This window comes from Spinacia oleracea, chromosome 6 (genome assembly GCF_020520425.1).
Source record: "Spinacia oleracea cultivar Varoflay chromosome 6, BTI_SOV_V1, whole genome shotgun sequence".
NCBI classification, from domain to species: Eukaryota; Viridiplantae; Streptophyta; class Magnoliopsida; order Caryophyllales; family Amaranthaceae; genus Spinacia; species Spinacia oleracea.
This window is the reverse complement of record NC_079492.1, coordinates 135,501,714-135,605,030: the sequence shown is the minus strand read 5'-3', so window position 1 is coordinate 135,605,030 and position 103,317 is coordinate 135,501,714. Positions and strand designations below refer to the sequence as shown.

General features: G+C 35.3%; 8 protein-coding genes and 2 long non-coding RNA genes across 10 annotated transcripts; 5 read left to right on the top strand and 5 right to left on the bottom strand.

Annotated features, from left to right (window-relative positions):
* Positions 1–272: 272 nt before the first annotated feature.
* On the bottom strand, positions 273–3,217 carry LOC130462689 (uncharacterized). Its single transcript, XR_008923345.1, has 3 exons — positions 2,925–3,217; positions 2,756–2,830; positions 273–411 (listed from the first exon to the last, which is right to left on the bottom strand). It is a non-coding gene; the product is annotated as an uncharacterized lncRNA (long non-coding RNA).
* A 2,691-nt stretch (positions 3,218–5,908) lies between these two features.
* On the bottom strand, positions 5,909–7,023 carry LOC130464399 (uncharacterized). Its single transcript, XR_008924799.1, has 2 exons — positions 6,530–7,023; positions 5,909–6,256 (listed from the first exon to the last, which is right to left on the bottom strand). It is a non-coding gene; the product is annotated as an uncharacterized lncRNA (long non-coding RNA).
* Positions 7,024–13,940: 6,917 nt separating this feature from the next.
* LOC130463639 (BURP domain-containing protein 5-like) lies at positions 13,941–14,440 on the top strand. The gene is made up of 2 exons (XM_056832828.1): positions 13,941–14,017; positions 14,110–14,440. The coding sequence occupies exons 1-2, from the start codon at positions 13,941–13,943 to the stop codon at positions 14,438–14,440; spliced, it is 408 nt and encodes a 135-aa protein (XP_056688806.1).
* A 2,151-nt stretch (positions 14,441–16,591) lies between these two features.
* LOC110799393 (RING-H2 finger protein ATL70) lies at positions 16,592–22,561 on the bottom strand. Its single transcript, XM_056833454.1, has 2 exons — positions 19,138–22,561; positions 16,592–19,055 (listed from the first exon to the last, which is right to left on the bottom strand). Exon 1 carries the CDS (start codon positions 22,322–22,324, stop codon positions 21,743–21,745), a length of 582 nt encoding a protein of 193 aa, XP_056689432.1. The 5' UTR covers positions 22,325–22,561; the 3' UTR covers positions 16,592–19,055; positions 19,138–21,742.
* A 5,913-nt stretch (positions 22,562–28,474) lies between these two features.
* LOC110799397 (uncharacterized) lies at positions 28,475–35,160 on the top strand. The gene is made up of 4 exons (XM_022004658.2): positions 28,475–28,728; positions 30,546–30,647; positions 32,441–32,601; positions 34,805–35,160. The coding sequence occupies exons 1-4, from the start codon at positions 28,638–28,640 to the stop codon at positions 34,910–34,912; spliced, it is 462 nt and encodes a 153-aa protein (XP_021860350.1). The 5' UTR covers positions 28,475–28,637; the 3' UTR covers positions 34,913–35,160.
* Positions 35,161–35,958: 798 nt separating this feature from the next.
* On the top strand, positions 35,959–37,265 carry LOC110799390 (uncharacterized protein At3g28850). The gene has a single exon (XM_022004646.2). The coding sequence runs from the start codon at positions 36,233–36,235 to the stop codon at positions 37,136–37,138; it is 906 nt and encodes a 301-aa protein (XP_021860338.1). The 5' UTR covers positions 35,959–36,232; the 3' UTR covers positions 37,139–37,265.
* A 3,717-nt stretch (positions 37,266–40,982) lies between these two features.
* LOC110799386 (uncharacterized) lies at positions 40,983–45,707 on the bottom strand. The gene is made up of 4 exons (XM_022004642.2): positions 44,936–45,707; positions 43,262–43,417; positions 42,477–43,172; positions 40,983–42,355 (listed from the first exon to the last, which is right to left on the bottom strand). Exons 1-4 carry the CDS (start codon positions 45,350–45,352, stop codon positions 41,288–41,290), a joined length of 2,337 nt encoding a protein of 778 aa, XP_021860334.1. The 5' UTR covers positions 45,353–45,707; the 3' UTR covers positions 40,983–41,287.
* Positions 45,708–54,774: 9,067 nt separating this feature from the next.
* Positions 54,775–75,236, top strand: LOC110799385 (ubiquitin carboxyl-terminal hydrolase 8). Its single transcript, XM_022004640.2, has 13 exons — positions 54,775–55,182; positions 55,285–55,533; positions 62,234–62,375; positions 64,904–64,963; positions 65,043–65,138; positions 65,502–65,852; positions 65,949–66,089; positions 66,832–67,002; positions 68,248–68,505; positions 69,225–69,373; positions 71,023–71,553; positions 73,274–73,547; positions 74,816–75,236. Exons 1-13 carry the CDS (start codon positions 54,833–54,835, stop codon positions 74,927–74,929), a joined length of 2,886 nt encoding a protein of 961 aa, XP_021860332.1. The 5' UTR covers positions 54,775–54,832; the 3' UTR covers positions 74,930–75,236.
* A 9,796-nt stretch (positions 75,237–85,032) lies between these two features.
* Positions 85,033–93,379, top strand: LOC110799392 (uncharacterized). Its single transcript, XM_022004652.2, has 4 exons — positions 85,033–85,550; positions 89,041–89,316; positions 89,808–89,945; positions 91,639–93,379. Exons 1-4 carry the CDS (start codon positions 85,230–85,232, stop codon positions 93,187–93,189), a joined length of 2,286 nt encoding a protein of 761 aa, XP_021860344.1. The 5' UTR covers positions 85,033–85,229; the 3' UTR covers positions 93,190–93,379.
* Positions 93,380–93,633: 254 nt separating this feature from the next.
* LOC110799395 (uncharacterized) lies at positions 93,634–98,917 on the bottom strand. Its single transcript, XM_022004655.2, has 8 exons — positions 98,597–98,917; positions 96,765–96,908; positions 96,567–96,682; positions 96,107–96,198; positions 95,959–95,980; positions 95,801–95,869; positions 94,006–94,068; positions 93,634–93,899 (listed from the first exon to the last, which is right to left on the bottom strand). Exons 1-8 carry the CDS (start codon positions 98,781–98,783, stop codon positions 93,819–93,821), a joined length of 774 nt encoding a protein of 257 aa, XP_021860347.1. The 5' UTR covers positions 98,784–98,917; the 3' UTR covers positions 93,634–93,818.
* Positions 98,918–103,317: the final 4,400 nt, after the last annotated feature.

Genomic DNA, 103,317 nt, shown 5'->3' with positions numbered 1-103,317 from the left:
ATATATAAATCTAAAATCATGAATTATCTATAAAAATATATATCGACCATAGATAATTAATCATAATCAAATACATTAACTTACTACGTACGTACACTATATATCTTAAAGCAACATATTAACTTGCTATGATTCATATATACTTAAGTAGTTAATTTAGGAAAAGTGATAAAAATCATCTATACATTAAATTAATTCGCAGAGTCTAGTCAAACTGAAATAAAAGCGATATTTTAAAACAAATAACTTTCTAACTAGCATTATCATTTTTTCTACAAGATAGTCCAAAACTAAATAAAAACAACTTCCTGACTACGAACAAGTAAACATATCGTTATGCTAGCTTAGCTTCAAGATAACTTGTTCATCTCTTGATCTACATTTACTATTACCACTTGAATCATCAATAATCTGCAAAGAAAATTTAATGTCAAATATAGTATGATGAACATTCCATAAAATCAAGGGAAAATTAACAGTAATCCTAACCAGCTTGATCCTAACTACTAGTCGTCTTCTCAAAATAATATCAACTATTAATCAAGGGAAAAATGCATGACTATTAGAAATATAGACATGAACAATGAATATATATATATATATATATATATATATATATATATATATATATATATATATATATATATATATATTATTGGTAAATTAGTTAACTTAATTACCAAAGGTAGAAACCCAAACAACAACCCATAGAAAACAACAAGGGAAACAAAAGCTAAGGGAGCACAGCCCGCACCCAAGCAAAAACAAAAAACACTAAAACATTCTACAACGACACCAGCCAAACTCGCAAAATTTGAGTTATAAAAGGTCATTTTTTACAAATTTGCAATGCTTGTATAATAACACTTTAAACATTAACATTTGATTTTTGCCTTGTTTTTTCCCTGTATGAATTAAAGGTTAGTTCCTACTTCCTAATCAATGGCGAAGAGACAAAAGTTAAAAGTGCTAAGTGTACTTGACGTAGCAAAGACACAATGGTACCACTTGAAAGTTTTCATGATTCTTGGTATGGGCTTCTTTACTAATGTCTATGAGCTTTTCTCCATATCTGTGGTGACCAAAATCTTAGGCCGTCTCTATTACACTGAGCCAAATCCAACTAGCCCAGGGTTTATACCCATGAATGTGGCCTTGTGTGGTACCTTTGCTGGGCAACTCATCTTTGGGTGGTTAGGTGACAAGTTAGGAAGGAAAAAGGTATATAGTCTTACCTTAGTCATAATGGCTTTCTTATCCTTAGCCTCTGATGTTCATTAACTTGCTGCTTAAACTGTGACTTTCTTTAATTATCACGCTTGCCCATTTGAAAACCAAAAAAAAAAAAACAAGACACCAGCCCAACAAGCTACACAGCAGAACCAGACTGAACAACACAAGGTTTGCACAAAAGAACTGCACAACAGCAAGCCAGCCTGAGCAGAACAGTATGCCTGACTGACTGCAAACCTGCAAAACTACGCAACACCAAGACTGAGCAGTAGCAGCAGCTACAACAGCAGGACCTCAAGAACTTTCAGTTTTCAGATTCAGTAGCAGTAGCAGGACCTCAACATCAGGACCTCAACAACAGTAGCAGTAGCAGCAGATTCAGTTTTCTCATGTTATCAAAGCTGTAGATTCTTAATCTTTCGAGTTTAGTTCCTCTTGTCAGTTATAGATTTAGATTAAGACCCCAAGAACTTTCTTTTTTCCTTTGATATAATATTCAGGCGTGATGAGAAGCAAAGCAAGTGATGCTTACAAGTACAATAGCTAAAGAATTTGTACTTGGTATTCATTTATTGGTAATTGGTATTCATTTCTTATGATTTTCTTTTTACTGGTGATTTTAGATGGATGAGGAAATGCTAGAGGAGGAAGTTGGGGAAACAGAAGAAGAGACAAGTACCAAGAATATGTGGGAAAGTGTGGAAACTCTCACTAAATATTATAAGGAAGCTGTTTAACTGGGGATTATCAGACCATTACAGAATAGAGATCGCTGTTTACCGACTAGAAACAGAAAAGAACGAGTTGGTTGAGAAATTATCAACTTTGACAGAAGAGATAACTTCTGGAAAGGATAGATTTATCCGCCTGCAAGCTGACTTTGATAACTTTAGAAGGAGATCAGGTAAAGAGAGACTATCAGTTCGAAGCGATGCACAGGGAGAAGTAATTGAGAGTCTTCTTCCAATGGTGGACAACTTTGAGAGGGCGAAGCAACAGTTACAACCAGAAACGGATAAGGAAAAACAGATTGATACGATTTTTCTAAGATAGTACTATGAGTGAACAGACCAAAAACGAAACAGACTATAGAAGTCAATCAAACAGAAAACAAGCTTATACTATGAGCAATTTCTATGGCAACTAAAACTTTTTATAGTAGTTGATTTCAGACTTATCTCTCACTCATGGTCAGAGTTTGAATGAGGTTTTATTAGGAGAGTAAGTCGGAGTCGCTGCTGTCTTGGATTGACATTTAACACTGTGTTTTCTTTACGCGTTACAGAAGGAGCATCATAAATTAACTAACAGAAACCATAGTTTGTTAACAACCCAGACCTAACACCAAACTCGTGTTTCAGCTAATATCAACATAATACCTTATTATGATAATACTAAATCTAAACATCTACCTTCTAATCTCACCATTATCCATAAATAATCGACAACTATAAAGCTTGTTTCAGCTATAAGTTTATCTATAAAGCATGAAATGCAGTTAATTAATTCCATATGAAATTACCTTGCATTTGGCAATAGTGTCAAAGTCTCATTTCTCGGCCTGGTTGTCACCATTGCCACCAGAATCATCAGTAATCTACAAAAAGCATTTTAATATGTAAATTAGATATGCCACATTTCAGGTAATGATACATGATGCTCAATCAGAATAATTTCCAGAAATAACTAACCATATTTATTGCTGATTCCGCACCATCTAAAAGGTTCGATGAAACATTCCCTTTGCGTACTTCCTTCAAAACTTGTCCCAAAAAAGAAGCAATCATTTTAAATGATTGTGTTGTTTCTTCAAACTTGGTGTTTAGAACTTGATTTTGTTGCGCAAGGTCCTCATTTTGCTTCTTGACAACTGATATTTCACCTTTCATGTTCTCCACTTCCATAGCATTGTTGTTAACATAGCTTGACCCTTCTTTCCTCAGCAAACCTTCCACTCCAAAGATGTCGCTTTGCTTCACTCCAAATCCATAATTATCAACTTAAACAGAAAACAGAAAACACTACAAACATATCAATTCATGACCATGAATGCTCCATGAAAATGAACAAATGTAGGGAAGCAATGTGCTAAGCGCAGGTCAAAGAAGGGTGTTTTTTCTACATGGAAAGTAAAAGCAAATATTATCTGCAATCTACTCCGCGATAAGGGGATCAAGCAATTGAGTTTACGAAAGTCGTTATTGTGGGGCGACAAAAATACCAGAGGAGAGAGAAAGGAGATAGTGGTGAACGTAGAGGGACAGGAGAAGAAGTGAACTGATCAGAAGTGAACTGATCAGAAGTGAACTGATCAGAAGTGAACTGATCAGAAGTGAACTGATCAGAAGTGAACTGATCAGAAGTGAACTGATCAGAAATGAACTGATCAGAAGTGAACTGATCAGAAGTGAACTGATCAGAAGTGAACTGATCAGGACTGATCAGGATTGATCAGTAAGGACTGTTCAGAACTGATCTGATCAGGACTGATCTGGACTGATCTGATCAGGACTGATCTGATCAGGACTGATCTATTTTCTATGTCGTCTGAGAGTGCAAGTGTCACCGTCCATAGAAAGCTAGCTATTCCATTTATTACTCAAAAGTGATCACCATACTCCGTATTAAGCAGCCATATTATCTCATATTCAAGGAAGTTGACAGAACACAACACATAATTAAAAAGACTCCCAAAAGTTTTATAATAATATTAATCCTACCTTGTTATGTCTAATCTAAATATTAGTCATTATAGATTACTCTTCTATTATGACTCATCAATTCCACGATCAATTATTTATAACTTGTACACCGTAGCAATCAGTATGTATTACTCCACTTCTTAAGCTCTTAGCTAGTGTTTGTTTGAATAATGAAATAAGAATAGTAATCACAATTTAGGATTAGATTCTATTAATTTGTTAAGAATAGAGTTATTCAAATAGAACGATAATCTCATGATTGAGCTTGAACTGATTTAGTGAAACACTCCTATCCGGTGCAATTGCATAGCCTCTAAAATGTTTTCTGTTAATGTTTCCCATTTTTTCCCGGTTATGCGCAACACATGATGTATATAGTTAAGGTTCGATAGTTATATTAGCAAACCAACATAAATTGGGATGTTTTCCAATTCCAATTACATTATTTATGTGTGGGATAAAGTAATTAAACCTAAACAACACCAACACAAATCAGGAGAAGAAGTGAACTGATCAGAAGTGAACTTATCAGAACTGATCAGGATGGATCAGTAAGGATTGATCAGGACTGATTTGATCAGGAATGATCCGATCAGGACTGATCTGATCAGGATTGATCAGAGCAGGACTGATCTATTTTCTATGTCGTAAATAGCCTAGGACTGATCTATTGTCATGTAATGCATGATCTATTGTCATGTAATGCATGATCTATTTTCTAAAATCAATAGAGATAAAAAGTTCAGGTATGTAATAAAAAATACTCTAAACAACTCTATAGAGAAGCACTAAAAAAAGCTAGGTAACGACTCTTTACTATAATTCCATAAACCCTTACTCGCAAGTTCAAAATAATTCAACAGAAGAATACAATGTCGTTCTTTCTAACAATAGAACCTAAAGTGTAGCCAAACCATCCATCTCAAAAATTTGCTACTGTTACTTTTAACTCGATACATGTTGAAACTAACTGATATGTTATTATCAAAGCTCGTAGTCATAAAAACCATTTATGCATGCTGTAGTTTATCGGGGCAAAGATGGGGGCCTCAGGACTACAAATACAAACAGAAAGTGGCCTAATTAGCATCCCTAGTAATATCTGATGTGTTGTTGTGAAATATCTTCCTAGAGGTGCCCTAAAGAAATACCTCATTGATAATCGAAGGAAGAAGCTAGCTTTTAAGGTTGTCCACCAGTTGGCGCTTGATCTTTCTAGAGTGACAAATAATTTTGCAAACTCAGATAAATAATACCGGATGATAAGCTATAGTTCAAAGCTACTCTCAACTTGGCATGATAAACCCAGATAAACAATAAGCTAGTGCTGATAAGATAATATTTGGTTAGCTATGACAGTTCAAAACCGGATGATAGAAACTCAGAAATGGTTATCTGAGTTTATCATCCCAGCTATGACAGTTCAAAAATCAAAACCGGATGTTCTATCCCTTAACTCAGTTAAGCTATAGTTCAAAGCTACTCTCACTTCTCTGTGTTTTGAACTGCATATATTCAGATTAAGGTGCTTACTGCATAGGTTTATTCCTTACTCCATACAACTGGTAGTCAAACCTATATTTGGTGCCAACTAAAGCAGGGAAAGGCAAAGAAATTTATAATAAAGACAAGCAAAGTGCTGATAAGATAAGATATTTAACACTGCGATACACTGCCACTACCTAATACTACAGTTATGACATATAGAAAGCATGCAGTAGCTTAACATAACGATGACAGACAGACAATGAGCTTATCAGTCGCCTAATACTAAGTTCTGCTTTGTAAAGCTCAGTTCTGTTTTGTGCAAAGTTTGTTCAGTTCTTTTCTACTTACAGTCAGTCCATCGGTCACACATTTCACATAATCAGTCACAGAAAACAGTGTAGCCTCAAAAGAAGTTATAGATAACAGTAGAAAATGCTAAGTGAAAGGGTTCAAATAATTAGTATAAGTTCTATAGCGACAAATAATTTTGCAAACTCATCCAACATGCTCATTTGATGCACCAAGTTTCTCACTAAAGACAACCTAAACTAACCAAGTACAGCTAGGTGTCTTAAAGATTGACAACAGATTTTTCATACTAAGTACCAGATATCTTGGTCAGAGATTATCACCTAAATCTCACTAAATGTCTGTGTGTCTTTATACAAAGCATTGCCATGTATCCAAATTTCAAAGATTCTAGGCCAACTAAAAGTTGCAAATTTAAAACTATGAAAATTAGAAATAGATAGACAATACCTACAGTAGTAACAACACGGAAGAAGAAGTCAGACGTTCACCACTTTCCAACTATCGTCCAAATTACCAACTATCTGCAATTGAAAACTAAAATAAATGAAATAGCAAACACTCTGTAAGCGGTATATAGAAAATCACAGAAACTAAGAAGACCCATTCTAGTTTTTTTCTTGAATTAAGGATGCAATATAACATGGAAAACTTAAAGGCATATGATTGACATTAGAAATTGACATGAAAAAACGTGAATTAACAATATATGACGGAAATTAAAATAGTGAATCAAACCTAAACATTGTTATATGATAAAAATCAAATAGTGAAGGCGTGAAGCAGACCAAAAATACCTGGCGAATATATCCGGCAACACCGAGGATGAAGCAGCAATTAAGAAACCAGAGTATGCTTGAATTTCTCCAATTAAAAACCAGAGAGAGCAACGAATTTATCTTGAATTTGTTGAGCGAATTGTGAATTCAATAATTGGGCTTTTTCATGAATTTATAGGATGAGGAGTGAGATAGCTTATACTGGGAGATTTGACTTTGCTAACGTAAAGGTTGAAGACGGAATTCATGGAATTCGTTAATGGCCGGTGCTGAAGGTGAGGAGGAGAGATACGAATTCATCGGAAATCTGACGAGGGTGGTTAGTTTCAGCAAGGTATGTCGGTGGGAGGAGGTTGAGAGAAACGTGGGAGGTGGGTTGAGAGTTAGGCGGGATTCTGCGAAAAAAACAGAGAGTTAGGCGGGATTTTTTGCCCAAAAATTCAGTTGCATTGCTGCCTCACAAACACGTGCAAAACACGTGTCTTTTTTTTTGTAAATAGCGACGCTTTAGAACGTCGAAATATTTTGCGGCTCTCTAAAGCGTCGCAATTTACAAATTAATATTCGCGCCCCAATTTCCTTGCGACTCTTTGTTAGACCGTCACAATAATTCCGTCTCAATATGTACCTCTTTTTTGTAGTGTTATAACATGTACTCACAATTATTTGTGTACCTTGCCCCTTTAGGACCAATAAGTAACACCTCGCTGAGCGAAAACTATTACTAGATTGATGTAAAGGATATCCAAGCAAGTGTATATTTTGGCATGGCACCTTTTAACTCAATTTTTAAGTTTGGAACTTAAGGCTCTTACTATGTTGGTTAGATTTTAAGTGAACTAAAATCCTTAATCATGCAACATAATCAAGCTTTTGATCTCATGCATTTTAAGACATATTTAAAGCAATAAATAACTTAAAACATGCATAAGATAAATGTGATCTAGTATGGCCCGACTTCATCTTGAAGCTTTAACTTCAAAGTCCGTCTTGAAAATCTCCGTGGGAGGCACCATTTTCTTCAAATAGGATAAGCTATAATTAAAACTAATTACAACTATTTGATGGTACGCAGACCATATTTGAATTGAAAAACAACTTTGGTACTTTAGACCAATTACATTCAAATTAATGGTACGCAGACCATATTTTCTATCCTATTTGGGCCATACTAGTCACTTCATAACCTGCAAAATAGTACATATACAATATATACCATTCACCCATTCATTATCATGAATGTCCCACATAGCTGGTTAGTAAAACACATTATGCATCACGTAAACATTTGCAGCAATTAATCAAGGGCACCAATAATCTACCAATTATTCAGTCCTTATTAATTCTAATCAAGTTGTTTTAACCTTAAGGATTTGTAGACCTAATCAAGAGTTTATGACTAAAAAGCGCTCCCACTTAAACCAATAAATTCATATGCTTTACTAATTTTAAACATAAAAATGTATTTCTAGTCTAACCGGAAACATACAAATTTAATTAAAATTTAAAGCTCATATAAATTTATAATTGAATCCAAAAAGTTTAATTTAATTTCAGTCGTTATTTAAATTAATTCATGATTTTAATTTTAGTAAAATAATTAGAATAAATAACATTTATTATAATTACAATATTCAAAATTAAAATCCAAGAAAATAATTTAAATTATTAATTTTAAAATTAATTAAAATTACGTGAACTGAAATTTTCAAATTAAACATTCAAAACGATCTAATCGTAACGCAAACACCCTACGCATTACACGCCCATGGGCCGCACGCACACAGCCATCGCTGGCCATGTGCGCGCAGCCCATGCGCTCGTCGCATAGCTGCTGCATCTCCATCGCAAGCCATCGCACGCTGTGGTGCTTGCTGCGCGCGCACCAGCGCTCGTCGCACGCGAGCCATCGCTCGTTGTGCGCGCTCGCCAGCGCTCGCTGCGCGCGAGCCATCGCTCGCTGGGCGCGCGACATCGCTCGCTGGGCGCGCGACATCGCTCGCTGTGCGTGCGAGCCATCGCTCGCTGTGCGCGCGAGCAACGCTGGGCGCAGCGCTCGTGGCACGCGAGCTTGCGCTCGCTGCGCGCGAGGCTGCGCGCGCTTGCGCGAGGCAGTGCGCGTTGTGGCGCAGCTTGCTTGCTGCCCACACGCGACTGCCTTGGCTCGCCCTTCGCCCATGCCCATTCGTCCATTGCTCGTGGCCCACGACACAAGGCAGGGCTGCTGCCTTGTGCTCGTGCACTACGCCCTTGCTCATTGCATTCGTGCCGCACGGGCGACGAGCTCCCTTGCTCGTCGTCGCATGCCCGCATTATACAACACCCCTTAAGGGTAACACGAAGCGTCCATTGCTTCGTGCGTGCAAGTTTTATGAACGAATCGCATAAAAATTTAAAATTTATATTTAAAATTAATGACAAATTAATAAATAATATTAATTTCATAATTTTAGGGCGAAAAAATCGAAAATTTATTATCCAATTGATTTCCGATTGTTATGGATTCAAGTCTAGGTCATAAAAATTTAAAATTTATCATAAATTTACAATTTTTATGGTGGTTTTTAATCATAGGTTTCTAATTAAATTACAATTAATTATGAAAATCAAATTAATTCTAAATTATTCTAATTTTCAACAAATTAATCATAATTACAAATTAGATTGCATAATTAACAAGACTAGGCATTCAAACTTGTTAAACATATGCAGTAGGTCAATCAAAAATTCAAGATTTATCAACAAGAATCGCAAATATTTAATTTAACATCTTAAATTTACGAAATTTTGCATTCGAAAAACTAAAACCTTCGAAAAGTCATAGTTAGGCTTCGAATTTGAGAATTCTGGGTTTGGCAGAAAAATACTGTTTTTGTCAAAATTTTAGAATGCCTTTTACATGCGGAATTGACACAAAAATCACTCGATTTGGATGAGTAACGAAGAAACTGCCGAAAAACTGCGTACGTATAATTAAATAAACGCAATTTGCAATTAATTAACAATTACGAAAATTAATCACCCCTTTTAATTCTTGCAAATTTGTAATATTTAACCATGTTTATGCAATTTAGATTATGAAAATAATAAGGGGCTCGTGATACCACTGTTAGGTTATGATACATATGATATTACATAAATCATGCGGAAACAACCATTAACCCAGGATTACATATTATTTACACATAATCATATAGCATAATTTAGATGCATACTCTTTGTTGCGTGCCCTCCCTAGCTGCGCCCGAACCGAGCAAGAACAAGTCTTTAGGACTCCAAGTGTCGTCCCTCCGTAGATAGTCCACAGCACGTCCGGATCCGCCTTAAGATTGACCAACTAGAATCGCCCTTAAGGTACTAGAATTTTCGGCACTTTTGAGCAAGATGTGTGGCTGAATTTTTCTCTCAAAAACTCACTTTGAATACTTTGAAACTCGTCATAAATTGTGAACCCAGGCCACATATTTATAGGGTTATGGAAAGGGAATTGGAATCCTATTCAGATACAAATTAATTAAACCTAGAATCCTACAAGAACTCTAATTTAATTAATTTATCAAATAGAATTAGGAATTTAATCATTAACCGAACTCTGCACGTTTTAGGAAACGTGCACGAACACAAACACTTACGCACACACATACGGCAGCCTCGATGGGCCGCCCATGCGTGCGTGCGAGCAGCAGCCCACGCAGCGAGGCCTGCGCGAGCCACAAGCCCACGCAAGCACCCGCGCGCGCTGCGCGCGCTGTGCGCGCTGCCACGGCCTGCTGGGCCTGGCCTTGCGCTGGGCCTGGCGTGGCTGTTTGTGTGGCGCGCTTGGCTTGCTGGGCGATGGCCTGGCTTCGTGCTGGGCCCTCGTCCGGCAGGCCTCGTCCGATGCTTATTCGTTTGATACGCTTCCGATTAAATTTCCGATTCCGGAATTCATTTCCGATACGAACAATATTTAACATTTCCGATTCCGGAATTAATTTCCGTTTCGAACAAATATTTAATATTTCCGTTTCCGGAATTATTTTCCGATTCCGGTAATATTTCCGATTCTGACAATATTTCCGTTTCCGGCAATATTTCCGATTCTGGTAATATTTCCATTTCCGATAATATTTTCCGATACGTACCATGTTTCCGTTTCCGGCAACATCTACGACTTGGATAATATTTATATTTCCGATACGATCCATATTTCCGTTTCCGGCAATATCATCGTTTCCGGAGTATTCATTTCTTGCCTGTGACGATCTCAGCTCCCACTGAAACCAAGATCCGTCGATTCCGAATATCCATAGATAGAGTATTTAATGCCATTAAATACTTGATCCGTTTACGTACTATTTGTGTGACCCTACGGGTTCAGTCAAGAGTAAGCTGTGGATTAATATCATTAATTGCACTTGAACTGAAGCGGCCTCTAGCTAGGCATTCAGCTCACTTGATCTCACTGAATTATTAACTTGTTAATTAATACTGAACCGCATTTATTAGACTTAACATAGAATGCATACTTGGACCAAGGGCATTATTTCCTTCAGTTTTCACCTATGTTGTTCCATATTCAACCCCTTTCTCTCTCATCTCCTCTATTGCTATTGTCAACTCCCTCTGTATTTGTCATAACAAGAAGCAAACCCCCACTTTTCACCATCAAATTCATTCCCAGAACACCGTATTTTCCCTTTGGGTTTCATCACTTTCAAAACAAAATTGTTTGTCACCACATTCACTTGCTTGGCTTAAATGAAAACAAAACCCATATCTTTCCACAATTATCCCTCTCCCTCCATTAAAGGGTTGAGCTTTAACTTCATATAATTATTTTCCAACCAAAAAATACGAGTGAGATTGACCCAATTAAAAAGTAGAGCATTTAGAAGGGGATTAATGGAGGAGGAGAGAGAAAGTTGATGTTATGGGGCTAATTTTGCTGTGAATTGGTTGTTTTATTAAGATGAATTGACAATTTTCCGTCTCCAATACTGTTTTCAAGGATATGGATTAGTGTTTGTCTGTTTGATGTAAGAATTGGGAAAGTTATTGATGGTTTTGCATGTTGATCGGTTGTTTAGGGAATTGGGGGAGGTTATACTTGGTAATCTGTGGAATGTTGTGGAAGAAAGTGATTAAAGAACAAGTGTCATTATTCTAATAATTTTTTTGTTATCGATTATTTATTTATTTTCTAACTTTTTGTTAACTTAATTTTTTTTGTTTTGTTAATTATAATCTTACTTAGGGTCGTGTTTTGTTCCTTACAAATATTTTAACATGGTTTACTTTATTGTTAATAATGGATAAAATAAATTTTATAAATATAAAATAGGCCAAACAACATAAAACTATTTCTACTTCTTGAAAGTGTTTCTAAATTTTTCGGCCAAACAGATGTGTTTCTAAGAAGTGTTGCTCTAGAAACAGTTTCTATAAAACTACTTCTAAGAAACAGAAGTTGATTTTCAGAAGCTTGGCCAAACAGGCCCTATATCTTTAAGATTAGGGACACATAGCAGTGACCAACTTTTGTCATCACATCGAACTAAGTTGAAATTCATTGATTGAGCTTCCACAAAACTTTTGTTTATTGAGAATACTGCAAGTATTTGTGAAACGTTAAGCCCATATTCTGTATAAGCTCAACTAATGAATTTCATATTAGCTCGATGAAAAGACACATTCAAGTTTTTTCAGCATTTATGTGTCCCAACTCTTGAAGAAATGACCGACTACGTGAACCCACAATTTCAACCTTTGGTTTTAGACCTTAAAGTTCTATCAATGGACGTTAGTCGGAGGTATATATATATATCCCCGAATATTTGTTAATTATATCACATTTTAGTTAAAATGTACTTTAAACACCATCCTATTAGGTTGTATATATATTTTCCATATTTTGTTTGAACAATCCAATTTAAGTCACAATTAACATTTAGTGGTTATCGCGTAAAACTGTAAAAGGCGTGAAAAGTATTGGGAATGTAAGCAAAATTGTAAGTTGCCTCAAGGTTGCATTCGCTTTGGGTGTGTTCATGTGCCACTGTTTGTAAGGGCGATCTTATCATGTCAAACATCAAAGCCTGGACAAGTACGAGATGAGGATAAAGGCTTTATTGAGATATCACCATGACACAAGCAATTGGAATCCTAAATGTAGTGTCTTTAAGATTCTTAATCTTGCACCAAGACAGATTGTGTATCATTTCCTTTTTGGCGACAGTGTGATCTTCACAAAATCCAATTGACATCTCTATTAACTATTAAGGTCCAAGTTCCCTAGATCGAGGATTATGCAAAAATAAAACCCGAGTATTTGTTTTTCAATTTTAGTGGCATATTGTTACATGTGTTAGTATATGTACCTATATATTATGTTCAATATTTGTATAATATAATATATAATATATGTACTTTGTATAATATACTAGTTCAGGGCCCGTGCAACGCACGGCTATTACGAAAAGAATTTATTATTTTAATAATAATTAAAAGACTTGTGTATTAGGAAAACATGAAAGTAAAAAGGTAAATGAAAAAGTATAAATTCAAAGTTGTGTAAAAAAATATTCAAATGAACTAAATTTGCATATTACTATACAAAGTTAAAAATTATAGTCGTTTACTTGTATGTAGAACGATCTAACAACGTTAACCAAACCCGAATGACTCAAGACTAATTTTCGAAAAGACCCGAGCATAACCGAGTTAGTCAAATACAACATATTTTGAATTGAGTAAAATCTTGATAAATAAACTTATATGTTAGTCTACTTACCATGTATTATTATTTTAATTAACATTCTTACTTACCAGTTACCATGTATTATATTATTAATAGTAGACTAACATTAGAAGTTCATTTATCAATATTTTTTATATTTCTTATCAGATTAAAAAGTTATAATAATACATAAATAAAATTATATCATAAAGGAAAAAATAATATTGATTTATCTTTCCTCCAATAATATATTATGCAGTACACATCTATGATAATTAAAATATATTTTAATCTTAGTTTCCTAAAAGAACATAATGTAATTTATTTATTTTAAAATTAAAAAAATAAAAAAATATTTTGGCGGGAAAAAATCGCACCAGGAAATGACACGTGTCATTCTTGGTGTCTCTTTTAGTATAGAGTAATAGATAAAATAAATGTTCAATATTTTAGTTAGTGGACCTGAACCCACTTGAAAGATAAACTCCGGCTAACTTCCCTTAATGAAGTGATGTTAATATCAAAAATGTTAAAATCTGTAACTAATGGTTGAAACTTCCACAAAACTTGTGTTTATTGAGAATACTGCAAGTATTTGTGAAACGATAAGCACATATTATGTACAAGCTCAACTAATGAATTTCATATTAGCTCGATGGAAAGACGTGTTCAAGTTTTTTTCAGAATTTATGTGTCCCAACTCTTGAAGAAATGATAGACTACGTGAACCCACAATTTCAACCGTCGGTTTTAGACCTTAATGTTCTATCAATGGAAGTTAGTCGGAGGTATATATATCCTCGAATATTTGTTAATTATATCACATTTTAGTGCCCATCCTATTAGATTGTATAGATATTTTCCATATTTTTTTTTGAAGAATCCAATTTAAGTCACAAATAACATTTAGTGGTTACCGCGTAAGAGGCGTGAAAAGTGTTGGGAATGTAAGAAAAATTGTAAGTTGCCACAAGGCTGCATTCCCTTTGAGTGTGTTCATGTGCCACCGCTTGCAAGGGCGAGCTTATCATGTCAAACTTCAAAGCCCGGACAAGGACGGGGGGAAGGTAGAGGCTTTGTTGAGTTGTCACCATGACGCCAGCAATTGGAGTCCTAGATATGGTGGCTTTAAGATTCTTACTATTGCACCAGGGAAAATTGTGTGTCATCTCCTTCTTAAAGACAATGTGATCTTCATAAAACTCAACTGACATCTCTATTAACTATTAAGGTCCAAGCTTTCTATAGATCGAGGATTATGCAAAAATAAAACCCGAGTATTTGTTTTTCAATTTTAGTGGAATATTGTTACATGTGTTACTATATGTACCTATATACTATGTTCAATATTTGTATAATATAATATATAATATATGTACTTTGTATAATATATAAAATAAATGTTCAATATTTTAGTTAGTTGACCTGAACTCACTTGAAATATAAACTCCGGCTAACTTCCCTTAATGAAGTGATGTTAATATCAAACATGTTAAAATCTTTAACTAATGATTGAAACTTCCACAAAACTTGTGTTTATTGAGAATACTGCAAGTATTTGTGAAACGATAAGCACATATTATGTACAAGCTCAACTAATGAATTTCATATTAGCTCGATGGGAAGACGTGTTCAAGTTTTTTCAGAATTTATGTGTCCCAACTCTTGAAGAAATGATAGACTACGTGAACCCACAATTTCAACCGTCGGTTTTAGACCTTAAAGTTCTATCAATGGAAGTTAGTCGGAGGTATATATATCCTCGAATATTTGTTAATTATATCACATTTTAGTGGGAATGTACTTTAAACCCCATCCTATTAGATTGTATAGATATTTTCCATATTTTTTTTTGAAGAATCCAATTTAAGTAACAATTAACATTTAGTGGTTACCGTGTAAGAGGTGTGAAAAGTGTGAAAAGTGTTGGGAATGTAAGCAAAATTGTAAGTTCCGTCAAGGATGCATTCCCTTTGGGTGTGTTCATGTGCCACCGCTTGTAAGGGCGAGCTTATCATCTCAAACTCCAAAGCTTGGACAAGGACGGGGGAAGGTAGAGGCTTTGTTGAGCTGTCACCATGACGCCAACAATTGGAGTCCTAGATATGGTGGCTTTAAGATTCTTACTATTGCACCAGGGAAAATTTTGTGTCATTTCCTTCTTGACGACAATGCGATCTTCATAAAACCCAACTAACATCTCTATTAACTATTAAGGTCCAAGCTTTCTGTAGATCGAGGATTATGCAAAAATAAAAATCGAGTATTTGTTTTTCAATTTTAGTGGAATATTGTTACATGTGTTAGTATATGTACTTATATACTATGTTCAATATTTGTATAATATAATATATAATATATGTACTTTGTATAATATATAAAATAAATGTTCAATATTTTAGTTAGTTGACCTGAACCCACTTGAAAGATAAACTTCGGCTAACTTCCCTTAATAAAGTGATGTTAATATCCAACATGTTAAAATCTGTAACTAATGGTTGAAACTTCCACAAAACTTGTGTTTATTGAGAATACTGCAAGTATTTGTGAAACGATAAGCACATATTATGTATAAGCTCAACTAATGAATTTCATATTAGCCCGATGGGAAGACGTGTTCATGTTTTTTCGAATTTTTGTGTCCCAACTCTTGAAGAAATGGTAGACTACGTGAACTGACAGGCTAAAGTCGTATCACCTAATAAACAATAAACCTAAAATCACTAGCTAAATAGCAAGGGAAGTCAGGATCGAATCCACAGGGAAATGACGTTCTTTCTATTACTAAAATAGAGATCTAGACTATTGGGAAATTGATAAAAGTGTTGGTTTTTATAACTATAACTAAGACAATGATTAAATCGCAAAATAACAATATTAAGGGAATTTAGGGCAACGGTTCACCACAAGTGCAGACCAGGATTGGACAACGGGCAACAACAATCAATCAATAATCATAACTAGGAAAACATGCATATCTCGAATCTTATGAATTCATTAGGAAATTATAACTAGCAGACTCTCGCTATGTACTAGAAACAATTCCTATCTAATAGCCACAGACCAAGAACATCAGATTTATACCTCTCTGCGCATAATATAAGATTCATCAAACTCAATCAAAATAGTCCGGCCGAACAGAATTGACAAACAATTAAAACAAGCTATAGAAATTACAATCAACAATCAATAATTAAATCCAATCCAATCCCAATCATACATCCATGGATCCCCTAAAACCTAGAAAATTTACTACTCACACATAATTGAAACAACTAAAGCAAACATATTCATTGAAAACATAATTCAAATAGAATAATAAAGCAAAGAAAGAATTAATACCTTAAGGAATGAAGAATGAATAATTAAAGCTTGTAACTTTGATTAAAATAAACTAAGTGTTTGATAAGGATGTTAAGAGAATAAGAAAACAAGTGCTAAAATAAAACTAAGTGTTTAGAACTAGGAAAATAAGATACGGAATTAAAGCTCGTCTCTAAGAAAAACTAAGTTTAATATATATAGGCTCCCCCAAAAATATAAGGACGAAACCGACTAAAAGAGGGAAAAGCACCGAACACTAGTCGGGTTCTGAAAACCGGTCGGTTTTCGGTGCAACCTGCTGGGCGGAATTTTGTCCAAATACCCTGATGCACTCGTACCCGACCGGTTTTCGGTGCAAAACTGCACAAAGACTCTATCTTCAAAACATTATAACTCCTTCGCTATTTATCGAAATTAGGAAAATGACCATTTGTTGGAAAGATCTTGAAATTTAGAATCTAACCCAATTAAAATCACTGCATTTGGAGTTTTAGAACTTTAGTTATGATCAAAAGAATAGACGAGTGTCGGCTTTCTACTTCTTTCACTATTCGCTTTGCTTGAAAGCTCTTCCAACTCAATGTTTGCGCTCTCGAAAGTACGTATTGATTCAAATGAGTAGGAAACGCACACAAATATGCTAATTCCTACAATGATGAACCTGAAACTACAAACACACTACAAGGAGCACATTAGTACTAAAAATCGCTCTTAAGAGCTCATTTGAGATCAAAAAGTACTAAGGGACGGGGGTAAAAACACTATAAAATATGAACATATCAACCTCCCCAAGCTAGATCTTTGCTTGTCCCTAAGCAAAAAAATCATCGATGAATACATAAATCAACTTAACCCCAAACACAACTTAAAGCAATGGATACGATTCAAGGTAAAATCCAACAAGTATGCATCAATGCCAACCAATCAAGTCCATTCGACCACAAATCATCCATAACAATCGTCACGCATAGCGAACCACAAGTGCACAATGGAATTCAAGACTAGTGCTCACACACTCTTCACTCATTTATGTGGCGGGTAAAAGATGTACCCATTCGATCTCCTCCCAATAATGTATGTGAACAATGCGCTCCCAAACTCACAACGGTCCTGTGTTTAAAAGAACATGCACTCAACCTAGCAGTCAACTCGTAATATGTCATGTCATAACTTGCATTGATAAACAACTGCTTTCACATTAATATGACTCTATGCACAAAGGTCGGAAGGTCTTCAAAGCTTGTAATGTTAGGCTTAGGTAAGGGTGCGGTAAATTTGGATAGAATGTGAGCTTAAAGCATTAGCTTTGGGGAGCCAAAATCCTAGTAAATCCCATGATAAAAAATAAACAATGACCACAACTCTCCCACTCAACACATGAGAATGCAACAAATAAACCACATAATACTTTTTCGCCTTTTTCATCTCTACAACCGATCACTCATAAGAATATGAAATTGCAATACTTGAGTGAAATTAATGCTTTGAATTTTTCCGAAAGCAATGAATTTTTTTCTCTTTTAGCTCAATTTCTTTTCTTTTTTTTCATTTTTCTTTCTTTTTCTCCCTTTTGGGATCCTTCACATTCTCAATTCTTCTTATCTTTTTCTCATCATATATTTTTTTTCTGATCACCACATAAAAGTACGAAGAACCCTTTTTTTTTTTCCAATACCCAAATTGTGCTCAAATGAAGCACACTACAACTCCCTCACCTCACTCACTAATAGCTACCCCAAGCCAAGCTTGGGACTAGTAATCAATGGGGCTTAATGGCCTTATAATTTGGTTAGTTACCGAATAAAAGGGCACAGGAAACAACATGGGTAGAGCGAAGGGAACAAATGTATCTAAGATCGTCTAAAGGCTACCTAAAAGAAGAAATGCCTTCATCCTCCTCAATGTGCATGCATGTGAGCCATAAAACATTACTAACAGTTGCAAACCAATACTCAAAATCAATAACATACCAGGAAGCTAACACACATCCCTAACCAAATCAACAAACCCAACACCAAGTCCACAAACAGTTAGTCAAGGTTGACTCATGTTAAGGCATCAAAATAGTCGAATCTCAAATCATGGTTAACAAATCAATAATGCTCGTCATCAAAAACCAAGAATCAAAACAGTTTCCAATCAAGGGGCACAGAGAAGCATGGTTTTTGTATTCATAGAAACGTATTTTTGGTTTTTTTTTTTTTTGAAAAGCGATAAACTACTTTAGAAAGCAATATCACATACCTCCCCCAAGCCGAACTCAGCAATGTCCTCAGTGCTTAAAGGAGTGGAGAACGAGGGACTCAATCTTCGTTGAATCCCTCTGGCTCCAACTCTTATGTGCCTCCCGCAAAGAGATTGGTTAGTAAATAACTAACCAACGAGCGCAAAAGCTTGTCATGCGCACTCGCACATCTTTCGTGCAACAAGACATGCACGATAATCAACAACAACATTTGCATAAAATCCCAACGAACTCTACGCCAGTAAGGAGTGGGATGCCTAAAGGAAGAAGAAAAATAATAAAAACAATAATAAAAGAAGTATAGGAAAAAGAAGAAAAAGATCGAGAAAGTAGGCATACTCTCCTTATGGAAGTTGTTTTTGCGGACTATTGATTCTTCAACTTCAATGATCAATGAAATAGCCCTCTCTGTGTTTTGGCATTCATGGTGGAAATTCTCTTCACCATATAGAGCTCTCTGCAAAGCATCCACCTCTTTTTTGTAAGTACTGCAAGTACCTGCAAAAGATTCACAAAGAGGAACAGACTCTATTGGGTCATTAGGATTTTGATTTTCGGGGGGAGGAGGAAGGTTTTCAAGCAAAGGTTTTATGGGTAAAGAGAAGGGGAGTGAGACGGTGCAAACAGGGCTAAGATTAACCCTTCTTGGACTTGGAATATGAGGGGTAAGGGTTGACTCAACAACAAGGGTTTTATCAACTTCAACTTCCTCATGGAGTTGCTCTATAACATATGGCTTTTCAGCTTTAATAAATCCTTCATCCATTGATCCAACAGTGACAACATCATCTTCCAACTCATCCTCAACCTCCGCTATAGGTTCCTCACTCTCTTGGTTACCTATGGGTTCACGCAATTGACCCTCATCCCCAACACAACTCAAATCATTATTTTTGATAATTTCTTCAACTTTTCTAAATCTCCCAAGAGCATCCTTACTAGCTTTAACAATCTCATTAGTAGCCTCTTGAGATCTAGTACACTGAATCTAAATCTTAGAGTTTAATCTTCTTAATTCCTCTAAGAAGCTATCTCTGCTTTCTGATTCGGGTTGAACAGGATTGGGCAAGGGTTCACAATAATACACAGGAGAAGCAACGGTGGAATCATGAGGCAAAACATTTATATCCATGCAAGGGTTAGATAAGTCATTAGAATAGGTATGATTATCATAAACATTAAAATGCACCTCATTATAACAAGAATTCAAGGGAGAAGGGGTAGAAACATGTAGATTATGCTCATAATTTGGATTAGCACATGGAACATGAATGACCATTTCACGCTCATACGAATCCCTTGCAAACCACATATAGTAATCCCACATATCATCCAAAGACAAGGCTTGAAAATCACCATTAAATCTACTTTCTATCACGTTCCTTGTATACTCATTTAAACCACCGTAAGCAAAACCACAAGAATCCCAAAGATTAAGATTGTGGTAACCAATAAAATCATTTAATCTATCGAAATACACCCAAAATGGCTCATTTACAAATTGAGGGAAAGAATAATAATCCATTTTTTTCAACGAAAAGACTAAAGAAAAGAAAATATATACATGGTCTCAAAGAACTGGAAGTTCTCCGAGAGTTAACAAAATAATCTAGACCACAAAATTAATAGCAGAAAATTAAACCGTTTCTCCGGCAACGACGCCAAAATTTGACAGGCTAAAGTCGTATCTCTTGCATTAACCCTAATATAACATTTGTTTGCCAAGCAGTGAGTTCTTGTTCACCAATCCATCTAAAACAATAATTGATTTGCAGTATGATGAACAGGCTATGTCTTTGTTCACCAGTCAATCCACAATAATACCTCTCTGGGTGTGAATTATCACCACTGGTGAACAAAGACATAGCCCTGTTCATCATACTGCAAATCCATTACTGTTTTAATTAGTTATTCCTAGGTATGTTTAAGTATTGTTAAAATAAGCAAACTTAAATGGATTTACAAAAATGGCAGAAAATTACCTTTTTACTGGAGAAGAGTCAGCTATGGTGAAGCAACAGAGAAGGAACACGGAGATGGTGATGGAGAAGAAGGACTTTTTTTTTGGAAGTGTTTAATTATTTATGTGTACATGGACTGTTAAATACTCTGTTTTTTGAGAGCTCTAACGGCTTTTTTTTTTTTAGTAAATATCAATTTTTCCTTTATTTTAAAAATTTTTACCAGTAAAAGTAACTATTTTTTGACTTTTATTTTAATTTGCCTTTATTTTTAATGCTTTTAAACAGACATTAGTGGCAGAAGGCAAAATGCAGCATATTTCATCAATTTTGAGGGACTAAACTACTCCTTTTCAAAGTTGAGGGACTAAAACCATTTTTTTCACCTTATTTCCACTTATTTCAGGAAAAATAAGTTCAAATAAGTACAGATAAGATAAGTTCAGGAAAAATAAAGGTTGACCAAATATAATTTATAACTAAAATAAGTTTTATTAAGTTCAGAAAAAATAAGTGAAAATCATGTGAATAGAACGCACCCTTAAATTGCTCATTTTCAAAATTAAGGGACTAAACTCCTGTATTTGACAAAGTTTATGAGCCTTCAAAACAGTTTACTTAAAATTTCCACCCTGCAAAAACGGACTTACCCACGCCATAACATAGAACCGCCGCTACATACCCGTACAAAGTTCATATCCACAAGGTGAACATCATTCTAGTAACTTCAAAGGAAAATGTAATCATTTATAATTTTATACAACTTTTCAAGTATAATCTGGCCAGAAAATGTGTTTCTTAAAAAAAAAGGTCAACTATATTGCAAATTAAACAACCTTCATTTACCACCAAAACTAAAACTAATTTCCTTGCTCTGTAAATTGTCAGAGCCCGGAAAACAATGGCTTATAATTTTATAAAAATCACTTATAAACAGCAAAAAAAAAAAACTATTAATATTTAATTAATTAATAAAAATAAAATTAGGCAATTCTGGTGGAAGCAAGAGGAGCAACCTGAGCAAGAGGCGTTGACTGAGGGGTAGGCAAAGGAGAAGTCCTACAAACAGGACAAGTTGGATGAATTCTAAGCCATGGATCAACACATTTTAGATGAAATACATGCCCACATTCTGTCAATTGTCTTAACATATCTTTCCCTTTATAATCTGCTAAACATATTGAACAACAATTCACTGTTGTTGTAGTTGTTGATCCTTTCTTATTCTTGCTAATACTACTCTCTAGTTGTGAGTATGTACACTTTGGGTATGCCTTGAGCGTATCTTCGTCGATCCCTTCCACTTCTATCACGCAATGATCGCCTTGTCTTTCTCCACCTTGTTGCGCCGCCGCCGCCTCTTGACCGGTGGCGGTGGCTCCGCCTTCATCGCGGGTGCAAAAGTAGGAAGCGAGGGTGATGGTTGTGATTAGTACAAGGATGCCTATTGATACTCCTAAGCCGTAGGTAAACCCGCCTACGGAGTCGTTGTTGTGTCCGGTGAATTCTGTGTTGGTTGTCACGGCGTCGCGTACGGTGGTTGGACTAGAACCCGCCGTGTTCATTTAATTTGTTATTTTGTGTAATTTGTATGCTTTTTCTGTAGGGTGTTTTTGTAGTAGGGATTGATCAACTTTAACGTTGAGATTTCGAGTGAGGAGAAAAGGGAAGGATTACTACTATGTTCAACTTTAAAGATGAAGCCATGGAAGAAAGGTTGAGGAGAAAAATAATGTAGTAACGTATGGTTGGTTATTTAGGGGAGGTGATAGATTATTTAGAAAGTCAACTAATGAGTAATGCAAATGGATAGGTGGAGTCTTAATCAAGGGAAGATGTATTTGAATTTTGAAGTCATGATTTATTTATTTTAAATAAAAAATTTAGAGGTCTAGTCTTTAGATTCCATGTGAAATTCTTATCTCTAAATATATTTTTTATAATATGAAATTAAGAGAGGTAAAAAATTCTGCATTATTGTCTGTTCGAATGAGTCGTAAAGAAATTGTAAGTGAGATAAAGGGCGTTACAAATTACAACACATGCTGAGACCTCACTGATGTATAGGTTAAATAAATAATTACTACGAAGTTAGTATAATGGTATTTGATGCGAGGTGATTTATAATTTATTCGACTTTTAGTGTTTCTTAAGGACCTTACGAACAAGACACGTTCCGTTACAAATTACAACCTTGGCCTAAATTTCATTAATTGGTAGGTCAAATAATTAAATTAGTGTAATGTACTTTATTTTTTTGACATACATAGTGTAATGGTATTAGATGCGAGGTGATGTATAACTTGTATAACTTTTAGTGTTTCTTAAGGGCCCTGCTTAACTCAGCTCTTCAAAGCATTTAGTTGGATTGCCATAATTTAGTTAATTATATATTAATATTATGATTAAAGAATGATTAGTTGATGGATTTGTCTTTTCTTTCTTGACCTCCTTCGTGCAATTCACGTTCTTTAATGGAAGTAAATGGAGATATGGATTACTTAATTACAACTATGTACAATATGCTTTGTATTCAAGGAAATGGTCCAAAGGGAGCTCAATTATCCAAATTTTTAATTATCTTATTCTATAAATTATTTTAGGCAAAATGGTTGAATTGTTTGGTGCGTTGTAACTTGCAAGTCGCAAGCATGATTCAACAACTTGATGTTACGGCTATTGTTATGCATATACTACGTACTTCAGTTTTGACTTTTTGCACTATTTATATAATTTCTTTGATCTTATTTTATTTCTTGTATATGAAAACAAATGTTAGTATATAATATATTGTTGGCTTCATCTTAATATACGGAGTATATTTTTAAAATATTAATATTTTATAAGTTTTTATAATATGTAGTTAAAGATATTGTTGGTAAAAGTTGTGCATTGGCAAGCGTGTCCAGCTAAAACGATGCGAGTATTAAGGGACGGAGGGAGTATAAAGTAATTAAGTAATTTATATTCTCTCAGTATAGCTATTCGAAAAAAAAATATTAAGACGGTTGAGGATTGTTACTAAAACGATGCGAGTATTAAGGGACCCTAATACCCCACTCCTTGCTCCTCTACATCATTTGATCCTATTTCAGAGTCAATTAGGGAGGTGGATTATATTAATCTAGATCGGGATCATCGACGTATTAAATACTCCGAAATTATTTTTGTGAATATTCACTAATTTTACTTATAGACTTTGGAAAATTAATGCATATGGTGGAATTGGTGGTGTACTTTTAGTGGAATTTTGGAGCCTTGCCAAAAATTGCGTGAAATTGCTTGAAGATGTGGATGTATTTGTTGCATAACCATTGTGATGGTTTGTTACAGGTTATCATCGTCTCATTTTTTATGCCAACATAGCAGTTTAGCTAGGCACTATTTTTAGAAATATCTAATATAAAACCTCTTACACTAATAGTATTAGCGATTTTAAGAGTAGAACCTGCTAACATTATTGACGGACTTATATAAATTGTGTTTATACGGAGTACAAGATAGTACTCACCCTATGGACGATTCACGTGAAAGACTGAAAGGTATACTTCAATTCAAGAAATAGTTCATAAACTGACGCAAACATATTTAGTTCTGGTTTAAGAAATTTCCAAAAATCCAAAACTTGTTTATTTCAATGGGAGTCATGCAACTATGCAAGACATGGTGTATTATGGTAAGGCTGTGTTCAGGCCACCTAATTATTTCTCCTTATTTTGGAAAAAGTAAATTAAGATTAATTCAAATAACGAAAAGTAAAGGTTACTTGAGTACAATTAATAACTAAAATAAATTTTGATGAGTTCAAATAAGGCTCCGTTCTGTTCGACTTATTTTGACTGAAACTATATTATCTGAACTTAACTGAACTTATCTGAACTTATTTTATCTGGAAAAAAAAACTTATTTTGTCTGAAATAAACTTATCTGCGTGTGAAAATGTCTGTAAAAAAAAACTTATTTTTGTCGAACTTGTATTATCTGAACTTATATGAACTTAACTGAACTTATTTTGTCTGAAATAAGTCAAAATAAGTCGAACGGAATAGAGCCTAAGATAAATTCAGAAAAATGAAGTGAAAATCTTGTGAATAGAATGCGATGACGTGCAAATTATATGAAAAATGGGCATATGCTTGGAAATCAATAAAAAAAATTCTATGCTATTTTTAATACGAAAGATGAAGTGTTTTATTAGGCCGAAATCTCACACTGGTAAACTCGGTCCAAGTTAACGGGATAGACACTTTGAAAGTGTGGGAGTGGTAAACTGGTAAAGGAACCCTCTCTCAAAGTGTCAATGGACAGCGATTGAACCCCAAATCTTTTGGTAGGCATGTGAAGTCTTTTTCACTAGGCCAGTCAAGGCATTGCTTGATACGGTTGGAGATTAATAAAGATCAACTCCTATAAATAAAATTGGGTAGCACTCCATAGTGCTCTCTCTTTCAGAATGTTGACATTATTCATATGAAATCTTGCTTTATTCGTCTCAATATAATTTTACGAATGTATAATTAAAGATATAAAATGTACATTGGCATGAAAAGTAGAAACTGGAACATCATCATATATAGAACGGGGAAGTACAATCTTATATGTAAACAATGTTCCAACATTTTCTAATTTTTTTTTTTGAAGATTTTAACAATTTAATTCTTAGGAAGAGTATTTCGTATGTCGATAATTTATATGGACATCAAAATCTTCAAGAGTCAGTAACCCATAAAACTTAGCTTGTTGATAACACTAAGGGCGTGTTCGGCGGTAACGTTTGAGGTAGCGTATTAACCTAGTTAAAACGATACTTGTAAATTTTACTCCATATAAGTGTTTGGCAAGATAGTGATTAGCGGTAAATGTAGTGTTTGGGTAGCTTCTGTCAAGCGTTAAAATGTAGCGTTAAAAGGTAGTGGGCAGTGTTTGATAAATTTATAGTAAAGCTTTAAACAAAAAATATACTTCCTCCATTTTTTAATTATTGCACCATTTTGGTTTTAACACTATTCACATATTCTTATATAGTTAATTTTTGTGATTTATATGTAAGGAAAAATATATTCATGTGGGATCTTGTTAGATTCGTCTCGAAATACACTTTCAAATTATCAATTTTTTATAATTTTAAAAAATGTATAATGAGAGATATTAGTGGTTAAAATAGTGCATTGGCAAGCGTGAAATCCCAGATGGTGCAATTAAAAAAAATGGAGGAAGTAGCTTTTATTGTATTTTCAAGATGAGGTAGATAAGTTTAAGATAATTCTCCAAATGGAGAACTCGGTAACTATCTTGGGTACCAAATTATTGATAGTAGAGTGACATATGAAACGTTTGCTAGCATTCTCCCCTCCACTCAAAACCATCTAACCAAGTGGAAAGTTAATCTTAATCCAGTCAAATTTAGCGTCTAAAGAAAACTACCAAATGCAAAGTTTTACCCTCCACATTCCCTAAACATGAAGTTAGACAAATTTTATAGACAATTCTTTCGGAACAAGGACCCTACCTAAAAATCACCGAATTTGGTAATTTGGGATAGAATGTCCAAACCAAAGTGCTTAGGAGGCCTAGGCTTTAGGAAAGCAGAAGTCAACAATAAAGCCATGGAACTAAAGCTCCTATGGAGGATTATTTCTTCGTCATAAAACCTTTGGGTACAACTTGTTAAAAAGAAATATCTTAAAAATGCTTCATTGTTAGATTTCATACCAACCTCAAATGTGTCCTGCCAATGGCGTAATCTAATGAAGCTAAGACCTACCCTAAAAAAAATGAATTCGGTGGCAAGTAGGGAAAGGATCGAACATTGACTTTTGGGAAGCTAATTGGGTTTTCCCCTCCCTCATTAGAAAATTTTCTACTAGTCATCAACCACACAAAAACAAGTTTCATAATTCATAAACATAGATAAGCAATGGGATGAGCATAAATTAAGACAAGTTGCTTCCCTTGCTACACTACAACGTCTAAAATAATGGCAATCCCCATTCCTAGGAATGACATTGAAGAAAAAATGTTCTGGTGGCTTGACCCAAGTGGTAACTTTTCAACAAAAACTGTTGCTTGCTTAGTGCATGCAAGGTCTTTCTCTAGCAATAGAGAATAGAGTTCCTTTCAACTAGATTTGGAAACTAAAGGCAGCCTCGAAGATTAAAAATTTTCTTTGAAAAATTTGCAGTGATGCTCTTCCATTAAAGGAAAAGACTCTTTAGAAGTCATGTTTCGATTACTCTCCTGTGTCAATTTTGCACCCACCATACAGAATCTAGTGAGCATTTGTTCCTCTCTTGTCCATTTGGAGAGGACCTTTTTAGTCATCTCAACCATTCACATGGTTGATGTCTCACTTCCCTTGATCCCCATATATTCTTGATTGATAACTTAATTTACATTAAGAATTCCTTGGGGTAGGCTTCCATAGAAAAATTAGCTAAAGTTTGGTGGTATATTTTGTATATTAGAAATGTAATAGTGTTTAGAAATGAAACAAGATCAGTCATAGAAATTATTTGCTTCATCATTAACCACATAAAGATGTGATCTAGCGTCGAATAGCAACATTCTCCTTCCACTTGCCTTAAAAAAAGTGTTAGTCATGCAAAAAAGCAAGAAGCGTGGAACCGACCTCCTTCCGGTTTCTTCAAATTAAATTTCGATGGTGCCAAAAGAGGAAGTTCTATTAAAAGTTTGGGGCTTATTATTCGCGATGACAAAGGAGCGTTGTTAGTGGCGGGAGTCAAGGATCTTCACCCCGGAGGACTCCATCTTATTTGCTGAAGTTTCGGCGCTTCGAGAAGGAATCAAAAGTGCAGTGGCGATGGGTACAAAAATCTCATTATTGAAGGGAATAGCTTGCTGGTGATCAACTCAATGAACAAGATTTGGCAGGTCTCGTGGGAGATTTGTAGGCTCGTTGAGGATTTTAGTCGGGATTTATCAAATTTGGATTCACTTTCGATCCTTCATTGTTACCGGGAAGTCAATCAAGCGGCGGATTTCTTGACGGCAAAAGAAAGCGGCTCTTATCTTATTATGTCGTTATGGTTTTCGTCTTTTGATCATTCCCTCTCCCTCATCATCCGAAAGAATGAGTTAGATTTGCCCTCTCAAAGAGATTAACCTGGTTTTTCCCTTATAAAAAAACAATATTAACCGCTATTTTTTACCGATCACTCATATGAATTGTCCGCTACAGCTAACCGTCATCCGTTACTGCTACGGTGCTACCCGCTACTCAATTGCTAATCGCTACCCGCAAAAGCTAGTTTTGCAGAACATGGCGTAATCTTGTTTCACGGGAAGAGTATCCTCGTACACCGTCATACTCTCATTAGTCTCAATGTCTCATAGGCACATTCAGGGGCGGATGCAGTGTGTACCATGGGTAGACACTTGCACACCCTATTGGCTGAGGTTAAAATATTAACAAGCAGATAAAACTCATAAAAAGTAATATGATTTGCCGGTAAAAGAAGCCTAATGATATGCGCTAGACCTGGGTTTGAATCTGAGCTACCAACAACTAATAGTTTTTTTTTTAACTCAACCACTTCATACTTGTTTTCATTAGTTTTACTAGGTTGCTCTGTTTAGAGAAACTTGTCATTAATATGTAATTTTTTTGCATACCCTCTACTGCAATCCTGAATACGTGGGCACATTTACAAGTATTTACTCGTACGGACTACGGAGTAGTTGACAAGAGTCCTGCGAAGCGCCAAGAAGTCAACAACCGTTCTTCTGGAGTCCTGCTGCCACTAAACTTTACCAATTACTCATCAGTTGGTATAAATTTCCCTCAAATTTCAATTCAAAAGCCTTTCTCTCTCTCTCACCAACACAAGAATCTATCAGATTGAAGAACACAAACAAACGATGATGCCTCAGCTGTCGACGATCACACTCCTCCTTTTCTCGCTTTTTCTTCTTTCTCCTCCCGCTTACGCCACCGATATTCGCTATTGCGGTAATTCTTCCTTGCCTCTTTTATTTTTATGGGATTATTATTTTTTCTGTTTGATTGGGCCTTGGTAAATAGCGCCAATTTCACTTTAATTCCCTAATTTATTTTGTTATGAATTATCAATAGTACTGATTGCAGTATTTATTTCGGATTGTACGGTTTTCTGATGTAAAGAGGAAACATAATAAGGAGTACTGCCTAATTTATGAATTAATTTCCCTTATTGCAACAATTGAATCCAAAAATATTTCAAAGAATAAATTTTTTGGATTTCAATAAGGATTTTTTAGGCTATTTCTGATGGTGTAATGCAGAAGTGCTTAGTAAGAACTTGGAAGTTAGAGCACATAAGTAACAACTGATCATGATTTCCATGGTTGTCGTGATAAAATTGGAACTTGTAAAAGTTATTGGTTTATCCGAATCATCGCTATGCATTGTATAGGATCAATTTTAAACCAATACATGAATATAGGATCAATTTGTAAATTTCATTGAGTGGGGCATGAGAAGGCTTTTGGGGAATTTCTTGACTAGTGAGTAAAGGAGGTGTTTTGGCGTAAGAAGAATAATGGTTCAGATTCAACAAGGTTTAGACAATATCCACTGACATTACTCACAACAACAACAAGAGATCTAGAGCTTACAATGATAAGACCATTGAAAGAGTAAGAACTCGAAACCATGCTAATACTCAATTGGGTGGACGTTGTGAGTTGCGGTAGAAACACTCAAGGGATAAACTTGAGAATATCCAACTTTAAATAAATATTTGAAGTGTTAAACTCTTTGTAGCAAGTTTGCAAATTGCAACCTATGACTAAGTTATGAACGAGGCCCTTATTGACCAATAAAATTGTTTGAAAAAGATGTATCTCAACCAGCTTCATCGAAAATTTATATAACAGAATGCAAACAGAATAGGAAAGCAGATTTATGTGAGAAGTTCATGTCCATTCTACTGCAACTTTAAACTACACAATGATTTTGGAAGTTGTAACCAAGTTTCAACTCTAACTCCAAAGTCCCGCCAACTTAAGTTGTTGTGCTACAACTAAAACATGAACCCCTTGTATTCTTAAATCCCGATTACAGAAATTCTTGGGTTCTCTTTTAAATGGTTTTACCCCAGACTGTCAAGATACAAGTATTTTTTTGTACCCACACCTTTCTAAAGATAAGAAGAAGATTAAATAAGTCAATACTGTGAAAATGCTAGAAAATTTCTAAGAGCACTAAGTCACTAACCATCACCAATAAACTAGGGGCTATATTCCTACCTTATTGAGGAACAACCGAGAGAAACAATCTGATACAAAGAAGCAAAAAATAATAAATTGAAGCACGCGAAGAACCTGGATGAAAATGGATTTGAATGTGCACTGCACCAACAGAATGGGCATTTGGACTGTAGGGGAATATAGGGATTCAATGGTCAAGGTTGGTTGAAGCTTTTCCTGGAAGATAACGATGAAATGAGTTGAGATGCATCTCGTCCTACTTTGTGGGTTTTGGGTAGTTTTGAGTATGATGAGAATCTGCATAGATAACATCAGATATTGTGCATGTGACCTGGATGAGTCCTCCTCTGTCTCCAACACAGAATGCAAAACTCAGGCTTGGAAGAGAGTCCGGATTTTGTACAATGAAATATGACAGTGGAGCGTACAGATCTTTGAAGAAGCAAAATCTCAATTGTTGATATCTATTCTACATTTTGCTAGAAACATGGGGGAGACGGGTGGGGGGTAACTGTTTTGGTGCTTTTAAGATTTCCTTTTGATTCATGTCAGAGTTTAAGGACATTATATTCTTTGCAGATAAGAAAGCTGATTATGAAGTGAAGGTAAGCGGGGTTGAAATATCACCTAGTCCAGTCACTGGAGGTCAACCAGCTACCTTCAGCATCTCTGCGTCTACTGGTCGGTTAATCTATCTCCTTGCGTATTTAGATGTTTTTTCCTTTTCTTTTTTCGGATTTTTCGTTTGTGTTCTGATACTGACTTATGTACAATACTTGATTCGGATTTTGGTAAATTGGGTTATTTAATCGTCTCAAAAATGTTCATTTCAGATTAAATGCTTTCAGTTTCTTGCCTCTCAATTTTTCATATACATGATAGCTTTTGGTTTATGTAGTTGTATGCTTTATCTTTGTTTCTATACTTGTGGAAAAATTCTCTATACTTAAACAGCTGTGGTGCTCCGTGCTTGCCACATTATGACAACCCTTGTCCCTAGAGCTACATTGACAGGATCCTCGTGTATGATTGGTCGTTTATCGTTCGTTGTGGATATTATAATATAATGTGCTAAGAGCTGAAATGGTGAACTCTTGCAAGCTTTTTGTGCGAAAAATGGAATTATAAAACAGGGAACACTAGGCAAAATAAGGGTAACTTGGAAAACCTATCATCAGAACTTAAGGGGCGAGATTTCACTCACTTGGAGCTCTCAGTCTATTAAATATCCAGGTTGGTGTAGCTGATTGCGACACATTCTATTGCTGATAAGATAACTACACCCTATAAGTATAACAGTTTAAGTAATAAACTTGGAGTACTGCCGTACCCTAATCTGTTAATTTAGTTAAGTTGATCCACTCTCAAGAATATCTTTAACCTGTACCAGACTTGTATGTAGTAATTGTAGTTGTTAATGAATGTCTTATCTTTTACGTTTTAGGCTGGAAGACGGGTAAGTTCTTCACCTAAAAAATGTTCAAATACTTGAGATTCTATGCTAAACAAGGGACTGGTTATACTCCTTTCGCCTCAACGTAAACTACCACATTACTGTATGCTGATGTCCCAAAAAATATAACTCCTCTTTCCCTTTCAAGTAAAAGCCAGTGTTTTAAAACAGTGTCTAACTACTATTTGCGCTTTCCTTGGTGACGGTGTCAAGGAATGAGTATTAGTGTTTTATACTGATGCTTGTAGTGAAGCACTATTGTTGATAGTCGGTTGGATATAGTCTTCTGTCATCTCATGGCAGAACATGGACTCATGGCAAAGGTCTTCTTTGAAGTGAAAATAAGATCACTACTATTTCTAAGTGAGGATAGTTGAAACAAGTAGTCAATAATCAAGCATGCATTTTGATGTACTAACTGCTAAGTGTGCCGCTTATCGGAAATGCTGTGTTAGAAACTCTGTAGAAATAGCTACCTCCAGAGTTGCCATTGAAAGTAGTTAGATGTTATCTGACATGACTTATTATAAAGCCTTTTTAATGAGTAGAACACAGGTAAAAGGGTGTTATTTTTTTGGGTAAATAGGGAAATCTATCAACCACAAAGGCAATATGAACAAACTCCCTACAAGCACAAACCTCATACAGTCAAAAGACAAGAAAAAAAATTGACTAAAGAAAATCTTATTAGCAAAACGGTGATTGTTGCTAGATTTTTTGGTGATTAGTATAATTCCTTCTCTTATAAATGTACTTCCAGTGTGGATTGCATGCTGTTCCAGTGTACAGCCTCCTTAGCTACCAAACTTTGCTAGATTTCTACAGTTGGTTTATTGGTTGGTCGGTTTACCAAATCAATTGTTATAGAGTTATAGATTTTTGCTGATGATAAACTAGTAATCTAATCAAGTTACTTTTTCCGTGCCAGTGTCAGAGGGTGTTGTTAATTGTGCATGCTTGTTCCTCTAATGATCTTCTTTTCCCTCTCTGTAACATCATTTTGGTCATGTGTTCTCCTCAGGAAAGGCCATCTCTGGTGGGAGATTGGACCTTGATGTTGCGTATTTTGGATGGCATGTGCATAGTGAGACCCATGACTTATGCACTGAGACTTCTTGTCCAGTTTCAACGGGTGATTTTATGATTTCACATTCCCAGGTTCTGCCAGAATTTACTCCACCGGTGAGTTATCTTTTGTATACTTTCTTGAAAAATTATAAACTTCTGTATTCAATAGTCAGAGTCGGCTTGATTTGGTAATCCTAAATTCCTAATTTTATACCTAATAACTATGATTGCTAGGACTAAATTATTAACAGAGGTAGGATTTCCGGATAAGGTTATTTGCTTACTCACAACTATTGGGAACTGAAATGTATTGGCATCCTTGGGATTCACGTATAGTTCATACGGAGTTATAAAGTATAAACCACAAAGACATTCTCCAATTCACTATCACAACTTCAACACTTTGTGGATATGGATTCCTCTTCGTGTGCTTTTGGCGTGCTCGTCTCTTTCTGTGATGAATTTGGGCTCATTTTTCTAAAAAAATTATGTTGGGAAATTGATATATGCAGCCTAAGTGAAATTATTGCCGATGCACCACTGTCCTCAGCAACATTTGTAAAATATGCCTTAAAGAACTAACTCTAGGATATTATGTTGGGAAATTGATATATACAGCCTAAGAGAAGTTAAAAGTGGAAAAGTAAGCATTGTTACACATTTACACCTTAATAATACTGATTGACACGTGATTTTGTTAAAAAATCACAAACTAATACCATTTCAAGAAATATATTTAATGCTTATAGTTAGCCCTTAAGGCTGCATATATCATAACCGGACATATTAATTACTGGAGTATCTTGTGAGAACTGAACTAGTGGCTTCTAAACAGATTTTTAGCCTGAACATGTGTTTCCTGTAAGAAAAAAAAAAAGAAAAAAAGACTGAGCATGTGGGAAATGGACCAAATCTTTAGATATAAGGTGTACAGTTAGCCAGCCAGAGAAGAGGTTTAGCAACTACAGAGTATAAATTTTTTCAATCTCTATTTCAAAATCAATTAGTTGCTATATGTACTCATCTGAAAGGATATTTAGGTTGGACTTTCTTGTGTAAACCCCACCTAATTTTCTTCCAAATCAAAAAAATAATATATATATATATATACTCCCTCCGTATTTATTTAAGAGATACACTTGGCCGGGCACGGATATTAAGAAGAAAAATTGAATGTAATAAAATAATAAAGCAAGTGGGGTTGGATAGATATTTTAATAATTAATCAAGTGGGGACCATGTCATTTTGGGGGGTGGGAGGTGGGAGGTGGGGTGAGTTTATGAAATTATTTGTTTAATAGGATGGTGGGTCATTTGGTAAATTAGATGTATTATTTAATTAGATGGTGGGGTTGATAAATTACTAAATATGGCAAGTGTATCTCTTAAATAAATACGGTCGGAAAAGGCAAGTGTATCCCTTAAATAAATACGGAGGGAGTATATATATCATATATATATATATATATATATATATTATATATATATATATATATATATATATATATATATATATATATATATATATATATATGGTATTTATCTTTGGGTTTGTTTTATTGGTTGGATAATTGATCACTATTTCCCTTTAGTTTTAAAGTTAGGTTACACTTTTACTCTCTAAGTTATACCCTTCTTCCGAAGCTATTTCTTATACTTTATTAATTTAAAATTTATATTTGTTTAGAAAAGGATTCTTCAAATTCACAAAGTTTCCTTGGTGATTTGTTAATACTACTCCCTCCGTTCCTAAAATGTTATCCTTGTATGCCGTTATGTGATATCCCTAAATGTTTGCTCATTTTCTTAATATGGCAACTTATTTCTGTCTACTTTTTCTTTAGTATTGGAGCCCACAACTATCCACTAACTATTTCCTCTCTACTTTTTCACTCACATTAGTAAAAAGCATGTCAAACCCCAATAGGATAAACATTAAGGGACTGAGGGAGTTAGCCAAATAACTCTACGTCAATAGGAAAGAAAAACGAGGTGGACTTTGGGTTTAAATTGCTGTACTGCCTAAGCAAGCAGTTAGAAAGTGTTCTTTGCTTAAGAATTTTAATCAATAGGAATGAGGAGGAGCGAGTTCAAATGTACAATTTCCATTGTTCATTTTCTATTGCCGACTTGTATTACCTATCTCAATGGCTAGAACCTTTACAACATAATGTGTCTGTGTGTTGTGTATATATATGTTTGTTCTTTATATTATATACGTGTGTTCTTCATGGTGGTTTGATGTATTTTTATTTCTTAAGCAGAAATGGTCCTTTTTTAATTTCACTTTTTAATTATATATATGATTATGTGACAGGGTTCCTACACTATTAAGATGAAGATTCTGGACGCAGACAAGCGTCAGCTGTCTTGCATTGCTTTCGATTTTAGCGTTGGATTTGGATCGTCTGTAGCTGCAATATAAAGAGAGGTTGTAGATGTTTCCTACAACCTTTCTCATGTAAATTTCTGATATGTCTAGTATTTACACCACATAACCTTCTGAAACACTTCCTGACAAAATTATGTAGATATACTTCTTCCACTCTTCCAGAACTTAGTACAGATATGTACTGTAGACCTGTAGTAGTATATACGAAGTAAGTATTTGTTTATGGATAGAATTAAGTACAGATTTACTCTATCTGGAATTTAGTTGCCACATTTATAAAATGTTTTTGTGCTGCTCCAAAATTTTTATTAGCAATTCTGCGTTGTTTATTTCTTACATTGACTCAAAGCTACTCCGAAAACACCGTACCTGTAATACGAAGTGCTCCGTAGTTTATCAGAAATGGCATTATGGGTCGAATTTGGGTTCAGTTGGAAGTCACGATGTGTGCTGGGACTTTAGAGTAAAGGTCATCATAATGGGTGATCAAAAACTACTTTTGGTATGATTTGGTGGTTATGAAAGGATAAAAAAAGCCAGACAGGGTACCAAATAAAGGTTTGAAAAACCATTGTTACACTTTTATGTGGACGATTCCTAGTGTAAAGAATGAGAGAATGGAGGGAACCACAAGCTTTTTCTCACATGCAAATGTATGATGACCCCTTAACTACACCTTGTCTCCCAGTTTTTGCTATGAACTCACAACCAAAATCCTCAAGTTTATCTCATCAACCCACCAATCATAGCTTGCCACATCGGGATCATCGACACTGTTGCGCTACCTGATTGGCCACTGTCCCACAGCAAGCAAAATTTCTTTTAGTAGGTAACAGTGGCCTATATCAGGTTAGTCAGTCCAGTTATGCAGGTCTACGTTTAAGCCACTCTTAAGCATAATGCTGCTGATAAGGCTCAACCTTGTAATCTCCAAATCACATGGTGAGTTCCCCACCAACTTAATTATGTTGGTCCCACATCGAGCAATTTGGTTAGAAGGAGATGGTCTCTAGTCTCTCCAATAATACAGTAAGATTACTTGAAATTGGCCATAATCATCAGAAACTTTTAAAAGCAAAAGAACACTATCTTTTTTATCTTTTTATATATAGTAAGACTTTCTGATGATAGAAAGCCAAAAGGAAAGGGATAATAATCACATCCCTTTCACTTTCCTAACCAGAAAATAAGATCATTTCATTATGGATTATCAGAGTTAATGTATATCAGTACATGTTTCTCTCCTTTAACAGTCATTTTCTCAGTTCTAAAAACTTAAGTACCAAATTTTCGGTTTAGTTTTTGAACAATACCATCATTCTGAAAGACCAAAACAAAAGAAGTTCACGAGGGATGAACAGCATCAAGAGTAAGTTTCTAAAGAGGTTTACGTCCATCCCATCAATCTACACTTCAAAACAACATGTACTCCTTCGCCGCGAATCCCTGGATAGTAGGTTGTCCAGTAGTAGTCCAAACCTGTTGCAGAACCCACCAAACTACATACAGCAAGAGGATATTACAAACTCTAGTTTTGACTTAGGGAGCAAAAATGGACATATCTTATCAAGTGATGACTCAGATTCATTATTAGTACCCACCAAAGAAATCGATGTATTTGAAGATTGTTTATGTGGGTTTGATGATTCAATCCCCGATATGGTCTCATCTTCATCATCTTCTTCTTCTTCTTCTTCTTCTTCTTCGTCCTGTAACTCCTCTCCTACAAGAAGCAACTACAAAGAAGATGAAAATGAAGAAGATTTTGAGGAGAAATGTCCACCAGGAGGAAGCGACAAGGTCATCCTATACACAACAAGCTTAAGAGGAATCAGAAAAACTTTTGAGGATTGTAATGTAATCAAGTTCCTCCTAGAAAGCTTTCGGGTTTTGTACTCTGAAAGAGATGTCTCGATGCATCTCAAGTTCAGGGACGAGCTTTGGGAGGTCTTAGAAGAACGCGTTCTGCCACCAAGGCTGTTCATCAAAGGGAAGTACATTGGTGGAGCTGATGAGGTTGTTACTCTGCATGAGGTTGGAATGCTGAAGAAGATGCTGCACGGGATACCGGTAAGTCCGGTAAGTTCGAACAACGTTAAGTGCTGCGACTGTGGTGGAGTACGGTTTCTGCTGTGCTTGGATTGTAATGGAAGTTGCAAGGTTTACAAAGGTGATCAAGGTAATGGAGATAGTTTGTTTGTTAGGTGTATAAAGTGTAATGAAAATGGGTTGATCAACTGTCCATCTTGCTCTTATTAATTAAATTACATAGGTTGAGTACTATTAGAGATTATTAATTAACATTATTGTTGTCTAATATCAGAATGTTGTAAGCAGTTTCAGATTTTCATTATGGTAAGGATAACTTCTTCTATTTTCTTAGTAATTAAGCTCCAATGATCGACAGTTTAAGTACGTGAATGTCAACTAGCTTAGTTGGTTAAAGTTTTGAAAGGTAGTAGTACTTAAGCCATAGAGATAGGATCGCGGATTTTGTTTCTTTTCCACTTCACTCAACCAACAGCGGATTACTAGCTAACTAAGTGAAGATGGTGGCTGCTAAATACGGAGTACAAATCACTCAGACTTATGCGTGCGAGATTGAAGAAAACATCTGACATTTTTGGATTTCATTTCTATTTATTTATTTTTTCCAATAGTTTCTTGTTAAATTATCAACATTGACTTATTTATGTGTCTTTGTTTTTTACTAAGGCTCTGTTTGGTAAGGCGTAAAATGTTTTCATGGAAAACGATTTTCCCCTTTTCAATCATTTTACGTTGTTTGGTTGGGTAAGGGATGGAAAATAATTTTCCATGCCTGCCTCAAAGGTGGAAAACCATTTTCATTTGAAAGGGAGGGAAACCACTTTTCCTTCTTTCCTCCTTACCTCCCCCTCTCCTTTCTTCCCCTCAATTTTCACCATCTTCTCCCATTTTCTTTTAAGGTACCAAACAAAGAAAAACTAGTTTGGAATTGTGTTTTCCCTTAACAATGTTTTCCATGGAATTATAATGAAAACGTTTTACGCCGTACCAAACTGAGCCTAAGAGTAATACTTTATCAAAGCATTTAATATACGTTTCCTTTAAAAAAAAATCAGAACTTTTTTTTTGTGCGAATGAGTAAATATGGTTCTACCTCCGTTTTTTAATGTTAGTCTTTTTAGAATGTAGACAACTTAACATAATTACTTGTTACATGAATATCAATAAAATTTAACCCATGTCGATAAATGAGAAAAATAATTAAGGGCTTTAATGAGTAAAAGTAACTCAAATCAGTTATCTAATGAGGGATAATGTTATACAAAATTTATGAATCCGCCGCTACACTCAACAAACCGTTAATAAACGATTTTTGATGCATACAATAGGAATGAAGTGAAAACTGTATTAAAAATGTGAAGACTCCAATTTAGATGCGGGTCAAGTACACCCGAGATTACGAATTGATGAAACCAGTATTTTTTTGCTTCTACTACGAGAAGTTCCCATCGCCTTCGGTAAGTGGACTAATTTCCCGCGAGAGTTAGCATGGGTACCTCGATGGACAGCATCCTTTCCAATTGAGATTTTTCCATATCCAAAGCTCGAACCCGAGATTTTGGTTAAGGAGCAAGAGACCCTTAACCACTCATGTCAACCTCAATTGGTATTGATGAAACCAATTAAGTATGCACAGTACGTAGTACTACCTCATTCTCAAAATAATCTTTACATTTTTCGTTATAGTCCATTTTATAATGTTTTTTACACTGTACTTTATTTTATTTTTGGACATGATAATTTATTACATTATCTTTCTTACCCATAATATTTATCAGTTTCCACTCACTTTCTCTTACTTTATTCATTTTTTTTCTTACACACACCCATATTTTTACCTATTTATCTTACTTTATCCATATTTTATCATAGTTAACTAAATTTTTTACCTTTATCCTAATATTTAAATCTTTATTAAACGGAGGTAGTCGTAAGCATTCTAAAAGATACGGACAACAAAGAAAGATCTAGCCAAATCCGCATATTTATACTAGTAATTATAATTACAAGGATAACGTTGGTACTCGGTAGCGTTACTAGTGTGAACTACGCCAACGCAACGACTAATTATTGTGTATTTGTGTCCACTCTACTTTGTACGGCATTTATTCAACTCGAGTCCGTATCGTCTTTATTACAGAATTTTGATTGAATTCGAGTTTGCCATTTTACAAGGTCTTACAAATGTTGCAACTATCTTAAAACAGAGGTCGGTATTATCAGGGTAAAGCTACTAACCATACTAATCATAACTTGCAATAAACGAGAGAATACATGCCCCAAAGATTAATTATTCCTAATTTGATAATATGTAATGTTTGGGCTCCCAATTGGATACCAATTCGGGCACTAAGTTCAAAGCCCAATGGCTCTACACAACAACATCAAACTTATTTCTACTTAACATGGCTGATCAGCCACCAACAAAGACCCAAGGCCCAATAGCAATAAATGACCTATGGGCATTTATTACACAAACACTATAAATAAGCCGTCAACGCTCACACCTTAAGTTACGTCCAATTTACCGCCTTAAGACTACTCTCTTTTCTCTAGAATCCGAGCATCGTTCTTACTTAGGCATCGGAGGGCTTTCCTCGGAAACACCCCCGATGCTAGTAACCTTGTTATTGTGCAGGTGAATTCGGACACAACTCATTCAACCTTGCAAAATCTTCAACACAATCAAAAGAGCCTTCATTCGAAGTCCATTGTTTCAACACCGGAACCTGTAATGAACTAGTGAAACTGGCTAATCGTTAGCCATTGAGTAGTAGCCAGAATAGTAGAAAAAGCGGAATCGTAGAGTTGGAATAATCATACATATTTACACTAGAGGTGCAGGGAATATACTGAACGTGCAATGATACTTGGTTCACAAACTGAAATATTCTGTGGTTCCACATATCCCCATTGCTGTACGTTGAATGTTGATGGAGGAATCAAAGGTTAATCAAATCTGGTAAAAAGGGGAATAGTTTGAGGAAAAGATGTTTAGGCTTTACAGCTCACTCAGTTTTTTTAAATTCCATGGCAACCCCACACTTGCTGCTCAAATTATTACAGGAACCACCACATTCTATAATCAAATTACTAAGAGGAATAACTTGGTTAATGGAGTAGGATTACTGAATTGATTTTGGCACTTTCAAATTTTGATTTTGGCAGCCCGGCAATCCCACCGTAAAAGCATATAAAACTGTGTTCTGCTCATGAAAAGGAGTGTCAAAATCAATTCTCATGGCAGCTCATAGAAATAAAGTTCCATCAACAACTCTTTGTAGGTTTCACTTCCGTTCTATTCTACTCCGTAGTTGCAACGTTTTGACTTTGACACTATTCCATCTATAATTATTTTTTGTTATTTATTCGTAATTTAATATAGTCATGTTTGTATTATCTCAAGGTATAGTTTTACAATATCATAATACTATACTTCCATTGTCCCTATAAAATTGACACATAAAGCAAACTTCATTTTATTAAAATATGGGCAAAATGGGTTGGTAAATTGGATCATTAAGGAAAGAGATATAGCAAGTGAGAAAAGTAAGATAACAAATAGAGACGTTCGGCGTCCCAAAAAAAAAACTTTGTCAATCTTTTGAGACAAGAGGAGTACCTTTATCAGCAATTAGAGAAATTAATTGTCAAAGATGTTGACAAAAGTGAACTCAACGTTGCAACTGAAGTAGAACAAATAAAGTAAGTGGGTTTTACACTCGACTGGGTGACGGGTGTTAGTGTGTTACACTGTTACATAACCCTACTAGCCGTGTGGTGTTACGCATTTTCCACTGTTTATTATCAAAAAGTTTTGTAGCACTGTACTACTTTACACGAAATATCAACTTGATTTGTTAAATTAGAGTACGAATCAATTGGCACTTAGCCATCAAAGTGTAAAGTTCAATCTGTCACACACTCACACCCCTCCTACCACGTAAGAAAAAGTACTGCCCACATTAATTTTGAGGGGAGATGCACCAAAAAAGGAAGGGGGGAATACAAGAAAAAGGGTAACTAAATGTTAAAAATGAAGGGTAACAAAATGTTGAGAAAAGAATTACAGTACATTTGAGGTAAAGTTTAAAGTTTGAATCTCAGTTTCCAAAAGGCCTAGTTATCATTCCAAACTGACCCTTTACAAAATTAAATTTTATAAAAAAAAAGATTACAAGAGGAAATCCAACCTAAAGAGCTTTGCAGAAAAATAAGCCTATTAGGGAAAAGCCTCGCACGAGCTCATCTTTGCTATTTTTCTCGAGAGCTCGTTTGAAACCCTTAAAAACAAACAACGGAAAAAGCAGTTAGCGCAGTTAAAAACCTTAACTAAGAGATATACACAGATACACTGTTCTATGCAGCATCAACTTCAGAAGTCGTTACAGTTATTTCATGTGACAAGTTTACAGTAGGCACCACTTCCGCAGCAACTGACGTCGTCTCAGCTAAAGGAGAAGAGAGAAACTGTGTGTAATGAAACTCGACCTGAAGACGATGCAGTGGTGGAGAAGACAATAGCCCTTTCTTAAGGTCTGTAAGCAGTTCCCTTATTGGAAGTGCTGCCATGAAATTCTTTATGTAGTCACTGCATACCTCTTTCCCTTGACAAACCACTTCCTCTTCCTCGCTCTTCATTGGCTCTTCTTCAGCTTTGACCTCAACAGGACCATCTATTTGTTCGATAGGTTGATCAACGGCAGGTTTTTCATCCGATGGTTGGGAGTTTGCCGGGAGTTTAACAATCCTAGTGTTTCGATCAAATTTCAACACATAGGCTTGATTGCATCCTTCAAATAGCCTCTCTCCCAACGTGTCAATGATATAGTAAGCATCAGGTTCCACCTTGAGGATGAAAAAGTGGTCGTTCCAACTAATAATGTAAACATGGGGATCGCCTGACTCCGAATTACAATGGCTAATCTCGTCCCATATCCCGTCAAAAGACATTGCCCCTTGTAAAAAGTCGAATTTGCCATCAACGGTTTCTTCGGGGTGGAAGAATCCAACAAAAGACTTGCCGGGGTGGACAGAAAGAGGACGAATCTTGGCCTGCAGAACAGTTTCTAGATCAAAATGTTTGTCGGGAAACCTTTCCCTATATGTTTCATTCTCACAGAGTTTCCTCCATTCAAGTGAGCCATCTCTGATCAGACTATCGAACTGAGATTTGATTGGCATAATGCCTTGATTATTATGGAACCAGTCAGCAATAACAGCGACTAAAGCAGTGCAAGCACTTTCACCAGCTGCTCTCTCACTCCTCTGATCAATCGAAGCAAAGAAAACTTGTGCGTAAAGCTTCATCTGTCCATCACGGCTCACTATTTCTTTCTGTTCCCAGCTTCCTACAGCAAAGCTATCATCACCGAATTCTGATATCGATGTCCGGTTTGCTGCCAATTCATCTTCACTCTTACGCCACTGAAAATAAACATGTTAGTTGGTTACCAACAAAGAACTAATGCAAAATTACAATACAAACTTTTTACGCCGGGTGTGCTATGCGTAAAAAGTATAAACTAAAAAGAAAAAATATACTCACTCCAAATGAGATGGATTCATCTGAGCTGAGCTGGCGTCGGTCAAAATCAATATCATCCCCACCTTCTTCAGCATAAGCCTTCTTCAACAAGGGTTCTCCCTTAGCTTTAGGGGATCTAAAAATTTGCTTTCTCTTTCTCCAAGGAAGAATACTACGCTTTGAACTCTGCACAACAAGAGGTGGCTCACTAGCCAATGAAGTGGAATCTTCTTTCACTGAGCATCCAACATCTGACTTCCGGTGACTGTAGTAAACCCAATCTTCGTCATCGCTAGTGATACGCGTGCTAGGAAAAAAGGATCCTCCCACATGATTATTAGCATATGCCAGAGTCCCGTAGCTAAACGACTTCCTGACACTAACATTCTCTTTGCGCTCATCTGTTGTCTCTCTTTCACCAAATTCATCATATGAATCCGAGTCAAATTGGTAATCGCCATCTTCACTCCTAGAAGAGCACCTCCCTTCACTGCCCTCTTCTTCACGGCATGCTTTCTTTGATCTTCTGGCTGAGACATATTCTGTCAGAATTTTTACTTTTCTTAGCCCGGCTTTTAGTGCAGAAAGTTCATCCTTCTCTGCTGGAAGTGGAAGTGTTTCCCCAGGCTGAGGAGGTGATGACACAGGAACAATAGACCGTTGAAGTGAATCTCCCGAATCCTGGGTAGTTCTAAGTTCCAGCAGGCTAAGTGATATCTGTCAGGGTCAAACACACTCAATCAGAATAACTTAACACATACTAGGGTTGAATAAAGAAAAAGAAAAAGAAATTAAGATAGTCATACATGTAGTGAAGGACAAGGATCAGCAGCACTGCCGGAAAGTGTTAGAGGAATGCTCAACTCAAATTCTTTTTGATCAGTCATAGCTGCATATTCAGCAAGATTTAGCGTTCCAGTTGCAAGGTCAGCTACCTTGTTCTTTGGACCTGGCTTCGAACCCTAAGATTGCAGTAAGGATGTGAGTTAGGTATGCAAATATCAACTTCATGGCAAAAAGGCGGTGATCAGATTCAGTAAAATATACTCCATAGGAATGATAATGACAACATGACCAAAATAAAAGTCAGGAGTTAAACCCCCAAACTTCGACAACAATAAGCGTGTCGGTCTAAAGAACATACATGCACGGCAAAGCCAACCAAGCAGAGTAAGCGAAAAGAGATGTGCTTTCAATAGGAGTGTTTTAAAAGCAAGCTGAAAAATGTAATGGAATCCATGTCTTTGAACTCTGATTGTTTAACACGGAATTGATTCATCTCAAAAGGTTCTTTCCTTTGTAGGAGTATAAAGAATTAAATGGGTTATCTACTACAAGGATGAAGAATTTTATTCATAATAATTCTGGGAAAGAATAAGCAAAAGTATAATAAAAAAGAAATACATTAAGTTTAAGGAGAAAGTTTGGAAAAAAGATCCAGACAACTTTTAACTTACTCAATACGGAAACTTGTGGTACATTCTGCCCAAATTAGTACTAATATTAGTAATTCCTTCAAATCACCCAAGTCAAAAGAATGACTAGAAAAGGAGAACCATAGATTCCGATTAAAAAACTACCATCAATACGAATTCAATACGGAGTATCTTGACATCCCAATATCCAATTCTATGCCACCATAAGTATTTCAACAATAGTCTTGCAAGATAAAAAAAATGGCTGATTAAAACCCATATCGCGACAGAGGATGAGTTAGCCTAGCAAATTGAGCTACCTAATACTTAAATAACCACGATTTTCCAAAACATTATAGGTATACGTATCCCGGAAAAGTAAATAATGCAGAAGCCCTTTTCTGGTCAATACAACAACTATCACGATTTTCTGTTCCATTTCTTCGTACGGAGTACTATCGATTGCTTACCGTCTAAATACGAACACCATTGTCATTCCCTCACACGGTAATTGCAGGTTCCGCTCTCATGATTTAACATTCCAATGAAGAAAACATAAACTATTTGAGTATAAATTACTTAATTTCATACTACATGGAGTATGCTACAAAGTTTAGTACCGAAATTAGCGACAAATCAATTTCAATTTCCCTTTCATTATAACCAATTAACTACTTTATTGGATTAACAATGAAATTAAGGAAGAGGAAAACAACAGAAGAAGGTAAAATTTTAAAAAAAAAAAAAACAATTAAATGTCTATTTCACATCACTATTTAACAACTAACTTCCAATCATCCCAACCAATAAAAAGCATCCCATAATAAACCACAGTATCAATTTCAATTAATTAATGAAAATGATATCCCACCCCTAAATCTGTAAGTATAGTAGAAACGTTAACTAATAATAACACTGATTGACGCGTGATTTTTGTCATAATCCACCGATCTATTTCCAACAAGATTCGAAATTTGCATAATAAAAACAAACAAATTCAAAATTTAAATACATTTTCCTTGTAAAAAAACAAAAAAAATAGATTAAAAAAATAGAAATACTCACATGAAGAACTGAGAATCCGATCTCCCAAGGAAGAAAAGAATTGCAATTATCTTTCACCGAAGAAAAACTACAAACATTCTGAAACTCTTCATTCCATTCGAAAACGGCACCGTTTTGATTTTCCTCAACTTCTTTGGTGAAATCCCTCTTCACCGACCTCCGTCGCATAAGAGCTACCTTATTATTATTTGGTGGTCCTTTCCATCGAATCTCGACCGTCAATTTTCTCATCTGTTGTTGTTGTTGTTGTTGTTCATCTTGATTTTGAGTATGATGATGATCTTCCTCTTTCTCCGGTGTACCCTCCCGCACCTGATCAGACCACCCTTCCACCGCCTTAACCACCAATTTAACCTCGTATTTTTTCGTCAACATCGGCGGTGGCCACGGCCTCCACTTCATCATCCTCACCACCATTTATTTACTCCCTTCCTCCTCAAAACGAGGCGTTTAATACTTTAATGCAATCTAGTAGTATTAATAAAACGACATTAATGAATGGATGAATGAATTTGTAGAGAGAGAATATGCCGTTAGTTTTAGAGAGAGAGGGAGTGTGAAGAAGTAGGGAGGAAAAAGGAGGAAGAGAGGAGAGTGAGTAAAGAAAAGGATTTTGTTTGGTAGTGTTAGGAGAGAGAGAGAGAGTTAACTAGAGTTAAGAAGATGGGGGGTTAAAGGTTGAGTTGAGTTAGGGACCACGTGAGGTTAAGGTTAAGAAGTGTTGTTGTTGGTTGGGTTGGGTTGGGTTGAGTTGGGTTTGATGTTTGTTTGTGTCCTACTCCTAAACTTAACTCACTGACTGCCGTATATAACGGCGTTGTTAGTTGTAAACTTTGTAACCAGGTCACCGTTGACTCATCGTTTTCTCTTATCCTAATAAAAGATTGGGGATTTTGTCAATGGAGGTGGATGGGGATGACCGGAAGAGGACTTGCGAGTTGCGGCCACATATTGAATTCGGTTGATTTGATTTATGTCTAATCTATCTACTTTGATCCGCTAATTATGATTTATGAGTATGACTTTGAATGAGTACTCGTACGGTTAATATAAGTTTGCGAATTAAATACGATAACATAGAAAGATCTTTTATCAATACTAAATTTAAAAAAGAAAAAAAATAATTTATTTGATGGGGAAATTATTATGTGACTTGAAAGGTTATATAATCGATCTCATCAGTTGCGATATAGTTGGGCTTGGGAATTGATCAAGCGTTGACTTACATAGCATATAACCAGTTAGCCCGTGATATATACGGTTATGATTCATCTAAGTGATATGACTATATGAGTACTAAATGTTTATAGCTTGGGAATCGATAAGTGTTGGTTCAGTATGGTCAATATACGAGTATAATCGGTATATTATTTAACAATCGACATTTAAGTGACATGAGTACTAAATGCTAATAAAGATTTATACAAACTTTACCATAAATTATCGTATGGTACACAAGACTATTTGAACGATAATGGCCAAGAAGACAGAAAAGACTAAGGAATTGCCTGATAAATTACCATATGCACTTTAGGGCTACATAATTTCCATTCGAACTCCAATACGGACTAGGGAATAATCAATTTTTAGTTTTGGCTATTGGTTAGTCATAAAATATTTTTTAATAAAAGTACTCCGTACAAATATTAGATGAGAATGGTGTTATTGAAAATTGAAATCGCGCGCAAACCTTACCGAAAATCGTAAAAATTGGATTAAACAGTGGTAAATCGAACCGAATATATTAATACAAACGGTATGACAACCGATTCGGTAAAAATAGCGGTTTAACATGTCAGGATTGGTTACCTTCTTCTACACTACGATTAACTAGAAAAACTGAAACTTTTTCAAAAAATAAATAATAATAATTTAGTTAGAGGTGACAAAACTCACAAAATCATGGCAGTAAATATTTTAGTATAAAATGCTTTTGTTTGTGCTACCCCAATAAGTATTTAGTATAAAATGAACTTATGTACTTTAGTCTTTATTTAAACCTATTTTTGTTTGTGATGATTTTCAATTTCAAAATGTTATTTTTTTTGTAAAATATACGAGTATTATTTATAAATACAACAGAAGTTATGAAAAATAATTAAAAAAAATTGAGTAGCGATTCATGGTTAACCGGATAACCGTAGCGAAATCGCGTTCAACCATTCAAATGATATCATGCGTAAACAGTATTGTTACAGTTCATGAAAATGTTGAACTGGAATAAGGTTTGGGTCGGCTAACCACCCACGAACACCCCCGGATAATACGGAGTAGTGATGTTTATGAAATCTACATTGATCACAATTACGGAGTAATCGAACAATATTTTGAAAATATCCCGTTATAAATTCTACCCATATACGTTCTGATCGTCCCACACTCGGACTTCAATGATGGGAACAACCTCTGCACTCCGACACTGGCCTCCCTAGGTGGGACATACTCCCACCAGTCCTGCCTATTTTCTGTGGGGCATGATATTCCAATATTTCGAAACTGCAGCAGGCAATGAGTCTATCAATAGAGGGAGCAAAAAACGGGCATGAGATAGGCGACGGAACAATTTCCGATAGCGGGCAAAAAGAAAAGATACCGAGGATTCACCTATGCCTTCTCATTTTTATCTGTCTTAGTTGGAGATAAAATCGCTACATCCACCTCATTGTCTTGTTTGACAATTAGTATAGTTAATTAGTTTTGTCGTGTTACATGGTTTGACTAGTTGTTGTATATTGTATATTTGTGTAACCTATTTAATTAGCTTGATTGTATAATTTGGTATAACTAGTTCTTTTTCTTTTTTTTTTAAATACAAATTACAAATGGGGGAGGGAGGATTCAAACATTAACCACTATGCTAAGACTTCATTACTATCTGGTATTACAATTAAGTTGGTTGCATGTGTTCGTTATTAGTGTAAAAGTGTTTTGTTTAATGGTGATTTATGTGTAGATGACCGATAGTAGTACCCTGTGTGGGACGGAGTAAGGGCCCTTTTGACTAATAAAGATAGGTAAGGGGAAAGTACTCTTTTATGCTTCGATTTTACAAACCTCTCCCATAAAATAAAAACTATCTTAATGACTTTCAAAATAACCTTTTAGACTCAAAACGCTTTCCAAAGGCTCCCCAAACAAACACTCTCTTTAGAGGTTCGAGTTATTTGTTAGTTATTGGCCTTGTTTGGCAAATGGCTTTTTGCTGGCTTTTTGGTTGGCTTTCGGCTGTTGGCTTTTTAATTTGGTCAAACAGCCAAAAAACATGTTTGATAACTGGCTTTTTAGCTTGCTTAAAAGCCAGCTTTTCCGCCAAAAATGAAAAGCTAGTAACACTACCTTTTTGGAGTTGGCTTTTGGCTTTTCACTATCTAAATTACTTTTTTGTCCTTATTTTTTACTAATTAACTAATAATTAATAATTAATAATTAATGATTAATAATTAATAATTACTCTGTAGTAATTAGTAATTAATAATTAATAATTAATAATTTTTAGTAATTAATAATTAATAATTAATAATTAATAATTTATAATTGATAATTGATAATTAATAATAAATAATTAATAATTAATAATTAATAATTAATAGTTAATAATTAATAATTAATAATTAATAATTAATAATTTTTAGTAATTAATAATTAATAATTAATAATTAATAATTAATAATTAATAATTAATAATTAATAATTAATAATTAATAATTAATAATTAATAATTAATAATTAATAATTAATAATTAATAATTAATAATTAATAATTAATAATTAATAATTAATAATTAATAATTAATAATTAATAATTAATAATTAATAATTAATAATTAATAATTAATAATTAATAATTAATAATTAATAATTAATAATTAATAATTAATAATTAATAATTAATATTAATAATTAATAATTAATAATTAATAATTAATAATTAATAATTGATAATTGATATGATAATGATAATTGATAATTAATAATTAATAATTAATAATTAATAATTAATAATTAATAATTAATAATTAATAATTAATAATTAATAATTAATAATTAATAATTAATAATTAATAATTAATAATTAATAATTAATAATTAATAATTAATAATTAATAATTAATAATTAATAATTAATAATTAATAATTAATAATTAATAATTAATAATTAATAATTAATAATTAATAATCGATAATTAATAATTGATAATTAATAATCGATAATTAATAATCATAATTAATAATTAATAATTAATAATTAATAATTAATAATTAATAATTAATAATTAATATTAATAATTAATAATTAATAATTAATAATTAATAATTAATAATTATAATTAATAATTAATAATTAATAATTAATATAATAATTAATAATTAATAATTAATAATTAATAATTAATAATTAATAATTAATAATTAATAATTAATAATTAATAATTAATATTAATAATTAATAATTAATAATTAATAATTAATAATTAATAATTAATAATTAATAATTAATAATTAATAATTAATAATTAATAATTAATAATTAATAATTAACAATTAATATTAAAAATCACGGAGTATTAATTAATGACTAATAACTAAAAGTGAATGATTAATTAATAATTAATCATTAATTATTAATGATTAATTAATAATTAATAATAATTATTAATTTAATTATTATTAATTTAATTATTATTAATTATTACTCCGCAATTATTAATTAAAATAATAATCTATTAATACTATTGCATAAAGTAATTTATTTTTATTTATATTTTATTTATTTGTAATTACGTTTTACTCCGTACACAATACATGGTATGTATTGAAAAATAAATAAAATACATTAAATGTCCTTAAATGTCATTTTACATAGCTACAGCCAACAGCCAACAACTGATTTTAATTACCAAACATATTTGTAACCAATCCATAGTCAAACAGCCAACAAAAGCAGCCAACTTGAACAGCCAGTCAAACCAGCCAAGTAAAACAGCCGACAGCTAACCGCCAACAGCCAATTACCAAACATGGCCATTGTATCAACTTCTTTAGCTAGTCGTTGTGTTAGCCATTTGTGTAAAATGACAAGAATATTGACATAACTTTTTATCCTCATAGTAAATTATGAATTTTAAACATTGTTAAAATAGAATTGAAATTATTACTCGTAATGACTTACGTTAGTTTTAAACATTTTTATCGCGATATAGAGGGGAGTTACCAAGTTAGCCAATCAAGTTAGGAACTAATCAAACAACCACGATTTCCCAAAATTAATTGTATATCCCTAAAAAAGTAAATAGTCTAGAAATCCACCTGAACAGTTGTTCTCCTATCAAATTGTCTTATACTTATTTAACTGTCAAAGTATATTCAATAGTATGTCAATTGAGTAGGATGTGGATGAGTGGATGAGTGGATGACATACCATATGACCAGAATCCGTCGTGATCAAAATTCGTTTTTCAGAAATTGGATCTACAAACAGATGAGGATGAGGATGAGGATTAAGTAGAATCTGATACATATTGTACCCGTTGCCATCTGAAATTGTAACTCCGTAATAAACGTTAGGCCGTTGTAATCGTAGTAAGATCCAATTGTATGTCCGTATCCCTTGGAAACCTGCGTCTCAAATCAATCAGTTACAACTTACAACGCCCTACTTTCCCACTTCCTTCACTTTTGTGGCTATTTTAATTTTTAACCGACGTCTCTATCAAAGCCATGAAAGGTATCAATGTATCATGCTCATAAGATCCGTGTAGCTGCAAAGTGCATTGTCTTTTTTTTCTACAAATATATGGTCTTTTCTTATTAGCTCTATTATTGTTGTCAAGCTCAAGCCACGGTGTTAGTGTTGTTTAAACAATGGATTTCGCCATCAATTTTAGATTTCAATGGACTTTACTTTTGGTTCTACTTGCCTACTTGTTACTTAGAAAAACTAGTACCCATTTCATAGTTTTTCAATGCAGAGCAGGTAAAAGACGTAGAATTTCGTTACGCTAGCACCAACCATATAATCCTTTAAATTACCGACTTTTTTATTTTATTGTAATATGACCCAAAGTCTAACCTTAAATTTAATCATAATTTTGTACACATAATGACAATTTTCAAATGCTCTCCTTTTTCTCTTTTCTTTCTCACCTTTTAGGGTTTTAGTTTTCTTGGCCGTTTAAGTTCAGATGAGTTCATATAATATAAGTTCAGCAAAAATAAGTTTTTTTCAGACATTTCCACACACAAATAAGTATATTTCAAACAAAATAAGTTTTTTCCCAGATAAAATAAGTTCTGATAAGTTCAGAAAAGTTCAGTTAAGTTTAGATAATATAAGTTCAGTCAAAATAAGTCCAATAGAACGGAGCCTTAACTGTACTTATCCAAACTTATCAAAACTTATTTTATCTGAAAAAAACTTACTTTGTCTGAAATAAACTTATTTGTGTGTGAAAATGTCTAAAAAAAACTTATTTTGCTGAACTTATATTATCTGAACTTAACAGAATTTGTCTGAATTTAATTTGTCTGAGATAAGTCAAAATAAGTCGAACAGAATAGAGCGTAAAACTCCATTGGAGATGATTTCATCATCCACATAATGGTTTTATCAAATAATAATGAATGTGCTTGCTCCATGATTCATCCATGATTCCCTTGAACATTTTTTTTTGGGGTAAGGGGGGTGGGGCGGCTCATCAATTCATGACCTTTATCATCACCCAAAAGAAACTTCACCTTAAAACCGTATGACAATAAAGTGATATTTTTTTCTGTTAATGTGGATACTCACATGTAAATATGTAATAATTCATGAAACTAGTCTTAAAAGTTACTCTTTCCATCCAATAGAGTACCTTTGTACGGTCTAGAACGCCTATGTTTGATCGACCATACCGTCTAAGAATCAACCATACTGCCTACGAGATATACGCTTTTCGTTAATTTCGTGACATGTTGATAATATGCATTAAAACGAAGACATCATTCGACAATATTCACATCGTGTATATATTGATTAAAAAAAAATCTAAGGTCAAAATCCTTCTATATTGTGGGGTGTGTGTTTTGTGGGAATTTGGGATGCCAATGAGAGTTTTAATCACATTTACAACATATTCTCATGTTTGTTGTGTTAAAATGTGATTATAAAGGGGGGGATGGGATTGAGAATAAAAGTCTTTTATTCGCAAGAAAATAATACATAAGCGGTGAGCAACTCTAATGACGAGCTAAAGATGTTGTGGCTAAGTTTGCTACATCAAACTTGATTAAAATTATAAATTTTCACATTGGTGGCTACAATACTTTGTAGCTCCCTATAATATTTAATTTAAATAATTTATTTTTTTGAGCTATATTTTTTTTGAGCTACGTAGCCCAAAATAGCTACAAGGTTTTAACAGCTGCTTATGTCATTGTTGTACCAATGGTGGGTTACCTGCTCATATGCTCATATTTTTTGTGAGCTGGTCCCTTTTTTAACCATTGGAGTTGCTCTTAGACCTGGCAAAAGTCATCCAAACTTAATTACCCGAACCGTAACTGATGCAGGTCCGAAATTGATTTAAATAGATATTATCCAAAACTCGTTAATAATTTGAACCATAACTGAACAGACCCGAATTTATATTAATAAAATTCATAAATTTCATTTAAATATAAATAACTATACGTTAAAATATATTAATAAATTTTATAAATTTACGGGGGAGTACATAAGTGCTAAGTTGCTAATTAAACTAAAGTTTGATCAGAATGATCTAAAATAATACTCTATGGCCTTCTCTTCTAATTTATTAATTATATTATAGTACTATATACACGCTACATGTGATTAAAAGTATGCACATTTGCAAAAATATGTAAGAAACATTATTGAAAACTAAAGAAAAATTAAACATATTTATATGCATGTAGCAAAAATCTGTTTATGAATTAATGTAATAACAAATTAACTAAAATAAAAGTAAACGATTGCGTTTTTTACTTTTTTTTTTTTTTTTTTTTTTTTGCGTTTTTTTGCCGCAAGGTGCTTATATAACCATATAAAATTAGGGTGTGATTAAGAGTAAGACTAAGTTTAATTTTGTATAAAAAAAATGCAAGATTGAAGGGATCGATTATATTTTAAAAAAAAAATTTCCTTAAGACTTATTTTCATGTTTGCTAGAGGAATTCAATTAATTTTTTTTTAAAACTTTTGGTTGTCACAATGCATTGAAATTTCCTTCTTTTTGCAATATGACATTAAATGATCAGTTTTGAGAATTACTAAAATTATGTTTTTAATTAATTAAATTAAATTATAAATTTATTAAATATATTATAGTCTATTTCATAGGGGATATCAAAATGTCATTTACTAAAATAACCGCCAGAGTTCCCTTATAGAATAGACATGAGATTAAAGTATATATGACATAGGAAACTTACGAGGCGTATGATAACTCTATATCATATGATATTCTACTTTATAGGATAACCACGGTATCCTCAACAAACGGGTCAAACACGATCCAACCAGTTGGGTCAAGCCCTTTTATATTTTTAAATAAATAAGTAATTATTGGCTTAACAGTAATAAAAAAACCTAAACTAGTTGTGTCGCCATGTGTCGCGATGACTTGGCAAGTGACATGGAGTCATCGCGCCACGTCATACGCACACATTATTATTTATTGTGTCCTCACAAAAAAATATTGTTATGCATCCTCGAATTCATGACCTCTCTTATGTTAATGCAAAATTTTATCCATCGGTCCAACAATACAACTTATGATCATAAAACAATTAAATAACATGAAGTTTGTTATGTACTCCGTATGTATTAAATTTAATGCCTAAATTTATGTTTATGTATGTATAAAATTTAATGCCCAAATTTATGTATTTGAGTAACAGTTTATGATAAAAAAAATTATTCTTCATTTTATTCATTAAATCAAACATAATACCATTAAATTAACATGAAAATAATATAAAAGAAAATAATGTTGCGTTTTCTTTTAGCTAATCAAATGTGTTTTTTTCATTCAATATGTATTTCGACTTTGTAACTTAATATTCAATTGTAACTTAAAATATTCTAAGTTATAGGTAAAATAGTACATAAACTAAAGTTTTACACAAATAATGTAAATTACTCAAAACTTAGTTTACTAATAGTTGGTTAACCGATTTTATTCTTAAACTGCATATGTATAATGAAATTCATAATATTCTCAAACTGCATATATAAAGAAATTTATAAGTGAATTTGAAATGAATAAAGAAACTCAAACTATACCCAACACTCAGGGACATTGGCCGAGCCATTAACTAGTTTCATTATCATTTTTTGTATATTAACACCTCTCATTTGCCTAATTCTCATTATGTTTTCCCGCTCCTATTCATTCTATCATATTAGTCTCGAACGAAATAATTTTATTCTTTGGGTGTAGAAAGAACCACAAAGGACAAGACGACAAATGATGTAGATAAGATTTCTCTCACGACTTTATCAATTAAGCTAATTAACACCTACTCATACGAAATAAAGATGAAAAAGCCTAAATAATTTATTTCCCAAATTTTACTCACCTCTAATTAAAACCATACAAGTAATACAACTAGGATTGTATCTTCTTGTTTGGGTAATAGACAGTCCAATCCACATTCATCCACAAAATCAGCCCATAAATAATGGCAAAGGTCCAAAACCCAGGTACAACTCGAATCATCTAGACATCATAATAACCACAACCTCATCCTCACTCGCACTGAACTTGCGTAGAATCCACCTCCAGAGTCCAGACAATACCTTTTTCGAATTATGATTACGACGCCAGTAATTACCTCATCAACACTCCAAAAAAACCTCTCCAAATCCCCAATTAAATTCAATCATCTTCTTTCATGCCCTCTTCTTCGTCTTCTTCAACTCTGACTCAACAGCGACGCTTCAAATTCAAATTACTCTACGCTTTCTTCTCCCTCATTTTCTCTCTCCTCTCCCGTCTCTTTGATTCTCTAATCTTCTCTCTCTCCTCCGCCATGGACAACCTCTTCGATCCCGACGACTTTCTCTCCGTCGGTAACGACGCCACCACCACTTCCAACAACGACGATGGAGATGACGACGACGGTGATCTTCTCTACCCGCAGTCTCGCCGCCGCCGACGTCGTCTTCATTCTTCTCCTCCGTCATCGTCGTCTACCTCAACTCTTTATCTTCGCAGTGATCGTCTCTTTCTCGTCTGCTACAAGTATTCAATTCATACTTTTTCAGTTGATTTGTTTTGTTATTTGAGTAATGTGGATTCAGTTGAGCTGAATTGAGTTTAATTTAACTGAATTAATGTTTACAGGTGGTGGAAAGATGCGAGGGAGGGGTGCTTGGGTAGTAAGGGTGAAATTAAAGGCGATCGTTATACTACGGCGGAGTTGTCAGATGATGAGAATAAGAGGGAGAGTGATTCTGATGATGAGTTTGTTTTGAATTTGAAGAGAGAAGTGGATGATGATGACGATAATGGTGGCGACGATAAGGGCAAGGGTTTTTCTGGCCGGGAGTACGCTTTGATTACTGAAAGCATGTGGTTTACGGGGCTGAAATGGTGAGCAATTTTATTGCATTAGTGTGAACTTGTATTGTCTACTGTTGCATGTATTCAGTTTTCCTGGTTTTTTGTTAAATACTTACCATATTTGGATTGAAGTTCCTGTTCAAGTTGCCTAATCTCATGCACTAAGGTGACAGTACCACAATGCCTGTATGATGTAATAGCATAGTAGCTCTATGAATTCATGTAACAAAATTCGTGGGTCAAAGTGTTACAAAAATTTAGCAATAACTGAACTCTCTACACTTTGGATTTATAATTATTGACTTTGATGGAATCCTAATAGTAGGAACTTTAACACTAATGGTGTCTGTATCGTGCATTCCTGTGTGTTAAGAACTCTATGTTTGGGTAAACAAAATGTCTCTTCATTGGGAAAGGTTTGGTAGAAACTTCTCTTGTATAAGTGAAGATATAAATAAGAACTTACTACGCCCTTCTACACAAAACACAGTAGAATAAAGTAGACGAGAAGTGAGCATATGATTCTAGGTTATTCGGGAAAGTTTTTAGTTCAAGGTATGTGTTAGCGGGGCTTTGAAACTTCGAATTGTCTTTTTATTGGCACATCATGTTACTAAAGATACAACACAACGTGATATGAGGCTCAAATACTAATACTATCTTTTTTTGGCTCGGAAGTCACGAAGAATTACTAGCATATTAATATCTAAGGTTTAGATGAAAGTCACCCCTCACCAATATCAGGAAGGAACCCAAATTTACTCTACATTGGCGGTGTCATCCAAAATGTGTTGGAGGTAGAGGAGAGCACCCTTATTGGTGGTGACGATCTTATACTTCGTATGAAAAAGTGGTTACCACACATAGATAGTTGAACTTTAAAAGGTTGAAGGATGGAAGAAAAGATAGAAAATATTAGTAAGCAAATCTAAGAAAGATAAAAAAAAATATATTTCATCTTACTAACCGTAGGTAATCGAGCATATTGATCCACTATAATTTTCTAGCTCCACAAAAAATCACCAATTCTTAGCCTTGTTATGGAGTATGTAAATTCTTCTCACTACCACCATAGCTTTAGAAGGGAATCATGAAGGGATTATAAATAAAACAGAGATAGGTTTTCAAACTTTTGTGGAATACAGGAAACTATATTAGCTCTAGGAGGAGTGGTTGAACCCCATTGCAGACCAAAGAAGCTCAAGAAGAACATGGGACCATTTCTTATAATTGTAAATCTCGACCCTCTTGAATGCTTTGATATGGTTAGGACCATGTTTGAAACTTTACCCCGTTAAATATTTTTATTTGGCTAGAACCATAAACAACGTATTTATAGCCTACTTTTCATGAAGATTTCTTCTACTATGATAATCTTAGAAGCTATTTTGTTGAATCTAATAGGGAATTGTATTGGTGGTGCAAGAGGACTAAGGACTAGTTAACCTTGGTTTCTCATATCGATGATGTTCTTTTGCTTGTTTGAAGAACACTTGGATTGACTTTGCTTCAATCCATTAGGTTTTGTTCTCTATAACTTCCTTTCATCTCTCTCTCTCATGTCCATTGAGGGTATTATATGTCCGTCCCCACAGTAGCGTATAAGAAGGTGGCCTAGGCGTTGGGAGCCAACGCCTTTTATGGTATGATCGAGGAGATTTTGATGAGGCACACCCAAGGCGCGCCCCATTTTTCACAATTATTTTTAGTTTTTATTAGGGGCGTGTCACTTCAAGAGGAAGATTCTCACTGGTTCTCATTCTAGTGTGTTATCTTATTTGGGTTACAATTATTGTTGACTACACTTGGGTTGTTTAATTTTGATTGACGATGTTTGGATCTTGTTGGTAACAATTGTTGTCTTCTACTCTCTCCGTCCCTAAAAGATTATCCCTTTTGACTTTTCTCAGTCTCCAAGACATGATTTAAAACTTAAATATCTCTAATTTTACACGCGTAAAAATTATAAAAAGTTGATATACCGAAAACATATATTGAAACAAATCTAACAAGACCTTGCATGACTATATTATTTCTTATAAGCTAATGAGAATTCATGGTCAAAGTTTTCAAAGTTTGACCCAAAAAATTGCAATGAGGCAATCTTTTAGTGACAAAGGGAGTATAATTTTATATATTGTTGACTTCCCCTTATTTGATTGTTAGTAAATTGTTTCTTGCTTTAATCAAGACTGGCGCTCTTCCCGTTTACCTTTTTTGTATTGATGCTAGGAAGTGGAATAAGTGGAATAACCTTTTTTGGAGGGTTGAATGAGGGAGCATCCCTTAATGGTGAACTTCAATAGTTGTAATACCATGAGCTTGTATAACTAAGGGCTTCATCATCATGAAACTATATTTTGTGGTTTCCACTTTTTTGGTTAGTGCGGACTTTTTTGGTTAACATATTATGCTTGTAGGAGACTAAGTGGGTTGGAAACAAGGCAAGAGAAATAGCTCCATGGGGTTATAAGCTTTGGTATTCTGGAAAAACTAGGGGTAGGAATGGAGTAGGTATCCTTATTGACCGAGAATATATTGAATGATGTAGTGGACGTGTCTCGAAAGAGTGATCGAATTATGAGTATTAAGCTTGTGATAGGGGATGAAGTTGTAACTATTGTGAGTGCCTATGCACCACAAGCAGGACTAGATGCTTCAACTACACAAGAATTTTGGGAGGATTTAGAAGAAGTGGTGCAACGTGTCCCTAGAAGTGAGAAACTGATCATTGGTGGGGATCTCAACGGACATGTAGGCTCGAGTCGCGATGGATTTGAAAGCATTCATGGTGGTTTTGGGTATGGTGAGCGGAATGAAGCGGGAAATGCTATTTTGGATTTTGCATTGGCATATGACTTGAGTGTAATGAACACTTGGTTTGAGAAAAGAGACTCTCACCTAGTAACCTATAGGAGTGGAGATAATACGAGTCAAATTGACTTCTTTTTAGTAAGGAATGCTTTGATACAGTGCTACACCAATTGTAAGGTGATTCCGGGTGAGAGTACAACAACCCAACATAGACTTGTGGTACTTGAGTTTCGAGGTAGAAGTTATATAAGGAGGAGAAGACCACTAGTAGAGCCTAGGATCAAGTGGTGGAAACTTCAAGGGGAGCAAGAACTAAAATTTGTGGAAAAGGTGGCAAGTGAAGGTATTTGGGCCGGGGATATGGATTTGGATATAGACTCATTATGGACAAGAATGGAGCACACCATAAAGGGAGTTGCGAGAGAGGTCCTAGGGGAATCTAAAGGAATCATGCCACCAAGTAAGGACACATCTTGGTGGAACGAAGTTGTGCAACAAGCTATAAAGAGCAAACGAAAAATGCTATAAGGAGTTGGGAAAATGTAGAAGTGATGAGAACTACGAGAAGTACAAGGAGGCTAAAAGGGAAGCAAAGAAGGCCGTAAGAGAGGCTAGAGCAAAGGTGAATCAGGATCTTTACGCAAGATTGGATACAAAAGAAGGGAAAAAAGACATCTATAGACTTGCTCGAATGAGAGATAGAAAGACGCGAGACATCGGGAGGATTAAATGTGTGAAAGATGTTGATCAAAAAGTTTTGGTGGGAGATAAGGAAATCAAGGATAGATGGAGGTTCTACTTTGATAACTTGTTTCAACGGGATCAAGGGCGCGATATTGGGCATACAAATATCCCTCGGGATATGGTTAACTTAGACTTTATGCGAAGAATTCAAAAGAGAGAAGTCGAAATGGCACTGAAAAAGATGGGATGCAAGAGGGCAGTGGGGCCCGATGGTATACCTATCGAAGTCTGGAGATGTTTGGGAGAGAGAGGGGTTGTATGGTTAACAACTCTTTTCAACAAGATTTGGGGAAGTAATAAGATGCCAGTAGAGTGGAGGAAAAGTACTATCATCCCCTTGTACAAGAATAAGGGTGATGTCCGGAATTGTGCCAACTATCGAGGAATCAAACTAATGAGTCATACTATGAAACTTTGGGAGCGGATTATTGAGCAAAGACTGAGGAGAACTGTGAGAATTTCGGAGAACCAGTTTGGATTTATGCCTGGGAGATCGACTATAGAGGCCATTCATCTTCTAGGGCAACTAATGGAGAATTCTCGGGATAAGAAGAAGTATTTACATATGGTTTCATTGATTTGGAGAAGTCGTATGATAAGGTACCAAGGGAAATTCTTTGGTGGGCATTAAGTAGGAAAGGAATTCCGAGGAAGTATATTGATATCATCATGGACATGTATGAGGGAGTTTGCACGAGTGTGAGAACTAGTGTTGGTAAGACCGAAGAATTCCCCATTACGATTGAAGTGCATCAAGGTTCCGCACTTAGCCCGTTTCTTTTTGCTATAGTTATGGACGAATTGACGAGGTCAATCCAAGATGGTATACCATGGTGCATGATGTTTGCAGATGATATTGTGTTGATTGATGAAACAAAAGGAGTAGAAAGTAAGTTGGAGTTATGGAGACACACTTTGGAATTTATGGAGTGTAAGTTTAGTGGAGTCCAAGATAGAGACACAGGGGGGATTACCTTAGATGGGAAAATTGTCCAAGGCTCTGAAATGTTCCGTTATTTAGGATCTATTATCCAAGAGGATGGAGAATTGGGTGGCGATGTGGCGAATCAAAGCAGGTTGGTTGAAGTGGAAAGGTGCCACAGGGTTCCTATGTGATTCAGGCATGCCCCAAAGATTGAAGTGGGCAGTGAAACATTGTCACATGCACAAGGTGAATGTGGCGGAGATGCGCATGTTACGTTGGATGTGTGGGCATACAAGAAAGGATCGTTTGAGGAATGAGATTATTAGGAAGAAAGTAGGGGTTGCATCGATTGAGTTTAAAATGATGGAAAATCGTTTAAGATGGTTTGGTCATGTAAGCAGAAGATCAAGTGATGCCCCGGTTAGGAGGATAGAAGGGTGGCAAAATGATAGAATTGCAAGGGGTAGGGGAAGACCTAAGAAAACTTGGAGGAAGGTGATTGAGCACGATATGAGTTTTCTTGGGATTGAGGAAAATATGGCGTTGGATAGGACAAATTGGAGGAAGAGAATATATATTGATGACTTGATTTGACTTATACAGCTTTCATGTTTCTGTTTCTTTTTTTTTTTTTTTTTTTTTTTTTTAAATTCTTTTATTTTTTTTTATTTTTACATGCTATTTTGAAATGTACTTATTTTACTTATTCATTTATTTTAAACTTTACTTATTTTTTATTATCTCTTACAATATTTCTTCTATAATATATATACTTCTTTTCTATTATCTTACTTTCATTAATTCCACCTTCTCTTCCTTGCTTTTTTCTTTTTACTTCCTGCTCCTTTCTGGTTTGATTGGTGACAATAACGATCTCCTACGGCGATTCATGTTAGCCGACCCTAAATCATTTTGGGACTAAGGCTTTGTTGTTGTTGTGGGAATTAAAAACGATGGCCTAAGTTATGTGGTAAAGTTTGGGTTTTAACTTCATTTTTTTTTTGGAACTCATTACTTCTAGTATTATCGAATCTCTAGCACAGGTTAGGTATGGTTAGGGCACTTGCGTTGGCTTGAAGGGTCATTAGCATTTGACAAGAGGTGCTGGGCTACAATACATGGTAGAAGAGCTTGTGGATGAGGTTCTTAGCACAAGTTATCATTGCACCATCTTGCTCCCTTAGTGGAGTAAATGAAACAAGACAGGGTGGAATAAGCTGTGTGGCTATACACTCTGCACAGTTGTACAATGCCATTCATAATTAGGCACTTGTATAAGTCGTACTATAAGAATGTGCATTGTTTGTGATGCTATTTTCACATGAGTGCTATTAGTTATGGTTTCTTTTTATCGCAGGACTTTAATTTTGTAATAGAATGGATTTTCTGGAGATACGGAAAATAAGATCAAGAAGAAAATTTAAGGAAGGGCGATAGTCAATTGCATTCCGGTGCGGTTAAATCACCAAATAGAGCATATCATCATAGGCTTCGAGTGGCCAGACATTCTCTAAACAATGTTAACAAAGCAAAATAAAACTCCAATCCAACTTTTGCCTATTTCCTTTTCCCTCTTAACAGACTCACTGCCCCCTTCCCCAAGCTAGCTTTAACTCACCTGTTTGTATTACCTAAAGTGCCCCTTCCTCTATACTTGTTGCGTTGTAAAAACTTCTTGTTAATAGGGAGGGTTATTAATGAGCTTACTCCCCTTTTGTTTGGGGAAATGCTTGTAAATCCCTATGAAATTTTGTTTATGTATGGATTGGAGGTTGCTATACATGTCTTTGTTCCACTACTTGGTTGAATTTCCTAGTGGCTAGTTTTGCTTCATTTGTTGACTTGTTGATTGATGAGGTTAGTTCTTAGGTTATGTGTTTCTGCGTTAATCATATTCCAAGTCCCCGTTTAAGAATAAGCCCAAAAATTCCAAAAATCCCAAAAATCCTTCAAAGACAAGCTCCGGTTTCAGGCTGCATTATAAGAGTTAACCTATGGTGCCCTCACTTGGTTGGAATTATAATGTTGGATTCTCTTCCTAAGTTTGCCTTCTTATCACCTTAAATTCTACAAAGTCATCAGCCATGTCTGATGGTATTGTGAACCTGCATCAGATTGTGATCGTTCTTGAAGTTACTATTGGATTTTACATTCTGGGTCATCTGAAACGTTATTACTAGTGGTTGTTAACATGAAACATTTTCATATAGTGTCATGAGCATGAAGATGTCTTGCTTGTTCCTACAGGCATAGTGATTATTGCACAAGAATTAAGGATATGGGATGTTCTTTGGCTGCAGAAGATAATGAGCAGGATGTTTTCCCTATTCAAATAAGGCTTTATGTTATGCAACAGACCGATTCTTTGGTGGTGAAGATATCTCTGATGGTGAGCCTATCTTCACTATTTTTCAGGACAATAATCACAATATTGAAGTTTTCAGTTGTTATGTGTTCCTTTATCGTGCGATTTGCAATAAGGCCAGTTATGTTCTTCCTTCATTTTATTTCACTTCAACACTTTCCTAAAACTGAAATGCCATGATACTGGAATACACCCCGAAATGGAAAGTTTTTTTTAATTACAATTACATCTTAACCTTTATTTAACCAACCAAATTATACAAATATCTGATTACCCCACTCCTGTCCTAATAACTTCCTCTCTCTCTCAACCACCCACCAGATCACCACCATTGTCATGCGACCCAAACCCTCACCAAAACCACCATCATTCACACTCTCAATCATCACCAAAACCTCCACCAGTCAACCACCTCATCGAAACCAACTCCACTGTCACTACTCACATTAAAACTACCACCATTCATAACCCTCACCAAAACCACCACCACAAAAATTCCCACTTTCAACCCTCACCAAAATCACCACCAATCCATCACCTCACTACTTTAACCAAAATGACCAACATCCACCGTCATTACTCACATCAAAACCACCACTCACTATCTCTACTCAAATTGAAACCACCACCCACTCTCACCGTTATGGCGTTATCATCAAAACCACCACTAACCCTCACAACTAGCATCGTAATCATCATCACCACGAATACCACCACCCTAATCTACACCACCGCCACCACCTCAGCCCAATCACAGATGTTTAGAGAGCGGAGAAAGTAAGAAAATCGAATGTTTAGATATGGGCATCCCTAAAAAAAGAGCAAACCATTTCTCTTTCACAGAGGCTTATCAGATCTGAGACATTGTCCTACTTTTTTTGGCGATTATCGGAGATGTCGACAGTGCTAAAGGTCACAGTTTTCTGGGAGAATGACTTTAGTGTTTTGGTAGATTGTCCTTCATCTTCTTGTAGAACTCAGGTGCCTCATCATTGGAATTTACCTCTGGATCTGAAGGAGAATAGACGGATGATGAATGGGTGGTGGTTGGTACTTGTTTTACAGGGAGTAGGGAGGGGTTTTGGGGATGGGTACTTAATATAATTAATTGTATGGGCCATATAGCCCTTGCACACTCCCTAGCCACTTTCTTAAAATCTGTGCATTGAAGTGTGTTGCAAGTAAATAAAAAGAAATAAATTAATTGTTTTTCTCTATCATGTTCTGTTTTTTCTCGTTTTCTTGAGCTGTCTGTGAAGTTTTGGGTGTGCGGCATTCCCACACCCTTGCTCGAGTGCTTAAGTTATAACCCTCTTCATCTCTACGAGCTGGTCTACACTTTGTTACTGCATGTGGAATTTAAAAGAGTAAATCTAGACAGGACTTTTCAGCCTTATCGAATATGAAATTTAAGGGGTGAAAAATTAATTACCGAACTTTTAACAGATGAATTCATTTGGTTAAGGCAGTTAAAATACCAATTTCTAAGAAAAATCATAATCCTTGGAATAATTATAGTAGTCATGAGATGTACTTCTTAGAGAAGTTAGAAGGGTCTTGATTATTAGGCTTTAGCATCCAGTGATTCCAGTCTAATAGTTTAATAAAAAGAAGCAAAATTGGATGCTTGAGTTAAGGTAAATATCTGAAGGCATACTTCTTTAAGAAGGAATGCGGTTCTTTTTTTCCTTCATAAACTGCTTAGGTTTTCAGTCATGTCTGTTGAGTTTGTCGTCCTCATGTAATTTATATATCTCCGCATGCTCAAATTTAAGGGTTTGGTAAAGATAAAACAAAATTTTCTTATTACAGTTCCTGGGTAAACTTGTGAGCTGTTATCATCTGTTTATACGTAACATTATGTAGAATCAAAACCTCTTATTCTGATTTCTGAGATCTGTGTCACCCAACCCTGGGTAAATTTGTTTAGGTATTGAGTCAGAAACTGTTCTGTTGAGGGACTGAACTGCTTGTTTGGAAACAGCATATTTTTTTAAGAAACTGAAGAGATAAGAACATTTAAATTACAAGATTGCTTTGACAATTTAATTTAGACCCTGCCTTTTGTATTGTAGAAGATGTTTTTCTAGTTCCATTGGAAAAGATAGTTTTACTCATATTCTGTACATTACTTTTTCTCAGATACACTTTGAAAAATAAGGATGAGCCATATATATAAATATATAACTGCATGAGTATAGATTTTATGCAATATATTGTCGAATATTCCCTGCAAACAAATGTTGACATTTTTCGTTCTGAATGCTCACATAGCTTGATAAGCATGATGAATGATTTCGTCAAGCATTTAACATGTAATGCTCTAACTAAGGTGTAATTGTAAACATTTTTTTTTCCTCTAGAATAGTGGAGTAGGGGATACAGCCAAATGAAAATAAAGCCTAAATAACCAACGATTTAGGCTTTTCCAATGCATTTTGATTAATGTAGTACATATGTCAGGCTACACTTTTATTATTAAATATTCAGTAAGCTGGTTCCATGTAATTTCTCTCTGACATTTACCTGACGGGAAATACGGATATTTCCAGGATAATCCAATCCAGCTTTACAAAAGTGCTTATCAGATCTTTGACGTGCAATCCAACTTGGTATGTCGCCAGTGAACAAAGATTTTTTTTTTTTGGTATGCTGTACTGAAAGATTTTCTAACTGTATAGAATTGAATAGGTTTGTATTTGGGACTTCTCTGGGCAGATGACCCAATTCTTTGAGAGAGGTGGTGCACTATTTCCAAATGGCTGTCCAGGCCAAGCCCCTGAAGAGGTAATTCCTTGTTTCAGTGACGCATCTGTTATGTTTGCGATAATTAAGTCGTTCATTATTTTGTTTGGCTCCAAATATCTCCTAATTGATATTACTGCCTCTTGATTTTGGAGGTTATCTATTCTCTGTTAAACATGTTTTGCATATACTGGCATAGCATAGGCCGTTTCCAGCTGTTACTCCCCTCCCAATGGCAGGTTCTGAGATAATTGGTGAGGGTTTTAGTATAGTTACCTATATAACTTCGGTCCTCAATTGTGCGAGAAGAACAATCCTCAATTGTGCAATTGACTTCGCGTATTTTTTGTTTTTATGTATTCTTTACACAAGCAACTATCTAATTAGTAATATATTTTACTCTAGGTTCTCCTTGAATTACAAGTTTACGGGCCAAGTTTTGGCAACAATGCAGGGGAAAAGAAAACTGAGATTGCAATGCAAGGAAGTTCTAGCAGTGGAGATTCTTGTGGCAGCTGTTCGATAAAGATGGATGGAACTGTTCAGAGCTCATCTTCACCATTTCTCAGTTTGCAATCATGCACTCATAGATATGGAGAAACTGGTGTTCTTGGTTTGACTGGACTTCTCAATCTTGGGAACACCTGCTTTATGAACAGTGCGATTCAGTGCTTAGCTCACACTCCGAAGCTAATTGATTATTTCCTTGGAGATTTTAAGAAAGAAATAAATTATGAAAATCCTTTAGGCATGAATGTGAGTGGCTGTTTAGTCTTTACTTGTCCTAATGCGGCATTGGCAGCTCTGATGATGTCTTTTCAAGTTTTCTAATTGTTTTGTTTGTTTGGCCAGGGTGAGCTTGCTTTGTCGTTTGGGGATTTGTTAAGAAAGTTGTGGGCTCCAGGTAGGATGCCGGTTGCTCCAAGATTATTTAAGTCAACCTTAGAGAACTTTGCTCCTCAATTCTGTGGTTATAATCAACATGATTCCCAGGTAAGGTCTGTTTTACTTTGAGTAGTGTCATGGGACAAGCTTCTTTTCCTTCCAACTAGTCCTCTTAGTCTTTACTGCAAATTGCAACCTGTATGAAGTACAGAAAAGGACAACAACTTTATAGTGCAGCTTGTACCACCTTGATGATGGTTTCCTCATTGCGTGCAAAAGTGAAGTGAGAGTGAGAGAAAAGTTCCATTATGGACTCTGGTGAAGCCAGATCTGTAACTTCACACCGTGGATTCTTGTTTCGTATTACTAGTGTTCTATTCTGCTCCGCTGATTACTTAAAAATTGTTGGACAATGCTTTACCTTCTGGTGGACTACTAGACAGAATATGAAATTCTGCCAGGGGGCCTTTGTTATCATAGGTGGCCCGTGGCCCCCCCTGGATCAGTTGTTTGAAATGGTGATGGTGGAGTGTTGATTGTTTATATGCCTCATGAGTCATGCCATTAATTTTCTCTTAAAAGAGGTACAGATGCTTGCGCTTTCGTTCAGCACAGTGATTTCAGATTCATGTTACAGTCATATAATGTTAAATTGCTACTAACAAGGTGAAACTTTTGAAGAGTTTAAGGTTTTAGAGTTTAACCCGGCTCCTGCAACCAGACTAACCTGTGGTGTGAATCATTGTCTCGTAGTGTGAATCATATAAACGAGAAATGCAATTTATTAAGTTTGCGTCTTAGTTGTGTGTTGCTAATATCTATCTCATCCACTGAACTCTGCTGATCCCAGGAATTTCTTGCTTTTCTATTGGATGGGCTCCATGAAGACTTGAATCGTGTGAAACACAAGCCATATATACAGCTTAATGATACAGAGGGCCGTCCAGATGTTAAAGTTGCAGATGAACATTGGGAAATTCAGCTAGCTCGTAATGACTCCATAATTGTTGATCTGTATCATGTGAGTCTAGTGTCTTTTCTGTTTTTTTTTTGTTTGAAAATCATATAAAAGTGCAGTAATATTATACTTTGTTTGTCTGTTTCTGTTTTTTTTGTCTTTTCTGTTTTTTTGTTTGATCTGTATTGCTTGAAAATCATATAAAAGTGCAGTAATATTATACTTTGTTCTTTAAAGCTTGAATAATTCATACTTACACATGCTATTTTGACAAAGAGTTCTTGCTTAAGACCAACAAATGTTAGTTTGTAAATTTAGTCATAATAATATATCTTCTAAATATCAACTTTGTTTTGCGAAGTCATTGTTTAAATAAATATTTAAAGTCCTTAAAGATATTAATGGTCAACATTGTGTGTTGGCAAGCGTGAAAATCAAAGTTTGCTTTAACCTTTTTCCACAAACTTTCATTTCTGTACTGAGCTTTCTCAGGTTATATTTTGAATGGTATTAAAGAAAAGGTTGAAGAATATTTTTTCTTTTGTAAGTAGAAAAATATTACTTCCCCAGTTCTTTATCTAGTGCTGCATTTGGAGTTTTTTGTTTGTCAACGGCTCAACGCACAACTTTGACCATTGATCTTTAGTTACTTGTTAGTAAATTATAAAAAATATGATATTTTGAAAGTATGTATCGAGAAGAATCTAACAAGACCCGACATGATTATATTTTTCCTTAACTAAAAACCGGAATAGATTATCAAAGCATAAATGTGCATAGTGTAAAAACCGTATGTTGCAACAAAAAAAGACGGATAAGGTGTCATCGGAAAGAGACCAAAGATCAGAACTACAAGCGGTTCCTTTGTATGTCTCCAATAGAATAATCTGGGAAAGCCTGACAGCCTCAGCCCATAAAGAAACTAACAAAGTTTCTTTTTTATCCCACTATAGATCACGAGGGACAGAAAGACCAGTAAAATACTACCATTTCGCGCCAACTATACACACCATAAAACTGCCGTAATCCCATTTTGCCAAAGCAACTTCTTCCTCTTCTTTGCGCCAGACCCTGCAAAGTGTATATGCAATAAGATGCTTTAAATAAAACATGTCCAGATTCCAGATTCTACAAGTAAAGCTTTCTCCGAGGGGTGCAGGGTTTGATGTAAATTGTTGTTGCTTGGTAGTTGTGTAGTGCTTGCCACAAATTTATTTTTGTGAAAGGGGGAGATTGTTGAATTATTTCTCTCTATGCTTTATGGGCCATCTAATCTGAAGTTTGCTATTTGATTTTTCTTCTGTTTAGGGTCAATTTCGATCAACGCTTGTTTGTCCTATTTGCAAAAGGGTCTCTGTCACGTTTGATCCGTTTATGTACCTGTCTCTCCCTTTGCCTTCAACGACTATGCGAACCATGACTGTTACTCTTTTGAGTACTGATGGGAGTATGCCGCCATCACCACTTACTGTAACGGTACCCAAGTCTGGAAGGTGCAAGGATCTTATTCAAGCCCTTGGCACAGCCGTTTCATTACAGGATGATGAGACACTCTTTGTAGCTGAGGTATGTTATGCAATTGATGATTGATTTTATAATTGAACTCATCCAACTGTTTAATGTGGTCTAGTCATGTCTGAGAAGTCAGTGGTAGTATATTCCCGCCTCCTTCCTGTTACCAGATCACGCCGTTATCTTACAAAAGTTTATGTTGGGAACCACATCATGCCAAGTAGATTTTCAATGTGAACCTTGTTTCTATTCTTTTGGACCTGTGATTAACTAAGGTTGGAAAAGGCTGTAAGATCAGAAGCTTTGTGAATGCACAAATTCTAGTAATTACATTATTCTTACTTTTGCAATTGTCAGTAGATAGCTAACGATTTAAGACTCAGTTTGTGAAGTGTTTTCTGCTTTAAGTTGCTGATGAGTATCGAATTGATTCCAATCTGTCTGATATGGTTCTTTGTTGTATATGGGCTAGTCTCAACCAGTTTATGATGAGAAGTTCCCTTCATTGGAACCACTTGAAATCTGATGCAGATTTCTGGACAATAATACCTCGGAGAAGTTAAAGTTTGATGTCTGTTAGATTAGATGGAGTTATGGTATAAGCCCCTCGAATAATCTTAGAAGTTTGGTTTGGGAGTACAGGCAGTTGCTTTCTTTGAAGCATAAAATTCTATCTGTGCAATGGTTTCTTTGTCATCTTTTATTTGAGATTTTAGCAAGACTAGTCTGATTGATTGTTCATCATCATATGTGAAATTTGTTCTTTTCTGAAGGTATACAATCACTGCATCCTCCACTCCCTGGAAGTTCCGTCTGATTCATTAGCATTGATAAGGGATTGCGATTACCTTGTTGCTTACCGCTTACCAAAAGAGAGTGAGAGCAGCCTGTTGGTGGTTTTCATGCATCAGCGGTGTGAAAGGTATATATCTTATTTGTGCTTGTTTTACTTCATGCTGTTAACTGCTAAGGTCCCACCTGATATTATCAAGAGTACCCTTCTCAGTTGTTCTCATCGTGTTACTTGGGTACTTGTGTCCGACATGTGTACATGTCCAAGTGTCCGGCTCGGCTAGTAAAAAAGTTCCATGATTCTGGCCCAAAATGAAGTGTCCAAGTGTCTACCCATGCGAGTGTCGGTACTTTAGGTGAATGAAGAGTCCGAGAATCATAGGTTTTTCATTTATAATCTCCATAAAATGGTTGCTAGTTAGAAGTAATATTGTCAATCCGAAAGCTAATGTAGACTTCATAAAATGGTTGCTAGTTAGAAGTAATATTGTCAATCAGAAAGCTAATGTAGACTTTGTTTTGATTTTGAAATTTTGTTCAAAAAAAAGTGCGTACTGGAGTATGCCGGTGGATTGGTAATCTCTTAAAAATCATGATTATTATTGGTTTTAAGTAATCTACCCCATACCACACTGTGAACGAGGCCAATAAGCTGTAGGATTGAGGATAAAAAGAGCTGCAGATTTTGATGAAGATTTATGTTTCATCTTTTTTTCTGGTCTAGCTTGGGCTGGTGAAATGTACGGGCATGCTAAGTCTCATAAGAAGACTCATCTTAGAAGCATTATATATTGTTGTTTATCATGCCAGGAGCAAAATATTCTGTAACTAAAGGACTGATTCTGTTTTGTTTGAGTTATTTCGACTTATTTTAGAAAAATAAGTTAAGTTCAAAAAAGTTAAGATAAGTTAAGACAACAAAGTTTTTTGAGATAAATAAGTTCAGATAATATTCAGCTAAGAGGTTAGTTGTAACTACGTGACTGATAATGTTGAGTGATTCTTCACTTCTTTGTCAGGCTTTCAGAGATTGTTCACCTATGCTTTCTTCTTTTCCTTTATACTTACGCCCTGATATTGGAATGAAGAAAAAGGTTGCAGCCTTATGAGAACCAAGTCTATCATTAAACAGTGAACCAACTTCATCTGTCAAAACTCATAAGTAAAGCTAACGAACAATATTTTCAATCCATTTTAATCTTTATTCCATACTCTTGAAGGAATTTTAACGTAAATACAACATACTTCCTCCGTTTCTTTTTATTTGCAACACTTTGCCTTTTGCACTATCCTCATACTCTACTTTGTTTATGTTTTCATGATCTATACTAACGGAAAAACATATTCATGCGGGATCTTGTTAGATTCATCTTGATGTATTTTTTCCGAATATTATTTTTATTACTTTTACTTATCGAATTAAAGATATAATTGTTCAAGTTATGCGTTGACAAGCGTTAAAAACAAAGTGTTGCAAGTAAAAACAAACGGGGGAATATTATTCTTTAATTACTAATATATTGCTGTCGTGGTTGGCAATAACTGCATAATAGGAAGAGTAAAGACCAATAATTAATTATGATTGCTTATACTGGAATTGATGTAGGTTATGTGGAGACAGATAATGAGTAATTAAGGACTGAGTTCATAATTGATTAAAAGAGTACGATATTGAAAGTGAAATGGAGTGGTACAAATAGAGAGTTGATTTATTCATCTTTTTTCATCCATTTATAGAGAATTATTTGTCTTTCTTTCATGATCATTATGTTTTCTCAGGCAATTTGGCTTTCGTATGGGAAGGCGTAGCTGGAGTCCGTTTGGCATTCCTTTGGTGGCAAGGATTCCTAATATTTCAGATGGATCTCAGATTCATGATACATTCAAAAAATTGCTCAGGCCTTTTTTGAATATGGATGAAGATGATTATGATGATATTGAAAACTCAGATAGTGAGCTAGAGAGTTTTCCAAATTCAGACAATTCATGGAGCTCAGATGATGAAATGGGAGATGACTTGCATGTGCCCTCTGATTTTCAGTTTCATATAACAGATGAGCGAGGTATGTTGAGGGGCCGGAGGATAAAGGTGGGTAAAGTTCTGGATGTTTCTGTTGCATCTAATAAAGTGTACGTGCTTGTTAGCTGGTCTAAACCAGTGTTGAGGCGGTATGATACCTGTCGTCTCAGCTTGTTGCCGGAGGTCTTTAAACATGTATTTGCTGCTATGAAACCTCAAGAATCAGTTTCCTTGTACAAATGCTTGGAAGGCTTCTTGAAGGAGGAGCCATTGGGCCCAGAAGATATGTGGTTAGTATATAACACCTTCAACATTTTCTGCATTACTTATACTGTATTAGCTTAGTTAATTATATTATTGTCATTCAATGGGGTATGACTTATAACTACAGTTGGGTGTATTACAATGTGTAGGAGAGAGGCCTTCTATTCAAGCACCATATGCCCTTAAAAAATTTAAATCAATTGAGATCATGGCCCCATAACAAAGAATTACATAGGGTGGATATGCATCCTAAATTTTCAAAATCACCACATTGTACACACAAATTCGGACCCTTATCCATATCTATACTCGAGCACAGGTAACATAGGTGAAAGTCCATGATGTAAGGAAAGTAAGGACTAAGGACACCATTTTACTGAACTTTAGATCGTATTAAATCTATTAGTTGAAGTTGCTAATTTTTACTTGTTGGCAAGTCATAGCAGACTGATATGGTTGGTAGGTTTCCATTGTCAAACATCACTTGGATTGAAAATTGGGATGCTGTGCTGTTCCTCATAAACAAGACTAGTTATTCCAAATTGAGTTTGTTTTGGATGATGTCACCTAAACATTGAGTAGCATAAAAAGGATGATAAAATTTTCATATCCTTGAAGCACATAGAAGATGAACGACGCTTTCCCTTAAAATTTACTTCCTATGTGTTACATTTCATTTTCTCCGTTTGGGTTGGGCACAAAGATTAAGAAAGGGAGTAAATATAAAAGTGTCCATGTGATGCCAAACAATGGAGAGTCAAAAAAAGGTTAGGTAACAATGGTAAATATAACAAACTGTATTAAAGCATATCAAAGGTAGAAATGGTGTAACTAATATGCAACTTCCGAAACAGGGAAGTGATGCAATTAAAATAATGGAGAAATTTTATTAGTCTGTTTTTAACAGATCCTTATTGAAAAGATTTCTCAGAAATAAAAACTAAAAGTAGAACTTATTTTGTTGGTGATTGGTGTTCAGTTGTTTTGAGGAGATGGAATGATGGATAAAAGTTGACTATGTATGTCATTGCGTAGAAAGGCTGAAGACGTCTGAAGTATATTGGTGTACAACATATGTTAGCTTGACATTTACGTATACTTAAGGGTAATTTGTTATTGTCGTGAGGGCAACTTTTGACAATAATGTATAGCTGTCAATCCAGTGTTTGGGTTGGGCTTTCTAGTTATTTGTGTTGCGAGCTGCCCCCCCTTCCATTTTATCGTCCCAAACAGGGCCGGGTCAATTATCTCATTGTTCAAGTGACCTCACGTCCGGTCATATCTCGAATCGGGTCTGTTTTTGGAAGTTGACTGGCTAAAGCGAAGAATTCGGCTTGAGAAAGAAAAAACTACTTTATTACTCTCATTTTCCATTTCACATATGACATATCCTTGATTAGTTTGAGCACTTCTTTTTTGGGCTTGGTCCCACACTCCTACAATTATTTATTATTTCTTACCTTTATATTTTGGACCCATTATCACCTTATTTTCATTATACGTGTGATAACATTTCTGGTAATCTACTGTTTTTAAAGCGTGCTTCTCATTTTCACCGAGAATTTCCATTTGTTTGGGAATTCTTATTTGCATTTGAACATTTAAAATCAAAAGGAAGCATTTTGATGATTTCTTTGTTGAGTCAGGGTTAGACTTTAAACTGTTTATGTAAAGCAGCTGGCCACTTGTTTATCTAAACCTCATGCTTCTTATATATGACTATTTATTTTCCTGCTTATGTTGTAGGTATTGTCCGAGTTGCAAAGAACATCGGCAAGCGAGCAAGAAATTAGATCTTTGGAGATTACCTGAAATTTTGGTTGTTCATCTGAAAAGATTCTCCTACAGCCGGTTTTTGAAAAACAAGCTTGAGACATATGTTGATTTCCCCTTGGAGGAGCTTGATCTTACGGGTTTCCTTGCCCACGAGAGTGGTCCAAGATTGAATCGTTATAGATTGTATGCTCTCAGTAACCACTACGGCAGCATGGGAGGCGGTCACTATACTGCTACGGTTTATGTAAGTGCTCCCTTTCCAAATAAATCCGTGCATATTTTGTCTCAAGTTTGCGAAGTTAATGTGTGTGTCCAGTATGTTTTCTTGGTGCTAATTGAGAATTCTTGATTTTGAGAATACTACAAGGGGATAATATATGTACTGAGAAAAATAGTGCATTATTCAAATTGTCTAGAAGAGGTTGTATACGATGTGTCTATTCTACTTAAGAGGCTTACTCAAGAGGTTAAGTGACCCCAAATCACATAGAAGTCCACTCTTGCAAAGTTGACTTGTACTGCTAAGCTCCTTGGCTCAATTTACCCTTTTATTATCTTTCTTCAACTACTTGCCAAAAGCTTGACGGGTAGATGTGGACTATGCGGCCTACCTTTGGTTTTATAGAAGGAGGGAATAAAAAAGCTGGCTTTTAGTTAGGAGAGTGAGGGGAACTGATGTGGAGACAAATCAACAAAGAATCAATAATTTCAATATTTCAAAGACTCAGTAACCCTTTGTTTTAAATAAAGGGAAGCTCCAGTCTATTCCTGTTCTTTTCCGGGTTTGGATTGGACCGTACAAAAACATGGAATTCTAAATTCTGTTATCTGAATGGACTGGCTCTTTATTGGTCTGGATTGGTTCAGTCCATTTTTTCGGTCCAGAATAGTTTTTTAACAGCCCTATTGAATACTGTATTATGTAAATAGCACTAAAGGGAATCTAGAGTTACCACCTGTAAACAAACTTGATGGCTCAGAGGATTTTATGTTAAAAAATAAATTTCCTCTTTGTCTGTGTAACTCACCTACGGATCTTTAGAGAAACCTCTCTTCTCAATTAAAGCTGAGTTAACCACATTTGCAATGACTTCTGTAGCATCTTTTATTTTTATTGATAGCTTTAGCTTCACAAACGTAAACTACTATATAGATAAGAATTTGATGTGAAACTTTGTTATAGTGTGACGCACTGTTAACTCCTTTAGAGCCGTATGCATTGACTTGATAGAAACTTTTATGGTGTTTGAACAAGAAGTTGCTGGAATATAAAATAAAGATAAAGATGCTAAATTGCATTGAAATTAATAATTACTTTCTATTTTGAAAAGAAATAGTTTGAGAATATAGTTGTTTCCTCATTGTTTAACACTTCAACGTTGCATATTTATTTACTCTGGTATCTGGATCCTTTTGGGAATTTCTTTGTCTCACAATAAGTTAAATTTTTAATCTTGGGGTTTTAAGTTGCGTTGTGCTTGAAGTTCTAAAATTGTCTGTCCCCTTGTGCAGCATGGTAAAGGGTGGTACGAATTCAATGATAGCTTTGTTGAACTGGTTAGAGAAGAGGACGTAAAGACTTCCGCTGCTTATGTTCTTTTTTATCGCAGAATCTCCGATACTTAATGTTATTGGTTAGTTTTTGTCTTGTTCGGCGTACAATTGATGCTGAAACCTAGATTAGATACACGCAGGACACATTTTTGTGCAGGTTAAGAATCACAACCAAGCAATCAAAGGAAGGAACCAGTGTACTATTTTTTTCACTTTAGATAATTAGATGTACATATATATGCATTCTTAGGAATACGTCATGTTTGGTGCTGCTGGCTCCTGCCTTGAAATTTTCTGAAATAGACTGGGCATGTTATGTGGGTAATGTATAAACTCCAGTCATTTCAGTTCTATATCAAGAATTCAACTTTTAACTTGAGTCAGTTTGAATAGCTTGGCAATCAATCTTGGAAGCAGAACCTCATAACATAGGCTTTGGGTTATACACTTATACCATAGCTAACTAATTCACTAACCTCCCCACTAACTCCACCTTTGAACTAATTTAACAAAATAGCCGATAGGTAGTGAATTGTGTTCAGTTCACATACTCATTTTACATACCGCTAATTGGGTATTACCCAGTTTTACTGATGACCCAAAACATATGATAAGTGCTTCCTGGAAAATGTTTGAACATTTCTCACACTCACACTTCCTATTGAACCAAACTATTTTGGAATCTTGTGCAATCACTTGAACATTTCTCACACCCACACTCACACTCACACTTCCTATTGATAAATATTGTAGTATGTCATTTGAGAATAATATGTATTTTATTATATATGCAGTTTAAGAATAAAATTGGTTAATCAATAATTAGTGAACTAATTATTTGAGTAATTTTTTTTATTTGTGGAAAATTTTATTTTTATACTAATTTACTTATAGCGTATAAGAAATTTTTAACTTATAATTGTATATTTAGTTACAAAATTGAAATATATTTTAGAGGAAAAAACACACATTTAAGTTAATCAAATATATAAAATTCGGCATTAAAACTTTATACATACAGAAGAACGATTTTCTTCTTTTTTAATTGTTTTAGAGTCCCAAATTGTATTGTTGGAGTGATGGATAAAGCTTAGCATGAGCTTATAAGAGGTCGGTTCAAGGATGAGTATCAATCATGTGTGCACATGACATGGCGCGACGATGTCATGTCACTTATCAAATCATTGTGACACATGAATAGATGTCATAGATTACCTTGGAGATTTAACACGGAGTAATATATATAGATATAGATGTTGGCTATTACACCAAGCTTGATAGTTATATATCTGCTTAATTAATCACACCAGGTCAAACATCAAAACTTGATATTGGGAGTATAATGACATTATAATGTTTTCTATTATCAATAGAGTAATTCATATAGCGCAATGCCCCGAGTCCTGTTACGGAATTCTCCGTACTATCTGCTCATTCTTTTCATCCTCAAAACATACATCCTCTTTCTTTTTTTTTGATAAATTCAAAAATATCACATATTGAGGGAAGATAAGAAGAAAATATCTTAAATTCCTTTGAAGTCGAAAGAATGAGGAAGGGAAGAACAAAAAACAATGAAAAAGAAAGTGGGAAAGGAAGAACGAAAAAATAAAAACTGAGAAGGAAAGGGAAGATCATGAATGGAGGCACAGAAAGGACGAAGAGGAAAGAGGGAAACCTAAAAAAAAAAGGTTGTGAAGAGTTGAAGACTGAAGAGTGAAGACCGAAGAGGGAGAAGTGACTCAACAACAAACGTTGGATGAAGATGACACTTGGCATAATCTGGACAAAGAGTAAATGAGTAGTAAAGAGGTTGAGGTAGGGGTATAATCGTAACTACACTATTGCTGCAATAGTAACTTCAAGTTTGCATGTTTTAAAGTGTTAGGATACATCCTCTTTCTTGTGTGAGCATCATAAGGCCGATTTTATCTCAACTGTCTACGCTGAAGGTTAGTAGTTGATGCATCCGGTGGGTACACAATACATATAAGTCTCTCTTGTGACCAAATTAGACACAAGTCCACCCAATACAATATCTTTTCAAATACTAACACAGAGTATGTAAGTACCAATAACATAAGTACTCTTATTGGTACTAATTAGTAGCAACATATTGATATATCAGTAACACGTTAATTTAATATCAATACTAAACTAATCAATGTCAATATGAACCACTGTCCATTTTGGACATGAGGCACTTTTGACATAAACTAGAAAAGAGAAAATTCGTTTTCCTCGAAAATGTTTTGCACCTTACCAAACGGAGCCTAAATGATTCCATAATTTTCAAGTTTGACATCATTACTCATTAGGCCGGGCTCTATCCACGTGTTTTATCTATTCACCAGATTTTCAATGATTTGAACTTAATTGGACTTACTTGAATTGATTAGAATTTAATTTATTTACATATAACTTTTGTTTTTTTAAACTTGTCTAAACTTAATTTTTCAAAATAAGTGAAAATAAGGTGAACGAAGCAAGGCCTAAATTATCAATTGTACGTACAAGATAGAGAATGATCATCACTTGACGAACAAGCAGATGATCGAAAAGGGAAATCATAGTTTAAAATTTGTGTTATAACAATCATTGGAAAGATTACGCTAATTTAAATTATTTCAAAGGCATTCTTGCTTCACATAAGGAACTTTCAAATACAAGCAACTTTGAATTGCATTTCTTTCAAAGTTTGATTATAATGTAACGTAACTAACAGCACCCACATCATCCAAATTATCTTCTTGAAGGAGTAAATTAACACATAAAAAAAGTTTTAGCCCCACCTTCAATTAATTAATAGTTTCTTTTTTATATTGATATGACCAAAATGGTTAAACTCAAATTTCATTAGTTGATCAGCTTTCTATAGTAATTGTCGCTTCAACTAACTTATTATGTTCCCAAATAAATGTCGCTTTTAGATATTAATGTAATTTTCATTTAGATAGTTTAGATCATTGCAACCGGTTATTGATATGAAATTGAGTGGAAAACATAAGACATGCGCTGGAAGAAAAAATGTCAGAGTTTTTCAGAAGGAGTTTATCAGAAAGAGCATTTTATAATATCAACAATTACAAAGTATTGGAATTCTTATGATTAAATTAATGATTTTTCTAAGACACAAACTACATTTCATTTTTTTTTTCTCTTCTAAATTACCGTGTAAATATTAAAGCGACAGTTATTTAGGAACGAGTCTGAGTTAGAATTTGATTAATGAATGCTTTTAATTTGATTAGCCGCCATCTTCGTTTTAAAATTTGATTTCTAGGAAGGTAAATTTAGAATTATGCATTTTCTAAATATGGTTGTTGCCAAAGATTTAGTGGTTTTTTATACCGTTAATTTTTAAAAATTGAAATTAGTTTGCCCCCTAATGGAAGACAAGAAAGTGGAGAACAATTGATAAAAATGCCACCTTTGAGTGTTGGGCCAGTGTATAAAAGGGCCCAGTTAATAAACTAAGTAGTGTGTGAGTATGTGACCCATGCAATCATCTATGTTGGCATTTTTGTTGGAAGAGTTTGAGACGAATTGCTAAAACTAGCATAAACAATCAAATAGTTGCATATCTAAGGGGCTGGCCAGGCCTGTGTAGTTGCGCCGGGTTGACCCGCCCAGGAATATATGTACTTTTTTTTTGGGTTCTATTACGAGGAGTTCCCACCGCTTTCGACGAGTGGATTAATCTCATGCGGAATTTTACATGGGTACCTCGATAGACAGCATCCCTCTCGGTTGAGATTTTTTCCATATCCAAGGCTCGACCCCAAGATCTTGGTTAAGAAGTAAGAGACCATTAACCACTAATGCCAACCTCAATTGTTTATGTATCTGATTATCCATAAATCTATGAATCTCTTACATGTATATGGAAATAAGATGCCTCTCAAATCCTAAACCCTTCTAAAAGCAAGAAATTTCCCTTTAAAACAGTGTATTTATTGCATTGCCTCTTAAATGCTTCTTTGAAAACCCCAATTTCTCTTAAGAATGGTGTAATGACCGATTTGCCCTTATACATTAATATCCTTCATTCTCTTTCATCCATTCCCGATTAGGGATGTCAATGGGGCGGGGCGGATGCGGATGTAGGTCCCTCCATCCCCATCCCCACCTAGAATTTTCATCCCCATCCCCGCCCCATCACCCATGGCGGGTACAAAATTCATCCCCATCCCCGCCCCAACGGGTGTAAGCTAAAATCCATCCCCGCCCCGCCACCCAACTGGGTATCCATCCCCGTCTTATCCCCGCTTCATACCCGCGCTAATACCCGCCTAATTTTTCTTATTTAGCAAACATTTGCCATATATACGGAGTAATTAAAGTTAACTATAGAAAAAAAAATACCTTATGACTAAAGTAAACTATATAATCGAAAAAAATACTCGTCATAACAAAAAAAATCCAAACAAAAAACATAAAAATCTCACCTAAATTTATATTATCACATAAAGATGCAAATAAATCCAAATTCACCCATCACCCATGGCGGGTATGAAGCGGGACGAGTGGGGATGGGGCGGGGCGAGTGGGGATGGGGCAGGGGCGGGTGGGGATGAGGCGGGTTCAACATAAAATCCACACCCGCCCCATCACCCATGGCGGGTACGATTTTTTTACCCATCCCCGCTCCATCACCCGCCAAACCTACCTCCATCCCCGCCTACTTGGGGCGGATGCGGGGCGGGTCTCCCACAAAACCCGCCCCACTGACATCCCTATTCCCGATTTCTCGACTTTCATATGCAACCCTTTAATAAGAAAACACGTGCACGTATTGTTTTGTATAATATGTTTGATAGTTTTTTCTTTTTGTATTACGTATCACTGTCAGTTTTCAGTTTTTAATTTTTATGTTTTAAAAGTTATGTAATTTAGATTGAATCATGAACTAAAAAAGAGTCATACTTATAGTAATCATATTGATTTTAAACTGACAACAAAAAACTGGAAACTACTTGTTGTGGTTTTACTATTTTGGTTTTTAGCTATTATAGTTGTGTTTCCATGAATGTCGATTCAAGTAGCAGCATTAAAAAGATTTACTAAGTCCAATTATATTGCATAATTAACTATTATACGACAAGGCTTGAAACAACAATTTCAATTTACATATTAATGCCTAAGAATGAAATTTGTAGATAATCGTTCATCAATTGGATGATTACATAAAGTAATTATTCATACATTTTAAAAACACTTTTTTACCTCGAGATATCGTGCGCGTATCGCGCGGTCAAGCGACACTAGTTTTTCAAAAATGTCATTCATAAGCATAACGTACAGTATATTATTTTATTAGTTATGCTAATTTCAAACTCTAAACATTCACACGGCGTACAATAAATTTATATAAATCATGTAATTTTTACTTATTTTTTTATAACTTTTAACAAATTTTGATTAACTTATATATTAAGAAAAAAATCAATATATAAACATTTTAAAGGTTACATGGTTACCTTTATATATTAATAGTAATTTAAAAAAAATAAAATAACTTTAAGAGCGATTTCCTTCAATATTGCATAAAGATTCAATAATTCCCAAAATACGTTACGTACCGTCCACGTCAGCAAGGAAGAAAAAAAGTAATTTCATTTTTTGCGATTGAGCGTTGAACCGCCATCTCAGATGGCGGTTTATCAAAGAGAAAAACGGCGGTCATCACCTACACGGAGGAGCGACGGCGGAAGAACAACGGAAGACGGGGAAGAAGCACCGACATATAGGAGCACTTGAATGAATATTAATTCAAAAAAAGAAGAAGTTAGGGCTTACCTGAGGACGAAGCATCGATACGGAGGACCGACGACAGAAGAACGGCGGAAGCTCGACGCTGAGGAAGGGCGGAAGATGGGGAGTCGTCCGGTGGTTGCGGCGATGCCGGTGGTTGCGGGCCGCAGAGAGGGAGGAGGCAGGAACGAAGGAGAGGAAGAAACAGAGCTTACATGAGGAAGAAACACCGACACGGAGGACCGACGGCAGAATAACGGCGGAAGCTCGACGCAGAAGAACGTCGGAAGACGGAGAGCCGGCCGGTGGTTGCGGGCCGCGGAGAGGGAGGAGGCAGGAACGAAAGAGAGGAAGAAACAGAGCGGGGTTAGTTTTTTCTTTGATTTTGATAAAGAACAAACCGCTAAATGAGATAGCGGTCAACCCTATAAACCGCTATTTCATTTAGCGGTTTTGAGCTGATTATTAAAAAAAAAAATAGACCGGTTTACCATGCTGACGTGGACGGCATGGTGGGAATTAACTTAGAAAGTAACATATTTTGGGAATTATTGAATCTTTATGCAATATTGAAGGAAATCGCTCTGATTAAAAAATCTTTAAACATTTTTAGTTAATTTTTTCTTCGCCGTGTAACATTTATTGTACACCCGATTTGATTAAAAAATTGTGCATATTAAATTGTTCAAACGAATAATTGAAATATGGAAACAAATACATTTTCGAGTCCTAAAGGGAGGCAAATTAACACCTCATACGCTACGTAGTATGCGAGGGAGGGGGAGGCAATTTTAGGATGGACAATATCTCAAGGTCACCGAGTAAAACTCCTGTAGACGTTAATGAATCCTCTCCATTTCCTAAAAGAAGTGGATGGTCGATTTCCTAAATTAACGGTGGGAAATATCAAATATATGAAGGGGGAAATATGTGGTGTTTTTTGGGAATTACTTTTTATACATGCACCAATCCAGTTTCGTTATTTAACGTTTTCTGTTTTCAGTTTTCTATTTTTTTTTTTGAAAACTAAAAACGGAAAATATGAAAATAACAAAAGGTAGTTTTCGTTTTTCTGTTGTCACTTGTCAGTTACAAAATCAACATAACTATCATAAGGATAACAACTTTTTGAGTTCGTAATTCAACCTAAAATCACACGGTGTTGAAAATCATAAAACTAAAAACGGATAAAACTGACAATAACACTGAGCGAGCCCTTATAGTCCAAACACCCTACCATCCTACGAAAACTAGCTTTACTTAATGACACTCCCATTCACTCATAATATATACTAATCATGAATTATTTTGTTTAACGTACTTTTAAATTAGGGTTTGTTTTTTATTCAAGTGTAGTGAGTAGTAGATTATCATAGCAAGAATGATAAAATATTTCACAAAAAAAATCAATCGTTTTTTCATAAAACAAAATAAATATAATTAGATGAGATCAAATATTAGTTGGGAAGGTTGCTTGTCAAAGACACTTACTACTTACTACTGTTATTAGTTAATTACGGTTTTACTATAAAAGGAAAAATCAAAGGCTGCTGCAACTGTACGAGCATATGCATGTTTTCAGCTTTTGATGTATAATTAATTAAATATATAATAATCAGGTGTTATTTACAAAAACTTTTTACTTAGTAAAATCGTATATTATTATTTACATGTGTTTTCCTGCTTTTAATTGTAAGTGATTAATAATTTAATGTAAAGAAATTGTGTCGTGGAAGAAATTAAATTAAATTAAATTATCAGCTTTTAATTGTCCAATCAGTCGCATCTAAATTAGTAGAATCGTCTTTGACAAGTAATTTTGTTAGTGAGACTTATTAGCTACACTAAATTATGTCTATCAACTAATGATGTGTGATTCTTAGCTAGATTTGTTAATCATACTAGATCATCTTCTTTGTGATTGATTTTCTAATACAAAGTACTCCCTCCGTCCCACAATAGTTGTTACATTCTCCTGGGCACACAATTTAATGCGATAAGTAGTAGTGTGGTTATCAATTGTTATTTTATTGAAAAAGTAGATGTGGTAGGAGATAGTGGAGTATTTTTTTAATTGAATGGGAGAGGGTGTGGGGACAAAAAAAAGTTAGTGGGAAGAGAGAGACAATATAATTACTGGCAAGGTCATTCCTAATTTAGAAGTATAACAACTAATTTGGGACGGACGAAAAAGGAAAGTGTAACAACTAATCTGGGACATAGGGAGTATGTTATTGCCAAATTGCCATATATTGTTAGTTGTATTTGTAAAAATTGTGAAAATTAGGTTTTTGGAAAACAAGGAAATAAAAATTTATCAAGGTAGAATGGATGACACTCGATCCATATTTCATTTATTGTAAAAATGTTCAATGTGAAAATATGTCGTATCAAACTTGATTTCATGTTTGATGTGAATATTGAAATAATTACCTTTTAGCATTTAAAACTTTTAAAGTTAAATTTATGTATAATAAGTTTATCTCATGAAAAATAGGGGTTACCTAATTCAACACAAAACTACCTTAAGATGAGTTCTTTAAGGGAAATCTAATCTTATATGTACGGGATGCGTGAATGAGTATACACTACAAGAAATTGTACTATTAACGACGGGAAATCCCGTCGCGAAAGGCCAATAATTGTTTATTAACGACGGGATTTCCTGTCGCGAACCCGTCATAAAAGGGGGTCGTCGTTAATAGAAATCCCGTCGTAAATCCGTCGTAAAAGACATTTGCGACGGTTATTCCCGTCATTGCTTGGTTGTTAGCCCCGTCGCAAAAGGCTTTTGCGACGGGATTTTTGACCCGTCGTAATTAGGTTGTCGTTAAAGATACAAATTCTTGTAGTGATATATTTAATAAAATTAAAATCGTGTTATTACAACTAATCATCACAAATAATAGGCAAGAAAAAATATTCACAAATTTCATCTTAATAAAAGTTTGACATCATCGATCTCAACATGAACCAAATATCTAAAGAGTAAAATAATGTAAAAATAGTGTCCCTTAAATTACAAAAAATCTTAAATATATTGTAGTACCAAGGTAAAAAAAAAGTAAACATATAAAATGTAGTGTTTCACCTTTTTTATTTATTTTATTTAATTTGCTTGCAATACAGTGCATAATCGCGTGCACTTTTTATCCAAATCGATTCACAACACATAATTAACACTATAAGATTGTTCCTGGTTATAGAATTCAATTAGTGTAGGTAGCACATGCGAAAAGACTTTGGTTCAGAAAGTGGAGAATTCATTTTCCATGAGCCGATTACGTCTACTAGGCTATATAAATATAAACAATTACCCTTTTAATCTTAAATTCAATATGAGCTAATTTAAATCAGAAGAGTATGCAGTTAGAGTAGATTAAAACTTGTTGAAATACTTATTTTATTTCAGTAGCTAAGCAGTCTAAAATGTGTTGTGCAAGGTCGAAGCAATAACCTGTAAAATCGAATCTGATATTGATTTTCACTTAAAAAAATCAGATACTCCGTATTGGTTTTGACCTTCGATCTTGCGTATCTTGATCTTCGTTTTCGTCCAATATAGATAGAACTCTAGAAAAACACATTATTTTTTTTACCAATATTATTAATCAATCTTATTACTACTACATATATATATATACTTTTTTTTATTTTATATTTTATGGAAACTATATTTATTGATTTTTGGTACTTTATATTGGACATTAATCTTTTACCATTTAAAGTGTAACTTTTTTCCCTTACATCTCTTGTGTATAATTAATATTCATATACTAACATTGAAAAGTGTACACATTTAGAATAATTGAAAATCTCGTGATTAATTAGCACTATCAACGTAAATTATGTGTTATTCGATCTACATTTGATTTATTGTAAAACAAAAAATCAATGTGAGAATACTTCGTACCAAACTTGATTTCATTGCTTGATGTGAATATCAAATTACTCCGTAGATCCCTTGCAAAAAATTCACAACTTTTAACTTTAGAAGAAATAGAATTATTTACGAGTATCCATTTTCTAAAATTATGTCTATTTTACAAGTATAAACAATTATAAATCTTAATTACGACTGAACAATATGAAAAACTAATTATAGGTGAACAATGTGAAAAGTTAATTACGGTGGAACATGTCAATACATAGGTGTATTTGTTGCAACCACTTATTCCAATCTTAACAATGTGAAAAGTTAAAACCACAAACTAGTCTTGATTTTTCTAAAATGAAGGTGGTTTAGCCAATACTTTTATATGGAGTAATTAATTTATACGAGGATTTTCGATCCGATAAGAGTAACTCTCCTTACCTACAAAAAAAAAAAAAAAAAAAAAAAAAGTAAAAATGTTAAAAAAAAACCATTCTAACCATTGACCATGGTTAAAATTTAAAAATAATACAGAATAGTAGTAAATTATTTACCCTGCAGCAGGCAATAAATTCCCCTGTCCCTCGCGTTCTCTCTCTCTAAATTTCAACTTCTCCTCTCCCGAACTCCCCCTTCCTCTGCACTCTGCACACTCAACGCAAAACACAGGAGAGAGAAAACTGTACGGACATCAACTCCACTCGTTCCCTCTCTTCTCTGAATCGCCATTTCCCGGCGATAATCATGACGGTGTTCTCGCATTCCTCCGCCGCAATCGTCGGCAAACAGATATTCCCGGTAAACTGCGAGGCAGAGGTTTCGCAACGCCTCCTTGATTCCCTCTCCTATGGAGATCTCAAGTCCGTCGCCGAATGCACCGCCGATTCCTTCTTCGACGTCAACTTCGTCGGCGCCGTTTCTCTCAAGCTCCGCCGCACCGAGGTTGTTCTCCGAGATCATTTGCCGAACGAAATTGTTGTTCAGTATGAGGAGTTCAAAACTGACGTCACTCCTCTCTTCTTAGCTGCTCATTTCGGCAATTTCAATCTCCTTCGTCAACTCCTGGTATTTTTTTTTTTTTTGTATATTCTTTAAATTAATTTTAATTCCAATTGATTTTTCTTCTTTTATTTATTTTGCTTTAGCCAAATCTGTTCAAATTTGGTAACATATCTTCACGATTTTTTTCCTCTCATTCAACATTTACTGTCAAATAGTTTTTGATTTTTTTCATTTCTCAAAGTATATTGTGGTCCTCTATCTGGAATTTCAGATTTTACAGAAAAAGTGCTTGAAATCGATTTCTAGTTTGAATTTTAAATTTCCAATGCCTTTATTTGTTGCTCATTAACCATTTACTCGGCTACGAGTTTTCGATTTCCCGTGCATTTAATTACACCTCCTATATTTGAGTCTAGTAATCACAGTATTATTATTTAATTGGACAATTAACGTGATTATTAATTTTGGATTAATAAAATATGCTCGTATTTAATTTTAATTAATTAACGGTAATAATTTGAACGTTAATTCCGTTAAATTGTTAAGAGGTCATGAGTATACAAAAATTGACTTGGATTAAAAGCGTAGAAAATGTGATCTATACTATAGAAGTAGTAACTGACTTCCCGGGGAACTGTCTTAAAATTTGAAGCCTCGTAACTTACTTTAATTTGACTCGAATTTACTTTCACATTTTTTAAATTTTGAGTACAAGGGTCGTTTTACTTTTTTTTCATTAACGGTCCCACTAAAGTTAATTTTGAAATGAGTATCTCCAATTTAATTTGCGCTAATTTTGGTTCATCTTCTTCCTTCTTTTGAAAGATTTACATTTTTTATTTTACTTTAATTCTACAATCTACACTTCTACTCCTAGTCTGTATGAGGTGCATCAAAAATTGTTTAGATGTCTACGTTACCTATACTATACACTTATACAATAGACTACCGTCACTTATAATATGCACGGAAGAAATTACATTAAGAGTTCCTTTTGCGAAGTGGAGTAAGGTCTCCTAATAATTCTATTCCATTACCGATGTTACCACTATTTAAAAATATCCTATAGGAGAGAAAATGTTCATATTTGGACAGAATGAAATGTCATAACGATTAACGATAATAAAAATGGATACAAAATAGGTGAAATAATTTAATTTGCTGTTTGAGGTACTTACTGTGAAGTGCTATAAAACAGTTAATGTGATGTAGCGCAAGTTTAGGTTTATAGTACAAAATTCATTCAATTATCTCGAGCTCATCACTGTCTTGTTTCTACCTCCTCTAGATTCAGCTTTTTAATATTTTAGAACTTTATAATTTCATCTGAGAGAACAATTATAAATTATTCTTAGTAATAAATTCAATTGCTTTTCTGAATTGCTCTAGCTGGTTGGTTTAGTAGCAGCCTTACAGAAAGCTAAATGACTTCTTTTTTAGCATTAGACCATTAATACTCCTTCATTTAACACTACTAGTACTTGTATCACTCAATCACTGATTGCTGATACGGAGTACTCAGTAGTTCTCTATGTTTGCCTAAAATATTATACAGAGTACTCCTTATCAGCAAGGGTACATCACCCACTATTCATTTAGAGTATAGTAGACCTCTCCTGATCCGTGAATAGATTTTTAATTTATCGCAGTTATAAACTAAGCAATCCTCGGAGAAGACTGTTCTGTTTTTTAGCACGGCCAAAACAAAAGAATGGCGTAGCCGTAGGCACCACACTCTCGTGTTTATAATTAATTAATTAGAGAGAAGCATAATAAATGTGTTTAGGTCCCAAAACTATGCTTAGCTTTACACGTCAATTTTGTCATGAAAGGTGGATTACGTATTAAAGATGATCTTCTATTGTGTATTTGTGTAATCTCTTTCATGAAAGCTAGTTGGTCAAAATGGGTGTGATGAAGTCCCTACCAAACGAGGATTGTATGTTCTTATTCTTAATTTGTTATGCTCTGCTATCATTTAAGCGTGTCACTTGAATGCTAAGTACGAGTATAATATGTTTGTGATGTTTATCTGCATAAATTGGTGTCCAAACTATGAGTAATTATATATTTGGTACTTCACCTAACTATTTCTTTTTCAAAAAAACATAGTACTACTTTTAATACAATAAAGTGCATTCATGCTTAATTTAATTGAAAACTCAAGCCATTTTGTTCCACATGTTGTCCGATTAGCTATCTTTACCCAATTCTAGTACTTGGGAATTGGTCTATATTCTCTTTGTTTAAAGTGAGTAATACGGAGTAACTAATAAACTACTGTATGAATTTATTAAATAAAAAATTTCACTCTTTTCTTTTTCTTGTCTTTTTTCACCTTTTCTTTTATAATTAGAGTAGGGGAAGATTACATGTTTTTCCCATGAAGTCTGGGCGTTGGTGAGCAATGTTTGAAATATAGTACCCACAAGGCCACAAGCCAGTGAAGCCACAACAAAAAAAGAAGAAGCCATAGTCTTTAGTCTTGGCCGAGGTTTTAAACTCATTGCCAGGACCACACAGAGTTGAGCTGTAGAGTGTTAGTTTCTCCCTGTTGGGATGACTCTCACAAAATTTTGAAATACCTACCCATCTCATCTCAATTAACAAAATATAGAAACTTGATTAAATAGCCAGATTTGGCACTTGGACACATACGTGATACTAGTGTAAGAGACATCCATGAAATAAAATAAAATAAAATAGCATTAATCATAGTTAAGTATAGTTGTTAACACATGAAACAACATTTCCTGCAAGAAAAACCAACATGTCCACTGTTAACACATGAAACAAATTAAATTTAACCCTGAAATTTGGAAAGGCAGGATGTCGGGGAGGGAGGGGGATTACAGATGTGTAAACAACATGGTGGATTCAGGGTCTGTGTCGATGCTAATAATTTGCATTATTTGTTTTGTGAGTATTTGTTATTTTTAGCATCATAGGATTCTTCTGTATGCTATAATCAGCGGATCTGAACATATCTAGTTGACAAAATGCACATGAAGATCCGTAAGGCCCATATTAATTGTTCCTCATCCATGAAGACAGACCGACGATGTAATTTACAAATACATTACAAATTATATCTACAGTAGTAGTAACAAAATATTATACCTCCATGCCCCCTTGTTTCTGTTTCTTTATAGCATCGCCTGACCCTTCCTTTGTCTTTTTCATGTAAGATCTTAGTCGTAAAATAGTATTGTACGGATTATTTTATTTTATGTTTGCATGTTTGCTCAATAAAAAACAAAAAGAGAGATACTCCCTTGGTTTGGTATTAGACTCAAAAAGAGTTACATTGTCCCAAGATTTCGCCATGATTTCACTGAAAACCGTAGTAATGTTTGCAAGTGTATAACTCATCTACAATTTGACAGTCCTGACCATTTTTTCCAGACATCACAGTATAGCTTATTCGACTATTTTTCTTTCTTTGGGGACTGCAATACAAGCTTGTTATAGGATGACAGTTTCATGCTTTCGTGTCTTATGTTATCCCTTTTACAATAACATTTCTGAGATTTTAGCTGTTTATGGATGACAGAATGCTGGAGCTGATGTAAACCAGAAACTGTTTAGAGGTTTCGCGATTACTGCAGCAGTAAGAGAAGGGCATCTCGAGATAGTAGAGGTGTTGCTCAAAGCAGGGTCTTCTCAACCAGCATGTGAGCAGGCTCTATTGGAGGCTAGCATTCATGGGCGGGCAAGGTTCGTGGAAGTGCTCATGGGATCTGACCTTATACGGCCCCATGTTGCCTTGCATGCTTTTGTCACAGCATGTGGCAGAGGATTCACTGATGTTGTTGATACAATGATGAAGGTTCGTAATAAACTAATACATCATCATATATATTCCATACCATATATGGCATACATAGATTTTTTTGGCATCTACTTAGTTTTAGCTCTTGGCTTTAAATAAAATAATTATCTGTCAGTTATTGTCAAGTAGAAACACACTAATGTAGTAATATCTCAAGCAGAATTCTAAAACTTTAATGTTTAGACAATATACAATGTGAACTTTGCCGAGTTTTGGAAAAGAAGAAAAGGAAAATATGTAGTTTTTTACACTCTTTTTGGACAGTGTTGACTCATGTTTTTATTTACTTTCATTAATAGTAAACAGTAAACACTTCTGCTTAGCATCCAACTGCCGTTGCTTATACGTTTTTGTCAAGTGTGGATCCAATTGTTATCCCTCTATAATTAGAAACAAATAATACAATTGATCTACAAAGTTCCATTGATATGTACATATTTTGGCAGTATTGGCTTACACACAATTTGTTGTATTATTATGAATGGCAGTGTGGTGTGGATGCAAATGCAATGGACCGTTTACTTCTCCAATCATCCAAGCCATCTCTTCATACCAACATTGACTGCAATGGACTCGTTGCTGCTGTTGTCAGTCGGCAAGCATCTGTTGTCCGTTTGCTGCTACAGGTGACTTTCTTTCTTATCTTCACTGTAAATTTTGTCAATTGGTCATTGACTGGTTCACCATCTGATCCCTTATTAGTTATTCCCTTTCACTGAACTAGAATTTGATACGGAGAATGAAAATATCTCACAATCTTACGAAGTATGTCCTTCAAAGAAGTAAAATAATGATTGAAAAAGAAATTGTTACTGTATTTTAATAATAATATTGAGCGGTGGCCGAAATGTTAGCATTTTGCCTTACTAAATCCCAAAATGGCTATTTGGACTCGAAACTCTTTTACACAATTACACCTAAAACATTTATTGCTTTATTAAAAGCTTGAAAGTACTAAAATATCTCAGTCAATCAGGATCTTGTTTTTACAAGAACTGTTTAGTACTTAAAAATGTGTAAATTACGGAGTATAAACTGTTTTCTTCCACGAGGACCACATAACTACATCAGATAAATTAGATAATGACATTACTCCATTAGTCACATTAACAATCTTGATTTGGATTAGTCAGTAGTCACATTTACAATCTTGATCTGGATATCAACCAGATTTAGGCTGTTTTTATGATTCCTAAACTTTATTCTTATGATTGTAAAAAAAAAAAATCAAACTTACCTAACTGATTCACTACCCGAATATGACATGAACTGAGTTAATCCAATCAGAAGAACTTGTACGGCCTACTTTTTACTAATAAGAGGCATGGTAAGAATTAAGAGGAAAAAGTGATATTCTGTAATCTGTACTACAATTTCTCTTTTATGGCTGATCTCATCTGCTACCTAACATGATTGCATGAGTGAGTACAAATATGATCAGCTAACATGATGAAGTGATCCTGGTTAGCTCATCTCTGCTGAAAAACGTGCTAGGAACCACTGACATAGCAATATATGGCAAAATTGAAAATTGTTTGCAGTTGGCTTTTAGTGAATAGTAAGTGAATAGGTGATTTTATCCTTTAACTGTTTGTGAGTATTGATGCGTTAAGTTGTTGGGGGTTCATTAATGAAGTTAGTTCAGGGTAACAACTAACAACTACAGTAAATCACAGCTGGATGTGAAGTACTCCGTATGTAACCATACAAGTACAATGCATCCGTCCAAAGGTACTTGTACGGATTGGAAATCTATTTGATTGCATAAAAAAGCAAGAATTCATTGCCCACGTACAATTGGTACATTATGACATAAAAGAGGGACACACTTAGATATTTGAGACCATATATTATACGGAGTATATAGCATGCTGCAAGCTGTCGAAAAAAAAAAGCATGCTGCATGACACTGTAGAATTAACTAGCAGTAACTTCTACGAAATCTTAGCCATTTAATTCTGAAGTTACTGCAGTAAAAAAAAAATGCAAACTTGGAAAACTCTCAAGTTAATCTCCCTGATGGAGTGTATCTGTATGCATTTGGGCGTATGTTAAGTGGCAATTTCGTAATACAACCGGGAAACATATATCCAGTCGAAATAAGTGTTTTGATAGACTATAGAGTAACTACTTGATTCTTGGGCAAAAGTTCTATGAAAAAGGTTAATAACTACTCATATTTCTCACATCTCCGGTAGCTAACTCACTGTCTTTGGTGAAGTTTTTATTTATGAATCATACTACTCCGTAAAATCTTATACATTTTCTACTGTTTCTGGGCTTTACAGAGTTCTGATCACATCTTAATTTGATAAACAGGCCAATATAAGAACAGACATGGAAGTAAAGCTTGGAGCATGGTCATGGGACACAGATTCCGGTGAAGAGTTTCGTGTGGGTGCAGGATTAGCAGAGCCATATCCACTCACATGGTGTGCAGTAGAGTACTTTGAGATCAGTGGTGCAATCCTCCGAATGCTCCTAACAAAACATTCCCCAAACACCCCTCATCTTGGTAGAACTCTTCTCCAACATGCCATCCTTTGTGCTAACAGTGTTGCAGTCAATGTTCTACTCGACTGTGGAGCTGATATCGAGTTTCCAGTTAAAACATCCAAAACATTGTTCCGCCCCTTACACATGGCTGCTCGACTTGGATTACCAACAATCATCCGAGCTCTTGTTGAAGCTGGCTGTGATATAAACTCGAGAACAAACTCTGGTGATACGGCTCTTATGATCTCTGCCAAGTACAAGCGAGAAGAGTGCTTCAGGATACTGGCATTTGCTGGTGCTGATTTTGGTTTGACCAATAAACTTGGCTTTTCTGTTGGTTCGATTGCTTCCTCTAATAAGTGGTCTTTAGGATTTCAAGAAACAGTTTTACAAGGCATCAGGGCAGGGAAAATTCCTTACAGCAGTAATTTCTCAAATTTTTCACCTTTACTGTTTGCTGCTAAAACAGGTGATACAGAAGCTCTGAAAATGATATTATCACAGGCTGAGATAGATGTTAATCAATGTGATGATAATGGTTTCACAGCAGTCTTGCTTACGGCCTTAAAAGGTCATGTAGAATCCTTCCGCCTGCTCGTGTATGCCAAGGCTGATGTAAAGCGGTCTACAAAATCAGGTGAGACGGTGATTACGTTATCTGAGGTTAGCTGTACAAGGGACTTGTTTGAGAAGGTGTTACTCGAGTATGCACTTGAAATGGACAACCGCAATGCTGAAGGGTTCCATGCTCTACACTGTGCAGCGCGTCAAGGTGACCTAGGAGCTGTCCGATTGTTGACTAGCAAGGGTTATGACGTGAATGCCCCTGATGGAGATGGGTACACACCACTAATGCTAGCAGCTAGAGAAGGTCATGCCCATATATGTAAGCTATTGATTATGTTAGGGGCTTCTTGTGAATTTAAGAATTCTAGAGGTGAAACAGCACTTTCTCTTGCAAGGAAGAATGGGAGGAAAGACAATGATGCAGAAGGTGTTATACTAGATGAGCTTGCTCAAAGGCTGGTGTTGAGGGGAGGTTGTGTTCAGAAACACACGAAAAGAGGGAAAGGTTCGCCCCATCCTAAAATGGTTAAAATGGTGGAGGTTACGGGAGTTCTATCGTGGGGGACATCGAGCAGGAGGAACGTTATCTGTCGAGAGGTTGAAGTGGGACCCAGCGTGCGTTTCTGTAAGAATAGGAGAGGTAAGGGTGATGCAGACGAAGGCGGGGTGTTTCATGTAGTAACAACTAAGAATAAGGAGGTGCATTTTGTGTGTGAAGGTGGTTGTGATGCTGCTAAACTATGGGTAAGAGGGATCAAGCTTCTGACAAAAGAGGCTGTTTTAGGCTCTAAGCCAAATGGTAATTAAATGTTAAGGCTTTTCATTTAGGTATATTGGTGTTTTATATAGTAGTGTTGTAAGTTGTAATACTTCACCTCGAAGTATTATTCTCTCATTGTAAATATTTTCAAACAGTTTGAGAAAATTAGAAATTGTATCCAAGAGGCAAAACACATCTTTGGGGAAGAGGGTTAAGGTGAAGTTATTTGAGAAGAAATCCTCACTCTTCCCGGTATAGGCCATAGTACCAATTTTCGACCAAATATTTAATCTCAACCCGATTATTCAACTCGCCCGAAAATATAAACCATTGAACAAGAAAGAGGTATCACTTATCAACCCAGAATCTGAAATGATCCAGAAACACATTTGCATAAATGGCTTGAAGTAACCTCTAGTTAAACTGAATTACTCGGCCAAAACTGACCTAATCGGCTGATTTGAAGCAACCCAGAAACAGAATTCCCAACATACTAAGAACATGTGAATAATTTTATTCCAAAAAGAAGCTTTATCAAGGAGTACAATGACCTTTAAATCATCCTATTACAACAAGCTTCAAAATGTACAATGATCCTGAATCTGCATCCTTGAAAACCAATACCATCCAATCTAAAGCCTCGGTAATAAGCAAATAGAACAAAAATTGAATGTGTTTAAGCAGAAGAGACCTCCTTCTCCTTTGCTTTGCACATATCCTCAGCAGACTTGACAAACTTCTTCGTCAACTCATCAATCTAATAAAACATAAAGCAATGAATTAAAAAAAAAAAAAAACAATCAACACAAGGCAAAATGAGAAAATCCCAATATAAATACAAGCTGATGTTTTTGACTGCTTACTTCTTTCTCCAATCTTTTTGCACCATCTTTAGGGTAACCAGCTTTCTTTATAGTATCCAATGCCTACAAAACACCAAATAGTCACTTCTACATGAGCTTGTTTGACATTAAATCTCTCTTGTATGAAGTAAGTTGAGAATATTCATATTTTACTTTCATGACCCTAAATTCAATAGAACTATTATAATCATATTTGAAAACCCTCATCAATGCCTTATTCTTCTTTTTTCTTTTCTAACAATACTCGAATATCACTTTTTTCTAATATCAGTAGACTTCACTGGTAAAAGTCCAGGGAAAAAAGGGCCAAAAAGAAAGAAGCTTAATTCCAACTCAGCTTTTTAAGCTAATCAAGCAATTACATTGATCAACATTTTTTAATGCCTAATAGGAGAATAAGTGAACTAAGGATAGGTAATACACAGCCTTGCAACTGACAATTGCTAGGCAGCTCATATACCTTAATATGTTAACAATTATACGTGATGGAATCGAAACAAGGTTGTTTCATATAGAAAGTTATTGTAACAGATTCTGAACTTGCCAAGTTGCCAGCTAAACGTCATTCCATAACATGTATTTCACACTGTGAAATAACTAACTATAAATGTTAAAAACCTCCTATTGTTATACTGTACAAAATAACAAGATAAGAACCTAAAGGTGTATTTAAGTTTTGGGCCTGTGTTGATAAGTTCCTGCCTTGATCTGTTTTAGCCTAAATGAAAAAGGCGTGTTTAAGTAGCTGTATGAGATTAACCGCTAGCTTTATATCCAAAAGGTTAACCAAACATCTATATAAACAGCCAACACCGCAGGTCAAAGCAACCAAGCCAAATCCAACCGGACATTCCCAAAGAAGGCCCTAATCTAAATAGTTTGTCCAAAAGTTATTGAATACAACTTTACAAGGATATCGAGGAGCTTTTTCAATTAGTCAATGGCTGCAAAGTGTGTCAACACTGCAACACTTAAAACACGATTTCAACAACAGATTGTTTTTATATACTGGAGTAAAGACCAATCGACTTGGTATGTCCTGAATCGTCTAGTACAAGGCCAAACTTAACCCAAGGGAATCAATTTCTGAAGAATCTTTAGCTCAAGAGTCAAGACCTCTTAATTTCCTCGAACTACATAGCATGCAGTTTTCAAGACATAACCTATTTAATCCCAAGCCGTTATTGTCATAGAAACCTAACATCAAGATTTCCAGATTACTTTACAGTACATTCTGTATTTTCACAGTATATGTTCCTGGGACTCTTCATTTCACCTCCAGTACGTGTCAGATCACCGACACTCCCACATGGGTAGGACACTTGGACACTTCATTTTGGGCCAAAATAATTTGAAAATTTCACAAAATCGCCTATTCAGGACACTTTGACAATACATGTACACGTGTTGGACACTAGTACCCGAATACGAGTAACATAGGAAGAGATAACACAACTACACAAGCAAGATCAAATAAAGCTTCTTTAAAAAGACTGAAAAAGACTTCTTTTCTGATTAATGTTTAGAGCTTATTCTTTCCTTCCCCAGAATTACTAACTCTTCCTCTGTTACCCATCAAACTGCAAGATGCGGAAACATTCAAATCACAGGGAATGTCCCATTTGAGCAACATGATCTCACTGCCATCAGCATCTCAGCCAACTGCCCTTTCGGGACAATCCTAGTTCTCCCCACTTTCCACCCAAACACAGAAGCACTGGACAGAGGAGAAAATTGCAAATGGTAGACAAAGCCAGAATTTTGACAATTTAAAACAATAATGTCTACAACGAACCTTTTGGCGAGCTCTTCTAATGCTTTGCTTGACATCTTCACTTGATTTGGCAACAATCTTACACATGGCCTGCAGAAAAACCAACAATGAAGAAGGACTATTAGCCCTTTGAGCTCAAAGGCAATAGATTGCAGCAAAGCAATGAACTTAAGACACACCTGTATGTGCTCCTTGGTTAATCTGTCCATCACAAGGAACCATAGCATCAGTTGAATAGGCATAAAGAAGTCTCAGATACTATCTATACGATAAATTTGTCGAAGACAATTCAAGGTGTCTGGCAAACACAAGGGATGAGATGCTTACGGAGGAACAACAGCTATCAACCGCTGACCATCTACTTTTGGATTTAAACCTAACGGAGATGAAACAATGGCTTTTTCCAATTCTTTGATGGTCTGCAAAAGCAGTCAGTATTTTTGAACATGATCGTTAATTGATACAAAAGGCAAGGCACACGTATTAATAATTAATTATTCCTTTTCTTTCTCCATCCATTCGCCATCTATTAATTACTTCGACTCAAAAAAAATTCGACAAAATTTTGAAGATGCGTCAAGTATCAAGCAGTCACAGATTAAGAGAAATGGAACCAGGGAAGTCAATGGAAGTGCATATCTAAATATAAAGAACAGTTACTGTGAAAAATAGCTTATTGGCAAGTGGCTGGCAGCAACTACAGCAGAAGGGATGACAAGTGCGCATTGAAGTCATGTAAGAAATGCAAATATAGAAACTTTTGCCCTGTGAAGGTACAGTTACTTACTTCTGGGTCATAAGGGGTTATCGACAGGGTTTTGGAGTCAATAATGGTGACAAGAGCAATTCGGTTCAGATTCATCTTTACACCACCTGTGTCCACGATGATATGATCAAGCATTCCTGCAAACAATAAAAGTGAATTTCGTTTACTTCAAACCAGTTATTAATATTCTTCATCCTCGTAGGAGGGGCAGCAATGAACCTATAGACGCTCTTCCTGTTCGTAGCTTAGCTAGCTCTCTTGATAATGCATCTAGACCTGCCTCCATAAGTGAATTGGCAGTTGACTTTACAACAGGCCCAATGTCTTCGGTGACTTGAGTAGTGCTAGCACCACCATCATCCTCTAAAAAATCCAATCCAAATAAAACACCATGAGATATGTGCTTCGATCAATGGATCTTTCAAATTTTATAATGGCAATAAAAATGGTGAAGATCCTCCATTATTCAACAGATACATAGTCATTCTTCGATTTTTCTTCCCTTCCAACGTCTAACAAAATTTATCCAACACAACATAAAAAAAAAACAAATTAAATCTCATAGCAAAGAAGATAAATTTGTAAGCCCTCCGTTATCTTGGTGTTTCTTGATATAACCTTCTTGTAGGGTGTCTAATTATCTATCAATCTCACAGTGGTTTTATGGTAAATATATTCATCTTAATTCATAGACAATAATACTAGAGAACCAATGCCCATTGCTAAAGCCACGAAAGTAACCAAAAGACAAAAAAATCATTCTAGAACTTTAAATTACAAAGTATGAAATAGGAACAAAAGGAGGATGAACCGTCATGTTTGCTTGACAAATTTCAGATACCTGTTTGTAATAGAATAGAAAACCAGAAAATGCAGTCAAGAAGAAAATGAAAGAAGAGCGATAGTCGATTGCATTCAGGATCATTAAATCACCAAATAGAGCATACAATCCCAAGCTAAAGTGCCTGGACACTTTCACTAAGAAAAAGCTAACAAATAAAAGTCTTATCGTTTTCATCATAAATTCATAACCTTCCCTCTCACTGACCTCCTCTACATATAACCCATAATTTCCTTCCTCCACGAGCTAAGAATAACTTACTTATGTTACCTAAAGTGCCCCTTCCCCTATACATTACAGAACATCAATTATTTCCATCTTCTGAAATAAATGTCGCATTCCCCCAAAATATTACTCCCTCCATCCTAAACAAAACATACTTCCATCCCTAAACAAAACATACATTTGTATTTTGGGCCGTCCTAACTTAACAGGCTATTTTCTAAATTAAGCAAGTTGATTTTTTTAAATCACCTATTAACCTTAATTAAGACAGATTTATAAAGAAGCTCCAAAAGAAAGACTACCCTGTGACTGGGATAGTTGATATATTAAATCAATTCGTAAAAAATTACCCCCTAATCAAATGTGGAGTATTATTCATATGCCTATCTTGTATGATGGTGTTTACTCACCCTTAAAATTCACATTTACAAAATGCACATTTATTTTGAGATAGAAGGAGCAACTCTAAATTCGCATAACTTGATACATGAATGCCTCAAACTTTAGAGTTCTCTAAGCTCATTAGTGAGAAATTGGTGCAAGATCCCACCAAAATGCAGGCATTTTTAAGTTGCGTGTTGGAAATGATAATTCTACAGGTTCCCGTATCGTCCCTAACCGGCTAATCCCCCAAATAATCACTAATGTAAGTTTGAAGTAACATTAAAATCAAAGAAAATGCAGCCATTTCAACTAAATTTTACAGGTACTAATTAAAAGCTCACAAATTCTATAAATTTATTTCCTATTCCACCTTTTGAATGCATTTCTCCATCAATTTCTACAAACACTTTAAGAAAGATCATAAAAATCAAATTGACGCTTAGTTTATTGACTTAATTATTATTTCTTTTAATCCGTGAATAATTAAGATCATCAAAAAGCACCAACAAAATTAAATTCACTAAAGAGTTTATTGGCATTTTGCAAGATGATTATGGAATAATTAAGATGTAAAAACGAATTGAATGGAAGAGGAACATACTTGATTTGCGTCCTTTGGCGAAACCCCGGCGGAAATCTTTGAGAAAATCGGCGGTGCTATCGGCGGAGGAAGGTGGAGCGAGGAGAGAGGGGCGGAGATGAGAAGCGGAAATGTGAGAGAAATTACGAGAATGGAGGAGGAGAGAGAGAGAAGTGCGATGGTGAGTGAGTAATCTTCGAAGCGACATCGAGCTTGAATTGCTTAGCTACGAAGGAGGAAGGAGGAAGGAAGATGATCTGAGGTTTTGCGAGGGTTTCAGACTTTCAGGCGGTTCGTGTATTCTTGCCTGGTTTGTACAGTGACATTGTTTGGGTAGTGAGTACGGTCAGCGGTCTCTAGCCGTGCTGTTCATAAAGATGGTTGGGGGTCGGGTCAGGCCGGCCCGAAGTCTGACCGGACACGGCGAGAAAAAAGCACGGCCCGGCACGGGTACGAAGTCGTGGGCCGGGTCTGGGCCTTAATTTTTTGGAAAAAGCACGACAAGGCACGACACGACTCGACCCAGCACGACAAAGCACGCTAAATTTAGCCTTAGGCACGACGGGCCGGCTCCGCCCGGGACGAAAGCCCGTGGGCTTGTGCCGGGCCTGGGCCCTTTTTAAACTTTTCGGCCCGGCACGACACGAAACAACTTGGTCTGGCATGGGCCCGACCCAATTAGGCCCACAACCCGTGGGCTCGACCCGAAGCCCGGCTCGGCCCGGCCCACGACCATCTTTAGTTGTGCCCGTGTTCGCGTTCATGTCCGTTTTCGTGTTCGCATTCGTATCCGTGTATGAACAAGTTTTTTATTAGTTCGTATAAGGATTCTACATTATACTCGTGTGTTTTATTGATTTTTACGTTGTACCAAGTAAGGTTTGACCTAGTGGGAAAGTTTGGCCTCGTAACCAAACCATTCTAGGGGCTCTTTGGAGGTGGAAATTTTCCCTTATAATCCCCTTCACTTCTAATAAGTCTCACCTACAAAGCTGGATGGAAATACTAGTGCAGTATGGCCCTTCATCTTACCTTCTAAAAAAAAATTTAATTTTTACATGGTATCTGAATATTTTAAATATTTTACATTGTAACCATTATACGAAGTAGTTGTAAATATTCAATCAACTTTACTACATTGATAGCTACGTATAACTAAACATATATTTTTCCTATTATATACCTGGAGTTAGGCCTATGATTGAGTTCGATGAGACTTTCTTGAAAGTGTCTTAGTGGCAATGCAGTTCCCTGAGGTATGGGTTCATCGGATTATTCAATGTGTCTCTACAGTGTCTTATTCAGTCCTAGTGAATGGGTAACCATCTGCGTCATTTGTGCCAAACTCTGGGTTGCGACATGGTGATCCACTATCACTGTACCTGCTTATTTTTTGCATGGAAGTATTGTCGAAGAGGTTCAGTTGTCTTCAAGTAAAAAGGAAAATCTCTGGCATCAAAGTTGTTAGCTATCTCTCATTTGTTTTTTGTAGATGACGTTCTCATCTGCTTTAAAGCAAAGTCGGATTCGTGCCGCATCATGAGGGAATGTATTGACTCATTATGTGGCATGTCAGGAGAAATGATCAATTTTGACAAGTTTTACGTGATCTTTATCCCCAATACTCCCTCCTTGTTTATTCGAATTCTTAAGAGGCCTCTGGGAGTGAAAAGTGATACCAAATTGGGAACGTATATGGGGTGCCCTATGGATGTGGACGGAAGAACGGCGTCTCAGTTATCTCAAATTCATGAAAAGCTGCTTAAGAAACTCAGCTCTTGGAAATTCATGCATCTCTCCTAAGCGGGGAAGATTATTTAATTAATAAACGGTATTCTTGTTGCACTTTCAGCTAATATTCTCTCTCTTTACCTCATTCCAGCTGGGTTGACAAAGAAAATTACTTCAACAATTATGAGGTTTTGGTGGAGCTCATCTATGGATAGGAGACCGATTTATTGGAGGAAGAAAGAAGTATTGTTTAAGCATAAGCATGACAGAGGACTAGGGATTCAAAACTTTAGTGCGGTGAATGTGGCTATGTTTGGCAAGCAAGCTTGGAGATTGGCTAAGAATAGAACGCTTCTGGCAAGTAAAATATTTGTCTCAAAATATGGCAAGGATCCTGTTGAACTAGGGTACACAGGCTCCAATATTTTGAATGCGCCGTGGGCTGCAAGAAGCATGGTTAGAAGCATTGCAAAGCTAAAGGGAGGTGTCCTAAAGCTTGTTGGGGACGGGAGATAACTGATGTCATCAGTGACGTATGGCTTAGCTCAGGTAAGGCTATGCCCAAAGCTAATAGGTGGATCATGTTGTCTGTCAAGTGGGTGTCGGATCTCACGATTAACTCTAATCAATGGAGTCAATCCTTGATTTGGAGTGATATTTTTGAGGAGTCGACATTGAGTATTTTCGCCTCTAAGCTACCAATTGAGGGAACATATGACAGGTTTTGCTGGAGCAATGCAAATAATGGGCAGATTTCTATTAAATCAGCTTATTGGTTCTGAATTAATCAACATCACCCTCTTCTGTTACCTCATTCTGGAAAGTCTTTTGGAAGCGGAACATCCCAACGAACTGGAAAGTTTTTTGCTAGAAATTATTAAATGGGGTCGTCCCAACAAGAAAAAATTTGAAGGAGAGAGGGCTTAGGGTTGGAGGGTTATGCCCTTTGTGCTCAATGCAGGAAAAATCGAACGATCACCTATTTCGAGATTACTCTATCTCGGATCACATTTGGAAATCCAGGTCACCAGGGCTTCCGTTGTTTCCCATGTGACATTGGTAAGTGGATAGTTAGTATCCTCCTATTTATCTCTACTCTATAGGGTCTCTGGCTTCATGGAAATGAAGTCATGTTAAAAAACACACTATGCTCCATAGTTAGGGTGTTGTATTTGGTCAAGGAATAAATCTCAATATGCATTAGCTTAGACTCCTAGAGGTGGTAGCGCCAGGTCTGAATTTCAACAAGAGAAAGCACAAGCCTTTTGTGTGGACAACAGGTGTTCATATGCAAGGTACGTTTATTTCCCTAGTGGTTGATGCTGGTTGGGAGAAGATCATGAAGAGAAGGGGAAAAGAATGAGGTGTGACTATTGCATGGAAGGGTGAACGAGAGGTAGAGTCTCATATTCAAGGATGGAAGAGGGTGTGCGCTTCGTGCCCTGTGCAAGCTGAGTGCATTGCAATGTATGGAGTCTTGAACGGAGTTGTTCATAAGACCCCAAACATTATTATAAAAATTGATTGTCAAGAGGTGATTGATGCACTTAGAGATTCTTTCTCTGTTGATATCCGTATCCAACACATCGTCAATGATATATCCTCTTTAGCTTCTTTTTCTACTTTTCATTATGTTGTGTGTATTAAGGTTAGTAGGCTAATGGTTACCGCGGCCCATGATCTTGCCACTAAGGTTAAAGGGGATATTTGTTAATTTTAATTTTGTGGTTGTCAAAAAAAATAAAAGGGTATGCGCAAACACCGCAAACCCACATCCCTTATTGTTCTAAGCCCATACCTTGGGGAGGTTTGAGTATGTGTTTAAAACTCTTAGGAGGCATTGGGTTCACACGCTGGTATGAGGTTGGAATCAGGAATGATGTCAAGGTGGTACAAGTTTGGAACTTGATTTTTAAAATCACGTGTTTGCTTCAGTTTAAGAATAAGTTTATTTATTTATTTGATACCTGGAATCCACCTCTTCCCTAAGTCTCTAAACCTCGTACCTTTGGGTTTGAGTTACTGGGTTTAAAACTCTTAACATTTCCAACCAAACCCATGGTATAACTCATACCTCATACCTAGAATCCGCAAACCAAACACCCCCTTTAAATTATCAATCAAATAAATGATATGGGTTAGACAAATCTAAACTCATATCTCATGCCTAGAATTTGTGAGCCAAACACTCCTAAGTAAACTCTTGAAAAGTTTGATACCCTCAAAAAAAATGTTTAAATTTCCTTATTCAACTGGTGTAAATAAGGGAACGCCTGAGTGGCGTAAATAGTGATTGCTTATTCTACCCTTTACTGAAATTAAAAAAAAGAACAAATTAAACACAAAAATATTTTAAACTATATCAGGTTCCGTGCATGCAAGACATTCTAAAAAAAAATTGACTGTTTTTTTTATAATATATTTGACTGAAATATTTCGCTCCCTAAAGTTACTGCATAATTAATAAATCTATTTAATCATCTAATTCAAGGGACGCAATTTCCGTCATACTACGTGTTACATATTTTATAAACTTTATATGCTAATTTGACTAAAATATTTGATATACTACTATGTTGATTTGACTAAAATATTGAGTAAATATATGTTTAAGGGCGTGTTCGGCGGTAGCGTTTGAGGTAGCGGGTAGCTTTTTGACCTAGTCAAGACGCTACTTGTAAAATTTGTAAGTGTTTGGTAAAGTAGCGATTTATGTAGCGGTTAGCGGTTGAGGTAGCGGTTGGGTAGCTTTTGTCAAACGTTAAAATTAATAGTGTTTAAGGTAGCGGGTAGCGTTTGACAAATTTATAATAAAGTTTTAAATAATATTCTTGCTTTAATTTTTATTTTTATAATATCAACCGCTACTTTTACCGAACCCTCATATTAGTTACCGCTACTTCGACAGCTAACCGTTACCCGCTACTATTCACCGCTACTCGCTACTTTAACCGCTACCCGCTACTCAACCGCTAACCGCTACCCGCTACCGCTAATTTTGCCAAACAGGG

Bases quoted from the DNA above. Each gene is read 5' to 3' on its own strand.
- LOC110799392 (XM_022004652.2), top strand. From the start codon at position 85,230: ATGACGGTGTTCTCGCATTCCTCCGCCGCAATCGTCGGCAAACAGATA. The intron at 85,551-89,040 runs GTATTTTTTTTT...TATGGATGACAG, and splicing joins ATCTCCTTCGTCAACTCCTG to AATGCTGGAGCTGATGTAAA. The intron at 89,946-91,638 runs GTGACTTTCTTT...TTTGATAAACAG, and splicing joins TTGTCCGTTTGCTGCTACAG to GCCAATATAAGAACAGACAT.
- LOC110799395 (XM_022004655.2), bottom strand. From the start codon at position 98,783: ATGTCGCTTCGAAGATTACTCACTCACCATCGCACTTCTCTCTCTCTC. The intron at 96,909-98,596 runs GTATGTTCCTCT...TGGATTTTTTAG, and splicing joins CGCCAAAGGACGCAAATCAA to AGGATGATGGTGGTGCTAGC. The intron at 95,981-96,106 runs GTAAGCATCTCA...TGTGATGGACAG, and splicing joins TTGATAGCTGTTGTTCCTCC to ATTAACCAAGGAGCACATAC.
- LOC110799385 (XM_022004640.2), top strand. From the start codon at position 54,833: ATGCCCTCTTCTTCGTCTTCTTCAACTCTGACTCAACAGCGACGCTTC. The intron at 69,374-71,022 runs GTATATATCTTA...ATGTTTTCTCAG, and splicing joins ATGCATCAGCGGTGTGAAAG to GCAATTTGGCTTTCGTATGG. The intron at 73,548-74,815 runs GTAAGTGCTCCC...CCCCTTGTGCAG, and splicing joins ACTATACTGCTACGGTTTAT to CATGGTAAAGGGTGGTACGA.
- LOC130463639 (XM_056832828.1), top strand. From the start codon at position 13,941: ATGATAGACTACGTGAACCCACAATTTCAACCGTCGGTTTTAGACCTT. The intron at 14,018-14,109 runs GTATATATATCC...TTTTTTTTGAAG, and splicing joins TCAATGGAAGTTAGTCGGAG to AATCCAATTTAAGTCACAAA.
- LOC110799390 (XM_022004646.2), top strand. From the start codon at position 36,233: ATGAACAGCATCAAGAGTAAGTTTCTAAAGAGGTTTACGTCCATCCCA.
- LOC110799386 (XM_022004642.2), bottom strand. From the start codon at position 45,352: ATGGTGGTGAGGATGATGAAGTGGAGGCCGTGGCCACCGCCGATGTTG. The intron at 43,173-43,261 runs GTATGACTATCT...TGACCCTGACAG, and splicing joins ATCCTTGTCCTTCACTACAT to ATATCACTTAGCCTGCTGGA. The intron at 42,356-42,476 runs GTGAGTATATTT...GTTTATTTTCAG, and splicing joins ATGAATCCATCTCATTTGGA to TGGCGTAAGAGTGAAGATGA.
- LOC110799397 (XM_022004658.2), top strand. From the start codon at position 28,638: ATGATGCCTCAGCTGTCGACGATCACACTCCTCCTTTTCTCGCTTTTT. The intron at 30,648-32,440 runs GTCGGTTAATCT...TGTTCTCCTCAG, and splicing joins CAGCATCTCTGCGTCTACTG to GAAAGGCCATCTCTGGTGGG. The intron at 32,602-34,804 runs GTGAGTTATCTT...ATTATGTGACAG, and splicing joins TGCCAGAATTTACTCCACCG to GGTTCCTACACTATTAAGAT.
- LOC110799393 (XM_056833454.1), bottom strand. From the start codon at position 22,324: ATGAACACGGCGGGTTCTAGTCCAACCACCGTACGCGACGCCGTGACA.